Raw genomic sequence first — 142,766 nt, forward strand, 5'->3', positions numbered from 1 at the left:
CATTTCTGTTGGATCATGTTAATGTATCAAACTATGACACACTAAATTTTCAAAACTTTGTTCGATCATCTCCCAGGTGCACTTAAACACTACAAACAGTTAAACATCCTGAGCCAACAGCCAAGGTAACTATGGCCGAGAAAAGGGCATGGCATAGTAACTAGAAGACCTGTTGCCAACTTAGATGCTATAGTCAGGAGTGTGTGAGAGAGTGGGTGCGAGTGTAGGGAAGGAATACTTTAGAAAAACTTTTAGTAATGAACTGTTCAAGAAGCGTGTGTGGGTTCAAGATTCCAGGAAAATTTTAAAGAAGGTGTGTTTCCCTAGATTGAAGATTCCATCTAATTGGATAAACTAATTCAAGCACATAGAACCAAGAGGCATCCTTCCATAAATAGGCTCTTCCAACCATATACCTTACTCATGGGACTCAAGAAATTTTATCATGTCAAAGGTGATAGAACCTGTACCTATAGGTTCCTTTTTATCAGCTACAGACCCAATTGAAGGTGATTTTACGCAAAATCGTGTTCGAGGTGTTTTCTTTCAAAACATATCAGACAAGGTTCAGAACAAGTACACATCTAATATTAGTTTCCAATTTTATATACCCAAAACCAGAGCCTTTTTAACAAAACAGAGCATCATGTCAATATCAAGCTTGTTTTTCGATTAGGCTTCTATCTCTGGTGCAAGAATTAGTACTCTGAACTAGAGTCTCAGCTTAGGTCTAACAACAGAAGAACATAGTAATTGTTCGCGGAAAGAAAAGATAAATTGGAAGAATATGGAAAAATTATCTTAAAACGAGAAAATAAAAAGAAAGAAAAGATACATCGAAAGAATGTAGAAAAATTGTCTTGAAATGAGAGACTAATTACAAAAAATCGATCGAAAACTACGTTAAAATCTAATCAAATCAAAACCTAAACCATTCACAGTCGTCCAAAAAGTTAACGGGAAAAAAGGGGAAAGGAATACGATAATGAATCTCACTGGATCGAAGAGGAATCCGAGTCTCGGGAAGGTCTGTCGACCTCGAGAAAGGTATAGGCGCCGCACTCAAAGCCGGCGAATCGATTCACGGGACGGCGCACCGTCCCGATGAAGCTGCACGAATTCCAGAGCAACCACCAGGGCCTCACGGTCGGAGGTGGGCGAAGCATCGACCGCCGGTAGGCGGGGCTCTCGCCAGCGCCGTCGTGGGAGAAGAAGCTCAGGGATTCGACGCCCGGCAGCGGAGGGGAAGCGGAGGAGAAGGGGCGAAGAGAACTCCGGAGCGAGGAGGAGACGGAGGAGAAGAGACGAGCAGACGATCCCATGGCGAATAGAAAACTAGGGTTTCGACCTCCTACCTTGCGATGCCCAATTGATTCGTACCTTGTAGCCCTCGGCGGCAATCGTCGCGCAGGAGTACCACAAGGGTCCCCTTTGCTATTGTTTATTATTGACAGTGATGGGCACGTGCATAGCACGTGCATACATACATTGATGGTTCGATCTCTATTTGATGAAGGTACATCCAATTTTTGCTAATCCATATACATACATACATGCATCTATGTATGTATGTTGTGTTTTCACTCTTGATCCTAAGCTAACTACTGAGGTGTATTTTTATTATAAAAAATTATGAAGCATCTTACTGGCCAAATAGCAATGTGTTAAAGTTCCATAAGCTTAGGTTCATGGAATGGATGATTTTTTTTTTTTTTTGGGTAAAACTAGAATGAAGGTTTTCGTAGTCTACGGTATAATAAGTAGAGCGTAGCATTTCATGGCCGTTTTCTATTTTCTAGGGGTGGGGTGTTGGAGAATGTCAGCCCCAAACTTTGAGCTTTAATCCCCATCTTAGATTTGCACTGGATTTTACAGTCTCTAGTATTCTCTCATGATATTAAAGCATGGTTTGAAGAAGTTTAAATTCTTTGCCATTCAAATGGATGCAATTTAGTATATTGCACAGCCACACATTAGGGCATCCAACTACTCTCATGAATTACATTATGTAAATGCGTTAGAAGAGTGAGGAATTTACATGACACCAGTAAATCTGATAAAAGAGTCCTTTTTGTGTGTGTGTGTGTGTGTGTGTGTGTGTGTGTTAGACAAAGCAGCTCCTTAATACAGCTATGGGATGCTTGAAAATATATTGGGATCTTTTCTTCAGGAAAGGAATTACAGGAATTTGTAGGAGGGTTGGCTTTTTACTGTGCTTGATTAAAGTGTTCAATTGGATTTGAAAACCACATATATGATTTCTTACCTGGGAAAAAAAATAAAAATTATAATTATGCTTAACTCATCTAGTCCATAAAACATCCTTCTTGCAATCTACATCCTCTAATTTAGGTACATATTAAAATATTGTGCATGTCATAAGTTAAGGCCTTGTTTAGTATGGTTGACGGGAACCCTTAGGATGTATCTTCATCTGAAAGTTATGTTGGAAATAAATTGTCTAGAAACTGCTATATCTTTATTTTATAGAAGTATCGTAAAGAAATAATTTATTAGAAACAGAAGATTGAAAAGAGTTTGCCTGAATCGAGGTGTGTAATATACACTGTCTTAAGAACATGATTCGCCCCCTACATGCGGGTTTGCAATGAACTTATCCTCAAGGTACAACAACCCAGCTCACTAACGAGCACGATCAGTAGGAAGACTTGATCCGATCGACTTCTTTAGATCCCCAGAAAAAAAGATAAAAGAAAGAAAAAATAGAAAGTAGAAAGTTGAAGAATGGAAAAACTCTGTCTGTGAAAGAAACTTTCGGAAGACAAAGTACCTGTAAGAAAGAGAGAGAGAATGGATTTAATTTGTATTAATCCCAAAGGAGTATATTTATAAACTCTATCTAAAGACCGAAGAGACGTGATGGTTTCGAAGATACATAATATTTCGAAAACACCGTATTTTTTCAGAAACCAATATTTTCTTGAATCACAATTCCTCTGAAAGAGGCATCTTACAAAAAAAAAAAAAAATTCAAGGCATTTAAATTAACTAAAATTAGGGAATATTTTTTTTTTTTGAATTAAAACTCTAACAAGTTCCACCCCATGTAATGTGTCTTCATCCAAATTAATGTTCGGCTCCAGCATGGGTATTTTGTTCTTCCACCCGCCCTCTGTATGAGGCAAAGGAATTTGCTATAGTAGTCTAGCTATTTCCTACGCTCTGTTTGCTCTGTTTGCTGCAATTTGGCTAGCATCCAATTCAAATTGAATGGAGGAATTTATCTACCAGCAATCGCTCGTAGATGCTTTAAACAAGTTAAATGCGTGGTTGGTGCGATAATATTGTTGAAGGCAAGGGGTGTTCCCAATGCCCCTTTGTCCCTCTCAAAGTATCAACCCGGATCTCTTCTACTCCCTCGATCCGTACCTATGAGGCTTGAATAACGTCAACAAGTGATCAAAGAAAACCTGCTTTGGTGACAGATGAAGGTAGGCCATTGACAAGCAGGCAAAGTGTTCGAAGTGGAAGTGTAGGTCCTAGAAATATTCAATATTGTACAAAAAATTATAATTTCAAATGTTGCGCATTTGGATCGAGGCATGTGAAAAGATTATCCTAAAAATGAAATTCATCCCCTTGTGTAGGTTTATAGCAAGATAATCCCTGAGGTATGACAAACCCAACTCAATTTGGTCATCCTATCATGAGTACGATCGCATTGGATGCTTGACTCAATCAACTCCTCCAGTTGCCCACAAAAATATTTGAAAAATATATTTTTTTTTGATACTAAGGGAGGCAAAAACCACCTAAGACTTTATTAAAAGAATTGGTAATTATAAAGCCTGTCAGATCAATAAAGCGAGAGTCTGCCGTCTAGTTTTTTATCTTCTGTATTTTCTTCGTCTAGCCAAGGTTTTTTCATTTGGTATTTTTCTCTTGCGTGTCCTTTTCCGCTTCTGTCCTTCTCTTCGTTTTCTCGTTGTTCTGTTTTCTGAGCTCGTTGCTGCCGTCTCTGTGGGCTCCATGCGAGGTGTAGTTCCTAATCGAGTCGCAGATTATTTCTTCTTCTGCTTTAGAAAAAGGGTTAGCCCGGGCTAAAGCTAAGCAGAATTGACTTCTCACTGAATGAAAGAAGAAGAAGAAGAAGAAGAAGAAGAAGAAGAGGAGGAAGATAATCATCAACTTCTAGGGACATTTGGATATTTTGAGAAATCGACCAGTGCGTCCTAGATGGGATGGAAGAGTCAGTGGATTGGCCCATGGACACACTTCCCATCGGTGAGGTCATCTGCTTTCCAATGACGTCTTCGAGCATGAGTTACATACTCCACGCTTTCTTGGTGGCAGGAAATAAATCCTACAGACGGGAAGGTCAGACCGCTGATGGGTGGGGTAAAGGGCTTTTTTCAAGATTAACGTTCCTGCAGAGTAGAATGAAAGATTTTCCACTTTTGAGAGAGAGAGAAGGTTTCCCCAACATGGCTCATTTCTCACCAAACCAACCATTGCAATTCCAATCTCGATCAGTTCATGACATAAATCCAGCTCGTTCTTCTTCGGGACCAAATTGAAGTTTCGGAAGCAGGCAACTCAATAAGCGAATCTGTCTTGGATTCAATAAGTGTATTGCTTAATGAAAGTCAGATGAAACAAGTGAGTGAGGACTGAGGTCCCTAATGGAAATAAGCTAGAAGGTTGTATAAATGAATGAAAAAGTCCTCATAATTCCGACATGCGCGAGTATACAACGAAAACTTCCGAACACTCATGCCCCGATCGCGAGACTACTTGTTGAACGTCCGATGGCATGTTTCTCCGACCTGAGCTATACAACAACAAGATTTTCCTTGATCCTTGCCGGATGTGTTTGATGGTCCCATAATACACTAACTTGGGGACTTCTTACTCTAGTTGTTTCAAGAGTCTCCACTAGTTGAACCGCATCGGTCGGCTGTTTGATAGGGATACTATAACCTAGATCTCTCAACTTGGAATGGATGGAGGGAGCGTAGGCGGCAAGACGCGAGCAGTCAAGACGCTTGGCCGTAGCTGAGCTGTTGTATCGACGGAAAGAAGAGTGCCGTGGAACCTTTTTTTTTTTTCTCTAGTCAAAAAGGCTGACGGGGAATATTTGGAAAATATGAAAGTGGAAAAGTATGAAAATTGAGAGGAAAAAAAATGAAAGGGTAATAGCCTCTCTCGGACTCGAAGTACTAGCACAAGGTACGGTAGGTTTGATGTGTCGTACTCAAAACTCAGGATCTACAGTTTAAAATCTGATTTCAATTTTAAATTCAAATTGGAAAGAGCATGTGGCAAAACATGCCAGCCATGCACACACGTAGGCGTCGCATGGCCGAGCCGAGCCACGTACGCATGCATGCGTGTGATCTCCAGTCAGCGATAAAGGCTCTGGAGGAGAAACTAGCAGTTGGTGGCGTCATTACAAGTAAAGAGTGGAGGAGTTATAAGGTTGCAAGACGGCTTGATGCAAATCTTAAGCTTCGCATACCTCCACATATATACCCACTGTAAAGTAATTAAAGCTATCAAGAGTCCATTAGAGAGAGAGAGAGAGAGAGAGAGAGAGTTGCTATGAAGAAGCACTGTCTCACCGTCGACAGCCTTACCTGTGTTGGCTCCTCCTACACCGGCGGTGGGGCGGCCCTTGTCGCCACCATTATTGTCAAGTATCCAACAGTTTCAACTTGGCTTGGATTAGATATGATCCTGTCCTGGCTCTCCAACACACCGGCTCCCTCCCCACAAGAATCTCAACTCCATCGTAACAATCACCAATGTCACCGGCCATGGTGTCATCATTGGCGATGCTAAAACTCATAGCTATGACTACATGGAGATGAAAGAAGATGGCGAGGTTCGAGATGGCCAATCTGAGTGCTCGACGGGGAGGTGCATCGACCGAAAGGAAAGAAGAGAGATGAAACAACCTTCTCAAATGAGGGCAATTAGATTTGAAGGTAAAAGGAAGCAGCCTAACTAGCTAGTTTCCTTTTTCCCAGTAATGAAAAGTGGTAGCTGCAATATGGTGGTTGCAATGGTGGTTGGACCGGAATGCACGATTATTTGAGGGCAGGAGGCTCTCGGCGAGGGTGGTGGTAGAGAGAGTTGTGCTTCAGGCCGAGAAGGTCTTTTCTTGTGCTGCCTTGTCTTCACTTGGGATGACTAGGGATATCTGAGGGCACCTGTAGTGCTGTTTCAGCACCCAGTTTGCCATTGTTTCTTGGATGCCCCCACCTCTTGGTCATCTCAAAGTGAATTTTGATGGCAGTGTGGCGATGGATGGGAGGTCAGGAGGAGTTGGATTTGTTATCAGAGACCATCTTGGGAGTTTGGTTGCATCGGGTGGCCGGTGCACGCCAGGACTCACTGTTGCTGGGGCAGAGTTGTGGGCAGCCTGGGCGGGCATATCCTATGCGAGGCGGGTGCTCGGGGCCGGGCGGGTGCACTTTGAGGGGGATTCCTCTATAGTTATAGATTGGATTCGGGGTGCGGACAGATATGGAGATGGTCGCCCACTTATTTGTGAGACTCGCAGGTTGGCTATGGAAATGGATGAGTTTCAGACGGTATACATTTTTCGGGAGGCGGACAGGGCAGCAGACTGGGTCGCCTCCTATGTTGCACGGCATTCCGGGGAGTTCCGCTGGACATCCACAGTAGAGATTCTGCTCCATTTGTATTTTTTACTTTCTTCTGATTTGGCGGATGAAATGACATTAGAGCTATATGAATTGCTATTTTCACTAAAGAAAAAAAAAAGGATCAATTTCACTAATATTTGATAGTTTATCATTTGTACGAATATTGCTTGGTATAATCCATATATTATCTTCTTGCAAATGTAATTAAAAGGTCATACTAACTCCAGGATTATATTTTAAGATAGACAATAAATTAGATGATATATTAATATTGGTGACTAGACAATTTCCCTCCATGTAATCATGTACATGTCTAGATATTCCCCTTTCCCCAAACATTGTTGTGTTACACGACATAGGTTGATTGAGTGATTCTATTGTGTTCCTAATGGTACTCATTCTCTTTGCTGCCTTGTATCTTAAGGAAAATTGGCTAGAAGATGCCATACTTTGCAAGGAAATTGCTTTTCATCACACACCTGATGATGCAAAGAATTATTGAATATTGAATATTTTTGAGATAAGTTCAAATGTTAACATTTTATTTCATAAGTAAGCTAGTTTTTCCCATTTGCTATAAATCTTGAATTGAATGCAAATGGTGGTAAAAGCCAGGAGAATATTGGCAATTCCCCAAACCCATTTACAATATTTTTCCATAGGCCACTCTTATTTTTTTTTTTTTTAAAAAAGATCTGACCTACGGGCGAACTTATCAATTTAGACCATCAAGTCCTCTAAAGAGGCTTTATGTTGCATCAGTATGTAACAGATGTTCTTGCTTGTATCTTCATGTTAGATATCTTGTTTAAAGATAGTGGGCTAGGACATTTTAACCTAAGTATAATATAGAAAAGAATAAAATTATGCATAGCACCAGGATAAGATGTCAAATTAATAGAATCAAAATTGGGAATGCAGATAACAAATAATAGAATAGTGCTTAGATGTGACAGTGTTGAAAGATACTTTCTTATAGTTTTATAGATGAGTATATTAGGTATAACTATGCTTGCTTGATAAATTATAAATCACCAAGGAAGTCTTTGGTTCATAATTAAGTCTCAACTAAAATAACATATAAAGAACTGGGTGGGTAATCACACAGCTTAAATGACAATGAAGTAGCCCAACAAACTAATTGAGGCAGCTGACAACAAGAATATGGCATGTCAGATAGCATCATAATGAACTGTGATATGATCTATTGCACGAAGTAGAGAGGGATGCAGGGCAATAATTCTGTAGACGAAGACAAAAAAAAAAGCACTGGAAATAACAATGAAGTGTGCATACCTAAATTTTCCATGAAACAATGCAACCCACATATTCCTCCTTGAAAAGTCAAAATCTGACGTGAGTAGTGACTTGAAAAAATCCAGAGTTATTGTCTTTTGCACCATTAGCTTGCTTAAGGAAATTTATAAAATCAGTTCTTCTAAAATCCACTCCAAGGATAAAAGAAGTAGATAGGGGTTAACAAAACTAGTGCTCTTTGAGTTCAACAGAAGGCCTAGGCCTGCATTGGAAATTTATAAAATCAGTTCTTCGCCTATGTGGAGTTTATGCCGTTATAAGGATTTGCCCCTTCTTTGGGGCAACATTTTTTTTTTTTTTTTGCAGTATGAACAAATGGTTAAATTAATTCTTCTCAAAAAAACAAATGGCTTAATTAATGTATCAGTGACTTGGCACTGTTAACCATCATTGTTTTATAAGAAGCTAAATCTGTTAACCAAAGGATATTTGCCTTTAAGGTACAAATTGTTTGAGATAACTAGTATATACAGATGCTAGTAACAAATGTATTGTCTCATTGACTGGAGGTTTTATCAATAGATGTAAATTCTGCTTTACTGAACTCAGGCATTAGGTTAAGAGAAAACCTTTTTTCTAATGAATCATTTATCAAACTTATGCTTTGATTGCCCATAATCACACATAAATTCGATAAATGATTAAAAAAAAAAGAGAAGTGATTTATTTGATGATACTTAAATCAAATCAACCATTCAAGTATGTCTATGTGTAGAGTGAAAAATAATGGAGGGCAATAACATGCCTTTATATAAATCATATATTAACATTGGTAGCAAAACTAGAAATAACTCACAAGCACCTTTAATGCATTATTTTTGGCATGATGAAAAATCAACATTTTGTGGTATACCATTTTCCCATTTTATAAAAATTGATACTCTTGAAATAACTCTTCTTTGATTGACACTTGCCTACATTTAACAATGAAAGAAATGCAATGCACTACCTACATGAAAGATCAAACTATGGAAATTGTTTCAATCACATCTTCAAAAAAAAATGCTATTTTCACTAAACACCCAATCCACTTCCTGAATTATTATTCTATAAGATATATATATATATATATATATATATATATATATTAAACAACAAATAAGTAAGAGACACTAGACTAGTATTATTTCAATTATTAAACCCACAACAACTTTTCGATAATTTAACAAATCAACCAACTAAACTCGTGATGAGACTTCACAATTAAAAATAAACTTCTCTAGTCTCTATCCTTCTTTCTTGGCTTCAAAGCACCAATTCATGCCCCAGACGAAACAAATATAAATAGAACCCAAGCTGGCATTCCTTCTTTTTGGCATGTTATATTACCGTTTGGTCAGTATCCGTCAAGCTTACTAATAATAAAAAAAAAACCCCATCAGCTAAAGCCTCCAAAGCCTTGGAATTAGTGTGATCCAAGTCATCCACCAACCCCTCCAAGTCGGGAGATGCCCCTCAGTTCTTGTTCCCTACTGACCTTTCCTTCCAAATTTTCCGTCAGGGTGACCATTGCTCCTGGTGCGAAACCTCGGTTTCCCTTCCAAGGATTAAAAAGCAATGCCACCCACGAGCTGAAAGCCTCTCCTCACCCTAAATTAATGCTTCACGGCTCCAGATGCACCCAATCCAAGCAAATGAGAATTATAGGCTTATATTTTGTACATGCATCCGAGTCCGTCCTACTTAGCATAGATTTCCATAACCGATCGGTATTAGGAATCTCCTAAACTCTCATAAGAGTAGTAAAGAACTCATTCTCGTTGTTAGCACAGCATAGATTTCCACAATCCAAGTAGTAAAACTTATATTAAGAACCTTCTAAGCTGTCAGAGAGAGAAAGAGGGAGGGGGAAGGGGGGATGACACAGAGAGAGAGACCCTCTGCTCACTGATACCTGACACGGTTTGGAAGCATATATATACTTCTGGTCCCGAGCTCATCTCTGTTTAAAGGGAGACGACAGTGGCAGCAGTGAGTGTTGACTTTGTTGCACTCTTAGGTGGGGGAGACCATGTGAAGGGAAGAGAAGAAGCAAATTGCACGCATCAAAAAGCCCCTTATAAGTTTCAATAACCTCTAATCAAATCTAAGTACTAATCAGTTGCAAACTCCAAAGCCATGATTTCTATCTAATATAAAAGTTCGTACACTTTCTTTGTGGGAATCTCAACTCTCTTTACTTACTGAAACGAAATAATGAACTATGCATTAACTACTAATTAAAATGAAGCTGCATTAAAAAAAGGTATTCAAACTCAAAGGAAAGAAAAAAGATGATGGAAGTTTCGCTTTGAAGACCCAAAAAGAGAGAGACAGAAAAGGCAATTTGTTACACCTAAGTTTTACAGACTAATCCCTCCGCAGGTCAGGCAGACCAGCCACAACACGGAATTAAAACAAAAAAAAAACAGCATAAAACAAATACAAAAGGGTAAACCGAAAAAAAAGGAAAATAATAGGTGAATCACCAAGGACGCAGTTACACCATGATATCCTTAAAACGAGTTAATGCACCAGATAAGGAAAAAGACTTGAAGAATAACAAAAATATAAGCCTAAAGGATGTAAAAAGGAAGGAAAAATATTATTTAAAAAGTAATAAGAGTGATAAATTTTTTTTCCTAATGAGCATAAGAACCAAGGAGTACTAATTATTTCTTTCTGTTGTGGCTGCCACAGGTGACTGCTGATGCTGCACTATTCCTTCTCTCTTTTTTTTCCCCCTTTTAAGCAATGCTGTACCACTCTTTACCATTTGCTGCTGCTGTTTTGCTGCCCCTTCTCTTTTCTCCACCTCTCTGTTTATCTCTATCAACTTTGCCTTCCAAGTGTATCTGAAACGCCCTGCGACCAGATTCACCAGTATAAAAATTTCCACCGTCAGCTTATGAACTCAACAGTGTTACACCTAATAAGGCCAAGACTCAGTACTGAAGGGTTTATGAGAAAGAGAGTGAGGGAATGATGGCCTTTCCGTCCTATTGCAGTCTTTGAATCCATAGATAGAACGCATACATCTACATTTCCTACTTCAACACAACACTCGACTGCATCAAATATCGCCACTCATGCTTTGCCTAAATAGAATTGAGAACTTATTTTACTACTGAATTTTGTCCCTTTTTATAACTTGAAAAAAATAGTGCAATCAAGAAAAGAAAATAAAGGGATATTATAGAGAGTGCTGGAGAGTTTATACCTTTGAGGAATGAGAGTTATCGAGCATTTGCCAAGGGTGGAGGGAGAAGACGAGAAGAATGGCCTAAAAATTGATAACGTTCTTGCTAAACTAGCTGAGACTGGAACTCTTTCTTCAAGACGACGGGCCCATGCCGCTGCTCCCCTCATCACTCCCAGCTCTCTGGTGCTGCGGCCGCGCCTGCCGCTGCTGCTGCCGTGGCTGCTCGGGATACTGCTGCAGGTGCTGGACTAGAAATGGAGTCTCAATTGGCTGTGGCGAGACTAGCGCCAGCCCCGGTGGCGTCCCGGGAGCCACTGCTACTGTCGCACTAACGCCTATCTGATTAAAAGCTCGGCCGTCAGTGTACCCGGTGCCGAATCTCGCAAGCTCTTGCTGCTGCTCGTAGCTCCTCAGCATCTCTTGCTCTCGAACAGCAGCCACTGCTACGGCCAGCTGCTGCGCCTCCGCCATCTGCTGCTGCTGCTCGCGCATCAGGATCTGTGGATGGTGCGGAGATGCACCGGTCCCAGCCCCAGCTGCCAAAGCCAATCCCATCCCAATCCCCATTCCCGGCACTCCGAAGGGCGGCGCAGATGATGGGGAAGCTCCCTGGAGCTGATACGGGGGATAATGGTGGGGGGCGCCAACAAGAGCAGCATGGTGGTGGTGGTGGTGGTGGGGGCCAGGGTGGGGGAGGAATGGGCTGAGGGCGGCAGGGCCAATGTACGCCGAGAGCTCCTTTTTGGCATTGTAGAGGTCATGTTGTACCTGCTTCAGCTTGTGCTGGAGAAGGGAGATGTAGCCAACACAACCATAGACCGGGTCGCGCAGGCGCGCCTCGGCCTCATAAGCGAGCGAGTTGACGGCGTCTTCTCGCTGCGCCGGCGAGAGCTCGTTCAGGAGCTTGGCCACGTTGCTCGCACCAAATATCCGGTGCACATTGGCGAACTTCTGCGGCTGGTCCGGCGGGAAGTAAGGCGCAAACACGCATCCCTGCGTGCACTTGCGCCGCAGGAACTTGCACGCGGCGCACGGCGAGTTTGACGACGACATCGCCTACCCTCCCCTCCCACCAAATTAAAGTTTCCTAAACAAGGAAAAGGAAAGAGCCAAAACTCAATCAGAACATCATCCTTAAACCTCAGAAAAAGAATAAATAAAGAAGAATAGGTTACAAGGAGAGGGCATCTTGAGGCCGTTAAAAGAGAATAATTGCACAAAAAGCTATATGGAAGCCGGCGGGCTCGCTGGAGAGATGGATATCGCTAGGGTTAGGGTTAGGGTTTCCTTTCATCATGGCCAGCGCCGGCCTTTGCCAATCCGTTCCCGGCATCCATACCTACTTTGAGAAGGCCGGGGGATCCGATTACGTACCTGTAAAAAAAAGCGGGTCTTCACTTCAACTCTAAGAAACCACTCTCCCTTCTCCTCTTTGCCCTTCTCGTCTCCGACTGGAAGAGAAATGCGAACTTCGAATCTTAGATTAAAGACTAGAGGATCGGATATCCAGACTCTACAGCCTTTCCCTTCCTTCTACAAGTCTGAAAAAAAAAACACAAAATCAAAAGTCAAAGGGCGAGCGGAAATCGTTCTGAAGACCTCGCCGGAGGAGATCTCTCGAACGATTTCGCCCGGCTGCGTCTTCAGAGAAGACCGGCGACGATGAAAGAAAGAAAGAAAGACCGAGCGAGCTAGCGATCTGTTGATGGTTTTGACACACCGAGATTTTTCTAACAAAACAATTTACTTTTCGTTTCTCTTTATGGATTAGATTAGAAGCAGCACTGTTCAGAAACAAATTAATAAAGAAGAGAGACGAAAGAAAAGAAAAGAAAAGAAAAAGAGAGAGAGAAAGAGAAGAGATAATAAGCAAAATAAAGATGGTGGAGGAAGTAGTGATTAGACCTTTGCCGCTCTAAGATCGAGCCCGCTTTGACCGGATGGATTTCCGCCTCTTTGAGAGGAGACCGGGTGGTTTCAGATCCCGACGGGAGTGGATAGAAGAAGATGAGCAGCCAATAAAAGAAATTATAACCAAAATCTTTTGAAACCAAACCGAGGACGGGAGAAGAGAAGAATAAAGATATATGGAATGAGGAGAGAAGGGCGTGACGGGGGGTTTTATTTATTTGTTCTCTTCTCCATGGCGTCGACGTCGTCTTATTATATATGCTCGGTATTTGGTAACAAGTAATGAAGGAGATTATGTATAATAATGAATGATATTATAAATTACATGAGGAAAGGCAGGTGGGAGAAATGCGATTCGCGATCCGATGCGCCACCGGGGGGAGAGCCGTCCAGATGGGGCCTCGGGATGCTCGCCGTCCGATCGGGTGCGTCCCTTCGCTTACTCCGAGCTGCTGCATGCTGAGCTTGTGACCTGTGTGGCTCGTGCGAGCTCTCTCTGTCTCTCTGCCAGCTTCTGTCTCCTTCCTTGGGACCATCCAAGTTGAATGCCTGGGGATCCCAACGTTTGAAAGAAGGCGGCTCTCGTGGACTTGGTCAAGTTCTTGGTTTAATTTCCTATTGCCTGCCTGATTTTTTTTCTTCTTTTGCACTGGGGGAAGATAGTAATTTTCTGTATTTTCTAAGGTTAAGGAGAGTTCTACCAATTGGTCCTCTTTATGACAAGGACTCATTCTGCATGAAATCGACGCATGTAAATATCTATTGTCTGTACTATGAATTTGCATTACAAGAAAAAAAATAATTGATGCATGCATCTAAGTTTCAAGGAATCGTCCGTGATTCCTTATTCAAGTGAAGCTTAATGCTTAGAGATCACGGGGTTTACAAGAACCGGCTACAATGGAACTAGTTAAGTTTCTTGCTAATTTTTGTTCTAGCATATGTTTAATTGGTTAGGTTTTGGTTCGTGATTCCTTATTCAAGTGAAGCTTAATGCTTAGAGATCATGAGGTTTAAAAGAACCGGCTCCAATGGAACTAGTTAAGTTTCTTGGTATATTTTGTTGGATTTTTCTAAGGGTAGATGTTCTCTAATTGGTCCCTGTGCATCAACATGTCATCGTGCATGGAAAAGTAGAAGGCGCACATGCATGCATGTATTGGTTTTAGTCTATATGCTGTAATTTTGCGTAGAGTGGTCAGTCTAATATTGCTGCATGAAACTCTCTATCACCTACACGTACCCCACTGCCATTACTGCATGCTCCTTATGTTTTGTCCATGGCCTGCAACATGGATGGAGCTTGTAATTAATTCACGGCATATGTTGGTGATATGAAGATGCACATGAGAGAGAATGTTGATTGTGATATGAAGAGAGAATATTGATAGGGACCATTTATGGGATCTTGGTTCATCATAGTTCTGGATCATTTTGCGTCTTTGTTAATGTACTGTTTTACCAATTTATCTCCAAACATTGGCGTACTGTCTTGCATAAGAAGAGATCATTTTGAAAACTTGACATGAAGACTCACGAAAATATCGCTGCTCGATCTGCTCTCTTCTTGAAACACTATAATTAAAGCTCGTCACATTGGTTAGGACCTTTTGGCCTTGTCACTTTCGGAAATTTGTTCAAACTCATACTATAATGGCCTCTAGCTAGCAGCCGATGATCAAGTGCATCAGAGTAAAAATATAATATCTTGGAGAACTATAATTATCTAGGTCAAGATTGAAGAGCGTATTTTAAGGGATGTGACAAGAGCACAATTCTGAGCATTGAGAAGATCTTCAACCTTCATTTATGACTCCTTACAAAAAAAAAGGATTAATTCATATATGACATGTTATGATTTAAGTTTGAAAACAAGTCCATGATTGCAACGAACATGTGGAAAAAAGACTCCGGGTGCATGTTTTATTTCATTTCCTTGAATTGTGTGTTAACTTTATGCAAATTTTAGGCAATCAAATTAGCAATTTATCTTAGGTTGTTTGGCATTACTCCAATATTTGAGGCTTTGAGGTTAGCCACCTTTTCTTATAGCTCTTTATTTTTCATTAGGGGGATAAGAATTGGTAATTAGCACAAGGTCAATGTAGGCCAAGCTTCAAATATCTCCACCATTTTCAATGAAAAAGATGTCTCACTCATCTTATAGTCTTTAAGGAATGAGGGGAACAATATCAAAAAAAGGCTTGATTTTTTTTTCTAATTTCTTTAGGAGTATATTAGAGTTTGCATTGGTTTTTTGCCACCATTAATATTCAAAGCTCTCATTTTCATGGCTGCATAAAAGAGGAAAAAAGATCACCATAAAATAATTTTCAATCACATATATAGATGTAGTAGTCTTCAATCGTATATAAAATCCATGACCATGGAATATTTAATGATACATATAACTTCAACTAGGGGTGGCAGTGCTTAACTATCTAACATGTCTAACTTGATTCGACTCCTTGTAGATTCGATTAGGTTACCTATTTAAAAAAATTGTTAGGCTCGTATATAGATTTTTGACCTATTTAATAAATAGGTCATGGTCAGATTGACAAATTTTTGATCTATCCTATATCCGACACAATTTGTAAATGGTCCAACTTGATCCAATTATCACCCTAACTTTAACTTTTTTTTTTCGAGATTATGAGTGGTTAATGCTACCTTTTCTACCCTATACATGACCATGGAATACTTAACAATAAATTTCAGCTCCAACTTTTTTTTTTTTTTGAGATTAGAAGCACCTTTTCTATCCTATACCCACTCCGCCTTTAAGGGTCTGACTCCACTTTAGAATCAAACCCTTGCCCCTTTCTCAAGTAGCAAGGAGTGCTACCATCTAATTTGCGCTCAATGGTAACTTTAACTTATATGAATTAAAATATTATGATGACCCTATTTGACCAATATTCTTCTTCATATTTCCATCTTAACCTTAAAAAATTAGCTTGTCTTGCTGTTGGTCAATTGACAAACCCAAGATTAAAAAATATTTTCTTTGCATAGCAGTCTTTCTTGGTCTGCAAGAAACCTAATGATCTATGACATTTTTGGTCTAATTATGATAATGATTTATATATTTATTATAATAATAAAAAAGTGTGCCTCATGATGCATTGTTGATCTAAGAATGAGTTGAACTGTTGAATTCAATACATGAGGTCTATTAATCGAGATGGAAGGTAGGAGCTTGTAATGTTGAAAAGCTTTTGATTGTAACTCTTGTAAGCAATGCATAAATATAATTCCATGTAGGGGAGATTTAGCTTGTATGCTAAACAACTCTAATTACTTGTTTCCCTGCTGATAGAGAAACATGAACTTTTATTGTACAGTAATTACTTAAAAAGTAAAAGTAAAAAGAAATTCGAGAAGGTAAAAGAAGGTACATGATGTTTTTATATATCTTTATGGTACAAATTTGGTACATTTAGGATGCATCAAGCATATAATTATATACGGACAAATTGGAGTGGTGCTTAGCCATAAAAGAAAAGAAAATGCATTCATATTTTTTTAAAGAAGTATGATGTGTGAAATCCATTAAAAAAATGTAAAGAAATATCCAGATTGTGCCCTAGAAACTTCATCACATGCTTGTCCAATAAATTGGGCTATAAAAGAACTTATATTGTCACTTGAAGTTAGAGTTTATCAAGTTTACCATAAAGTGATAAACTAAATTATAAAGGCTATGACTTTATTCATATAATTTTATGTTTTAGCCAATGTCATAGCAAGCTTTGGCTAAACATGCTAGCCATACTTAAAAATACTTCCAATATAGTTAGAATGAGAAAATACGTGGATTATGTTTACAACATTGTGTTTTTTTATTTTTTGGTAGAACAAATCCAATATTCTTTGGTTGGTTGATAAGACAAATATCTCCAATCTACTACAAGTTTAGTTGTTTAAGTCGGCCAAAATAATGATAGATTAATTTGATTATTGCAAGGCATTTTGTCACAAAATCATATAACTTTAGGGCTGAATTTTTTTCCTTAAATATTTTTTTATGAAACTCACAACAAAGTTGAAGGGTTTTTCTTTGCCACAGGTTAATGTGAGATGCACAATAAGGTAGATCACTTTTGGTAATATGCTACATATCTTCTGCTCCATTCATACAAAATTCTTTGTGAACTATTTTATGCCACATGCATCAAACAACATACTTGAATGCACCACCTCCTACTGATCAACAAGTCTTCAAACCATGTAGGATGTGCATTGATGCAGTAAATTCTATGTTAATGACAAAGAAACATCGTTGTACAGGTGCAAGTATATATATGATACGTTTGTACAAAAAAAACAAAAGAGTACATTATATAGGCCCATGTGTATTTGATGCTACCTTGCATCTAAATGTTTGGACATCTATCATTCTTTGCCTCAAAAAATTCTTATCATCAATTTAACTTGAATGACATGAATGATGTGAAATATGTCTATGTTAAATTTGAAGTCCATTTTTTTATCCCATTTTTCTTCTTTAGTCCAAAGTTGCATTGGGATGTTTCTCCTTTAATTATCCCTGCTATCAAATAATGTGAACCTGATTTCATGTAGCATCCATGTTGTCAAGGTTTTAATTTAATATTATCTCACCACTCTCCTCAATCCTCACCTTTATAGTAATTTCTATCATTGCTAAATAAACTTTATAGCTATTACTTGTAGGAAGAACAATAAGGAAAATGGACCACCCAAAAGTTAAAAAATATTATTGATTTACATGAAAACAAATAGAAAATAATTTCAAAGAGAGATAATTATCACAAATATACATACTTCTTTTCACATATATTTCATGTGTCTAATACGAGTTTTGGATGGTTATTAATCTCTTTTAAACTGCATAGACAACTTTTACTTAGAATAATTAATATCATCTTGCTATCTAGTATTCGATCATCCCCAAACACCGCAGTGATAGGAGCTTTGTGTATTAGGCTACCCCTTTTCTGAGGATACGTCTTGGTACAATGTTAAGGTTGCTCCATTAAAACTTGCATGCTATTGGTTTGAAACTTTGAAACGGTTTCTCCGTGCATGAAGCTAGATAAGGCTACAAACATTTGACCCTTCGCAGATCCTACAATGTTGAGAGCCTTATGCACTATGATGTATATGAGATAAAACTATACACATCTAACCCTTTTCAATTTTGCAATGGTTGAAGCTTCTTATACTGTGATGTCCCTTTTTTTAGAAAAATAAGCCATGACACAATGGTGAGATTACTTCGCTGTGATCTGGGCATAACATATTCGAAGCATAGAATAGCCTCTTTGCATATGGAAATAAAACTGCATACATTTAACTCTCACTAAACCCTCCAATTATAGGAGTCTTTTGCACTAGACCATTTTTTTTTTATATGTCAAATCCTCTTGGACCACATGTAACAAGTAGGAGTCTCTAGCAAATTCGTGAATCATCCTATGTTTATGTACATATAAAAATGTCACGAAAATAAAATAGATGATTACTCTATTTTATCATGGAATAATTATTTTTTTAAAAAAAACATAATCAAATAAAAATTTCTTAAGTTATCATTGCTCCAAGAAAGTGCATCAATCCTATCCATTATTTTTCTTTAGCAGGTAATTAATTAGTTCTTTAGAATTATATAGTACATGTAAAGTACGATCAAGTATGTGATAGAATCATTTGGATTCCTATCATTGCTCTTATGTTCTCCTCTTAAATGATGGAATAGAAACGGTACCAAAATGGGCAAAAATGGGGTGAAAAAATTAGGATGATTACAAGTATCAGAAAATGAGAATAATGTTAACATGATGGTTATTGGCCATCAGTTAAGATTCTTTCTTATAGTGATAGATTATATTACACAAGATGCTTAAAAGATAATGAGATTTTTGCATATATATCTTGCACATATAGGATATTTGCATATTTATTTCTGAAAATCACTTTCTGGATATATATAACCCTCAATTCATCCTATTTTTGTAATGATACCCATCTAGTTAGATTTTTGGCTAACGATATTAACATATATTAGTTTTTAAGTATAAAATAACTCTGTTTACCTTTGAAAATTTTAACATTGAAATTGTATTACAAAGAGTTATTTTTGCATAAATTTCTAGAAGGTACCGATGCAAAAGGATAATAGAGTCATTTTATATTTATAATAATAACTTAAAAACACTATCAGCCAAGAATCTAATGAAATGATAAAATTGAAAAAATAGGATGAATTGAGGGTAGATTTGCAAATTATCATTTTATAGGGATAAGTATACAATATCCTAAATTTTATAGGGGTATATATATAAAAATCTTAGACATAATTGCAAGGTGACAATCACATATGTGAGAAAAGTTGTAAGAGATAACAAATTGGGCTAAAGTGTGGACCATCCCCATTGATCTTATTTGTCGTTATATGAGCATAATATGTCATGATGTGGAAATTTTATAGAAGATTTTTAACCCAATAATAATAATTACAATTCATATTTTTTTTTTCTTTCTCTATCATCTGTTTGTGTGCCTGCGTGCATCCGTACCTAAGAAAAAGAAGAAGAAAAATATATCCAGAAAAATATTTATGCAAGCCCCACCTAAAGCAACACATGAGACCTTCATCTTGCATAAAAGGTGTTCATGATGTTAAAATTAATGATAGGCTATTCAAAAATTTAAGATACAAACTGTTGAACATGATCTATACTACAAAAAAAAGTCTAGAAATGAAAATTTATATAATTTGGTGGTATTTAACTGATATATTAAGTTAGTATCAAAACGAATGGTATCAATTTTAATGTGTAGTAAAATATATGGTAGGATACATAAATTAAAAATCTACTTTATGAATCCTGATACTATATCTTAAAATATGACCAGATTTAAATTTAATAGATTTTAATAATTAGATCATAATGCCGTCCATTTCAACATTACTTATTGATTAAATTATAGACCATCAAAATTATATGAATTTTAGTTTATAGATATTTTTTATGGTGTAAAACATGTTCAATACTTTGTATCTTGAATTTGCATAGTATATCATTGGTTTTAAATTATTAACTCCTTTTTCAAAGAGCTAGCATAAAATGCATAGTCCAACTCTTTGTATACATATGTATGCGTGTGCATGTATTTCTCTACAAGGTTGGACCCTTCCAATCTGCTCGGGCAACAGTGGCCCACACTTTTACGAGTCAGTGGCTTGGATTTTAGACTAAAGCCCTCTTGGTATAAGAATTGGACTAATGAGTTGATTAGCTAATCTTAAGTGGGCCTAAAACTAGTGTTCCATTAAGATTTTGGACTTTGAAGTCTTTGTGACTTCCGTTAATGGGTAAGAAAAGCAAATTATATGATATTATTCGGCCATTTTCAGGTCAATTTTCTTTCTTATTATGCCTGATCCAGCAAAAAGTCTAATATTTATCACATAATATGATATTAAAACTGCACCATGATTTTAAATATAGTGGCCTGGCCCCAAGGGAAGCCATTATGTTTATAAACTTATGATGGGTTAAAGGTTTGGTATAGCATATAATAATTAAGTTGGTTATTGCCGCTCGAACTCCTTGATCACTTGTTGATTATTGTTTATCTCAAAAAAAAACTTCTTGATTATTGTACATTGTATTAATAGCTTCATCATACAGATAGACATATCATAGTGTAGTGATATAGATTTACAAAAAAGGTTGCAATTGTATGCCAATATGTTTGCCAAATTAACTACTAAGGTTAGTAATTTGGATTTGGTTTGTGTGGCTTACAACATATAATATTAATTGTAAATATGTATCACATATGTAGCTTTTCTCTCCAATATTGTTTGTTTTACTGGATCACTTATCCCTATCTTTTTTCCTTTTTTTTTGCTACAACAGATGACTTATACACGTCTAGTATTAATACATCCAAAAAATGTAAAAAGTAACAAGTCTTGAAATGCTCTAGGCAGCTCCCTCTCACCAGTCCAGAAAACTCCCTAGAGTGATCAGTTGTCCCTATCTTCCTAAAAGGTCAAATTTCTTGGAGAAGATATAGAATTAGAGTTACTTCTACATTCTTAGACCTGGCACTTCATGAGGACAGGCCTCTTGTGCCCATGGATTCTAGTATGTCACATGAGAGAAATTAAGCTCTGTGAGAGGGCAGCGGTTCAACCTTTAAAGCCTTTTAGAGGCGTATCTCCAGAAATATTGGAGGCTCCATTCCTGCTGCACAAAAGGATTTTTAAATATATTTGAAGGGCAATTTGTTAGCTTTGACGAAGTATTGGCAAACACCTCAATCTCTAAACTCTCATCCCTGAGGTATGAATGGCTTTAGTGGTGCGAGCATAAATGGAGATGAGAAACATATCAATCCAATTAAAACCATCGGCAATTGGCATGTTTGAGTCGTTTCTTGTCCACTTCATGCTCATTTCTTGTCCACCTAACCTCTCATCGAGTGGGACATACAGATAGTAGCATCAAAGATCATAGAGGTCCTACTAAAAGGGACATGAAGCTGTGATCTAACTTGGCAGGTAAAAAGGACTTCAAGTGGCTCCATAAGAAGGGTACACTTAATCCCATGTGTACTTTGAATCATAAATGCGATATTGCGCATGATTAATTGAGTAATCTCAACATAAATTTATGGGCCATCTATTCTCTCAAATTTTGCCACCTTGTTTATTGGGAGGAAAAGAAACGACTAAAAATTCAGCAAAAAGTCACACTTATCAGTTTTGAAGTCAGAAAACCAACTAGATTCAATCATATTATATTAACTAAATTTCTCATAAACCATGTCAAGCCTCTGGTTTGAATTTAACTTGGAAGCAAACACATCCTAGCTAGAATGGTGTGACCACAAGGATAAATAAGCTGATGTTGCTCCTGCGTCTGGACCTGGCTCTCTTCAAGTCCTTCTCGGTACCACCTTCTTTGGAGGGACCACGAGGACCAATCCGTCCAGCCCCATGCACTCAGGGTGACGAACCGGATGTGGAGTGAAGCTGATGGGACGTCAACCGTACTCCATCGGGAGCAATAAAAGTTGGAAGGTTAGGTTCAATAATTCAGCATTGGTCCCGATTTTAATGATGGACGATGCGTACGGTTGTGATGCAATCTTCGCTGTCATTATGGACCTGTGCTGTTTCAATATACTTACACGAGATGAGTACTTCTATTAAGGTTTCGCTTCTGCAAGCTGCTAGCATAAATCCATGGGCCTCCTGTGGACCATCGAAATTTCCGGTTCAGGGTGTATACCATTGGATTGTACAGTAGTCACTTCGAGATTTGTGAAGATCCATGTAGAATGCGATCCAACGATTCACGTCGTTTTTCTGCGTGAAAGATATACTCGAAATTTTGTTATAAAAATTATTAGCTGCAATTCAGCGTAGCCTGATAATCCATGATGCTTCATTTCTTTATTTAGCTGCAGACCTCCTTGAGTGTAGCATCTCAAATTAGGATGATGCTCATAATTTTTTTTTTTTAATTTTTTCGGAATAAATGTTAGCAGTATCTGTTCGAAAATAAAATATATCTAATCATGAAATACTAATTAGGATTGATGCTAGTTTATTTATAAAGGTCTTTAGTATTTCCAAGTGATATTTCTTGGAGTTCCATGCAAGTATTCAATGGTTATTCTTTTAATTGGATTGTACTACTAAATTTATGCAAGGGTCATCAATGTATCCTTTTGTGTCCAGATGATGAGTCATGCTTCTTGTAAGTGAGCAACAAAAGTAGAGGAAATAGTGATAGAATAACAAAGATTAGTGTGTTGTTCCCCATCTATTCTCTCATGCATGCTCTCCACCACCATAGCTTCAGCATGCATATCAGACTTTGTGATGCCTAGCATATATTTATTCTTGGGTATCACAGGTATTGCAGCTCTAATGAAAAATAGAGTGAAAAAACTCTATGCTTCCACTCCCCCAGCACTGTCAACAATCATTTCATTAGAATGGTCAGAGAATTAACTATATACTTGAAAAAAAATCAGAAAAAAGAACCTCCTAATAGAAGCAAGGTGCAAACATTGAGCCATAGTTGTGTCGGTCACATACAATATCTTCATGGAGGTAAAGATTTTGCTATTGCAATAACCTTTGTTATGCCTCAATCTTCACTCTCATACACCATCATACATGAGAATAAGGTACTATTTTATATTTCTTGGATTAAACAAAAGAATTTGCAAATAAAAGTGTCTAACACCACGACCAATCTATAAATTGTTAAAGTTTCCATAAAAGCTAGAATAAGCAATAAAGTACCTCATATTTTAGAAAATAAAAATTCAGAAAAAGATTCATGAATTTGTAATAGATCCATAAGGTAGCTAATGAGAAAAGTTGGTGTTGAGAAATAGAAAATTTGAAAGGAATTATTCCTATGGAACCATTGATTGATATATCTATGGAAGCCAATATTCTCACATTTATTGTTAATGCACTATTCATTCTAGTTCCTACCCTTTTTTTTACTTATCATCTATGTAATAATAGTCCATCAAAATGTTTTAATTTAACTGAAACTTGGTTGTATTATTAGTTCTTATCAATGATTGAAGAAATAAAAGAAGGGGACGAAAACTTCCAGTTTTAGATGAAATGATTTGGCAAAGTATGTGGGGATGTGATGCTTCCAATTAAGTTTGACGGTTCCCTTTTTTTCCCATATAATAATAGCATTACTTATGAAGAATTCACCTTCTTTTGCACGAATCTATCATTGGATCACCTACCACATAGATCTCAAAGCGCTCCGAGCTCCATCACTCATATATCCACCTGCATAAATCTCAAAACGATCGGTGGATGATCCAATGGTGGATTCATGCAAAGGAAATTTATCCTTCTTTCGTGCAAAAGATACACCCTCAGGCATTACAACATCGGACTGGTTTACCAAGTCACAGTATCAAACTGTACCAACTATATTTCTCAAAAATAAAAGAAAGAACCATAATAACTACAGTTTCACCTCCCAGGTCATGCATGTTTGAGTTTATCACCACTTCAGCCAAACTAAATTATAAGCATCTAGACTCTTCAAATTTTCCTTCCATCCATTCACACATGAGGGATGAAACCTTCTTGGACCACACATCCAGGTGTCAGATGTGATATATGTTAACTATACTAGGGTCAATATGCCATTATTTCTGGATGTTATACCATACATGCATGCACCTGAGATCACCTGCCATGCGCCTTAAATTTACCAGGCCATGCTGTTTATCAAATAAACAATCTCATTTACATAGCACATATATAATATGGTGATCAATTTTCTCCAATCAGTTAGAGCTAGGTCTGTTGTATGAATTATAATTCACTGTTACTTGCTAAGTCTAAGTGCTTCAAAATTATTATAACCATGTCGTTATATTGCCGATTCTCAATTAATGATTTTTTCGCATGTTTCTTTTTTTTTTGTTGTTGAAATTCTTTTATTGTTAACATTTTGTTGCGCTTTCTAAGAACACAATTTCTAAAAATTGAGGACTGCAGGCATGCCAATTTGATCCGATCGATCAGTAGAATTTTGGATAATTAGGTTAACTAAGTTCATTGCTTAAATAGTAACAAAAATGAAATCGGATTTCGAAGTGAGGCGCGGCATAAATGTAAGATGAAAGATAAGATTTTCCCAAAGAAAAAACTTTAAAAAACAATGGTCCATGCATAATGAAATATGCTTGGTGTCGACAACATTGCAGAATGTTCCAACTGCTGTTCGCATGGCATCATTCGAGCTGCTTCATCATAATCTACATGGTATAAAATTAATTTTCAAGGATCGATAGACAATTCATCTAACCAAGACATACATTATTCCCTTTCTTTTAGATGGAGGTGGCTGAAGCTATGGTGCATCTTCTAACGAGACAACCCTAATTTTCAAAGAAAGGAGCAACACTGTTATGTTTGAACATCAGGTGGCTCAGCAAACATTGGACCTACGTACCTTGCTCCCTTTGCAATTCAATAAAAGGTGGTGGGTCTCACCAACAAACTATTTATTACGACATCAGGCAGTACATCAAAAAGAAGTTGCCAAAGCGGATCACATGAAATATCTTCAGGTGGTTGCCTTTTGGTTGCATAGAAATAAATGACGATGACGAATGGGACATGCTTTCTCTCTCTCTATTTATCTATCTATCTATCTAAAATTGCAGGGCTTTCAATAAATATAGGGCTGAGTCAAAGCTCGCAGGACGTTCTCCCCACGCTCGTAGGGACGCCTTGGCCCTACTGCCTTCACTGCCAGGTTATGGGGGCGTCCCAAAGCCACCATTAGAGCAGACACCTCACGTTTACTCTTGGCCACCCTTCTCTCTCTCTCTCTCTCTCTCTCTCTCTCTTGTCATGCTAGGGAGACAAGAATACGACGCACCTGCAAGATAATGCCAAGCAGCAGGTAGTGTAATAGGCCTGTTTACTATTTATTTCTTTTCTTTTAATTTTTATTTGGATTTCTTATATTTGGATGAAGATAGAAATAATTGAACTTGTATCTTTGTTTATGTGCCATGCACATTGCTGTGATGCTCGATAATAACTACCAGCCAAACAAAATGATATATATATAGTTGCATACGAGCAGCTAACAATTATATATCCATGCACCCACTTGTAACTTTTTAACGTAGCAAATGCATGAGATTTGTGGTAAATAGGATTTGATTCTATTTATTGGTATCTAGCTCTCTTCTGGACACATGTTGAAGACTGACTCTAGATTCATTATTGTAAAATACTTTACGTTTTTTTTTTTTTTTATTACAAGCAGAAACTCTAAGTTGTCTTTCCCCTCGTGCTATGGAGACAAAAATATGATCTGCCAACAAGAAAAAGCCAAAGCAGGTTATGTCATAGCGCGGGAAAACCCTCATGTCAAGGAAGTTAGGTGTAAGGGTTGGTTGTTTACTATTTATTTCTTTTCTTTTCTTTTTATTTTTCGGAGGATATATAGGAGCTAAAAATTCTTTTATTTACATGAAGACATAAATTGTACTTTGGCATCTCTGTTATGTGCCATGTAGAGCTGCTCGTAGGCCGGACTTAGGCGTAGAAAATATTAATATTATTGTGATGCTCAATGATGGTTGCTCATCAAGAAGAATTATAGTTGTATCTGAGCAGTAAACAATTATCCAAGCGTGCACTTGTTACATTTTATAATTTCATCATAGTGTAGTGAATGTATGAGATTTATGGAAAATAAGATTTGAATCCACTTACCCACACCTCTCTCCTAGGCATATGTTGATGAGTAACTATAGATTTTTTTATTAAAAATTACTTCAGGCTATTTTTTTTTTATTACAAGGAGATATATTATCGGTAATTTACTTTCCATGGGATTATGTGGTTGTTAGTAAATTAGGTTTTCAAAAATTTAAAATAAACAGTTTTATAAAAATAATTAATTGTCATTTATAAAAATTATGTTACTAAAATTGGCAAGTTGTAGAACTTGGAAAAAAATAAGCTTTATTGGAAAAATATTTTCTTTGATTTGTACAAAATCCATTTTAGAAAAAAAATCATGTTTTATAATTAGACCATCTTAGTCATTGGTTTGATGTGTTGTAAACATTCTAAATCCTTGCCTCTTAACCTTCTGGTCCTGCGATTAGTGAGTGCCATGCAAGCAATACTTGCACATCTAGTCAGTGTCATGTGCATCTGACGTGGCACAAGAAAATCTTGAGGAAGTTGAAGGCCTTCTCATTAGAAGTGGGTATTTTGGATTAGAATATATATCTAGCATACGGCTTGTAGGTTGGCGGATAAGCATAGCAGGAGAGATCAGTGTCATGCATAGCTCACTGCGATGCATCTTTCTTGCATCTCTACTTGTTACTATAACATGAAAACAAAGGACTGTGCAAATAGAGGAGGTTTCTTGGAAATTAAATTCATTATAGTTTCGAGTCAGTCTTCAGATTTCATCTGTAGTCAATAATGATCATCAACCAAGGCTTGTAATTTTATGGTTATTTATGATCATCATATCACTACTGTAAAATGGGAAAAGCCGACCCATTTTTGTCGACGTTAGTCGTGCGCGTTGGGAAAAAACAGCCCAGGCGCCATACTTTGTCATGCTTCAAAGAAGCGTTAGTGGCCTCCTCCCCAAATACGAACCACTCGAGATCGAGCCCTAGCATGGCCTCCTTTTTCGCCTCTCCGCCTCCCCGAATACCCACCCGATCGAGCCCTAGCCCTCCTTTCCGGCATGAGCTTTGCCTCTGCCCTCAAGCCTCCTCCTCTCCGGCGTCGACCGACCGGCTCTCAAGCCTCGAACGAGCTTCACCCTCCGCCCGTGGATCTTCCTGAGAATCTTCTCCTCGTCCCTCCTCTCAGGCACCGACTAATTAGCCCTCAAGCGTTGATTGAGCTTCGCCTCCGCCCGAGGATCTTCTCCTCCTCCCTTCTCTCCGGCGTCGACCGATCGTCCCCAAGCCCCGATCGATCGAGGTGATCCTAGTCCCTACCGTCTCTCTCGGGATCTCATGCTGCTTGAGTTCCTGGATTCCTTGTTTTTTGGAAGCACCGATTCGTGGTATGCCCCCTCCCTCTCTGTCTCTCTCACCCCGCCAGCACGATCTCTATGTACTTGTACTGGTTTCTGCTATTTTTTGATCTTTTCTGCTTGATTCCGCTTTATAGTCATCTTCCTAGCTTGTGTTCTGATGAAATAGCCATGGAGGATATTGATGGTGAAAGAGATGACAGTAAGGCAGCGAATAGAGTTGAAGGGTCAAAGAGGGTCGAGAGATTTTTTCGCCGATCTTTAATTAGATATATAGAAGGATAATATTAGATAATCTAACAGATTATAAGACGGTCTTTATTGAATCCAATTAAGAGAAAGGGATGACATGGTCAGATTCAGTTGATTTGCTAATTTAAAAAATTTGATTAAAATTTTTTAAACCTGGGATGGTTGGAGTGTAACTAAAATAAGGTAAAAAAAAGTGAAAGTTTGATATGTTGAAAAGTAATATCCAGCATAGTGTGATCTTAAAATCTATCATATAGGTCGGCTATAAGTGAAAACTCATCTTACTTTGCCACAAATCTAAAGGCTATCTCCTCTTAAATATTAATTAAAAAAATAGGACAAAAACTAGAATAGTGCCCCTACCAAGAATGGAAGCACAATTGGGAACATCCTTGACGTGCACAAAAAAAAAAAATGAACGCTTTGCTTTCATAAATATACATTATAATTATTATTTTCATTGAGAAATATAGATAGAAAGGATAAATTTGCATATATCAATTTTTTCGATTCAATGGTTGTGATGCAATGGGCTTGGCCGATAGTAAAAAAAAAAAAATTCCTACAAGGTCAAAGTAATTCAATATTAGAGTCTCCGAGAAAAAAAAGAAAGAGGGAAAGAGATAAACATCATAATAACTGATTGTAATATTCTTCCAATAGGAATTTATAATATATCATATCTACACATGTTATCTAATTATTAATTAATGCCATAGTAAAGGAGGGGGAAAAAGTCTGGCTAGAGTAATGTGGTCTATGAGACATCACAACATCAATGCGTATCCTAACACATGCATACGATGTACATAATATGTACATGGATTTCTACACCAGTTTGATTTGATTTGGCTCCTAGCAAACAATAAGCTTCCTGGTATTGAACACTTGCATCATCAACTTATGGTTCATTTAGAGAAAGTCAATTTAGAATGTTCCCTTTTTTTCAGTTTAATTTTCATGCAATCGACCAAGATAGTATTGAATCATTTATTTCTCTTGATATCTGTTTAATTCTTCTTTCTACACATATCTTTTCTTAGGAGGTCGTTACCCATTATGTGGCATAGGTGTTACATCACGTACTAAACTTAATAGTATACCACTTCTACGAATGGCTCGTAATGCTGTATCTCTTCCGAGACCAGAGCCTTTTATCATAACTTCTGCTTAGCATGCCTTTCTTGATCATTCTTTGACATCCACCACCCATCACCTAATTTCTCATTATTGCATGGTCTATACTCTATCCCTCCCTATCGTTACTATGCACAAAGATTTTCTCTACAATCTTACCTACCATCATAGAAATCCTCCTCACCCATCAACAAAGTTCCTCCACCCTAATCCTTTTATTGATTCCTGTCATACACTGTTTTTCTTGAGGATCATGAGATCCTCTCTCTCCCTCCCTCCCTTTCCCCACTTCTTATTTCTATTTGCTCCTCTCACCCACTCCACTATAATCATCCAAAATTATCAGCACTAGTTGCACAATTATGATCATGAAAAGCCTAATTAGCATATAATCATCTTTGCTTCTTTTTTTTTTACTGCATATAATCATCTTTTGTGCCAAAGATTGATTGATCTCCTTTCCTGAGATCGATCATTAAATCATGATCCTTACAGATCTCAAAGCACACTCAACTTTCTCAGCCATTGTACGATCCAAAGGTGGATTCACACAAAGGAAAGTGAATCCTTCTTTTGTGCCAAAGATACAACCCATATCCCTCTAGGCCTTTATTTACCAATAAAGCATATACATGACAACAATGTGAAGCAAAATATGAAACTGTTCATCATGTTTGTTTATCCTTGGCTCCTTGCAGTTTAATCATATCTGCGCTTAAATGGGCTAAATTGGGCCTGGTTCTGCCTCCTTATAAAAGCAGCCCATAAAGCAATTCCTCAACAAACCCTGCATCGGCTCGAACTGGAGCCCATAAGCTCCACGGGCACCCCCAAAAAGCGAGTGCAATGGCGAGGTTGTGGGGCGGCGGCGGCGGCGATCTCCTTCGGAGGGCGGCAGTGGAGACGCCGCCGTGGCGACTGACGCCCTCCGCCGCGTACCACCGCACTATCCAGGCGGTGCCGAGGGAACACACCGGGAGCCGGGTGGCGGCCAAGCTGCGGGCCGCCGGCTTTATCCCCTCGGTGGTGCTGATCCCCGGCGAGGGCGGCGGCCCCGCTACCCGGAAGCAGCTTCTATCTACCGAGGCGAAGCAGATCCGGGAGATCCTCAAGCAGTCTCCCTTCTTCTCCTCCACCCCCATCCACCTCCAGGTCCGCGCTGGCCCCCGTTCCGCCGTCGTCCTCGATTCGGGCACCGTCCTCCCCATCAAGGCAGGGGAAAAAACCTCCTTTTTTATTGGATTTCTTCTTGATATTTTCATTTGGTTCATATGGTAATCTGATAAGAGATTTGTGGGTTGGTATCAGGTTCACAGGAAGGAGGAGACGGGAGAGATTCTAAATTTGGTGATGGCGTGGGCGGAGAAGGGATTGGAGCTGAAGTTGGATGTGCCCGTGGTATACAAGGGAGAGGACGTCTGCCCCGGGCTTAAGAAAGGTTTCAGAACTCCTTCATACTTGCTGCCGTTATTCGTTCTCTTTTCACTCATCAACTTGTTGTCTTTTGATTGCTCTAGACAGTTGCATTGGGTTTTAGGTACTTGGTGTGGTATTGAAGTGACACCTGAAGGGGCTAGCAGCTGACTCTTTTAGGCATTTTGTTAAACTATATTAGTGCATTGACACATGCAGTCATGTTGTTTGCATTGGGTTCTTATGCTATCTACTTGGGTTAACATAATCAAACCTTCTTGACCCTTCGTTGTTGTCAAGGGATTTGGCTAAGGAAAGCCATTTCGAAGGCATTCATGGTACTTCCTTCCAATTCCTTCAGGGACATGCTTTCCACTTCTCTGACCTCTTAACCTCTCCTTAAGTCTTTGTTGCACATGACCATACCATCTCTGTTGGTGTCTGTTAACTAATTAGTCCTTGGTCAATAGAGATATGGGAGCTTTAATATTGAAATGCTAACTTTGGATTTAAGTGGAACATGAAAATGAGTTAGATGATTGCATTTGTCTTTTTATTGAGGCCCTGATACTTTATTACTAAGGATCGTAATCTGAACATATTTGAAGGTGGTTTCATGTATGGTGATGTAAAAATTGTTTGGCCGCCACAACTTTGTCATTGTTTTTAATGCCTTTTTGAATCCTCATATTTCTCATATCCTAGAATTTTTATGCTTCTAGTAATCTCATCATTCTGAGCCCTATCATCCTATCCAGGAAAATTTGATGCTTGAATTTGGTGAGATTAATTTATTATAGTTAATGATGGACAAATCAAGATGTTTAAAATCTAGTTTCTGAAGTTGTCTATTGTTCCCTTATTTCTCTGCATACCTTAATCCTATGTTGGTATTCTGTACATGCTAGGAATGTGATAATGTCTTCTACTAATGGCCAGAATTTTGATATACATTGTGCAATATATCAAAATGAATTTAAGTCGATGGCTAGAGGGTTGTAGGGTTAGCATTTGTTTATGCTATGGAATTTATCATGGGCTTAATTGAAACTTAGGTAGGTATAATTTGGTTAAAATATCCAAGGCTATGTATTTTGTATCAAGATGAAGGACAAAAATAGTGAACATATTAGACAAGTATATTTTTTTAGTAGCACGACTGTCTCTTTTTTTCTTTATGGAGAAACTATGTATCGGTACCTATTTTGTCATATGTAATTGGTTTAGCCTCTTGAGTCTTGATGCTTACTCCATCTACCATGGGTCATAATTTTGATATACCTCATGCAATATATCAAAATGAATTTAAGTTGATGGCTAAAGGGTCGTATGGTTAGCATTTGTTTATGTTATGGAATTTATAATGGGCCAGTTTAAACTTAGGTTGGTATATAGTTTGGTTAGAAGAGCCAATGCATGAGTATCTATATTTTTTTCACACAACTATGAAGAATAAAAATAGCAAACATATTAGAGAAGTATAATTTTTTGCCAGCAAAACTGTCTCTTCTTTTTCTTTATGGAGAAACTATATATGTATTTAGGTATGTAGGTATGTTTCTTTAGGTTATTAATCCATAAGAAATTCTTTGCAATTCTTTCAACCTATAGGACAAGCATATGACCTTGTTATGTGACTATTTGAGCAAGGTATTGCCCATCCAAAACATGGAAAGAATCCAAAGGCCTAGTTAATCCACTTGTCCAGAGCCTCAGATCTATCTCTAGCTTTATTCTTAGGTGCCCCAAGGGGGCACTTAAGTGTAAGGGTAATTTATCCTCAAATCTAGCTCTAGCTTTATCCTTAAGTGTCCTCCCTCCCCCGGGGCCGCGCACCCCTTCCTTGTTGGATTATAAGCTTGTGGATAAGGGTAATTTTGACTTGGAATGCTTTGGTGGGCTTTGAGGTTAAAAATGGGGTTAACCTAAGAATTGCTCTTATCCTTATCCATGTTTAATATGTAACATGTCAAGCACGTAGGCTTTCAGGTTAAGTTGTCTCAATGTGCTTCATGGGGAGCTATGTGAGAGAGAAATTGATAGCAATGACGATATGGGAAAATATTCTATATCTCGTCTAGTTAAGATGATCCGTATAAATCTTATTGATAGCTTTGGTTGTATTTCTTCTGTCTACAAGGTTCTTGGCTTAATTGTGCTTGTGCATGAATAATGCATATGCAAAGTGTTTTTATGTGTAGGGTGGGAGAAAGAAAGTATTTGATTTGCATGGGAAAAATGAAAGGGCACACGGAGTAAGAGATTTTAATAGCAAAATCAAGCCTTGTTGAATGGGTTTGGAGGTTAGGTTAGCGTTTTGGGATAACGAAATGTGGAAAGAGGTAATTAGAAGAACCAGTGTAAGGAGGGGTTGGACAATGAAAGCTTTATTTCTCATGTTGGTTCCACAGAAGTAGGATTAACTACATTATAGTGTCGAAGGTATAGCCAAAGCAATGCTTATGTGCACTCCAACTCTTATTCCTTATGCCATTGTAGACTGTGAATCACATGATTTACCTTTTCTTTCATAGCCCTCATTCCAACTCCCATGTTTGTTCTTCTTGTGAGCTACGAAGTTCAGGACCATAAGAGAATGGTCTTGGAGGTTTAGAGCACTGGCTTGACCTGTGGTGAGAGGATAATGTCCTAGCTTCAATTTTTTGCAACATAGGTAGAAGTATTTGTGATTTAGTGAGGACAGATAGGACTAAGGATGCAAAAGAAGGTGACTTTATCTCTGTATTAAGAACATGTCTTAGGGACAGAAATTGTTGAAGCTATCCACCTTTTGGCTTCACAACTCTGTGTAAATTGTCAAAATGGGGGGAGACTTGCAAATTCTTAAGCTTGGAGATGGGAGACAAACTCATCTTCATTGTTAGACTATTTTATGTGTGTCTTTTTAAGTTTTCTTCTTGTAATTGGGAGAAGCTGGTGAATTCTGTGCAAGATCCCAATATTTGTTTCAAGCAACCACTTTAGTGGAAATCATCATTTTAGAGATCATTGTTGGGAAGCAAATTATATTAACAAAAGTACCGCTTGATTTTGAAAGAATAGTGCAATATTTGGTCATCAAGTCCATAGCAACTTCACTTGGACGTTATGACAGTGGATCTATATCTTATATAACTGGTCAGCCTAAGTGAAGGTACAAAGTCTTGGTTGTTGGCTGGGAATCTGTGTAGGAGTGATGGAGGTCTTCAAATGAAATTTGACCATTAAATGTCTAAAAATACTGTAGTGCTATCAAAATCAGCACCTAAATCTTTGTTTGAAATGAAAGTTTATCAAAACCAGTAAATGCCAAATACTGTTGGCTGCCAGCTGGACCTTATAAATTTCAAACAGCTTGTTTATTAGGATGTGTAAAACAAAATCTGAGCTTAATACCCAGAAACTTCTACTTTAGGTGTTGCCTGTATGTTAGAAACTTATAATCATGCCCCTTCCTATGTGTTTCCTTGTTCTAATTTTTTTCGATGGATCCACTTCCTCATATTCTGCACCTAAATTCACTATCACATCTGCTCCTGCTATTAGTAACCAAGAGAGTAGGTGGTCAAGAAGAGAGGATGCGTCAGCCAGAGGAGGAGAGGAGGGACTGAGTTAGTGTTCCCACTTTACCAATTCTTGTCCACAGTCCACCATTAGATTCTATTTGAGATTTAACTGATATGTAATATAACAGTATAAGCTATAAGTATAATATTAAATACTCTATATCTTGTTTAAGTTGTTTAGTTGGGTAAAATTTGGCAAGCCCAAGCCCAGCTTGATTTTGAATTGGTTTTAAAACCTAGCTTAGTCTGGCCCATCAGCTTGAAAAACTTTACCCTGCCCACCCAAAACCAGGTCAATCAATTTTGCACAGGTATAATCATAAACTATATGATTTCATAATTACACAAATCAAGCTCAATTAGCCTACTGGGTTGCTACACTATTCTAACGGCCTAGGGATAGCTCTTAAGGGCTTGTTGCATCCATGGTGACCCATAGAGAAACCTAAATTTGACCCAATTGTAACAGAATTGGTCTGACAAATCCATAATTGGCCAGTCAATAAGAAAAATGTCACCTAAACCTGCTTGTTTTGGACAGCTTCAAGGAGGTTCATGGATATAGTTAAAATTTGCCACCCTTACCATGTTAATAAAAGTAAAAAAATTAATCTCTCTTTTCAACAAGAACTGCCATATTGTCTTTTAACACAAAAAAAAATGCTTATTGCACGTATGGATGAGAAATTTGTATAAAATGCTGAAACCATTCTTGAGAAGCCATGTTTGAAATTATGAGGCTTTGATGTTGAACTACAAGTTTAGGTGTTTGGTTGCTTTCAGTTAAGGCAAAGATTTTGGGCTTGCATTGTGATCCGTGGTAAGGTTGGAAGACGAAGTATGATAGAACTTGTTAGGTAATTGAATGGCTTTAGATTCTGGAGTTTTTCTCGGTGGCTCTGAAATATTTTCACAATTAATAGTTGATTGGTGGTGACACATAATATTACCAAGTAATTTTGGCTGGACCAGCATCATATATGGATATCATGGAGTCAAAAAATAATGCTTGCCCATTCACAAGTACTCTGTGTTTATACTAATAATAACCTAACACATTTTTTCGTTGTTTTGCTCATGAGATTAACACATGCCAATTGTAGATTAACACTGTACATGTGGTGGTAGGATTACCACAACTGGCCATTTTGTGAGACTGGCCCTCTAGTTCTATTATCGTTTATAGTACATGTATTGGTATCTGGTGATTGAATTATGTTCTATACAGACTGTTTTTACTTGAATGCCGGAAGAACAAAGTCATGACCACTTCTTTGTCTATCACGACTGTTGCATTGATCACGACCATAATTGTAGTTATTATATAGCACAAAACAGGTTGGGATACACTAAATGAGGAGAGAATATGGGTGATAATGATGATGTTCCTTTGCTTCGTGAGAAACGTGTCCTCATTCTATTTAAAGTGATGATTGAAACTCGTGAGTAGGTGAGCCTAATACTAGTTCATGTGTTCGGAATATGCAAGTCTCATTTCTAGAGACCAAAGTCCGTACATCGATAGTTGTTTGAACTTTCAGCTGGGTGGTTAATCAACAAGAACTGAACAAAGAAAAGTAGTGCATATCTGAGAGAAATAGTTGTGGATTTGCTACCCATTGTTGGTCAATTAATTTTTGATTTGGATATGGGAAACTATTGTTTCTTTGAGAGTAATGCCTTTGCATAGATTCTGAAGTACAATTTTGATGGTAGGGGAGAGAGGGGAGGGGAGGAGAGATGTATCATAATCTATAACATGACTTTGAGAGGAGTTCAGTGTCAACCAAACAGGAAACAGTTATCTTTGTCTAATGTGAAGTATGTAATTGGGCTTAATTTTATTTGTTTGTTATTCATTGGATCTGTCTTGGAGCTACACGTAGGCCTTTCGCCATTAGGAGGAAATTAAAATCCTCAACTCCATCCAACAAGAGCTTGCACTATAAGAAAATGCCTTTTTTCTTTCCCCTCCCCTTTCTTAAGGGAAAGAATTAAGCAAAGTCCAACCCACTACGAAAGGGGAAAAAATACAATTTAGAGCCTGTTTTGCTATTCCTATAGGATTTTTGCTGAAAATTCTATGGGATTCGTGGATTAGGTTGTCTATTTAAGTATGGCCATGTATCAACCAAACTCTACCCAGCCCAAATCCTATACAAAGAAAAAAAAAAGACATCTGTAGTTTTTTTGTTTTTTCTATAACCCAAAGGCTAAGATCTAGGCTGTGTTTGGACAAGTTCTTAGAAAATGAAATCTAGATGGACCAACAAACCCACTTCTTGCAGGATTTTCAGCCCAATCCTGTAGGAATATCCAAATAGGCCCTTTGCCGTTGGGGATATTTTTGTGTGGAGGTACAAGAGAATAAATCTGTTGTTAATGAATTTGAGAAGTATGTACTAACATTGTTAAATCTTGAGAAGAAATATATATAGTTATGGATGTTACAAGTAGGGTTGTGAATGGGTCAATTCTACCAATGACCCAACTCGATCCCAACATGATTATACTCAACTTAATCCCTTTTTAAGGATCCATGATTGGGTCAGGATCAAAAATTGGTCCTAATTTAAAAACTAAGTCAGGTTTGCATTTTATATTTTTCAACTGACTCAACCTGTATATTATCTATGTCTAATTTGGGTCAACAAAAAACAGGCCTGACACGGCCTAGACTTGATCTAGCCTAACCCAAAATCCCAAATCATATAAAACTTCTTTTCCTTCACCTTAAATATCTTCCCCAATTCATCAAATGAATTCTCATTTAAACTAATCTCTCTGTTAACTTTGATAACCCCATCTTCTCTCACCTTCTTTCACTTAAGTATATTTAGACATTCATTATTTGTTTTGATGGATTCTTATATATAATATTCTCACATATATAAATATTTATTTTTAAATTATAGTTTGTAAAGTATGCTTAAGAACAATCATTTTCTTGAACCAAATTAAAAAGTTTTTTGAATGCAAATCCATGTTAAGTGGGTTTTTAGATTTATTTAATAAGTTAATGATTTGATATTTGTAGCTATGAATGAATAGCTAATGCAGGCCTAACACAAACCCAAACAACATTTTGGGTTGGTTTTGGGTCATACTTGACCTTGATCCAAGCCGAATGACCTGCCCGGTCCAAACTCTTTTCCATAGACCTGACCTGGCCCATCCCAATCAGCCGACGGGTTGGTCTGGATCCAAAATCAAGACCCTAACATGTACTGGTTCAGGTTGGGCTCATGCATTTCATTGGTCCGACTCAACATATTTGCAGCCCTAGTTATAAATGAGATGGGGGAGAATAGTGTGTGTGCGTGCGTGAAAAGATCGCAAGGAGGTAGGAAGATGGTAAATAGGACTCTAGTATTAAACATGACCTTGAAAAAGCGATTTAAAAGATGGATATCTTAGGGATTTTGGACAGATGCCTTCATTTGATATTACTGCACAATGTTCAAAAGAAATGCTCTAAACTGCTCTGAAGCAAAATAACAATTTTGTTCTGTCTTCCAAAAGGAGAATAGGTCTTTAAAACAGTCAGAGATTTGAAGAAGAGCTCAGGATGAATGATGAAGCCATAAATGCTAGGAGGAAAACAAAGGGGCAAATAATACCTAACCTCAAAACAGTGGGGTATTAATATGAATGATAGAAGGGAAAAAAATTCTGGTTAGGAAAGTTAAACTAAAAAAGTACAAAACAAGCAATTTCCTGACATATACATGTGCAAGGACACAGACAGTAGTTGATAAGAGCGTCTATCAGTCAGTTATGCTTACCCTGCACTACATAGAAACATGCTCCTAAACGAACTTTGACAAAAGAGTAAAATGCAAGCAATACAATCTCTCTAATCTCTTTAACCTAGGTATTTGCTAAAACTGCCAAGAGACCTTACCAGTCTTAGCTGGCACTTTCAGTTTAACCATATCTGTCATTCAGTGCCAAGATTTGCGAAGACACAAGCTATAGAACAATTGGTGGCAGAATCCAATTTGTGCATGATTATTCTTATAATTTGTGGCCTCATGCTTATATTCCTATGATGGGTATTATACTCATGAGAATTGCTCTTCTTTCAAGCTTTATTTCACGTGCTCTCTGAAGCATCAAATGTTCTCTCTGAAGCATAGCTTGTTTCTATCATCATCGCATCATCAATTTGACCTGTATTTTGTAATTTACTTTGTACATACAGGGGGTTACCTGCACAAGATCAGGACCAGCCTCAAATACCTCTGCCCAACTGAACACATTCCTCCAAAAATTGAGGTGGACCTGACAAATCTAGATATTGGAGATAGAGTGTTGATGCATGATATCGAAGTCCACCCATCATTGAAGCTTTTGAGTAAAAATGACACCATGCCCATTTGTAAGATCTTGGCGACAAAGCCTGTTGAACCAGAACCCAAGCCAATATCAGAAGCCACAGAAACACAAGAGGCTGCAGGAGTCTAGTTTAAACATTGAGCGAGTTTTCAGATTGTAGCAGGAGCTATTTTAAAACACTTAAAGAGTTAGCACTATGAGAAGGCTTGCAGATGCACTGATCTATGTTAGTTTGGAACCATAATTCCAGCAAACACCGCGCAGAGGAGTCTTACCACATGGAATGGTTTTGGTTGGATGGAAGGGTAGTTCCATTCTATATGCTTGAAGAGCCTTTATGTCAGTGCTTTGATGGTTTTAACTGTAATAATATTATAGATAATAGATGAGGCCATTTATGTTTTTGCAGCATTAGTTATGCGATCTAATATGAATCTTTTGTGAATTGTTTTGAATGATTTATAACTTGCATCATCCCCCTGTTGCTGAACATTGGATCCGGAGGTGACCACGGATCGAGGAGGAGGAGCTCCGGCTGGTGGTGCGGTGGCGGACGGCTGTCTCCAGCGGACCTGCAAGAAGCCTGTAGCCGGAGGTTCCGGCGCAGGCCCTTCGATGCTTAAGTCAGAGAGGGATTTTGAATGGAGAGAAAAAATAGAGAGAAATGATCTAGGGAAGTCCTCTTTGGCCGGGGAGGAAAAAGAGCCCCCCCCCCCCCCCCCTTTTTAGAGGAAGGGATGTAGCGGTTACCTGTGACCGGGTGTAATTGTGCGAATCAATGAATTATCGTAAGTAGTCCGAGATTTCGGGCTAGTTGGCGATCCGTTGAGATCGTGTGAATTTAAATGTTGACAGTCGTTAAGGCAGAGATTGCGGGATTTGATCCCGGATATGGAGGACTTGATTTTCGGTGGAGTGGGGAGTCTGTTTCTCTCTTTGACTGGGTCTTTCTTAATCTTGAGGTCGATCAGGCTTAACTCAGACGAGACCATACCTGCCAAGGTCATACCGAGATCGAGGTCATGAACTCTGGGGTCGTTGGTACCGAGATCGGGCGCTCTGAGGTTGGGCGCTCTGAGGTCGGGCGCTCTGAGATTGTGACTACTGAGAGTATGCTTGTTGTCATCACGTTCGTCATCAAGTGTCAGCGATTTGACCATATGCTTTGAGTGATCCATTTTTTCCCAATACTACCCCTCGACTTCCGAGTTCGAGTTCGAGCGCTTTAGGGCATCTTCAATGAGAGCACGAGGCGACGGTTTTTTGCTTTTTGAGGCGATTTCAAGCTGTGGGTTCATGATGAGGTTCCAGTATTCGACGAGACGTCGATTTGATTCTGCTTTTAAAGCGACGATCCAAGTTAATACACTGGTTCGGTTTCTGAGGTCGGCACGTGGTGCGATCTACATGGGAGGCGCAACTTGCTCTTATCGATCTGAACCATTGGGAGGGTCTATATAAACCCTGGCGTGGCCCTAAAGGCCTTTATTTGGCCGCCGTAGTTCTTGTCTTCTTCCTCTTTCATTTTCTTTTTCTCCCGATCGTTATTCGGCCTTCCTGGAGGTGCTTCAAGGTGTTTTTGGCGATTCCTCTCGGTTCTTTGCTTTTGTCCATTAGCCTTTCCAGCGAGGACTATGGTAGGTTGTTCTTCTCACGTCCGCTCGGAGGACTGTCAGTCTTTCTTCTTTGTTGCTCTATTTTTCTTCCTCTTTTCTTCTTTTTAGTACTGTAAGTGAGACAATATCAGGCGGCACTTCTCCCTCTGCTGGGGCTTCCTCCTCTCGCGGGACGGAGCTCGGGCCAGAGGTGAGTCATGGTCCAGACAGGGTCGAGTCAACCCTGACCAGAGAAGAATTGGGCACGACCACGATTCGGACCCAGTTCTTCTCTTCATGCGAGTTTGAACTTGAGTTCGCGGGGCCGTAGGACCGAGTTACTAAGCCCTCTCCAGGTTGGATCGGAGTGTATGTGGAGACACTTCGGGCTAGCCTGAGATGCCCCCTGCATAGGTTCGTGACCGAGCTTTTGGAGAGGTATCGCCTCGTCCCAGCGCAGCTTGCTCCGAACTCGTGGAGAATAATCATTGGATTTCTGTCTCTTTGCCTCACTCACGGGATACCGACCTCGATAAACATCTTCCGCGGGTGTTATATGTTGAAGTCTAACTTCGAGGATGGAGGGTGGCTATACTTTGCCCTTCGGGGAGGTAGGCCACTATTCCGAGGTGCTCCTACCTCCATCCGTAGATGGAAGAAGAAATTCTTCTTTCTTTCCTCCGATGGTCCATGGGGGTTTAACCCGTCATGGGGCTAGCCAATAGTCAAGGCCAACAATAAGGTCTCCGAACTGACTGTGAGCGAGCAGAAGATTCTTGCAGCTCTTCGTGGTTTGAAGGAGGATATCCTTCTGAACGACCTCCTGAGCGAGGAGGCTTTGATAAACGTCGGCCTAAGCTCGATGCGCTTTGAGGGTAAGGACGGTTGTGCGTCATTTTTCTGTTTTGCTTCTTACTCTTCTTCTCTTTTTTCCTTTTTGAAGTTAATATGAGACTTGTGCTTTTCTTTTCCTTTTCAGAGACCGCAGGGATGATGTCGAGCAACGAAGCCCTGCTCGCCCAATACCAAAAAAGAACAGCCGAGGCCGGCGGAGCTCGTCCTATGCCGAAGCCGCCCCATATAGCTTTAATATGAATCTCCTCTCCTTGCATTAGTGATTGCCCTTTTAAAAATAAAAAATCAGAACCAATTTCTTCAATGCATGGAAGGAAGGACTCTTGGTTTGTTCAGAAAAGATCCATCGTTCGAAATGCTTACAAAGATATCGACAATTGTCTTCTGAACCCTCCATTATTTTGTAATTATTTTCCCACTTGAGGCATGCTGCATCCTTACCCAAAAAAGAGACATGTTGCACGCAAGCTTATCTAGTTCTTGCATGGTGCGTTCTTGTTAAGAAACAAAGTATCTCCTGCAGCTTAACAACTACGATGGTGAGATGGAACAAGATTATTGTATTTTTTTATACTGGAACTGTTGCGGGATTTTCACCCCGGCAACAGCCTTAGTCCCAACCGAGCCGAGCAGAAAGAGACTGCGTCCCCCACGAGGTATTGTCCGCTTTGGGCGCTCCGGTCCGCGCGTCCAGCGCTGACGGAGGGAGATGTTTCCGGCCCGCGCGTCCAGCGCTGACGGGGGGATTGCCCTCACGGTTTTGTCCCACAAAAGGGCCCTCGTGAGGAAAAGGCTTCGCCCTCCTCATTATAAGGCACGGAACCTTTCCGCTCTAGCCGATGTGGGACTAAATTCAAGGCCCCCTCCCCCCCCACAACATAGCCCCCCCAGCGGGAAGGTTCCGGCCAGGTTTTACCCCAACGGGCCCCCACAGTCCTGGAGGGTAGTCAATGGAGAGAGGAGGCTGCCCTTCCTCTAGCGCCATCTGTTGCGGGATTTTCACCCCGGCAACAGCCTTAGTCCCAACCGAGCCGAGCAGAAAGAGACCGCGTCCCCCACGAGGTATTGTCCGCTTTGGGCGCTCCGGTCCGCGCGTCCAGCGCTGACGGAGGGAGACGTTTCCGGCCCGCGCGTCTAGCGCTGACGGGGGGATTGCCCTCACGGTTTTGTCCCACAAAAGGGCCCTCGTGAGGAAAAGGCTTCGCCCTCCTCATTATAAGGCACGGAACCTTTCCGCTCTAGCCGATGTGGGACTAAATTCAAGGCCCCCTCCCCAATCTGTTGCGGGATTTTCACCCCGGCAACAGCCTTAGTCCCAACCGAGCCGAGCAGAAAGAGACCGCGTCCCCCACGAGGTATTGTCCGCTTTGGGCGCTCCGGTCCGCGCGTCCAGCGCTGACGGAGGGAGACGTTTCCGGCCCGCGCGTCCAGCGCTGACGGGGGGATTGCCCTCACGGTTTTGTCCCACAAAAGGGCCCTCGTGAGGAAAGGATTTCCACCCCCCATTTAAGGCACAGAACCTTTCCGCTACTAGCCGATGTGGGACTAAATTCGGGTGCACCCCCCCCACAACATAGCCCCCCTAGCGGGAAGGTTCCTGTGGCGCCTCCCAGTCCTAGGGGGTAGTCTGCGGCAAGGGGCGCGGCCCTCCTTCTAGCGCCAATCTGTTGCGGGATTTTCACCCCGGCAACAGCCTTAGTCCCAACCGAGCCGAGCAGAAAGAGACCGCGTCCCCCACGAGGTATTGTCCGCTTTGGGCGCTCTGGTCCGCGCGTCCAGCGCTGACGGAGGGAGACGTTTCCGGCCCGCGCGTCCAGCGCTGACGGGGGGATTGCCCTCACGGTTTTGTCCCACAAAAGGGCCCTCGTGAGGAAAGGATTTCCACCCCCCATTTAAGGCACAGAACCTTTCCGCTACTAGCCGATGTGGGACTAAATTCGGGTGCACCCCCCCCACAACATAGCCCCCCTAGCGGGAAGGTTCCTGTGGCGCCTCCCAGTCCTAGGGGGTAGTCTGCGGCAAGGGGCGCGGCCCTTCCTCTAGCGCCAATCTGTTGCGGGATTTTCACCCCGGCAACAGCCTTAGTCCCAACCGAGCCGAGCAGAAAGAGACCGCGTCCCCCACGAGGTATTGTCCGCTTTGGGCGCTCCGGTCCGCGCGTCCAGCGCTGACGGAGGGAGACGTTTCCGGCCCGCGCGTCCAGCGCTGACAGGGGGATTGCCCTCACGGTTTTGTCCCACAAAAGGGCCCTCGAGAGGAAAGGATTTCCACCCCCCATTTAAGGCACAGAACCTTTCCGCTACTAGCCGATGTGGGACTAAATACGGGATTATCTAGTTCTTGCATGGTGCGTTCTTGTTAAGAAACAAAGTATCTCCTGCAGCTTAACAACTACGATGGTGAGATGGAACAAGATTATTGTATTTTTTTATACTGGAACATTGTAGTTTGATTCAGTCAGATCTGCTTGCATATTTTTTTAGTATTGCACCTTTTCTCCTTACAGGTTGCCTGGATTGCTATTAGAAAACTTGGTCTGCTTCATTGACCTTCTTGGTACTCTGAAGCAGCACGAGTTCTATAAAATTAAATATCACCATAAAAACTTTTACAGACGCGCTTGTGACGTGATTTGCATGAACATCCAAGTTTTGGGGGTTACTTTTATATCACATTCTCAGTTTTTTTAGTCCCTGTATTTCTTTGAGGTAGTCTCCTTCGCATAGAAGGCTGCCTAACATTAAAATACATGAATTATTAACTGTAAAATATGAGAACATGTATTACATAATTCTTCATTCCTTCCACAGGCTTAATATATATATATCTTTTCGATTCACATCAGTTGGAATTTATCGGTGTCGAGAAATTGGGTTTTTTTTATAGAATTTCTATAAATTTTCTATTATTGTTTTGAATCATACCACTACTCAGGAATAAGTCAAAATCACTGTAAGTTTGCCACATTTATTATGAGGTTTGCTCATCTCGTGAAAGTGACGAGTATTTGTTTGTTCTTCTGGTTTTAATTTTTATGAGCTGCAAGATTAACCCCCTAGACCTCGTACAATCTTGACATCACAACCCAAGCAAATCAGTTTGGAAACCAGCTTGCACTGAGCTGCAGTATGAGTTCGCCACGGGTGGGTCGAGCCGAGTCCATGTCCAATTCAACTCGGATGCTACAGAATTGGCTTTAGGTCTTAGATGTAGACACCACCGACATATGACTCGATGGGTCTTAGATGTAGACGCAACCGACATATGACTCAATGGGTCTAGAACGGGTCGGATCTTCTCTTGCAGGTCTTGTTGGGGCAAAATTTTAGGGGAGACAACTTTTTACCCACTCTTGTCGGGTGAAATTGGATCTATGTGGGTCCGGTCGGCTAAATTTCGAGGGGACACGGACTTGTTGACCAACTCTTGATTGGTTGAATTGGGTCCGTGTGGGTCCAATGAGTGTTTTTGATGGAAAATGGAGGAAGTGAGGCACTTCTCCCGGGTTATAAGGAAACTATTTACAAGAAGTATTTACAACATGGGGATGCTACATTGGAAAGAACAAGCTAGGAATGGCTGTTTATGAAACGTCTTACCAACTCTTGTCGGGTTGATTTGGGTCCATGTTTGTCCAATCAAAACATGTTCAACACCATGAAATCCAACACAGACTTGTTTACCAACTCTTGTCTAGTTGAATTGGGTCCGTGTGGGTCCGATGAGATCGCAATCCGCACCTTTTTCTCTTTTTTTATTGAATTGAAAAATGGAGGAAGTGAGACCCTTCTCCTAGATTTATATAAAACAAACTATTTACAAGAAGTATTCACAACATGGGGATGCTACATCGGAAAAGAACAAGCGAGAAATGGTCATCTATCAAAGGTGATGGTGAGTTCGCAAGTTTGTCATGACTGGCCAAAGACTTCCCAAAACACCATGAAATCCATGCATCTTCCATTTGGAATTCGGAACTTCATGAGTCTTAACATTTGGGTCCGAATTAGGTCGGATACAAGTTGGTCGTGTACGCATCGGACCTAAGTTGGTCATGCACGCATCGGACCTAAGTTGGTCTCTCCAAGCCACATGCACACCTAGCATGGGTGCATATCCATCGTCAATACGTTCTTCCAAGTGGAAAAATTATTGTGACACCTCGTGCTAGGCTAAAACATTTGTTGGCAAGAAAACTTTTGAAGCCCTAGAATCCAGAACCTTTTATAGGACTTGTTCATCTTTCCAATATGCCAAAAAGCCAACGTGAGACCAGAACATGGACTCCTGTTCAAAAGAAAACAGTCCATGCAGCACCCTAGGGCTTGGAGGCTCGGACTTGAAATTCTTTTCTCTAGTCTTTGGCGTTTTCCTTTATGTAGCCATGGTCACTTAAACGTAGAAACCCTAGAAGGGCAACCAGCTCAACCTCAACCAAAAAAAAAAAAAGGTTTTTGACCCAGGCCAGGACCTAATAGTATGGTACTTGGTTATAACAATTGAAGCTTCTGACTGTGAGGCCCAATAGTTCCACATCGGAAAGATTTGTTCTAGAGCCTGTGCATATGAGGCGGGTGTCTCCTAATCCTGCAGACGCGTTTTAGGAGGAAAACAAAATCGGAAAGGGGTGAAGGACGCTTACGTGAAGCCCCGGAACCAGACAATATCTGGCAGGGGAGCCCCGCGGTCCCTCCTCATGTGGCCCCCAATGGGCACTAGGTGCCTCACGTGCTCCGCGCAGACGGGGGCGTGACATTGAGTGGTATCAAAGCCAAGGACGACTCTTGTCTGATGGTGGGAAGGATGTGAGGCCCAATAGTCCCACATTGGAAAGACTCATTGCAGAGCCTGAGCATATGAGGCGGATGTCTCCTAATCCTGCAGACGCGTTTTGGAAGGAAAACAAAATCGGGGAGGGGTGAAGGACGCTTGCATGAAGTCCCGGAACCGAACAATATCTGACAGGGAGCCCCGCGGTCCCTCCTCATGTGGCCCCCAATGGGCACTGAGTGCCTCACGTGCTCCGTGCAGGCGGAGGTGTGACATTTGGTACACATGTATCAGAGCTGGTTCTTACTATCACAGATAGAATAATGTTATGGCGTATAATAGTTTTGTATGTCTTTTGTGACCTAAGAAGCAAGAACATGACAATAGCATCTATAATGCTGCTGTCTAGGTTTAATATTCCCATGCCGATCTACTACATAGAAATTCTTGGGTTTTGGCCCTCAAGCAAGTTATATATTATCTTAGCATTTATAATGGGAGTGTCCGTTGAGCGATTTGCCTAAGCACCTAGGTTTTGGGTCGTCCCTATTTTCGTCCTTGATTTCTTATCCCCTTATTCTTTCTTTGATTAAAAGTATCTTTCCTTGAATGTCACATTGACTATTGAAATCATTGTAAACACCTCATGAATAATTTCACACTTGGGAATCATGGACTAGTTGCCAAGACGGATTATAAACACATCAACTTCCACATGAGCTCTTTTAGATAGGAAGGACATGGAAGACTAAATTAAACTTTAATTAATAGATAATAAAACATAGTTTTGAAATTACAGAGTGAGAAATTTCAATAAGGATGTTTTGCAAAAATGATCATTCCAATATCACTTTTTGCGGGAAAAATTGTTTTTTTGGTTTTGCAAGAAAAGCCATTCTAAACTTTTTTCTGACTGAAATACCCTTTGCTTCTACATCTCAAAAAATGAGCTTATGTGACATAAATATAGGAAAAAAATGATAGCTTAAAGAGGAGAGGTACACCAAAAAAGAACCCTTTATTGCTCACCATCACCACTACCATCCACCACTTGCCATTTTTGTTGTTCATTAATGTATCTTGTTGTTGGTTTCTATCATCACTAACCATCATTGATGATTTATGCAACATATTGATTATCTCCATCAATGATCTTCATCATCATTCACCATTACTAATTAGTAGTTATCTTTACTATCATTCATCGCCATCGCCAATAATCTCCATCATCACCTGATGGGGGGAAAAGTGGACTACCCAATACGTATGGTTAAAACATCCGAATCCGACAGCAAGCGTAATCTCGGTAAGCATGGTCTCGGCAGGCATGATCTCGGCGAGCATGATCTCGGTAGGCATGGTCTCGGCAGGCATGATCTCGACGAGCATGATCTCGGTAGGCATGATCTCGGCAGGCATGATCTCGGTAAGTGTGATCTCGATAAGCATGATCTCGACTGTGCAAAGCCCGATTGACCTCGAGGCCAAGGAAGCCTGGTCAGAAGCTGAGACCGATCCCGATTCCACCAACAATCAAGCCGGTCTCGAAATCGGAGCGTTTGCCTAAAGAAGGGGTCACCAAATCCTCCATATTCGCGATCAAATCCCGCAGTCTCCACCACAATAGCTGTCAGCATTTGAATTCTTGCAATCTCAATCGATTGCCAGCTAGCCTGAAATTCCATATCATCTAAGGTTTCTTGCAGGTCTGCTGGAGACAGTCGTCCACCACCATCTTGCAATAGAAGCTCCTCCTCCTGGTTCGCGATCACCTCCGGGTCTGATTTCTAACAATAACATCATCAACCATCGCCAATGATCTTTACAATCATCCACACTACCAACGATTTCTACCATCATCTGCCACCATCAATAATGCTCACTATTACCTATAAAAGTCTTTATAATGGTGGTAGGTGATGATGGAGATCGTAATTGTTAGTGGGTGATAGTAGGGATCACTAACAGATACGTGTTAATGGAGATTGGAGGTGATGGTTTGCAGTGGTGGAAGTTGTAGGTGTTGGTGAGGAAATTGTGGACGATGATGGATGTTAATAGCATAATCAATGGTGAGAGAGATAACCGAGGATTCTTTTTCTATGTTCCTTCCTTCTCCTTTAAGCTATTTTTATCTTTTTTCTATATTTTATTTTATAAAATCAAATATTTTTATCCCGTTCGTTCTCGGTATTTCAATCCACAAAATATGGTAACATTTTTCTCTGCAAAACAGAGGAAAGCCATCAGTTCTTGCCAAAACAAATAATTGAATAACCCTTTTTTTATAAAAATTCCCTTTCAACGATAAAGACTTCATCATATTTCAAACACGCCGAACCAAGTCTACCCAAAAAAAAAAAAAATCAGCTCCAAGAAATGCTCTGACCCAGCTCGACAGCATCAAAGGTACGACCTTTTCGACGTAATTATCAAAAAGTCCGCGTACGATCGCCAACTTGGTTGATGTCTCGCCACGCGAAGTAGATCTGCTGCAACCCTCTCAACATCCTTCACTATTCTAAGCCCATCCGTCGCCTGCCACGTGTAATTCTATTTGGGACTCCCACTATAAGATGTTGAACTTAGTCAGTACCAACCATGCTTAACTCATAGTTTATTAACAATATTTTTTTATGATAACTTGAATGGAGACTGATATATATTGATAAAAAAAGTTTTAAATACTACCCTCTGGCTATTATTATAATGTTTTGATATGGTACGTATAAATTTCTATCTTTAAAATATTTATTTCAAAAAAAATATTTTTAAGAGGCTAGGAGAAAGGAAGCGACTAACAATTTTGAAGAGTTACATAGATTCCACTTCTGTATTAAACTTCTATGAATTATGTAGGAATTAGAATTTAGGAAAAGGTTACTCTAACCTTTTTTTTCTTTTTTGTATATGATTATCACAAGATGCATATCTATACAGATATATAAATGTATATATACATGTATCGGTAATGATAAGAATGATGGTTGTCAATTAGCATTTTCACTGTTTGTCTATACAAAAAAACTATTTTGAAACTGAGATTTCAGCATCGAATAAGCTAATAATTTGCTTATTTTTCTCTTTTCTGGATGTTTTTTGGCAAACAACAGCCACTGCAATAATCAGTTGTTGTATTCATGTACAGTAACAAATGTCATTGATAAAAATTTCTATAAAAAACCTTTATAATAAGATTACTACGTTATTGAAAATTTTTCAATTAATTGGCGTTCCCTTGTGACCTCTTCAAAGGCATTAATATTTAATACTGCCTTATGGCTTCGAGATATTTGAAAAGAACCAAGGGTTTACCCAGTCGCTTGACCTTTAAGCAGGCCAAGTTTTACAGAGGTTTATAAGGAGTCATAGGTGGACCCAAAAGCGCACTCTTAGCCACCAAGATTATGGGACCTCAGCTATATAAGGCGCCACGTGGTCTGGTCTTACGGTGGGACCCAACGGCAGCTTTTTATCCAATCGGCCAGGGAAGAGATGCTTCGGACTTTGGACGCCTCAGTCACCCATCCTTTTGGTTTGATCCCAACCGTTCGTTTTGATGGAACCGGGTAATAGGCGGTCCAGATCATCACACTGAGGAATATTTAACTAATTGGAACTATATTTGGGGGTTCAGTTTCATTATATTGGATGGAATGGAGACCTTTGGGGAACCGAAAGATGGGTGTAAGATATAAATTTAATTTGGAGCTTTAGGGTGCTTCCATTTCTAACTGTAACAGCTTGATGCTGCCAATGCTAACAACTAGACTAACAAAAAGCTCCAAAGATCAAGGATAACACCCTAAAGCTAGCTTCTTTTGGCTTCGTTTCATCTCCGGTTACATTATGGGCTGTCATGCATAAGTTTAACGAGCGTATCTTCTGATTAAGTCCACTAATGGAGGTTCCTAAGTATGTTGAAGTTCTTAATGTATTTGGGATATGAATCCAGAGTTCATACTACTAGTGCTAGCTAAATCTAAGGTTGCATCCTGCGAATACCCTTCCTTCGATGCATTTGCATTTGGAAAGAGATTCCAACTATGCACTTCGTCAAGCAGTGTTTTAACTATGCGTAATATGGCTTCTTTCGAAGGCTTATCGAATTGTGCTATATTTATATCTTTCGTTGGACTGAACTTTTTCTTAATTAATTTGTAGCTATCATTATCAAGCTTTGCAAGATCCTAGGATGGTTTCATATGGGAAATATATATGCTCGAAACTAAAGAAACAACATAATGCGAGCCTCATATGATAGATTAGTCCGATTGTTCATATAAAATGGCTTATGTTTAGAAACAAAGAAATATGGCACTACTAGTTACATCTCATAAATCCATGTCTGCCTTGACGGTTGGCATTTCTTTCTTTTGGTTGGGATGCACTCCTTTTCAAGTCCACAAATGAAATCTTTCAGTAATTTTGTGCACCACCAACTCTTTATAACAAAAAGAGAATCAATTCTTTGATTTCTCTAATGAAATGTCCCAGCAAGATGTTCCTATCAAGTCCTTCCTTCCTCTTGCATAATATCTACAAGGTTGTTTTATTGCCATATTTAAGTGAAGACAGCCTTGCAGCTTAAATTTGAGAATTACTTTTAAGACTCCAAGAAAACAAAATAACCATGTACCAATTAAAACCATGGCATAGTAATTGTCCAATTAATAATAAATTTGAATTTAAAATCAAATTCTCAAAACATGGCTCCTATAAATACGTAGAATGATTTGATACATTATTTATACGTTTGCGGTGGTCTTTTATACGAATACCAAGAAATTTCACCGGCATGCTAAGCTGGCGCGGTCGGTCCTCAATGTGTTTCGTTGCAACAAAGTATGTCCATTGAACAGAGAACACATGAATGCATGGGTCGGTCCGACTCAGCAGACCGGCCCGACAACCGAATCCGATCTCTACGACGACGCGGTATGAAAGAAGCCAAGAAGCTGCTCCCATAATAGAATTTCTTATTCCTCGCTGTGGGCGGTCTAAAGTCGAAAGAGAGGAAACACACGCTCGAGATCGAGGGTGAGCGAGCCGGCTGTCGGTTGACCTGCGGTGCAGCGGACCCGCTCTCCCGTACGCCTCTATCCGCGTCGGCGAGAAAACGAGCGAGAGAGAGAGAGAGAGAGAGAGAGGAGAGAAGAGAGAGGGGTCGTCTCGCCCCCACCCACCTGATGCCCGATCCAGGGCTGTGTCTTCTTATTCTTCTTTTCTCCTCCCAAATCCTCAGCCCGTCCTCTTCTTAATCCCATGGGCCACATCTCCATTCCAAGACTCGGGATAGGGTTTCGGCCGCGGCTTCTCCTCCTTCCTATGCGTTAGCTGTCGCCCTACCATGGTCCTCCCCCTGCAGCGCCGCCGCGATGCCTTGGTGGAAGAGCAGCCCCAATCCTCCCTCATCCTCCTCCTCAACGTCCTCCCCTAGACGCTCCTCCTGCTCCTCCACCCCGGTCTCCCCCCACCGGAGCGCCCGCCGGGACTCGGCTTCTATTTTTAGCCGCCGGGACGCGAAAAATCACCAGCACCAGCAGCCCCGCCTCACCCGCCAGCGTAAGCTCCGCCACATCGACGGCAACGACGTCGACGCCCTCGCCGTCGACGGCGGCCCGGCCGTCTCCTCCCGCTCCGCTAACTCGACCCCGGTCTCCCGCTCGCCGAGCAACACAGATGGCGGGCTTCCCTCGCGGTCGTCCTCGTCGCCCCTCCTGCTGCCCCAGCCGCTCCCCCTGCCCGAATCAGGGAAGCTGGTGTTTGAATTTTCGTCCCCGGGCGGTCGCCCCTTGCCCTCGCCGAAAGGGGCTTCGAGCAGGGCCAACGCTGAGGAAGCGAATGGCGCTGCTGCGGATTCTTCGCCCCCTAGGGAGCTGATGGGCGAGAGGATTTCTTCGGTATCTGCAGTTGGGAGGTAATTGACGATATGACCTATGTTTCCTGCTTTTCCCTTTTCACCACCAAGTGCAAAATTTAGGAAGGCCTACTGTTTATCTTGTGTTCTATTCGAATAATTCTCTTTCCCTGATAATCCAGGATGAAAAATCGAAATTTGTTTTTTGCTGAAACTTCGGTCAGAATATAGGATTAACGAAGAGATATATAAAACTGTACTTCATGTTACTCTAATTCATTGGTACTTCCACCCTGGGTGCAGGGCTATGTTTAGCTTACTTTACCCATTGAACAATAAGAAAATAACCGACTTCCCTTATTCCCTTAGGAGGGATTTCCTTGTAAGACTTTCCTTAGCAGGGATTTCCTTACTTGACTTCCCTTACCAGGGATTTCCTGGTTCTTACTTTGGTGCCCTCCCTCCCTTATTGTCGGTCGAGTGGTTACAGGTGTTAAAAGTCATTTTTGCTCTTTACATGACTACTGTAAAATGAGTTTTTGGATTATTTTTTGCTACATGTTTTTTGATTGTTTCATGCTTTTCCCCTTTCCCAAGAACTTGTGTTTTTTAACTTTATCAGCTTATATGTGTTGGACTTTATTTTGGTGTTTTCCTCCATTGGACCCATCTTCTGCTTCCTTTGATTTTTGTAGAGGCTTGCAGCTTAAACCTAACGGTATCTGCCTTAATTTTATCTTTCCCTTTTAATTTTAACTTAGTAATCCAATCTACCTGTCATTCTAGAGATCTATTGGACCTTATAAGAAAAACTATAATGTGACGTATATGAGCAGAGCTTAACAGGTTTTGTTTCAACGAAACAAAGAAAGGGGCAAGAAGGAAGAAACCAAAAGCTGTCAATAGGCCAACTTCTTCCCAATTAAAGCAGTTTAAGAAATATAAAGAGAACAAGGTCCACCAAGAAACCAGTAGATTCCAAAATTATCATGAATTTGTGAAATAATCTAAGAACTGCAAGAAAGCACAAGACTCTTCTTTGAATATTAATTCATTTGGGAATAAAAACTGACTGAGTGAAAGGAGATTATTTCCTTTATTTGTTTTAAAATGGTTTATTGGGACTATATGATCTCTTGGCGCCGAAGCCACACCTCAAACTGCTAGGAACCTAGGTAATTATGGAATTTTACATGTAACAGCTCCTTTGTGGATAACGTAGACTTTGATCGTGTCAAGGATTGTAGTACACATTCTCTCCCTATCTTGCTCGTATCTGCACAATCTTTTTTGTTTCATTTAGGCGATACTGATCAGATAGTGGTCTTATACCATTTTCTCATGCACCAGTTCTCATTTTTCTTACTGGTTTGAATTCGCCGATCAGAGTTTGTGAGCTTGACATTATGTGAACTTCCAAGTATTAGACAGTGGTGTAATAGATGGAACATGACATTACGTGAACTTCAAGTTGACTGGTCTTAAGTTGTTAACAATGTGGTAGAGATGGGAGTGTAATGCAACCTTGAAGATTAGTCGATAGGAGGGGACATTTTGTAGGATACTGGTTATATATATAAGTTTTCACAATTGAGCCACATACTTTAGGAAGTTGAATAAATCTCCTCTGCTGCTACAAAGGCTTTTTAAATAATCTACAAAGCTATCTGCATGAGCTTGAAGTGCATGCTCAGTTGATTCTTCATACTTCTTATGTAACTACCTGTACTATTTTGCTATCAAGGGTGTATGTGATCATACATTGAATTAAAAAAGTTAATCCTAGATTGTGTAACAGTCTAGCTAAATTTTGTCCTTTTAATATCAACCATCCATTGTGGAGAACTTCTGCAGCAAGTGTATTTTACCTATTATCCGAAAGAATGACGACATAGAAAAATCTATAAATGAATATTTAGAAATCCATCTCCAAAAACTTCAGTACATGTTTTTAGAAAATTTTGCTTGATGATATGAAGGTTGGGCATGATGAGCATAAATGGGTGGAAATATGAAGGATGTTTGGAGACACTATGGAGAGCTGTTATGAAATCAAGGTTTTGAGAATGTGATGTGAAAGGGATGCAATGCCTTTGTGGGTAAACTTGCCATGTAGTAGCCTTTTTCAGAATATTCTTGTTACTGATGTTACTGTGGTTTCACAATGAATGGGCTGCATTTTAGTTCCGTTGCATGATGTGATGGGAACTTTGATGCTGCAAGTGGAAAATTTTTGCCTATATACAGAAAACATTGCAAGGGAATGGTGCAATGCTTTTTGGCCCCAAATTATTCAATTGAGCTCAGTTGTTTTGATGTCCTAACTCGTGTTTTTTTTTGGTATTAGGTAACACATCAGCTGTTACTGTGTTTCTTAGTGTAGCGCTACTGTTATTTACATGTTTAAACTGTCTCTTTGATTTTCTTCTTTTTTTTTCTAAATGTTCCTTTATCTGTGTTTTTCATTTGGTGTTTCATGTTTGCACGCGGTTTATGCAATGTTGCAAGCAGTTCTCAGTGTTGAGTTAGTTTGGTTCTGGAAAATTCTTCTGCAATTATTCTTTCTTGCAGTGTCTGTTTATGTTGTTAATGGTACTTTTGCTATTCGATAATTAGTTTGTAATTTGAATTTAATAACTGTAGATATCTGGAGTGCATTTAGTAAAAATATGTGGTTGTCACAGGGTAGCCATATCTTCTTTAATGTTCTTTAGATAATCATTAAGATGAGCATTGTTGGTTAAGCTAAAGGTATGGTAAATTGGTAACTGAAAATTGTGTTGATGTATCCTTATTCATTGCAATAGGTTGGCCAACCATACCACTCGCAAAAGTCCGGAGCACAATGATGTACCATTAAATGTATATGCTCTTAGCCAGCATATGAAGGTGTTCCAGGGTCCAAATTCTTTTGACAATGTGAACTTCAGGTTAAACATACCTGCTAAAAGTGCTCCAACCAGCGGTTTTTCAAGTCCTGTACGCAGTCCTCGAAGATTGAGTCATGCGGACATTTCCACGTCTGGCATTGTTCCTCAGGGTTTTCAACATTGGTCATCCCCAGAGGTCCCTTCTAAAGATATGATGACAATTTTTTCACCCCAAGCTTCACCTGAGAAAATTATCAGCAGCCCTGAACGCTCGCCGCTTTATAGCCCAGCAAGAAAAAGTCCTGTTTTAAGATCAAGAAATCCTAGTGCACCTCCATCACCGCTGCATTCAAAGAAGTTCCCTGAAAATCCTGTCACATGGCATGAAAACAATAGTAATATTAGTGTCCACCCACTGCCTCTCCCTCCAGGAGCTCCAGCTCCTTCACAATCAAGTTTTGGTCATCAGACTGCTGCAAAAACTGAGGTATTACCAATGACAGGTCAATGGCAGAAAGGCAAACTTATCGGAAGTGGTACATTTGGGAATGTGTATGAAGCCACCAACAGGTATGTAATACAATGTTTGATGAGTTGTAGGCTCTCTTTTCTGCTATTTTTAACACAAACAATGTGGTCTTCTTGAACAGGCACACTGGAGCTTTATGTGCAATGAAGGAAGTCAATATAATTCCCGACGACTCCAAGTCTGCTGAATCTTTAAAACAGTTGGAGCAGGTTTGATCTTCATATCATCCTATTTATACTCTGAAAGGAAAATTTTTGTTTTCTCGTGTGGGGTAAAAAACATTCGCTTGTCAACTGAAGACATTGTCTGTTGTTCATTGTCTATAAGATCATAATCGTTCAGTATTTTTGAGTAGGATTAGCATGAAACTCTGAAGATAAAAGGTTAAAGGAAAAAAAAACAACAGATTGAAATTGTAACGCTTGTCTTTTTAGACTTTCCCTTTTTGCACTGGTTTGCATGAATTATGTTAGTTGAGTATCCATGCATACTTTCATGCATGTGATCAGTCTAGCACAAATTTATCAACTTATGCCATCTGAGTCATGTGCTTGATTGTTTTTGGATATGTTATTCTCTTCAACATGCTTATCTTGTAGCCATGTTGATTTTGTTTTAGGTTGTTATGTCACCCATGTGATTTCTTTATTAGCTCACTTTATATGAGTTGTCATCTCTCTTGCTTGTACTGTTTTTGTGTTTACGAGTTTATCAATCTTGTCCAGCATCTTTTTTAGTGATTTCACTAGTCTGGTGTTGGTTTACAAACCACTGATTGGTCTTAGTTCTCTGTTTTGCAGGAAATAAAATTTCTGAGTCAATTTAAGCACCCAAATATCGTGCAGTATTATGGGAGTGAAATTGTGAGGTTTTTTTAAAGAAAATTTCCCAGCTGTATGCAAAGCTCTGTTGATAAATATGAAATGAAGAATAATAGATGCACTTTTTATGTTTATGCAGATCGAGGATCGGTTTTACATATACTTAGAGTATGTTCATCCTGGTTCAATCAATAAGTATGTTCGTCAGCATTGTGGAGCTATGACAGAATCGGTGGTTCGCAATTTCACTCGTCATATTCTCAAGGGGCTGGCTTACTTGCATAGTAAAAAGATAATGCACAGGTTTTTATCTCCATTAGAAGTTCAATGCTTTTATCAGTTTGCATCATTAAATATATCCTCCTATTCACATTGGGCAACGTAAGCGACTAAACATAAGCGACTAAATGAGAATGTCTTGAATGTTTCGCAGCATATCTAAGTGGATCTCTTTCTCTATAGTGTGCTTTCCATTTTATGATTCTCTGCAGAACTTTATATTATTTGTTATAGGTGACTGCTAGATTTTCTAGAGCACTCTTTTATTGCTTGCTTTAATGAATCATTATACATGGAACACTAATAATTGTCTGTGCCCTTGGCATTTATCTACAGTGAAAGAGATTTTACATTTCATCTGTCGAACACACATTTAGGTTAGTTGTGTTGTATTATATTTTATCAACAGAACAAATCAGGAAGTATTGAGCTATTGGTATGACAATTTGAACTTGGAAAAGTTTAAAAGGAATCATGAGATATATTCCCTCTCATCTTGGTGACAGGTTTTGACAAAAAAACTAGCATGCAAATATTGACAAGAAAAACAGTGAATTTCATTCCACTGTCTTTTTGGGCATGGTATTAAGAGTTACATTGGCTGAGGTGTATGTAGATTGCCGATTGACCTTGTTTCTTGTCATTTAGGAACTAACTGCAGGTGGTATTCATATTTTCATTGTAATTCAAAAGTACATCGATGGGTTCATGTACTAGTCCTTTTCATTGCTTTCTTAGGGACCATTTGGACTTGAAGTTTTCTATTTGTCAACATATTAGATCTAACAAAAAAATATATGAAATCTCTTATTTTCCTCATTTTGGTGTTTCTTTTATTGATTTGGCCTTTAGATCATGGGTTAAAAGTTCCTTTTGAAACTTTAAAGCCAAAACATTTTGATTTCACCTAGAGCCAATTTAAAAGGGGTGGATTTTGAAGTTTTGGCTGAAACTAAGGCCCTATTTGGCATCACTTCTAGTTTGCAATTTTCAATTTTTTCCTCCAAAAACACAATCCAAGGCAGAAATGGTGTTTGGTACCCGGTTTCTGATGCAGTAGGAAAAAGGAAGAAGGGGCGATTTGATCGACGTGGTTATGCTTCAAAGATCAATATGCAAATAGAAGAAATTTAGATTGAAGAATTCTTCACTTTGTGAAAGAATTCTCTCGGAAAGAATTTAATTAATATCTCAAAGGTTGTCCTTTACAATGTATTACATGCATATTTACAAGACATGATACCCTAACCCTAATTTGGGCATTAAACTTGATATAGAATTATACTTGAAATAGAACTCGACAATAAGAAAATATACTAGAAATATTTTATTACAAACATGGAAACGCGACTAAAATTTAATACTGTCCTTAATTAAAAATTTATAAGAAAATCTGCCAAAAACCTCTAAATCCACAGTTTTCACCCGTGAATCCACTGATCTTTCAATGCTTGGCATGGTCTAGTTGGTCATAATTTCCTTGTGCTGCATTGGTTTCTTTTTTCATTTTTTGAAAACTTTATTAGTTTCTAGAAAAAAATTGTGGGCAATAAAAAAAAAATCTGATTTCCAAAGTTTTTGAAACCAAAACCATCTATGATCATCACCACTATCACCACCTTCGTTGCTATTGCCACCATGACCCCTTTTTTTGGCCGCTGCCCACTGCCACCAATTGTTGACCGCTGGTGACCATTGTTGCCAGCCATCAGCCACCATCAATCGCTGGCCATCATTGCCATTGGTTATTGGCTACCGCCACTGCTGCTGTCATTATCTCCACCACTTTTGTCTGCATCACCACTGTGAAGTACATACTAGCAAGTTTGGATTTTTGGTTTTGAGAAAAGAAATGGAAACATGTTTTAGTTTTTTAAGAAATTGAAAACTGAATGTGATACGAAACACTCCCTTACTTATTGGGCCAACTTCATTGTGATTGATTTTTGCCCTTTTTTCCATTTCTTCTTTTCTTTCTGTCATGAATACACTTTTCTTTACATTCCACTTAGATTTTGCCGGTATGAGAAGATTTAGAAGTGTTCCATCAGTATGTTCTGAAGGGATTTAGAGGAAACTAATGTTTTGACATAGTTGGCTACTTCTAGTTTTTTTTTTTTTTTCAGATGTTTTGTGACCATCTTAGTGTGAAATTCACCAAACAATATATCCATCAACTTGAAATAATGCATGTACTCTAAAATGATGTTTCATGTATTTACTCATCTTAATTTGTTTTCTTTGTTGTTTAATTTATTTCCTCATTCTAGTTGGCATTTTTTTTAAAATATATTTTCCATAAAATTGGAAAGCCACAGATTTTTCAACATTGCTGAAAGCCAAAATTAATATGGCTCTACAGAAGCCGAGTTTCGGAGTTTAAATGCATTTCAGAGTTTTGTTTTTTTCTGATAATGATTGCTTTGGAGTCTGATTTAAAAGGAAGTAGTGTTTAAATGTCCTAATTTAGGTATAAAATGCATTTATTTTTTTTGTCATTAGGGTGGTTTTCAAAGTTCATTGAGATGGTACGGGCATGTATAATGAAGATCTAAGATTCTAAGGGGGCTCCAATAAAGAGAGTTATTTTAATTTATGTTGAAAAATTCAAAGGAAGGAGGGGAAGACCTTAGGTAACATGGATGGATATTGTAACTTGTGAGAAAAGCTACAGAAAAACTTGAAATACATCAGAGATGGTCCTAAATAGGACTGCTTGACGAGTGAGGGTACAAAAAGCTAAACTTATAGTTAGGATTAGGTTGGATGGTTGTGGTAATGGTTATAGGACTTTGTTTCGAAGTAGTTTTGCATCATCTAAAACAAGGTTTGACAGGAATCATAGGTTTGTAATTTTGGGAATATCTTTGGTTCAAGAAGTTTTGAAATTGCATTATTTCGAAGTTAGATCAAGTCTAGTGACTAAGGTCAAATACTCTTGATTAGGATCTTATTTTCTTTCTAGTTTATCATATTACTGCTATATGTGTGCTGATGTAATTTCTGAGAGCAATTTCAAAACCTAAGAGAGGTGTAAGTTTTGTTTTTGTAATAACAGTAGTCATTGAAAGTGAGCATTTTCTTGAAATTACTATGGTGCATAGATTTGATATGTTATAAATGGTTTATGTCACTTGAATTATTGATCAGCATGCTAAAATCTTCAAGATAGAAGATCAAATGAAACTTCCAAATCTGATTTCATCTTCTGAATTTGAGAATCAAATTCAAGGTTGTTCTTAGGTTGTTGATCTTGCTTACCATTGTGACCTGCATCAAGGAATGGTAACAAACTAGGCTTGGACTGAATTATCCAAAGGTTGGTTTGTTACTCCTAGCTAGCCTGAGTTGCTTAAGTCTGACTTATACCCAACTTGACTTCAAATTCAATGTTTGATGATGCTCAGATGCGGCTTGAATATGTATTTCTAGGATTAGGCTTGATGTTGGAGCAAATCAGGCCGAAGCATATAATTTGATCCCCAGCTGATGCTGTAAAGAGAGGGAAATGATTGGTGAGAAAGGAGAGGCAAAATTTCATCCTACTGGCATTGATTGATCTCCAATGAAAAATAGGTCCAGACAATAAAGAAATTATCCAGAAAACAATTCCAGAAGAAACAATTGTTTGAATCTAGAAACTGTTTGGATCCAGTTATGTGAATTCAAATATTCGGGGTCTTCACTATAGGTCTCCAAAATCAGGTCAAAATCAGGCTGTTTCCAGATATGTATGATCAGAAAATTCTGATTCTTACTATAAAGCTGTAAAACTGGGTTAAAACCAGGTTTTGTGTGGTTCCATAAATTTGGACAAGTTCTTACTGTAGGGCTTTAGATTTGGGTCAAAACCTTTCAGTTCTGCGTTGACTAGTTGAAAGCATGCCATATTTATATCTTTTTAGTCCTTTCTTAACATCGTATGATGCTTAGGTTAAAATTCAATCAAATGGAGTCATGTCTGGACTGACCAAATTAAAAATCGCTTTGATTTCAACATATAATGTTTGTTTGAAATTGGGCCTTGATCGAGATCAGAGCTAGCAGAAAACTGTGATTACAAGCTCTTGTTTGACCTAAACCTGGATGTTTACCATCCCTACAGGAGTGAGCATCCGTGATGAGTAGTTATGGGTGGGTGGCTGGTCAAAGCTTGTTGTAGAGGGGGTTATGAGCTCAGCTTCCTTAAGATTTTACCATTAGGTTTAGGCAGTGGTGGCTTGAGGGATCATGTTATGTGCACTAGCAGGTCGGTGCATCCTGATAGTGGGTGGGCACATTCAGCTCCTTGACAAAATTGTGAATCTCTTGCAACTTCTGTAACCTTACATTGGACTTTAAGATCAAACAAGTCATCAAAAACTTCGGTTCTTAGTTCCATGCATTTTCATGCCAGTGGTTTGTGTGCTGGAATATGTTGGCTGTAATATGAAAAAATTGTGTATTGATAAGGGAAATATTGATAATCTATTCAATGCCTCTGCATCACTTTATTTCTGATAAGTTAATCTGTGATTCTGCACTTATTTGGAGGGTTTTGTGCTGAGTATGGCCTCCTTATGCATGTGCATGGTGATTTTTGTCCAGTGTGCAATATTGTTGGATTTGAGCATCTTACAATGCACATGTTTTTCCATGATTATCTTGTCATCATTGCCTGAGATCATGCAAATATTGCCCTGGTGAACATGGCTAATTATAATTGGTCTTGATTTCTTCCACATTGACCTGCAAAAAAAAAAAAATCTTAGCTATATTTGGTGCTTTGTTACTATTTGTTCTTTCATGAATTCATCTACATATTTTTGTCAATCCCCATTTTTTGCTTGTTTGATATGATACCGCTTATCCATTGAAATCATAAACTTTCTTTTCAACAATTATATTTGCATTGAAAAATTGGAGCTTTTATATTAATTTTTTAATTTAGAGGTGAATTTTGGCATCATAAATTATTGACTGACTATTGCAGGGATATCAAAGGTGCAAATTTGCTTGTAGATGCGAAAGGTGTTGTTAAGCTTGCTGATTTTGGGATGGCAAAACATGTGAGTGTGACTATTTGATTTTAAAAAGGCACAATTGCACTCGTACATCATGAACTCTCTCTCTCTCTCTATATCTATATATATATATATATCCTTTAGTTTGTTTCCTATTATAATGTATATTTCCTGGGCATACATTTTGTTCCATTACTCATTGAATTACCTTACAGTAAATAGTGTGTCGATCCCCATTCATAAATCATACTAGAAGGAAAACATGGTGGTAATTTGTGTTGTAATGCATATTTATGTATCATTTAATATATCTATCCATGGATAGGGGCATAGATATGGATGCTTTCTTTGAGACAGAGTTTGGTTCTCAAAACTAGTATCATGTAAATCTGATACTTAATTTTGATCTTTTTCCCTGCTACTTTTTTCTAGCACCTTAACCCCAAACAGTTATTGCAAAATTTGAAATGAACCGGGACTTGTCCCAATGATTGTACCTCTCTGCATCACAGTTGGGGGTTCTGGGTTCAAATCTTGGGTGGTGCATCCCAACTACCTGGATGTAGGTAATTATAGTATGTGTGGGGGAGCCTCCCTTTCTCTCAATATCAGCAGTAATGGTTTCGATACCCATACTCCTACCCAATTGGTGCAGTGTTCGTATGGTCCGATTTTTGATACTGTCACTCGGTATGGGAGGTGTCTGAGTATCAGTTTGGTGTTTGTATGAGTCGGCATACCCTGTATGGATTGGTGCAATCTGATACTGCAAACCATGTTCTCTCTCAAAAAAAAAAAATTTTTTTTTTACCATCATTTAAACATAAAAGGAAAGATTATGGTGATTGTATTATGTGCTTGTCTAATTGATTGACTTATGCATGCGTTTATGGATGCTTTTGTGGAGGACGCCAAATGTTTGGAGGGAATGTAGATGGGTTGCCAAGGGCTGCCCAATGCGTAGGTACTAGTTGGGGTCCTAGAGTTCAAGGCCCAGATAAGATATATGTAGTCCAGAACATAAGGCAAGTGGCTCGGCATCCTGACCTTTTAGTGGCTGCCTAGGTGGCCATGTGGGCTGGTTTTTAAGACTCTCCTGTAACTTCATTTTTATTGTCATTGATACGATGGTATTTAAAGGTTTTAAAATTTGTCAAATTTTTTATCGTGAAGACAAGTGAGATAAATTTGTTGCAAAATGAGAAAAATGTAAGCTAGTATTCATGTACATTTCCTTAGCCTGAACATTATTAGTTGCAAGAAAATGAATTTCTGTGTAGTTATCTATTTGTTTAAGCTTTTGATGGTTGGAGCATAATTAATTAACAGTGTTGGAATTTATGCATTTGGTTGCACTTCTTGATTACGTTTATAAAAATGTGAAGGTTTATTCACTGATTCAAAGATCCCTCAAGGGTTTTGTGAAAAATGCTTTCCTATTAAGCAGAATTTTTTAATTGGTAAGAAAACTATCCATCAGTCAAAATTCATGTGGGTGTTACCTTCTATTGGTCAAAAAACAAGGGACGATAATTTGAAGGACAATTCAAAGGGTATGTGCAATAGCCCACTTGTTCCATGGACAAAAGTTTGTTGGCAAGGATGTTGGCTTTATAGTTGTTTGCATGGCCTGTATTTAATTCTGAACTTCTACCAACGACCTTTTTTCTAGATAGCTTAACTTTAAACCTGAACATGAAAAGACTGATCTCACTCTATTTTGGATTTTTAACTTTCTAGATCAAAATATGGTCCATTTATGTTTTATGTTTGAGAACTTCTTAGACAGCTCTCTATCTGGGGCTGACCTTTGTGAGAAGGTGCCAAATTCTTAAGTAATGCTATTTTAGGCAAGAGAAGGGCTTGGAGTGAAACCTTGAAGATTGGTGGCAGAGACTAGAGAGGAAACATAAACTTTTTGGTTGCCCAATTTGAGCGAATTTAATCAATATTTTGAAACGCGATTCAAACGATGACCCCTTTCGGTGTTCGTTCATGGTTCAGCAGCTCAATAATGGGTCGAGCGTGGGTGGACTCGTTGATTAATGACATCATAAAGAAGTAAAATAAATAAATATTTAAAATAGTGTCAAATTTTAAAATTTTAAAAATGTGAGTAAACATGGATTAAAGTTATAACAATTGATTTATATAAAATGTAACTATTATACTACAAGAATAGTAAATCTTACATCTTATTTTTGCACAAAAAAAAAACAAAGAGGTGCATTTTATTTTTCTTACCTAATATATCTATAAGTAACTTGGGATGGCAAGGTGATGAAGAGGGTCGGGAACTTGAAATGGCAAATTTTTTACGAGATTTGGGACCAACCTCATCTTAAAGATTAAGTAGTAAAACAAATTTTCTTTTTTTTATATTTTTTCTCAACACCTTCAAAATAGTTGTTCTGGATAGCTTGAAACTGGGTCAACCTGTTTGTGTTGAGTGATTGGACTGCCTAGGTCAATGGGTTGCGCAGATTTTTGGGATTTCTAGTTTGGGATTGACGCAACGCTGTAGACTTCTGGATGATGGGCCAGGCAGGTTTACAATCACTTGCTCAAACCATTGAATGTAAGCTAAAAGGAACCCTCTATGGTGTTTCTAGACACGGAAAGAAAGTAGACTAAGAAGAAAATTTCTGTCATCAAAAAAATAATGTAAAAACATACCTAAACTACTAAAACTACCCTTAAAGGTACCGACCTTCTGTTCTATAAAGGTGATTGAAATGTATATGATGGCCAAACCAAAATGAGTACATTTCTTTTTCTATGGCAACTTTTAGAATGGAGAAAGGTGTCAGAAATGAAATATTTAATCTTTAAGTAGGGGACCGATGCTTTTCTCTTTTCATTATGAAATCTAAGTATTCCTCAATAAGAGTTAAACGTAAGTCTCTGGTAGGTAAATATATTCTCATGCATATTGCATTCTTCGTGACATCACACTTTCTATACCTGAATTTTACATGTCAAGTTTCCGTCATTATGTCGGACTTGTCTAGTAACTATGAAGTCCCTATTTTTTATTGCTATTAAGAGAAGTTTGTATACCTAAGTTGGAAGGATAAGAATGGCCTGGATCAGTTCATTGATGTGAAATTCAGTCTACACATCTATGAAGAAGTTTGCGTCACTGATTCAGTTTGGCTTGAGTTATATTTTATTGTATTGGTCCCAAATCCCCATAGGTGCCGACCTTCTTTAGTTAAACATGTCAACATCCCTGTGCAATCACTAGCTAGGTTGGCAAGATTTCAAATGCACATGGTTGTTCCTTCATTCCGTATGACAGGACATGACATTTTTGATGAGCTGACTTTATGGATTTGCAAGATTTGTGTTTGTTCGTGTCTAGTGTACATTATGGTTTGGAGTTCCTTTTGTTTGTTCTGTGCTATGTTATTGATACCATCTTAGTCCGTTAGCGTCCATTTGCTCCCTATATTCTTTATTTTAAATCTTTATACTTGTCCTTTAGAAGCATATGTTCCCACTTTGATCATGTATTTAATTTTCTGCATTTTTCACTAGCAGTTTTGTTTAAGTATGCTATTATGTCCAGCACTTTGTTGATTCACTTCTATTATTGATCAGTTGAGTGGAGCAACAGCAGTACTTTCACTTAAGGGAACACCGTATTGGATGGCTCCAGAGGTATTTCTCAATCATTCCTAGTATAATATCATCTTCTATTGGTAGTGATTACCTTGACAAGAAAAGCACCAGGTTTCTATTTTTGAAGATCCTCATGTGATTTGCTGTACTGCAATACATTGATTTACTTTATTGTAGTACAGTTCGCTGTTACTAATGCATATCTTCTTTATTATTTAACAAGCTATATGGCATGAATACTAGAACTTCATATTTCTATCGACTCATTAAGCTTCCTTATCATGTTAGGCATATTTTAAGCTAGAACTTATAACAAGAAAAATTATCTCAAAAGACCTTTTCATGGAAATGCCTTCTAGACCAATACCTAGTTTTGGAGTAATTTAGTAGTTCAGATCGACTCAAGACAAGGTGGTGAAAAAACTATATTGGTTATGGGCATGTGTAACTTAGAAGAGATGTTGAAATTTTTGCTTAATGATTAAGAAAGAGGAGGGAAAATCTTAATTACCATGGATGGAGGTTGTATTGAAGGTTTTTTTGGAGAAGCCAGCAGTGACATCCACTTAACCTCTTATAGAGTTTGGATTCTAAATTCAGTAAAATGAAGCCTAAAATAGTTTCTACAAAGTTATTTTGGTATTTTTTTATCACATTATCTTTGCTGTCTGCAAATTTTCTTTTCTTTTGTTCGCTTGTTCCTTTATTTATTTCTTTTGTCTCAATTAATGGGTTTATTGTAATTTTAAATTGTGGAGTTTTGTGGTTAAAACCTTGAACTCTTCTTTTATTCCTCTTAATATTTCAAGTTGAAGGTGCTGGCTCCTCCCTTTATATTAAAACATTGTCTCTATATCTCTAGAATAATCACTCAATCTTTCATCTATTGCAGGTGGTGCAGGCTACATTGAATAAAGATATTGGTTATGATCTTTCTGTTGACATATGGAGTTTGGGTTGTACAATTATTGAGATGTATACAGGGAAACATCCTTGGAGTGGTCTTGAAGGGGTAAGTCCTTTGATGGTGTTAGCTGCTAGTTATATGCAATGTATTTTGTCTGCTTTCAGTTGCAAATGTTATTCAGGTTATCCACTTAGATATGTGTGTATAACTGTACACCATACACTTCTATGTATATGTTAGTGGACACAAGTACGCACACAGAAAGGTACTTTAAGTTTCTATACTGCAGTGAATGCTCAGCATTGGATATGAGTCTCTTGTAATGTTATGGTGCAACAATTCTTTGTTGAACGAGATTGAATTCATGATCATCTCTTAATTAACTGAGTGTAAATGCATGATGAATTTTGTCTTCTTATTTAGCACAACTTTAGCATCTTTATCATCGAGCATCATGGAGTTGTTTTCACAAATGTTTTAAAACCTGGACCAGCGATTGAACCATGATTCAACTATGGGGTCAACCTGAAACAATTATGATGTCAGCATTACACAATAAATATATTGATTATTCTTACTTGTAAATAAAAATAAATTAAATTTGTAATTTTATAGAAATATCTAAAAATTTATGTTTTTAACACTTTCCCGAAATAGTTTTAGATGATTATAGGTATACACAGATAAAACATAAAAACATATGATCGCTATATTAATAAATAAAAATTTAAATATGTGTAAGAATGAAATAAAAAAATTAAATATAATTTTCTTACAAACCCAAAAGAGGCCAGTATACAAACCACAGAGTATAGAACATGATTCCTGAATAGGAAAATAAAAGGAATTAATTTAAGAACTCATGGTAAGTTGTTTCAAAAAAAATCTCATGATAAATTGATAAACCATTCTTTGTTCTGCAATCCTTTTTTTTCCAACTTTTTGCTAAATCATTGTTTTTTTTCCTAAATCTTTGTCAAATTAGAAACTATTCTGAATGTTGCTTTTATTAAAAAATCTGTACATTCTTACTATGATTATATGCAGTTCTTGTTGACAGGTTTTGTTGAGGGCTTTGTCTATGTACATGCAATTTCCTGCACTTAGTGACTTTATTGGATTAGATGCTTGAAGTCATGTTGATGAAGTGGTCGAAGCTTCATAAATTGACCAATTACATAGAGAATCGTGATATTCTAGTTTTTATATTCATTACTTTAAGCCTGACTTTCATCTGCAAAGTATCCTCTTCTGCACAAGCCAGCCTTATGGAATACTTTTCATATGTCTAATGTTAACCCAAACTAGATATACTTTTTGTTTTACAATTTTAATTACTCAAGTTCCCACCCACAGCAGGGCACTCAACAGGTTGAATGACATGTTCACAAATCTCAATTAGTCTAAGAAGATCTATGACTTGCCTTTTTCTTACTAGGCCTTTTTAGGTGGCTAGGACATAGCCAGCTGGCGAACACATGATATGTTCAAAATTGAAGATTGTGTTGATGGCAAAGTGGAGGTGATTTGGGAACAAGAAAGTCTAAAATTGAATCTTTTATTTTCTGATTTTTAGTAAGGATCTTTGTTTAAATCCCATAGGGGAAGGAATAATATATTCTGTCTGAGAATACCTAATTTTGGGGCCTATTCTGATATTCAGTTTTGAGTCCTATTTTTAATACGGATATAACTAATGTTCTACTTTGGGTCTAGGTTGGATTAGGAAAGTTTTAGACTTATTAGAATTGGCTCTCCTAGTGCTATGAATTTTACTATTTTAGGTAAGTTCTCTTGGCTCTTTTTCTTTTGCTACAAAGGTATAGTGAAGATCCCTTTCCTTCTAGGAGTTGTTTTGGGATGCAGTCCACAATTATAAAAGAGGGGAATTTGCTGTAATCAAGTTGTCTCTCTGAGGTTAATTAAAATTTTTTAGTTCTTCTTTCACATACTGCCTTCTTTTCCTGGTTGATTTTTGTCAACCCGGGCCTAATCTATAGCCTCTTGCAGCATGGTTGTGTTTAGAAAATCATCAAGAAATTCAGATGTGAACTTTTTTTTTAACATCCTGGCTTTCTGCAGGAGGTCCAATTTACGAGGATACCTCACAAACACTTAATTGCAGTTTAAAAAATTTATATAATACCCTTTGTGACAAATGGAATCTTCCACATGAGGTTCAAACCCCACTTCAAATCTTGCTCGTGCTAGCACTGGTTTGCTGGTGCCAGCAGTCTTTTATCAAGCTTTTCTCCTTGCATTGATATACAGTGGGAGAGCTTTTATTCTCACTGTATGCAGTTTTATGTGCCATGTTTCTTAAAGTTGGAGCCCTAAATAAATGAATACTAAGTATACCCATCCTTTTTATACAAAAGAATCCAAACTTCTCAAAATTTTGAGAGCTTTAATTACTGTCGCAGACACACCTACACCTGCTTCAAATTGCTGCTTTATGGCGGCTTACATTCTTGTCAGTATAACCCAAAACACGTCACACCTATTTGGACACTATCACCCTATCCATAAAGTATTTCTTGTGGAGGTGGTATTTGCAAGGTAGAGCCACCCCCTTCCCTCCCCTCAACCGCCCACCACCCAAAAAAAAAATAGTAATAATAAAAAAAGAGGTTCCATCTGGAAAGGTTTTTCCTTTTCTCCTGAAATTTTGGGTTGTAGAACCCGTAGATTTCCACTGCCCTTGCAATTTCATCCTCCAGCTTTGTGCCTTCAGATTTTCTGAGTTCCGAGAAAAAATTTGCTTGAATAAGCTGTTTGGCTGCCCAAACAGGCCCTTATAATACTTCTTAGATACTTGGAATATCTTGAGCAAACTCAACAACTTGTGAGCTTACCATATGCTTTCTTGATATTTTCTTAATTTAATGCCTTGGGGGAAAATACTGTATTGTGCCAATGCCTTCATAAATAATGCCCTGCTTTGTGCCATGTACGGTACTATGAGCTAATGATAGGCAACCCAAGACACCAAAACATTAAGATTATTACTCATCGTGCATGTCAAAATATTCATATCATATCGTGTATGCATGTATTATAAAGATATAATCAGCATCTTTGACATGGTACACCTTGCTGAAATACCGCCCTCCATCTTCGCCTCCAGCCATTGAATAATTAGGTTTTTTTTTTTTGATTCTAATATATTATTCAAAACTTCATACTTTTTATTCTCTCAATTTTGCTTTCCCAAAAATTAGGTCAAAATTTATCGACTGTTGAATATCTATGCTGTAAAACTAGGGGAATACTTATCAGTTATCCTCTACTTTTAATTTTTTAGATGCACTTCATTTTTCCTTATGCTATGAGTTCTTTATTCTACTTACAATGACCACAGGCTGCGGCTATGTTCAAGGTGTTGCATAGAGACCCACCTATTCCTGAAACATTGTCCTCTGAGGGCAAGGACTTTCTTCAGCTTTGCTTTCGTAGGAATCCAGCAGAAAGGCCCACTGCAAACAAGTTGCTTGAACATCCTTTTATCCGGAACTCCCACCATCACAATCTTCATGGTTCCATACAGGCGTTTGCAGGAATTAAATTGGTAGGTCCCAATTTTTACTCTTTAGTCGTACAAAATATTCAACCTTCTGAATATATTAAAATTTTTCTCGCCAACTTTGGCAGGATACCAGATACAATTCAAGAGACAGAACCACATCGAAAAGTGACTCATGCGTGAAGGGGAAGCAGTCATCTAATGGGTAAGCTAGTAGCAGTGATGTTACCATTGGGAGATATTGCGTCGGAACATCCGAATGCAGACTTATATATATATGGTTTTCTTGTAAACAGCGAGGGAAATTCTTATCCTGAAACTTCTGAATCGGCAGCATCCCGTCCCTCTCCTCATTCCAACCCTGAGATTGTGCCTGGTTTGTCCCCGAACTCAAATTATATGGGGTCAAGTCCGCCTGGCTCTACAACAAAGGTTTTGAATGGTAACTTTCACCTGTATGCATTACCCAAGCCTCATGGAAAGGAATTTTCGAATAGCTTCTGATTTTGGCTGGTTGTATTCCCGTGGGGATCAAATGAGTGATTTGAACAGTATCCAGATTCAGCAGGCTGGCAGACACGTGACACAGGCCATTCAGTTCTTTAGGAGCTGAGTTGTACAGTTTGAGTTGTATACCCGCACGCCCTCTGATTTTTCTTCCCTTTTCAGTGCTAGTTCATATAACTACAACGGTACAGGAGGTTGTGTATCCCCGGAACCGGCAGCGTTGCTCAATCTGGTGACTCTTTATATACTGGATGGGGTAAATAGGAAGCTGTATGTTGTACACTACTGTTGCATCGAAGAACCTCATCAGGGTTGAAGTTTGTATGTAGGGACTCATGGAAGACATTGATGTGCATGATGTAGTTTTCAGAAATGAAATTGAGTTGTAGATAATTTTAGCTCTCTGGCTGTATGTTCTTTGTGAACTATCATTTCACTAATTAATTCCAGGAAATTGAGGTGCTAGAGTCACCAATACAAGTTAAACAGATTTAATTGTAGGTTTACATGAAACTCTTATATTTTGCATTGCAAGGGAATATACTTTTAGTGCACCATAAATTGCTCTCTTTGAGGAAATTACAGAGGTGATTTCAAGACTGCATTGAACATAACATAAACAGAATTTCTGCAACATATAAGGAGGAAGGTTTTGCTGTTAGAATGAAACAGGTTGCTATGAGAGAATGATTCATACAAGACAGATCAGACGGCACGTATATTTTGAAGGCCTGGTGTGCCTTGCGTCAATTCTGCACCCCCAGCATCAGCAGGCAGGATATTTCTTAAGAGTGAACTGAGCATGAGACTTTCAGATATTTCTCCGTCATACAGATCACAGAGCCTCAAAACTGGTGTAGTTGGTCCGATAAATTACATCGGGTTGGTAGGACTACCGCCTTTAGTTTCCGCAACCGTTGGATGTGCTTATATTTTCATAAAAAATATTTGCTCCACAAGGATATGTGTCTACAAGATGGTCTTTATTATTAAATAAGGAGAAACCCTGTATATCGGATGCAAGCAATGGGAATCGTCTGCTGAAGCCCAGCCTTCGGGTAACAACGACGCATGCAAAAGAATAAGGAACTCCCTCCGCTGTCCTGAAATCTGAATCAATTCTTTGTAAATTATAATCAAAGAATCACAGCATGCTTACATGGACAGAAAAGTCATTTTCATTCAACTGGTGCAAGAAAAACAAGAAGTAGTTTGCAAAATTAATTTTTAATCCAACCCCATCAATAATGATAACAGAATCGGATGTCAACATATCAAGACTAGCATCTAGCTGATATAATACTGGAGATGCTTGGTATCACACAGGGAAGAAAAATTTTACTCAAATAACATCTTCGAGACATACACTAAAGCCCTTGACAAGTGCCCAAATGTATGCAACATGCATGTTGGAATCAGATAATTGGCATACATCATCAAACCAATCCATAAAGTGAGCATATCTGTCACATCTTCTATATTGACACCTATCTTGTTCCCTACACCTCTCTAGCAGCAAAGATAATCATGCATTACCCCAGAATTTGACAAAAATCAACATTTCCATGAGCAAAATTATGGATCTGGTCAACATCCCAAGCCCATTATAAGCTCATTCAACATGCAAGCAGCACTAGCAGACACGCTTGAACATTGCAAAGCACCACCTGTATCTCAGAGCTTAAAACAGCTGACAGAACACGTGCGCATGCAGAGCAAACAATATGCAGAATGCACGGGTCCATAATGCGACGAAACATGTATGAATTATCACATAAGCCAACGCAGGTAAATCAAAGAACGAATCAATAGATACAATAAAATGGGTCAGGAAGGAAACAACATTTCATTAGCTATAGGCTCCCACTTCAAGGGTACAACTCCTTAGTGACGTAATTAACTGAGTTCTCCACAAAAGAATTAAAAGACAACTACTAAATGGAACACGATCAGCTCATGAAAATCCATGGCACCACTCTTAGCACACAAAAACATCTGCAGCTGCACAGCATCAAATCATGGTATCACTGACGATCCAGAAAAATATCTGTAAATGGAACAACCAGTGAACACATATTATCAGAAAAAGAACTACTTGCACAGAGGCAAACCAAAACATAACAACATTATTGATATCAAAGAAATAGAAATGAAGCAACTTTGGGCAGCCTAATGTTACAAGTTAGCAGTAATAATATCATTTCACAAGAAAAATGTGGCACATCAACAAATCTTAAAAGAGTACAACCATTTCCAGTAGAAAAACATGGTGCATGCTACTAGTCCTCTAAAAGTCAGATGATTTTGGAACTTTCTGGGTCATACTGGATCGGACCAATAGAAATTTTAGAAGTAACCTTTTCACACAACCTTCTTAAAGCGATTCCAACTAGTTCAGGATAATAGCAAAAGTTTTATATCTGCCAATCACAGTAAAAGGGAAAAAACTAAGAGGCACCGATCACTTCACCACCTAACTCAATTAGGACATCAACCCATACAAAGAGATCTTACTAGTATGAAAATTTAAAACACGATCAATGCGTCTTTCATCTAGAAAAGTCCATTTGATTACAGGATATCATGCGCGGGATGCAATTCTATTCAGCTCCAATTAAAAATAGAAACCAACTAGAATAGACAAAGAAGGAAACTACACGGGAAACATGTTGCAGAAGAAGCAAACTACTGGTGCTAAATTTTTGACTGGATCCAGCAATTTCCTTTTGTTTCCACTTCTTCTCCGCATAGTTACCTGTTTCTCCCATTTGCAATGTATTTTTCCCTACATCCCACTGTCATTTTGCAAAAAAGAAAGGGTAATGACCTAATGGGCAGGGACAAACTAATCCAAACAAGAGCAGAAGTAGTACTTAAATGATTCTAGTTCAAAAAGGCTGGAAATATAGAATCTTTGAGAAATAATCAAGTAGAAATCAAACATCATAAAAAGTTACAAGTATACGATGCCAAGCTGGAAACTGGAAGTAGCGCAGAGTACTTATCAAAATGTCTTACTCCAGAAAGTAGGTGAAATTGCATCCCCCCCACCCCCACCCCCAATATAATTGAGAAATAAGTGAAATTACTCCCCTTCAATGATTAATTTCAACTTGCAGAAATTATTCAAACAACTTACATGAAGCAGAGTTCAAGTGATATCAATTCCTGAATATGATCATCAATCAACCAACACAATAGGTATGTTAACTTGGAATCGGTGGACCACGTTCATTGTTCAGATTCTGCACAAAGTTAAATCTAACAAAAATTACTTGCAGTCTCAGGCCCTGTCCACAACTAACAATGCCTCAAGCTCTTCCCTACGCCGTTCCAATTCCTGCATCAGCAGAACTTGAAGTTAAAAGTACAGAGAAATAGTTACAAGGAACAGGAAGTACTGCAATGACAAATCTACAAAACATTCTCGCATTGTGGTTGAGTTTACTTCTTAATTTCTTATGCAACTGTTTCGTTCAGTTTGCAGACAATGGAACAGAAGATGACAAAGTCAAGCAAGAACAGGCAACTGAAGTTAAAAACAGCAGTACTAGTACTAATACATACATGCATAAAATATATTCTAATATATAATGCTAACTATGCTGGTGAGCCTGTGTCTGAGGTGTATCATGATATCTGCATTTTGACTATTCACCTAAGGTCAAAGGTTCCAACCCTTCCACTCGCATTATTATTTTATTCTTTAAAAAGACGCGCCCACACTCTAGTGTCAAATAAATATAATCCCATGGCAAATATATATTAGCATTAACTCACACTTAAAAGCTAGGAAAGAAGATGAATTGATTGATGCAAAACACACTTATCATGATCATGACTTAAAGCAGTCAACCTATAGGAGCTGGAATAATATTGTAATAGCCAAACAACCAGAGGCATTAGAAGAAAACAAGGATTCCAAACATCTCAAAAGAATAAAGGATTTTGGCCAGGTACATGATACTTTGATAATTGCTACAATTTCAAGTTACATATTCGCAGCAATAAAGGTATCATGATTGTCATCACCAAAAAATAGCTTACTGTGGCATTCCATCTATCTGAAAATTTGGCATTGAAGGCATGCATTTGAATGCTTTTTCTCAGGTTGGTGATGGCTGGTTATGGCGTGTGCACCCCTGATAACTATATGGCGGAATAGGATGGTTGAATTCACAAGAAAAGAAAGATCACTCTGTTCTCCTAATAGTATAAAGTACATGAATTTGAATATATAGACTAGTATGGAGAAAGTATTCAAATTGACTACACAACTCGTGTTCATTGTGGCATGACTTGTATCTCATAAACAACTTCCATAGAATGATGCAGCAAAAAAATGCTGAAATCAAAACAGTAGCCATCATAACATTTAATGTCTTACAATACTGTCAAACTCTTTGTTGTGTTTTGTATGTACAATTTCTGAGGCTACCCATCCTCCAGTACTGCAGTGTTCCTCCAACCATCAGAAGTACGAGAGGATACAAGATCCAGAGATACAAAGAGGCTAACCGCAAGAAGGGGATCAAACAAATAACAACAGGCATGATAACAATGCCTTGACAATCCAAGGATCTAATGCAGATCATGGAGGTCATTTCGATCTAGGTCATATAATCTGGATTATGCATCGTAAGATTATGGTAACGACTTTTCTGGGAAGGAGAACATATGGATCATTCACTTCTTTTAAGGTGTACTTAGAACATAGAAGGTGGAGGCTGAACTGGTACTGGACTAAGCCATAGGGTATGAAGATTAGGAGTCATGTGGAAAGCCATGTATGGTGAATGTTCCACTTCTGTAATGTGGAGAATGAGAAAGAGAAGGTTGAAGAATGTGTTAAAGAGTTGAATTGTCTCATTTGTCACATTAGTACACTGCAAATCACTAATTATGAAATTTGATTGATTTGAGCCAATGTTCTTATATGTAGAATTCGAGCCTGAGAAAACCACAGAATCAAGATCACTGAATATTACAAACAAACTGAACTGAGCAGGAAACAAACTTATAGCTATTATTTAAAATTTAACATCCACTGCAGCCTTCACAGTTGAATGGCTTTTGAAGCCGATGAACTAATTGCTTACACCTTACCTCTAGATCTCTAACAGCTTGCTCTTGTGTTATTTCCTTCTTCTGGTGTGCACGCTTCAGGAAACCAATGCATAGTACACCCTGAATGATTGTGGCATTAATAAATATACAGAACATTAAAACATGATGTAGCTTTTTCCCCCTTTTTTATGCTTAGTAGTAGTTGTTTTGGGGGGTCTTCCAAATGGTGCAATATAATTAACAAGCATAAACATCTAACGCACCATGACATGATTGAAAGAGTAAAATTCAAATGCATCATCTCTCGTCTCAAGTTGCTAATTACCCAGTATATCACATAAAAGTTAGTCCATATATATTTAATTTTGACGATACTTTAAACCAAAGAACTAAAATTTACATGGCACTGCATTTTTAGATTCTGAAAACAAGTTAGACCATGCTAGACACCACTTGTCTAGGCGCAGCACGGGCCTCTGAGGCCTTCTCCTACGTAATTCTGTGCAAAAAATGAACAATCAAAGCATTTATTTGAAATAGTTACCGAGATCACGTATGTCAAACCACATGCCATAAGAAGGTAACTTGCAATCTCCTGAAGCAAAATCAGATCTTTCCGCCGCCCGCTGACATCTGGGAAAGCTCTCGTCATCACGGCAACACTGTAGTGCAAAAAAAATTAACATTTTACACTTCAGATAGCTCTCTCTCTCTCTTCCCTGATTCCTCATAAATTAGCCAAAAGAGCAAATTTTCTCCTAAAGGAAAGAAGGAAGACAAGCGAGAAATTTCAAGCATAGCGGACAAATACTTACAAGATCTGCAGCATACCCCTTCCAGCCCAGTACTCAAATATCTGCATTTATTAAGGAAAAATATTAATTAATTAATAGACCAAAAATTCATTAAAAATTGAAGTTATGTCGAATTTAAAATAGCTAAATAAAAAACGAGGATGAAAGATCGAAACTGACCCGCCAGAATTTCATTATAAAACTCCACTCGGTCTCGGCAACGGCTACAAAGAGGGCGATTAGGACCGCGTAGCAGCGGAATATCCCACCAAAAATCTTCCAATTTTTTTTCCCCAAAAACAAAAGAAACGACAGAAGTAGTGAGATTTGGAGAAGAAGAAGAAGAAGGAAGGAAGGAACGATGTAGGGTTTGTTAGGGTGGGCGGCGCTTACATCGGATCCGTTCTTGAACGACTGGACGGCGGAGAGGACGTTGACGACGACGCAGAGGACGGCGATGACGGCAGTGAGGAAGCTGAAGCACCGGCAGACGATCAGCAAGGGGTCCGGCCGCGACCGGATCCGGACGGAAGGGACGTCCGGCGGCTGTGCCGGCGCCCGCCGGGAGGCCTCGCCGGCCTCCACGTCTCTCGCCATCGGAGGGGGCTAGCTCGCTCTCCTTTAGGGTTTCAGCTCGGGGCTTCGAAGGCTAGAACCAGGACTCTCTTTTATCTTTCTTGGTTCCCCCCTCGAGTGTTCGTCTTGTGATGGGGAGTTGGGGAGGAGAAGCATATAACGGGCGGTTGCGCGAAATGGGATATACTTGGCCCGCCCCCGAAGCAACGCGTGAGATATTTGACTCTTTGCAGCGAAAAAGGGCAAAGCTGGAAACTCATATTTGCGGACAAAAGATTATGAAAGATTTATTATAACGCTAACAAACTCATTAGTAATATCCTCATGATTGGAGATCCAAATAAGACACCTGGTCCTGGTGGGTTTCATAGTGATTTCTATGAGTAATGTTAGAACTTTGCGGGAATGAGTATTCGAGAAGCTTTTGATATTGTTGCTTCTTTTTTTTTTTTTTTGATACATCGGCTGCTCACACTGATCTTACATTAGCACAGCCAGCTACATCACTAGCAAGAATGCTATACAAAGCAGAAGGAATAGAGACCTGCTTCATTATACTAAAATTTCTCTAGTTTGTCAAAATCGTGCTACGTTTTTCTATCATTATGATTATCTTACGAATTAGAAAATCGATACGCAAAAATCCCTTATTTATCTATCTTCCAAGGTGTATCATTGGCACCGAAGAATGGTGGAATAGCGTCGTCGACTGGGTTGTTTTCTATGCTGCACATCATTCAGAAGAGTTTTGCTGAGTATACTCACACTTGTTTAGTGTGAGTCACCGTTGTATTAAAAAAGAATTATGATTAGATTGCCTATATTTCTAGTAGATAATGAAGCTTCGAATAGAAACTTAATGACCGATCTTTTTGGATCTCAGTTTACTGAATATGTTCAAGCCATTCCTGTGTCTAGATATGGTGCTGCAGATAAATGGGTGTGGAAATGGGATACTTATGGTACAGATTCTGCTAAGTCTGTTCTTAGGACCTTTGAGAGGACCTGTAAATGCAGGGTATGATTCTTGCCAAGTTGTCTGGGAAATTCAGGTAGCACCTATAGTGACAACTTTCACATGGAGATTACCATGGGGTAGGCTTCTTACTAATATATATATATATATATATATATATATATATATAATGTTCTTTGCCCTGTATGTAAATTGGTTTCTGAGACTAATAACCACTTGTTTTTTGAGTGCTATCATGCTAAAAGATTTGCCAGGAGCCAAATGATAAAGTGGAGGCTTACTTCCCATTTCTAGAGGAATGGCTAAATGATGATTGGCTATTGGCAGATGTTATACTAACAGACCTGATTTTTTTTATCAGTTCTTTCCAATACACTGTGGCAAAGATGGAAACACAGGAACTCTTGCTTTTCACACGCAGGAAGGCTTCTCCTCATGCAGTTAGTTATTCAAAAAGTTACGGCTTTAGCTAGTGACTACATGAAGCAGGATGTCAGATCACCAACTGAAAGGCAGACAAAACCTCGGTGCATTGGTTTCCACCTCTAGTCGGTGAAGATTAACAGTAATGTGTCTTTTGACCCTCATTAATCCACTGCTGGAGCTAGTTTTGTGATCATGTCTGATGATTCTGCTGTTTTGCAAGGGCCCTCCTGGCAAAGAGCCCCTCCTTGCTGAGATATGGGCTGTCGGAGAGGCCTCACAGATCACAGATGGCTTTTACTTATAATATATAGAATGTTAACGTTGGAATGTGTTTACACTACATCTTTTCTCAAGATGATACGTAGAAGACAGGTGCTCATTCAGCCTCATGGTGGGATAAGAACACGATATGTATAATAGGGTTTCAGATGAATATTCCAAGTAAAGCTGAAGTAATAGAAAGCTGATCGAGTCAATTGAAAGGTATTAGGCCGAATAGATAGAAATGACTAGTAATATGAATTATTATGATACAGGTTAAGTATAGTAATTTGTGTGACCGGCCCCATTATGATAAACTTAAATGGTGGGGAATAATTGGCATATAAGTTACTAGAAGTGTCAAGAAAATGGAGGCTAGACATGGGCAGTCATGATTGAAGTGAGTAGTTACTTTTTGTTTAGTTTTTTAAATATAAATAAGTGAATTATAATTTCAGAAAAAATTAATTACTTTTACTTTATCGTTACTCTTTTTCGCCCGTTTTCTACCAGTGGAACTCTATCTCTTAGCTCTAACTACCTTCTATTCAGTTCTATTCATCTTCTTTCTGGTGATGCAATCAATCATAAATTTTTTTTACAAACAAGATATTTGGACCGATGCTATTCTTACCATTTTCTTCTTTGATCATCATTTTTCGGCTAATCCAATATCAACAGCACGTCCGGGCATCTACCATAGTCTTGCAGCAAGCCTGGGATCCCATCTTGGGAGCAAACAGAATATGTTTCCCGTAATCTCATTTCAATCATGAAGAAATTTGATTAAGTTCGAACAAGAAATCATGGGTATGATTAAAAGTCATTTGATTCTAAGGAGGATCTGGTAGGGTTTGTTTTAGTGAGTGAGTTGTATGCTACAAAAGCAACTTGAATTTCTCACTGGTCGGATCCACGGGATTGCTAAAACAACCATCCTCATTTAATACTAGATGCGTCAATATTTTTCCCAAGGCAAAACGTCCGAGTCACGAATCAGTCATCACCATATTTCCAAATATGAACAATAAAACAACCAAAAATAACTAAACGGTTACATTGACGGGTGAAAATATCACCATAACCTGAAGGAAAAAAAAAAAAAAACCCGACCAGAAAGTGACGGGAGAGGAAAGAGACGAGCCACCATCCTACCTCACTAGATTCCATGGCGATCGACGGCGGATCGGATTCCCTTCCCACTCCCAACCTGAAACACGCGATGGGCGGCGTGTCGGATTCCCTCCCCACTCCCAACCTGAAACAACGCGCTTGTCGAAATAAAACCACGCGCTTCTAGTCGCTATCTTGCTCCGCTCCTAACGTTGACTCCCTACTTCCTCCAAGATCTCAAACTTCTATTCCTGCTGCTATATTTACAGAGGCGCGGCGCCCAAAGACCTGGCGATATCGACTCCTCCTTATTAGGGGACTTTGTTTTGTGGGTGGTTGGGGGCGGGGGAAATGGAGAGCTATGTGAACGATAGGTTTGGCGGGGTGAAGCCGAAGAACTCGTCGGAGGAGGCGCTCCGGCGATGGCGGAAGCTGTGCTCCGTGGTCAAGAACCCCAAGCGCCGCTTCCGCTTCACCGCCAACCTCTCCAAGCGATCCGAGGCAGAGACCATGAAACGCACCAACCAGGTGCTCTTCTTTCTCCCGTCTTTCTTGCTCCGCTATCTGAATATTTTCCTGCCTCCCGTTCTGTTCGCCTGTTTAATCCTGTTGCTTGGATTTTGCTATTTGGAATCTTATTCAATGCTCTCTTTTTGAATTGGGAGTTTGGATCTGAAGTACGGTGGATCTAGCTGAAGATATGTGAAGGATCACTAAATAATCGAGTACGAGGAGAGTTTGGTAGATCTAACTAAAAGGAAGAGAGGTGAAAGTTTCATCAACTAATACAAGATCATTTGTGTATTGCTAATGACAGCAATAGTTCATCTCTGACAAGAATTGATGGAAATCGGTCCATTGTATCTAGAAAAAGTACTGGCCTGGCATCGGTTGTTACCTCGGAGTGACGCTCTAATGCATGCTCGCTGTTAATTTTCTAGATTGTGGTGGCGCATGCATTCCTCCTGATACAGATAACAAATCTGTGAACTCTTAATTACTTTTTATAATACTTGTAATGGTCTCCACAAGCAATTTTGGTGCTCCCCTTTCGTTAAAAGCACTAATCTAATCTCCCTTCTGATTCACTTGAGCGTCCTCCCTCACCCTCCAAGTTCATGCAGCCAAATTCACATGCCGCTTCTTCACTGGTTTGAGGAAATCTGTTTAGAAATCTTAGGTTTCTTTGTTTTATGATATTCCATGGAGGCACCAACAGCTTGTGCTGCATTTTACAGGAGAAGTTGCGCATTGCTGTTTTGGTTTCCAAAGCTGCACTTCAGTTCATGCATGGTAATCCTTCAATCTCCATCTGGTTCTAGTCTGCAACTTGTGAGATATAGTTGCTTTTCCTTTTACTATAATCTGCCAATTTTCACATCCCTGAAAGAATTTCAGGTGTCAAAGTATATAGCGAATACGTTGTACCTGATGAAGTTGAGGCGGCTGGGTTTCAGATTGGTGCTGATGAGTTGGGATCCATTGTCGAAGGCCATGATGTAAAGAAGTTGAAGATGCATGGCGGTGTGGAGGGCATTGCAGACAAGCTCTCCACATCGACAACTAATGGGCTTACTGCTACTGAGGATGCATTGAGGCGCAGACAGGAAGTTTATGGAGCAAATAGGTTTACTGCAAGCAAGGTTCAGAGTTTTTGGGTATTTGTATGGGAAGCACTTCAAGACACAACACTCGTCATTCTTGCTGTGTGCGCTGTTGTATCCCTGATTGTCGGCATTGCCATGGAAGGATGGCCGAAAGGTGCCCATGATGGCCTTGGAATTGTTGCAAGCATCCTTTTAGTTGTGTTTGTCACTGCAACAAGTGACTATCGGCAGTCATTACAGTTCAAGGATTTGGATAGGGAGAAAAAGAAAATTTCAATGCAAGTTACACGGAATGGGTTTAGACAGAAGATTTCTATTTATGATCTTCTTCCTGGTGATATCGCGCATCTATCAATTGGAGATCAAGTCCCTGCAGATGGGCTGTTTATAAGTGGATTTTCTTTATTGATCAATGAATCCAGTCTGACAGGGGAGAGTGAGCCTGTTTATGTGAATGCAGAGAATCCTTTTCTTCTATCTGGGACTAAGGTCCAAGATGGATCTTGCAAAATGCTGGTAACCACTGTTGGCATGAGAACTCAGTGGGGGAAGCTGATGGCTACGCTTAGTGAAGGAGGAGATGATGAAACTCCATTGCAGGTCAAACTTAATGGAGTTGCAACTGTCATTGGGAAAATTGGTCTGTTCTTTGCAGTCGTGACATTTGCAGTGCTAGCACAAGGTGTTATGAGCTGGAAGTATCATGAGGGTCTGCTTTTGAGTTGGTCAGGAGATGATGCATTGCAAATGTTGGAGTATTTTGCTATTGCAGTTACGATAGTTGTGGTTGCAGTTCCTGAAGGGCTGCCTTTAGCCGTGACCTTGAGTCTTGCTTTTGCCATGAAGAAGATGATGAATGATAAAGCACTGGTCCGCAACCTTGCTGCTTGCGAGACTATGGGTTCAGCTACGGCCATTTGCAGTGATAAGACAGGAACGCTGACGACCAATCATATGACTGTTGTGAAAGCTTGTATATGTGGAAATGTCAAGGATGTAAGTTCTTCTGAGGGGACTATTAGTTTGTGCTCCCAAATTCCTGATTTTGCACTTAAAACTCTTCTGCAGTCCATATTTAATAACACAGGTGGTGAAGTTGTGATCAACCAAGACGGCAAGCTTGAAATCTTAGGAACACCAACTGAGATTGCTTTATTGGAATTTGGCTTGTCACTAGGTGGAAATTTTCAGGCACAGCGTCAGGAAACCAAACTCATCAAAGTGGAACCCTTTAATTCTGCAAAAAAGAGAATGGTAGTAGTACTCCAACTCCCTGAAGGAGAATACCATGTGCACTGTAAAGGTGCCTCAGAACTCATTTTGGCTGCTTGTGACAAGTTTATAGATCCTTCAGGTAATGTTCTTCCGCTTGACAGAGCAGCAGTCAATCATTTCAAGGATATAATTGAAAGCTTTGCTAGTGAATCTCTTCGGACCCTATGCCTTGCTTATATAGAAATTGGAAATGCTTTCTTGGCAAAGGAGCAAATTCCAGTTGAGGGATACACATGTATTGGAATTGTAGGCATCAAGGATCCTGTCCGCCCAGGTGTGAAGGAGTCTGTTGCCGTTTGTAAGTCTGCTGGGATTACTGTTAGAATGGTCACTGGGGATAACATAAATACAGCAAAAGCAATTGCTCGAGAATGTGGTATACTTACTGATGAGGGTGTAGCTATTGAAGGCCCTGAGTTCAGAGAGAAGAGTCTTGAAGAATTACTTCAACTAATTCCAAAAATCCAGGTTGTATTTCTTGTACTTAAAATTATTTAAATTTCACAGTTAACCAATGATCGCCCCTTCACTAACTTGCTAATTTTCCATTTACAAGGTAATGGCTAGGTCTTCTCCATTAGATAAGCACAACCTAGTACAGCATCTGCGCACTAGGTTTAATGACGTCGTTGCTGTGACTGGTGATGGTACAAATGATGCTCCAGCACTTCATGAGGCAGATATTGGACTTGCAATGGGCATAGCAGGGACTGAGGTATTTGTTTTGATTGCCCTCCCCTCAGGAAACTGATCCAATTGCCTAAGCAAAAAAATAGACCACATGATTGACCCTCATGGAAGACATCCAAATTGGTTCCCTGAGATTGTTGTCAACCTTTCTTTTTAAGCCTTCATAGTTTGATCCTGTCATCCTCTCCCATAATTTCATTGTTACTCATAAATATTAATTATAATTTCTGCCTTTTTTTCTCTATTATCACATTTATTGTTATACATGGGCCCTAGCATAATCCAGTAATTTGGCATTTCCTTATTTTTAAGATAGCATTTATTGAGCTAGTTCAATAAACCAACCTAGTTTATGCCATGCTTTTCCATATCTGAAGTGGCATTTTACTTTTCACTAATGCTTTACTTTTTTCAAATCTGTTATGGACAATTTTACTTGAGACAGATGGTGTTGCAATGTCCTCCTTAGTTTGGTCAACTTAAATATGTTATTTTCATGGAGCTCTCTTTTGTAGGACGTCAATAGCATTATGATACATTATTTATTTCCCAAAATTTAGAAAGAAAGCACTTAACAAATGTTTGAAAGCATGCTTGGACCATCTCAGTTCTAAGGATTTATGATACATATAAAACACTAACCTAGGGAATCGGGATGATAACATGCCCAAGCTTATTCTCCACAAGTGCAGCCAGTTTTCAAACAGGCGCACATCTATGACTGAACATTGGTGTATCATTGCCCACAACTTTACAGGCGTGCTGTTTTGGCTTGGTTCATTGCCTTGATATTTGCATGCTTAAGGAGAATAAGAAATCAGGTTTCCTTCTGTTTTTTGGACATCAAACCATCATGCTCTACTTCCATCAAAACAAATTTTGCTGGAAGAACAAAAACCAATAAAAAATCATGATGCTTGTATTCTGGACATGAAAGATGAAAAGAGGCCTTTGATTAGCCTGGAAGCACACAGACAGTAAAAGATGATGCAGATTGTTTACTGAAAAAAAGATGATTCAGATTTGAATCATGGAATCAATGAAGCACCTTTTAGACTGTATAGCTGAAAACTATACATCGTTGGTGGCTGCGAAATCATTAAATAATAGAGCACTTAACAAAATTTTCTTTCTTACAGTAGTAGCAGGTCAAACTGGTGTAGTCTTAATCTATATGATTTAATGCATCTTTGAGGCAATTATCAGTTGGCTGGGCCATGAGTGATGATATTAGAGTGTTATTCATCCTGCTGCCATTCTTTTACATTACAAAATTAGCCACATCATTGCTATATTACTTCACCCTTATGCTATTAGTGCATGGTCTTATTCTCAGGCTTGCAGCAGTCACTACTGTTTAATTATTTACTTGCTTAGTAAAAACTCATTTATATTTCAAACTTATGTGTAATCATTGTTTAAAATTTTGGCTGGAAAAAATACATGAATCAAAAAATATTCAGATTGTTAATTAGTTGATTCATAATGGAGTGCTGCAATATATATATATATATATATATATATATATATATATATATATATATATATTTCAAAGGCATTACCAAGACTAATATTTAAAGGAATTTACCATCATTCACTTCAACAAACTGATGTAGCTACCTCAGTGATAAAGGCCAAAGGTTTTGGCTTGTTTAGGCCAAAGGTTTTGGCTTGTTTGTGCCAAAATGTTCCAGACCCTACACTAATTTGGAGTGAGCTTCTAAGACAAAATTTCGGACTTTTTTTATCATAATTAAGTGATTCAGAAAAGAATAATTAAGTTCAATTAGTAGATGCAGTTAAGGAGCCTCTGTCCTTACAGACCCTGGAGAGCATCTTAGTCAGTGAATATTGCTTTAGCAGTAGCAGGAATGGAAGAAAACTAGACGACGTGCACGGATACTGTCATGTTCAAATGGCTGAAGTATTGATGCACATGCAAAAGGCAAAGTGATTTGTCAGGGAAATGTGAATACTGAAATTTTAATACAAAGGGTTACATTATTAGTGATACAACTTATAGGATTGAATTATTTTGCAAGCTTCCAATAGCAGGACATCATTTGGTGGCAGTATAGGACCTTAGGTTGAAGATAACTTTAACAGAATTACAACTATAAATTAGACAGATCTCTTCTCTAAACATGTTGTACTGCTGATTTGCATGATCACGATAAACATATATTCATGTTGAATCAATCTTAGCTGTGTTTCCTTGATGACCACAGATCCCAGCTGCCTGCACCACAATCCTTTGCCTTCATCCTTAAATTGCAGGGTTTGATCATTTATATAAATATCATTATAATGCATCTTCAATTTCAAGAATCTTAGTATCAGGACATGCTTCCATGGACCAGCAGATATGCAGGATCTCAGTCTGAATTTTCTGTTGCATTGATCTTCTGCAGTTTGCTATAGCTTTGTCAGCCATACTAGTTTGAAATGGTGTGTTATGCTATTAATGTGTAGATAAAGAGGAATGAATACCAAGGATTGCTATGCCAGTATCGGAACTTGTACTGGTTTTTCGACAGCACGGTCCGGTACGCCCCTATGTCATTCCATGCTCGGCCTATACCGATATAGCAGAGAGGACAGGGGAGAGGGAGAACGGGAGAGAGGAAGAGAGAGAGGGGGAAGGTAGGGAGATGGAGAGAGAGAGAAGGCCGGTGGAGCACACCCCAACATGGCAGAAAGGGCGGGGGAGAGGGAGAATGGGAGAAAGGAAAAGAGAGCGAGAGAGAGGGGGTGGAAGGGAGAGGGAGAGGGAGGAAGGGAGGGAGAGAGTAGAGGGGGGCAGATGGCTGGTGGTGGTCGGCGGAGGCCGGTGGAGGGCTGGAGAGGGGCGCGGAGGGGATGAGGAGAGGCTCTACCCTCCGGTTCCCCAGTTTCGTTCGAAACAAGGGTTTCAGAGGGGGGGTTCTTTTTTTATTTCAAAAAAAAAAGTGAAGTCGGCAACCTTTTTTGCAGACTTCACTTAAATTTTTCGAAATTAAAAAGAGGCCCCTCTCTGGGACCTCTGTTTGGAACAAAACAAGAAAACTGGAAGGTGGAGCCCCTTCTCCGCCCACTGGTCGTCCACCACCAGCTGTCCAACATTCTCCCTCTCTCTTCTTCCCTCTTCCTCTCCCTCCCCCTCTCTCTTTTTCTCTCTTTCCTTCTCCCTCTCCCCTTCCTTCGTTGGTTTCTCAATTTGATTGTTGGAACCATCCTGGTCCACCCTCAGTACAGCTCGATACACTCTAAATCGGGCAGTTCAGGATGGTTCCGCCGATCTTGATGAGTACTATTATCTGTTTGGACTTTAAACACTTAAGTTTATGACAATACTATCATGAAATTATATATATTGATTTGTCTCTAGTTATAGCTGTCCTATGCTAAATTTTGGCATTCCTCCTATTGTTGTGGTGCGGTGCCATCAGAAAACTTGTGTTTTGACCTTATAGAAACCATGTTTACATGCATTGAGATTTAAAAGGTTTTAAAAATAAAATTGTTGCTGTCATATATATTCTGTCATCAATAACCCTGTGTTATTGCTTGGATGTATGTCCTTTTTTTTCCTCTTTGAGTTGAAGGGATTGCTAGGATGTATGTCATAGATTGTAATACCCTACCAAGAATTTTTTCAGATCATTGAATGGTTATGGCTAGAAAGAACTGTATATGTCTCGGCTAACCCGTTTGTAACTGGGAATTCTGGTGCTCTCAATCATATATTCGTAACGGAGTCTGTTCCAGGTTTCATTCTTTTATGGAAAATGATTTAGTCATATGCCTAACATATTCCTCAAGTATACCCTTTGCAGCAACATCACGCAGTTCAACATTCTTGATCTTCTTCTCTTCTCATATAAGTGTCATATTTCCGAAAAGATAACCAAACTATTTTTGTCAAACAAGTTATGGCAGCCCATTTTTGCTCTTGCTGCATGTATTACATTCTGCTCTATTCACAATTCCTTTACTATAGAGAGTTGCAGAGGCAGCATTTTTCTTTCTCAGTTTCATCACTTAGATGGTGGATATTCTGTATGTGATTTGCATAATGCTTGAATGATCACAATTTTAGTTGTGCAACAATTTCATTAATCATTATGATCGAGCACTTGGTAAGAGGAACCTAATAATTTGTTTCCACAAATTTGTTTTCAATTGTATTACTTGTTTCATGCAGGTGGCTAAGGAGAGTGCTGATGTCATAATTTTAGATGACAATTTTTCAACAATTGTTACTGTGGCAAAATGGGGACGTTCTGTATACGTAAACATTCAAAAGTTTGTACAGTTTCAGCTCACTGTTAACGTGGTTGCTCTCGTAGTTAATTTCTCCTCGGCATGCTTGACAGGTAAAAAATATTCATGGTTGTAATTAAATTCCATACTCTAACATTTTCTCACTTTATCACATTGTTATTTTCTCTAGGAACTGCTCCACTGACTGCCGTTCAGCTGCTTTGGGTCAATATGATCATGGATACTCTGGGGGCACTTGCATTAGCCACTGAACCTCCTCAGGATGACTTGATGGAAAGATCACCAGTTGGAAGGACAGGAAAATTCATTACCAACATGATGTGGAGAAATATCTTTGGGCAAGCATTTTATCAGTTTATCATAATGTGGTATCTCCAGACACAAGGAAAAGGACTATTTAAGCTTGAGGGCCCTGGTGCTGATCCTACACTGAATACAATTATGTTCAATTCGTTTGTCTTTTGTCAGGTAAGTTCTTGACATTTATACTTCTCTTAGGAATTCTTATATTTTTAGTTTCTTTTATTTTTCATTGGAGCGAAGAAGAATGTCTCTAATGATAGATAGTATATCCATATGCTTTATTGGTAAAACATCAGAATACGAAAAAAGGGACAAATCACCTGAACTTTTAGTATCAATATTCTTTCATAAAAATATATGTGTATGTATGTATGTGTGTGTGTGTGTAATGTATGCTTGCACACGCGCACATGTGTGCATGTGTGCATCTGCATGTTCGTGGTCGTTTTCGTATGTGGGCGCGTACATGCGTGCATGTGCACGCGCGCACGTATGTGCTTGTGCTCGTGCGTGCGTGTGCGTATACAGATGCAGTAGGGTGCGGGTGGGTGGGTGGGGGACACATGCGTATGCATGTGCATGCATGCGCCCGTGCCTTCGTGCGCATGAGGGCGTGGGCATCTGCATGTGTGTGTGCGTGTGTGCGTGTGTGTGTACATGTTGATTGTGTAAGTTCGTGGGTTCTGAACACTGGATAAAGAAAGGCAATTGCCAGAGCATTCACGTATATGAACTGTTGTCAATTACGGAATTACATTTGGTGTGGGGCAATGAAATACCAAGGTCCTTTTTAGAAATCATAAATCTTATGTTTTGAGATACCTGTACAACATTCTTTACATTAGACCCTTGGAACCAATGATGTTCTAGCGAGTATATTTTCAACAATGCATCGGTTTAAGCACTTTCATCCAACTCGAGTAGCAATTATGTTATCGACCATCAATATTGCCAAATGTGTGCTTCAGCCTATATATAATCTCAATGTTAACTTTGTTAGAGTTTTATTTTCAAAGTAACACCAGAGATTTATTTTTCAAAATAACAACTTTTCTTCTTATCTGTTGGAAACTGTTTAGTTCCTTAACCAAGAGATGCTTCGTTTTCTCTTCTTATCTGTGGGAAGTTTGAAACTTTGACAACCATACTTTTATAAGAGTCGCTTCTTTTCAATTCTATATATATGATGCACTCCGGCAAATTTGGTTCCTTCTCTTCATTGTTACAGCCATACTCTCTCTCCATTACAACTCTCTCTCTCTCTCTCTCTCTCTCTCTCGCTTACAAATTAACAAGTGCAAATATTGGTGTGCTATAATTTATGGTGCAGTCTAAAGTGTTGAAAAAGTATGGGCTTTGTATCCTGCCGACAATAATTTCTACAAATTCACCTGCATAGTGGGGAAATACATATCTTTAACAAAGTGCCTTAAGTGGTACGTCTAGCCCAGTTATTTATTTCTTCTTTTGCAGGTTTTCTTTGAATTTGGTACATGAAGTTCCCCAACAAACCTAACCAAAGAAATAATCTTTCAATAATCTGACTTTTTTAATATAAAAAAAATACATTTTATGCTTCCAAGTAAATAGAAGCAGGCGAGTGGCTACTAATGCCTGATGCACAAGCCAGATTTTGTGATATCTGCTGATTTCTTCAGTGTCCAATGCAGGTGTTCAATGAGATAAGTTCTAGAGAGATGGAGAAGATAGATGTGTTCAAGGGCATGCTGCAGAACTATGTCTTTGTGTGCGTTCTTACGAGCACCATCATCTTTCAAGTCATAATTGTTCAATTTCTTGGTGATTTTGCAAACACAACACCACTTACAGGATTGCAGTGGTTTTTAAGTGTGTTCATTGGTTTTGTGGGCATGCCAATAGCTGCAGTCATCAAGTTAGTCCCTGTGGGGAGCTAAGTGAAGATAAATGCAGCGCAGGACATGGGAACATAACTGGTATTTTTTCTTTATTTCCCAAGGCCATTACGATGACTAACTCCACATTGAAATTATGTAATGGAGGAAAAGACCTTGAAACCAACCATATAGAAGTGTGCCCAGAGGGCGAAAACAATTTTTCAGCGGATCAGCAATTCTCTCTTCTTGATGATCACAGAATATCTTCTTTGGTAAGAGATGGTGACAGAATGTTGCTTGAGCAATTTCGAAAGTTTTACTGAAAGATTGTCTTGGGTGCTGCAAGATGGTAAAAATTTTATCGAAAGCTGTCTTCAAGAAGTGCACCCCAAAATAAAATTGAAGGGAAAAACCAAGTTCATCCAAGGATTCTATTAGGATGGATGAGAGCTGTGCCATGTAAAATATCTTGTGATTCAAGCATGAATTGTAAGCAGCAGTTTGCTAAACTTTTGTTTTACTGAAAAACATCTTAGAATTTTAATTCTGATAACATGGCATGTAATGCTCCGGCAAGACTTATTGCCAAAACATCTTTCCACAGATGACCAACGCAGGCAGAGATTACTTAAAACATGCAAATTTGAATGTTAGTTTAGATTTCTACCAAAAAAATGTTGATTTAGATCAAAGCTGTAGTGCTGCATCATAGGCAAAAACCACAAGAAAATAACAATTAGTTCTCCATTTTAAGCATCCTCATGTGAAAACTGCATGCAGATAGCAAGGAATGGACCAACATAGTATTGGAATCAGAACCTGCTATTATTGATGCATGAAATGCAACACACTGCAGTCAATATCATTAAAGGATATATAGAACAGCTGTACAATTATTAGAGGGCTTCATTTCATTTACAAATGTTGCTAGTCTCACAAGACCTCACGTTTTTTGTTCTTTCTCTTGACATTTGATGCTTCTCTTCTAAAATCCTGTGACAGATTACTCTAGAGGTTCCATTTTGTCATCATGTTTGGCATGCAAGACCAAACCAATAAATCATTGCCCTGATTCAAAGAACCATGCAGCTTTATAGGCCAGCCAAAGGCCAACGGGCCCAAGAGTCAAGGAGGGACACCAACAAGCCACGCGAGCCAAACAGTTGGGAAACCGAATAGGTTGTGAGCCTAATAACAGGCCAAACTCAACCAAATAGCGTATCATTGTGCAAACTTTTTGTTGCCGTCTGGAACGGGCGCGACCAAAATGCCGAGCTGATGGAATTGCTAGAGATCTTGGCTCGTTCGCCGGATGGCAGTCGTTGCATGCTTCCGTGCGATGATGTGGTGGCTGTTGTGCTCGAACAGTGATGATCCCGACGTTGCGCGCCTTCGAGTTGGTGTTTGATGGTGGAGGTGCTATTATGACCGAACACTCCAAATAATAAAAGATAAGGAAGTCTATCCACCGAAGCATGTCCGGCAAGGATTCTCCAATGCCGTCAAATACAGCTCTCAAGAACAAAACGAGGCCTAGAAGAGGCAATGAAGCACCGCAAGAAAGTTGAAAGAGAACTTACCTAAATAGCCTCTGGAAATGTAATATATAGGTGAGGGCCAGAATTTGCTGCCGAGTAGTTTGGGGCTAAATGCTGGTTGATATGATAACAATCTGCATATCTTGCCTATAAATCATGCCTGCGCTTCTCGGTCACGAGGATTTTGTTAGAGTATTGCATTTGTTATAAAGCAACTAGCTATTATGGCCCAGTTGTTATTAACTGGGGAAAGGGTTTAACATGTAGAGGACTCTCCACTCACTTTTTGGGTTTGAGAATCTTTGGGCGATCAGCATATAGCTAGGCAACGAGCTTTTATTGGCCGATTTGTCTCATCAAGTGAGACTGACTCATTCACTTTTCAAACCAAACAACTGTTTTTTTTTTGAGGAAATTAGTAGTGCTTGGTGGGCGATTGGTGCCCAACATAAAAGTGAATAAATTAGGAGGATTGGAACTTTGGAAGCAGGTGACGACTCCATGAAAAAGAAGAGGTGGATAAGTGATACTTTAGATTAGAGATTGGATTAGTAGTCTCTCTCTAACAACTCTGCAATTATTTACTTTCAAATGTCACGAAAATAACAAGCATACAAACTTGGCAACCCTGATAACACCCATGAGGTGCAAGTGATATTGGAATTAGAACTTAGGTAACTTAGGAAACATTTAGGAGTCTTAAGTCTAAGAGAAGGAATGAACACATGCGAGTAGGGACATCATTGGAGGCTGATAACCTGCTTAGCTAATATGAAACAAACTCAAAATGGAGGATTTGGGTATAAAAACAAACTCATAAACTATTCCAAAATTAGACCTAAGATCTTATTGGGTTGGAATTGGATTCAGATAAATCCATGCTCAAAAATTGGAAGCCCGACCTGATTACACACATACTTATACATGAATATATGTATATATATGTATATCCATAGTTGCACATATAAATTCATACATACATGTAGATGTATGTATCAATCATCTTTGGATTTGAAAGCAAAAAGAAGTAAAACCGTAACCAATCTTGGTTCACCAAATTTTTATCTATATCATTTGTTAGCCTTTTTATGTAATATATTTGTTGTGATTTAAATTTATATGGAGCTTGTATATTGTAGGATGCCTTTTATTCTTCATGATTGCATAATTGCTTTAGATAATAAAAGAAATGCTTGAATAGATGCCCTCTTTTAGATTTTTTTTTCTTCATATTTTCATGTTTCGCAGTTGAGGCGATTGCATTTTGGATATATTAAGAAATTTTCAAATAAAAAAAATCCAAAAGAGCAGCAAAATAGTTTGTTAAATATCCAATTTCTGTGTCTGGAATCTCACCCGAAAGCCGACCTTTTCTGGATCTAATATTGAACATAATATAGAGTTTTAATTGACTTCGTGTTTGGATTCGGATCTAATAATTATGTTCTGAATTTGGATATGGATATGGTCAAACCGAACCTGATCTATATATAACTACAACATAATAAATAAGGTGTTAAAAAATATCTCCAAACATGGTAAAGTTCAGGCTGTTTGCCAAGCAATTGCATTTCCTGCTTCCAGTCAGAACCCAAAAACATTGTATTTACTAATATATCCTTCTCATAGAAGCAACCGAGGGACCACCATCCATTCAAACAGTGCTCCGCAGGTACAGAGTACCACAGCCCAGTGGTTAATTCATCTCTGCCTCAGGCATTCATGAGCTAGTAAGAGACAGACCATCATGCCCCAAAGTTTATATATATATATATATATATATATATATATGTATGTATGTATGTATATATATATATATATATATATATATATATATATATATATATATATATATATATATATATATATATATGTATGTATATATATATATATATGTATGTATATATATATATATGTATGTATATATATATATATATATATGTATGTATATATATATATATATATATATATATGTATGTATATATATATATATATATATATATATATATATGTATGTATATATATATATATATATATATATATGTATGTATATATATATATATATATATATATATATATATGTATGTATATATATATATATATGTATGTATATATATATATATATATATATATATATATATATATATATATATATATATATATATATATATATATATATATATATATATATATGTATGTATGTATGTATGTATGTATGTATGTATGTATGTATGTATGTATGTATGTATGTATGTATGTATATGTATATGTGTATGCATATATATATATATGTATACGTATATGTATATTTATATGTATGTATGTATGTATGTATGTATATATGTATATGTATATGTGTATGTATATATATGTGTATATATATGTGTGTGTATGTATATATGTATACGTATATGTATATTTATATGTATATGGATATATATATTTGTTGACCAGGTCATGCTGATCTCTTATCCTCTTTCTTTGGGCTTGATAGACCCAAAGTGTTTATTAATTACTGCTATATTGGATGGAGATCCTTAGAGCATGCAAAGGTGGGCAGGCCACCAATTGAAGTTTTTATTTACTGTCATATCCTCCTCCTTTGTGGCTCATTAAGTCACAAGCCACAACCATGTGATTAAGAGATGAAGGGGAGGTGGGAGGTCATAGGATTCCATTCCATCTTTTTTTGGGCACCTGAGGAGCTCAAACTGATCCTTCATGGAAGTCAGTAAATAAATGGCAGAGCCCACATGCTCCACAGGGCACTACTTCTCATAAGGAAAAGAGAGGTGCAGCAGAGAGGTGGAGGAGCTGTGAAAGTCCCTGGTCATTTCTTTGCCAGTGCCTGTAAAAAATTCTGTAACTTAAAAAGACCATCCATGATTAATAATCAAAAAAAAGCTAAGCAAGTTGGCCTTCAAAGAAAAAAAAAGAGTAGAAGAGCAAGTGGTTTTCCTGAAATGCCACCATCCTAGTAGATCTCTTGCCTAAGCAGACTAAACTTAACAATGATGAAACAAATCACTTTTATCCATCTTAGTAGCATTAGTAATATAATATTGCTCAAACAACACTGCTAATACAATATGGGTAACAAGTGAAATCTTAAAAGGAATGCACTTGACAACCATCATATTAGAACATTTGAACTATCTATAAATCTCAATAACATTAATGCAGGCAAAATGAAAATCCAGTTCTTTGGTGCAAACCCACATTAAATCGCATTAGCCCTGCACAGGGCCATTCACATTTTGCCGCATCATTATAAAGCCTTAATGCATTTGCATGGTTGTAGCATCTCGCAACATTATTTACGCAAATGTCATTGATGGCTACAAAAAATAACGAAGTTACATACCAACCTTGTATGTTGCCCAAGAACGTTTGCATCGCACTACTAGCATCGTTGATTTGGAAATTTATGTTCGACTAGTTCACTGATTTACCCAAAATTACTGACTCTTTAGGATTTATTGAGATGGAGCTCCACAAGTAATCACTTTTATCCTTAATATACAATTCAATCGATCAGTTTTAACGTATTTGATGCTTTAGTGCTAGTGGATTGTTGGTTTGTTTACAAAATAAGCTCTAAGTTCATTGCTTTTGCTAAGATAATCACCCACCCTCTGCTGGAGCTGAATTTTTTCTAATTTTCATAAATCATGAACCCTTGTAATTGTGAAAGAACAGTGCTCAGCCTATATGAACGGTTCATTTGATTAGAACAGCAATGCTTGGTTTTTATTTGATGACAAAAGATAGAGCATAGACGAATTCCATCGCATCTCATCCCCAGGAGTCAAACAATTCCAATAACATTCAATCACCTTTACACACTTTCAGCTTGGCAGCATTAGAATGACAAGTGTACTGTATTACAAAACCACTCTTATATCTTTACAATCCTTTCAAGGACTCAGAAAAGCACCTCTATCAGAAGGGAAAACCAAGCAAACTATAAATCCTACCTTAAGAATAATTTCGCTAGCTCAGATCATCAGCCTCCCAATATCATACCTTGGAGGTGGGAAAACTAATTCAGGAACAAATACAATGGAATGATATGGGGAAAGTAGTCATCAATGAACGATAAGGGTCATGTATGGAAAGTAGTCATGGATGAATGACAAGGGAACCAATTAAGCCAGCTATCAAACTATTCACAAACAGTGTTTAACTGCTTCACGGGCTCACCTCCCAGCTTTTCAGCTTTTTCACTCTGGGCTAAAGTTTTAACCTTCTTTCCTCATTCCCCCTTTTTTTTTTCTCACATTAAACACAAGAACCCAGTCTAAAAATTTCTCAAACCAACTCACCAATCAACTACAAAGCCCATCCGCTGGTCACACTAATAAATAATCGCCCAACCAACAACATCAGTCTTCTTTTTTTTTCCCTTGAATCAAGCCATGCCCAAGCAATAAAACAGTGTCAGAGTAATATCTACCGGATACTTGGCAATTGTAACCTTTTCCTTTTATTGCTTAAGCCAGTGAAAGAAGCACTATCAACAAGATCAACAGCATCATCAATGCTTGAATGATCTGCTGATAAATCTGAAGAAGCTCCTCTCTTTGTTGTGTTTGGCTTCCTGTGTGACTCCATTGTCATTGCACTATAGCAGGCATATACATGCTCCTGAAGTGAAGAGCATCAGTGCGAATATTTATTAAAACCCTCTATTCGATCTTTCCATGAGTCAAAATATCTAAAATAAATTTAAAAAATGTTTCAATATATTGGCTTACCTTTTCTAAGGAACCACAAAGGGGAAGATCACTCATCTTAGACTCCAGCAATTCTTTTGTAAATCTTTTGCTGGATGCAGCCAGTATGGCAGCTGCAGCTATAGCTGAGGGGCGATAATCAACTACAGTGAATGCTGCATCCACAAGAAAACAATAAAACAGAAGGGAAATTGTCAGTGAATAACTAGAACACTCAATATAACAAAGAATTATAGTAAACCATGGCATGCTAATAATAACCAACCTTCAGTGATCAAAAATATGAACCTGATGGCGTTATGTAATAAATCATTTGCTCCATACTCATATCGAAACTTGTATGTAAAATAACTTAGATAATCAAATGGAGTAACCGAACCCATACGCCATTCCAGAGTAGTCAAAACTAGGAGTTCCATCCTCTGGATTGCTTTGCTATCGAATTCGTACCCTTCTATTTGATACTCAGGCAATGCTGGCACCATGTATTCCTCCATCTTTGCTGCCAATGACAAACAAGCTACCGATAGCAATCTGATCGACCACAGCTTCCCCTTCTGTTCCATATGAAATAATGCATCAGCCGATCGAAAAGTTGATAATAGAAATGAAATCATAACTCAAAACAAGTTCGCTTCATTTACGTCGACGATTTGCCGCACCGTGGAGCGATCGAAGTAGGCCACTGCCAAGTATGCAGTTTTGGAGCTGAAGCCGAAGTAGTCCCTCATCTGACAAACCAGGAAAAGAACCGAGAAAAGCAATTTATTGCCGATATCTAATAAAATGGATCCGATAATAAGTTGAGGAGCTTACCTTGAGAATCCACTGGACCGAAGTTGAGCGGGCGCGCTTGAACCAATCTTCTGCTACCACAGAGGAATAGGTATCAGAACAGGATAAAAGGTCATGGCTTCGACTCTCAAAGCTGCTCTCTCTAAAGACCAACTTCTCCATATACTCTTCGGTTTCAGAAAGATCGATTTCTTTGAGTAGGATGATCGTTTGATGGTCTTCCTCTTTACCATCATCTGCATCGAAGTCAATTCCATCCTCCTGGCAGATGAGGTTGCAAGTGGAAACAGAACAATCTGAATCTTCCATCAACCTTTAATAACTGGGTTCCAATTGTCTGTTCTTCTTTTTCTTAGATATAAAGAACAAGGGAGTGCTCTGTTTATACTTTCTTTGGATCTAAGGAAAAAAACCCATATCCGGATCGAGGAGAAATCTAAGCCGAGATTGGAGGTTACAAGCGCGGCCCAGCTGCCGCCCCAGAGATGGCAGAGTAGGGTGGCGGAGTTGGCCTCAGTTGTTACCAAGAGACAAGGCAAGGACAAGACTTCTTCGCTCGAGCCTCTCTTCTGGCTGGGAAAAATAGTGGCAATTAATATTGTTCCTTCTGGAATACTTTGTTTGAAGGATTGGAAACCAGGTTCAAACCGGTGCTATTGATATGCAGATTTTTTTTTTTTTTGCGTACTGGATATCAGTATATCTTCAGTACCATATATTGGTTTTAAACCGGAACTACGAGGATAGGTGGTGTGAAGGATGTTTAGTTTTACATCGATTATTTGTTAAAATTTTTTTGGATATTTATATAGGATTAAGAAACTAAAAAATATATTCTGACTAGTTATTTTGGGTAAAATTCTATGTTATTATAGATAATATCAGAGCAAATTCGGCCCATAATTTATATGGACTAGAGGATATTACAGTATAGGTTCTGAAGGCTGACCACGAGCCAATTTAGATTTGAATGGATTTGAATACTTAGCCTGATGAGAATATCGACGTTTAAATGGGAAAATATGTAAGGATCAATATGAGCGTGTATTTTGAATATTTATGTAAGACTAAGAAACTCAAAAAATATTTTCGAATAGTATTTTGGATAAGGTGCTGTATTGTTACAAGTATACTATTTAACCACTCTAATTCCAGATCATGATTAGAAAACAACCGATGCATCATATTAAATGTTGGTTGGGGCGGAGAGATCCAGCCATGTCTTGGTTTTATGTTTTGGGCAACATGCCAACTAAACGTTGGACTGGTGATTGGGGATAAAAAGTTGTTATTACTGCATAAATAAAAGGTTATTTATTGTTATGTAATCAAGTGGATAGAAGTTTGCAGTAGGTCATGTTCTTAATCTTTTATGAACTAAAGATTAGCCCATCTGAAGACCTTGTATTAACCATCAAAACAATCATTAAGATTCAAATAATGACAATTGAGGTAGGACATCATCTTGAAACCAATGGTTAGTCTTGTCTCTAAAGTGTAACACATAAGAAGAAAAAAAATATTTGCGCCGATTGCTCCAATAACTTTCTTTCCAAAGACGAGGAGAAAAGAAGAAAAGAAAAAATTGAGGGAACGACTATATGCAATCTCAGTATAGATTGTACCAAATTACCAATCCTCTCTGGTTGCATGGCAAATGAATTGCTAATGTGCAAATAATCAAAGCTTCATGAAATTACATCGAGCATTTCTCTCGAAAAACTAATGAATAGAAAAAATAATAATGGTGAAAATCATTCTCTAGCATAAAACTGCGCTTAATTTCCAAATGCGGGAAAATTGAAAATCCAACAAAGAAGTGTATCTACAAGTGATTGTGGTCCGGAAAGTTGGACTATGAGCTCATATTTGCATAATTCAGGGAACATGTTCCTAATCCTTATCTACTTGACTCCAAAAGCCGCAAAATTCCTCAACCAAAAGCAATAAAAAAATATCACCCATTCTAGATGAATAGGTTTTCTGAAAGTGAAACTTAGCCCAAGCGTCACCTAACCGTTGAATGATGGGGATTGTCTTCGCATCTTGAGACGCAGCCACATGGTCTTATTTCCTCTGTTTTCCTTTCTTTTTTAATCTTGTATACATGAGAATTCATAGTTTCATACTAATTGTCTAAATTGTTAGTGGTCATTGAACTTCACTAATAATTGTTTGTTACCAGGTTAATATCTTTAACTAATATCAAGTTTTATCATGGGATTGCATGTAAAAAAGTTTGCTAAAATAAATGAGGAATTCTCATCTTATGCATTTTAATTGTTTATAAGTATATGGAACCAATGCTAATGTATTCAAATATTATAGTTAGATTGAAATACTTTGTTTGGCAACCAAAAATCTTACAGTGTTTGGTGAGTGTCCCTCGCTATCTCTCGCCAAAAGAACAACTAAATTAAAATTAACAATGATGAATTTTGTTCAAATTTTCATTGAGGAAAAATTCTGTAGATTTAAAATTGCTTTGTCGAGATAAACAATAACATACACATAATAATCATGATTTTTCTCATCATACAACATCCGTTATAAAGCTATACAGCATTATTAGGGCTGTGAAATTAAACTTTGGAATTGACTCCAAGTTAGTGACATGACAACGGCAGCTACGTTTTCATCAACTAGAGAACCATCAGCCACTCAAAAAGAGAAGGGGAAGCAGGGGAGAGGGAGGGACCCAAACGTGTACAAGTTTCCAACATTTCCTAACTCTGAGCTCAACAAGAGAGACTTGCCAAGAAAGAAAGGCGATGTCCCTCGCCAAACCCTGAGGAAAAATGTCAGGCCAGAGCCCACATTTCATTTTCTTTCTTCTTCTTCCCTTAAGACCCGTTCCTCTGGAATGCTGACAACAAAAAAGATGCGATTATTTTAACCTAACGGTCGAAGTATGGCCATGTCCATGGCCGTCCCCTGGTTCTCCTTGGAGAGGAGGGTGGACTTGTCAACTGAAGGCAAAAGCTAGAGCCCGCCACTTTCAAAGTTTAGCTTAAAAAAATTTGGAAAAATATAAACATGCTAGAAAAAGGTGTTATTTTAAACCCTCCAAGTCTAGTTTGTGGTACCACATGTACCATCGTTTCAATGCCATCGCTATCCAATTGCGATTGATTGCATAATTGATATTACTGGCTACTAAATCATCAATGATATTGCACGTTCCATAGAAATGTTCTGATCCAAAATTGATGATAGCATGGCCATCATATTTCTCATGTATGTTGTGTATGTTTTATGATTGGGTTTGTACCCATTACACCCAATACTTGCTTCTTTTTTTTTTTTTTTTTTGGGCAAAAGGAGGGGGGAGGGAAATTAACCCCACTCGTGTAGCAGCCCCTACTGGGGCTTCCTTCCACTAGAAAATGTTCGATGCAAATAGAAAGTTTCTTATACCCTCTCCACCAGCACGGGCGAGCCTGCATGTGAGTACGTCACCCAGCACCACCTCAGTATCAGAGGACCAGCTCCCAACGGGCAAACCAGACAGGGAGCATCGTCCCCACATTTAATCGACACCCGCGCATTTCGAACTTAAGTCACTCTGTTAAAAACAAAGCTCCGTTCCAACTGTGCGACCACCTCTACGGTAATACTTGCTTCTTTACCGTTGAAGTTTATGTTGTAACCTAGGTCTCCTTTTGTTCCATATTACCTTAGGTAGCTGTTATAGAAAGATAGTCTTTCAATCTATGAAGGATACACATGGTATCTTGGCCTTGTTGTTTATTTTTACTGCCAATGGAGGAGCTGTTATATCTTTGAATTGTAGCTTATCTCTTTAAGCTGCATATGGTTGTAGAATAAGGTAATGGAAAATAAATAAATTAGTTTACTCCTAATCCGCTTTATTTTGAGATTAACTACTTTTCCTTATAGGATGAAATAATTTACTCCAAATTATATATATATATATATATATATATATATATATTAAAAAAGTAGCTTTAGGAACTTTGGGAATATGCATTTTGCCTTTATAATAAATTGCTTTTTCTAATATCTGGTCGAGCAAAATAAATAGGTTAGAAGGATATTTATTCTATTTGATTTTCTTCTAATCCTGAACAAAAGAAATTGGAATTAAGTATCAAAATTTGCTCCAAAACAAATTTGTGCTTTTTACAAGGATAGCAACATATTACAATCTCGATCTTATAATAATTAGTTATGTACTGGATAGATCTTGTATGTTTATACAAGATTAAAGAATTTAAATAATACCTAATGGTTAGCCTTTTTAAGTGATGTCATGGGTCGCTAAAAATGATATCATCATATCACTGTCGATCCTTATCCTAGGATAATCCAATTCTTGATGATCTAAGATCATCGCATTTGGTATGCTATGTTCTAGTGATCTAAAATTTTCAGATACTCACAAGTAACATATTTGGCATTCCACAGGAATCCATAATCACGGGCCATATAATACCAAAACTATCCCTAATATATTCCACAAAAATCCATTCATTAATTCTATAAATTATTAATACTATAGAAATTTATTAATTGTTATTATAGAGTTAATATTTATATTTATATTTATAATATATTATTTTTAATATTCATATTTATTTTAATTAAAAAATTAAAAAATCGAAGTAATATATTAAATAATTTCATCATATAATATAAAGTACAATAATATATTTCTACTATAATTTAAAATTATTATTGAATAATAATATGATAATAATATATTTTATTAATATACTTATTTTTTTTTTTGCAGGATCGAGAAATATTTTTATTCTCAAATATCATTTCAAAATCACCATCCTAGAATGATGTTAAGTTAAAATTCCTGCAGGGAAATCTGATCATAAAATCACATCTCCCTCTTTTTGAGTTAAAAATTACAGGTCTCTTGAACGAACGACATGAGCATTTTTTTATCATCACATATCATCCTCGGATTCCTCTTCCTTTCATGAATAATCACGCGAAATGCGCATTCCAAGATCTACTCCACCGTATCGTATATTTATATTGCAAAGGAATATGAAAAGGCGATCCACAGGCACAGATCCGGACATTGGGGAAGCTTACATTGGCGTCCATTTTTTTGCAGGCAAAACCATGGAAGGCTTGGCCCGGTCCCTGAGGCGAACCCTGGAAACGAGTGGTCCTACGGACGGGTTCCCAAGGTTTGACGTACGCCATGTCGCTTCCCCTCCTTTGGGAAGCTGCCATTGCTCGGCTTGGTCTCCCGCCTTGCAAGGAAGCTTTTGTGCAGCTTCCAAGGCTAGCAAACGAATCCTGTGTACAACTGTAGGGCTTTCAACTTTGGTTCTCTCTTTTGCTGATGGCCCTTCTTGTGCTGCTCTAATGGTGATGATATTATTGCTATTGATACGTTTTCATTTGTTGTATATCCTTCTTTTTATTGTTACTTTGTATTTATATTTGGAAAATGTAACAACTACCGTTACTTTGTGTTTATATTTTGCTTCAACACGGTCGACATATTCGTACAGAGTCTTCAATAATCCTTATCGTCATATGCCAATAACTAAATCCGATGTCTAAATGCAATCAAATTGTTATGGATAACTATAAATTACCTGCCAATAATACAGTAGCAGTCTAACTGCACTATACTAGAGCAATTTGCATGTCTTGTGAGACTTCGCCACCTTTTGTTTTGGTCATTCCACCACCGCGTGCATTTGGCTCGCATCACCTTATAGCCGTTTTCTATATATCCTCTTTACTCTTGATATAAGCCACCAAGGGGCATAGTATCATACTTCAAAACTTATGCAACAAAATATTAGATTCTCATAGATCTCAAGTTTATGAAAAATAAAACTCATGCTAGAATGTTTTAAAACTAGGACATTCAATCGAGGCATGAAATTAAATGCAACCCACAGCATCACTGGGAAAGCAGCAATTACGTATTTATGTAGTCATAGCACCAGCACCCATGGGCACTATATATAGCTGAAGATTTGTCGATCGAACCAAAAATAAGAATGCAGCTTGCACCGAGCAGCTGAGTTTGCAACATGATTCAGAGATGGAGCAAACAACCACAATCTGATCGATTTCTTCCTGTTCAATCTGATTCAAAAGGAGAGAAATTAAGAGTATGTTTTTCAAACCCCATCCTCTTAATGCATAATATAGCCAGCTAATCAGGGACTAATTGCCATGATCCCACATAAGGTTCAAACATCTAATGAACAAATTATAGTTGATGAGAATGATAAAAAGGTAAATAAACTAAAAAAATTGGCTCACCAAGCAAATGAAGTTCAGGTTCCATCATCATCATCAGCAAGCAGGAAATCCTCTATTTGTTCCCTACAGAACAAAGGCATAAACAGCTCAAATAAATGAAGGACTCTTTCTCATGATCGCATTACAGAGATTTAGATGGATCGGCTACAAAAGGTGACTATAGAACAAACCAAACTTATTATTAAACAGTAATAATGAATCCCAAACAAATAAATGCTTTCCACTGCAATCCTACTGCCACTTATTGGTCATACGACCCAAACAATCTAAAAATCAAATGTTCCAGGTAACCACCTCATTAACCATTTTTTAGTGAACTAAACTAGCAAACATTTGATGAATCTCTGGTATGATTATCCAAGAAGACACAATAATTGATTGGGGAATCTAGAAACCTTTGTATTTGGGTGGATGTATGGTGTTGTTAGGAGTTTAAACTTAAAGGCCCACTGAGTTGATCTGACCGCATATGGTCCAAAATGACCGGAAAAAAGAAAAAAGTTCGCATGCACAAAGCATACTTATACATGTAAACAAGTAGCCCCCACCTTTGCTGGCTTCGGTCAAAACCCAAGCTATCCTTCATTCTCTGTGTCATCAACTGGGGTAGAACTGAATAGAAATGCTCAAGAGAGGCTGCTCCTTTTGGCAAGATCTGAAAATTACAGCTTTTGCAACACTGGGCAGCAAAAATTTCAACTTTTCTTCCAGCCTTGCTCTGAATGCTTTCCAAACATTGGATTTCTGATTCACTAAGTGGGCCTTCGCATATTGGACAAAGAACATCAGAGAGAGAAGATTCACCATTTTTGACATTCTGAAACTTGCAACGCAGTCGGGATGGCAGGAAATCATGATAACCATTTTCACTGAATTTATTAAAACCAAAGGGTCTAAGCTTTTCCACTGTTCTTACTATAGTGCGTTCTCGAGAAGGGTTTTCTTCCTGCAAAATTAACCTTCTTAAAATAAACATCAGACTACAATCCACAGTTAACTTTGTTAAAGAGCACCACCTAGGACTCACTATACAAGTTGAATCAAGCAGGCTAGGTATGAGACTTAAAATAAAGAACATGCTTATTTCACCTGTAAACGTGCAACAAATGATGAAACCAAACTGTTGATGCCAGTACAAGGCCTCTCAAGAAGCTGCTGTGTCTTGAAACTGTGTATATAGTTAAAATGAGCAGGCAGATAAACTTGTCTCGGAGAGGAAAAGAAAAACGAAAAAGAAAACTTGATTTACCCATCACATGATAAAGTTGTTTCAGATGAAAACTAAAACTCGACTTACCCATCAAGACGACAGAGCATGCTGAGCTCTTGTGCAAGACAATCACGAAGAGGAAGAACCACTGGGACTTCCCGCCTTGCTTCAACATACTGCACATCAGCAGGTAAAGAATAACCTTGACCCTGAAGACAAATATTAGCAAGAGTTTTATAAGCCTTATCTCATTTTTACATAAAATATCATGATAAGTAATTTAGCGAAGTTTATGTAATAGCTAGCATTCGAACTGGTGGGAATTTACAAACCTTCACTGTTGCGGATAATACATGGCGTGCTATTGTTGACGTGCACGATCCTAACAATATTTTGCTATACCCTTTATCGAAAGCAATCTGGAAGACATTTACATCAAAACAACATAAACACATTTTCAATGCATCGACCTAAGAGTGATAAAAGAAAAATAAATGATTGAAAACAGAACCTTTTGTAAGGAAAGCATTCGTAAAGAATGCAGAAAATCATCTTTTCCGGTGGCATCAGTGATCATTTCCAGTAATTCATTCAGTCTGCTCCTCCCATTCTCAGAACTCAGAGAACAGATGTTTTCAATAGGTATAATATGCAATTCTTTATGTGGAGGAGTTAAATTTGACACAACTGATCTAATCTCTTCAATTGCCTTTTCTGTCTCATCTGATGGGTTGTGAGAAAAAATGCTTTCATCGATAAAGGCAACCCCAACACCAAAAACTGGTAGAGCTTGAGATTTACTTGCATCCCAGTTCTTCAATGATTTGCCTTGCATCTCATGAACAAATTGCAGGGCTACTCTGACACAAATAAATTTTGTGGGGGGAAGAAATTATTTAACAACAATAAAGTCAGATGCTACATGCTGAATTAAAGCAATGCATGAATAAATGATTTCAACCCAAACATCACCAATTTACAGTTGACAAAATGCAACCTTGTCATAAGAAAATGAGCATATAACGGAACCAAGTGACCCCTTACAGCTAGCACTTGCAGTTGCATGTCATTTATGCATCTGTTACATTATTTTGTCTTCATCCTTTTCCGTTCACTGACCCTTAATTAAGAAGGAAAGTCAACAGAAAGAGTATCTAGTAATATAGGGCACATATTCCTCCAGATCAATAGTCCACAAAAAAGGAAAAGTGTGATGGAATTTCTATGAAAATCTAAGAGCTAACTCCCACCCACATATCCAACAGCATAAATCCAAAACAATAATAAAAAGAATAGCAATCCACATAATACACGGAATTTACATAGGCAATTTGCTTCTCTTAGTGGAAGAGTAAGAGAGAGGTTTCTGTTATATAAGAACAAAGTCCAAGAGCCTCACAAAGTACCTTCTCTGGATCCCAAGAACAAGAGTTACCTTATGGTGCTACCATGTTAGGGCAGAAAACAGATCGGACACAGATGGGATACCAGTGTATCATATCCATATCTGTTTTATGACAAACATGAATATGAATACAGATATTAACCAGATGTTAAAATTGGTACCTGTATTTATTTAAAACAGATTTGCATACGAATCAGATATTGACAAATACAAATATTGTTGGATTGTTAAATTTTTATGGATCAAAATATAGTTCCATCTTGTATTTTCTAACTCCTTCTGAGTATATAGCCTCCCAAGTTTCTTTTTATTGATATACTAAAATAAACAAATAATCGTATAAATAATAATACAGACATAACTGCATCCACTTAATCATCTGAATTGTTTACTGGATCATCATAATTTTGCTCAATCACATAATTTGGAATTAAAAACTAATTGCTAAAGATGCAATCCACAAAATCTAAGAGATCGCCGTGTCGAAAGAAGATTAAACTAAAGATATGCTGATGTTGTCACTTATTCTTCGAAGGTGTTTATTAGAACTATATGAAAGTAACTAGATTTGCAAAAATAGTTAGATTTTTCGATATGAACTGGATATTGATGTATGCGTATTTGTGTCCACTTTTCTTCGACAATATAGATACAAATACGGATATTAGTCGAATGCTATAATTATATCCATATATGGATAGATTTAGATATTGAAACAGAATCGAACGGACAATGACTAAACCATTTCACCCCTCTATGGTGTAAATACCAATACTTCTCTCCTTACCACAAAGGAAGAAAAGAAAGAAATAAAGGAAAGAAGAAAGAAAAAAGAAATCCTCTCACAAATTACCTTCTATTCATGAACCTTGAAAAAGTGTGTTTGATTTTATGTGTGCCAAGGTGTTGCAAACTTCAAAAAACAATATTGCGGCCCCAGCCCTATAGCTATAGTTGAAATCATGAATCTACACATGTAATGAGCGCTGCAGGAACCATATACATGCATGCCTTTCAGAGATTCTCTCCTTTTAGTTTGATCTTTGCTTTTGGAATCCAAAGCGAGTCTAGACCCCTTTTATTCTTTTAAAGCTATGCCCCGCTTCTTTGTAAGACATCTACAGAAGAATGCTTCTAACTCTCTCTTCTTAAATATCATTGGTGGTCCTCTTAGAGGTTGGATCAAAACTTAAATATTTTTCATAATTTCGTAATTTATCCTTTCTGTAAGAACCAACAAAATACTTCCTCAACATTCTCCAGCTTGACTTGTTTATCATCCCTTTTGATGTAACTCCCCCATTTAATCAATGTCAGATATGGGCTTACTTCCTACTACTAGTAGTAGACAAATCTTGAACAGAATCAGGTCATGAAATGATGAAGCATATAAACAACCAATATCACAATTTAAGGAAGTTACGTATGAGGACAAAAGTGAATTTTTTGAACAAGCGCACTCGACACAAAGACTAAGCCAGTGGTGGTAGACCAGTTCTGGCATCGCCCACAACTGTAAGTCTTAAAAAATATTAACATTCATGTAACATAGGTCATGTGCTTCTTATGGAGGTAAAGAAATGTCAAAAACCGCACTACTAAATCATAGTGCTTCCCTTTCTCATTTTTCTCTTGCATGAATGTTTGGGTGAAGGATAGCTAAGAGTATTCTAAGGATATGCATCATACATGCATTATAGTTCTTTTTTTCTTAGTTTTTTTTTCTATCTTATTAGTGATGGGAGTCAATAAAGTAAATGGTAAGTATGGGTGACAATCCATCGACTTGGATGAACCCATTTACTAAATGGATCAGGTTCATCTTTGAGTTCTAACCTATTCAACCTGCTGTTTCATAATTGGATTAAGTCAGGGTGACCCATTCACGACCCATTTACTTGTGTCAAATCAAGTTAACGGGCCCTTTAGACTTGACCTAACATGTTCTCTTAAAGTTGTTTAACCTGTTTAGTTCAAGCTGAAGTTTTGATTTTTGACTTGTTTAATACACAAGTTGGGTTTGGGTTGGCATTTTTTTTTTTTTTTTGCGTGTGTGTGTGTGTGTGTAAAACCTGCGTCTCGACCCAGCCTGACCCATTGCTACCTACAATTGTAAGTACTTTTCACTTTATTTTAGGAGTTCACAGTTGGTGTTCATAGAGCATAAGACTTCTAATCTTCTCCCTTTGGTAGACTTTCTTGTAAAAAGAATACAGTTGCATTTAAGCTCGTTTTTTCTTAAGGATTTGCTCAAGCAAAAGGTACTTGTTTGTTAGAAGTGTTCTTTTTTCCCCTCCACTCACATTTATCGATATGAAATTTCCCCCAAATACATCAGAAAATTTTCAGATATCCACATTCTCAAGTGGCCAGTAGGCTGTCAACCGTAATTGCGTTACTGTAGTCCTAAAAAAAAGAATAATTGCGTTACTATGTAAATTAAAAAATAAAACCCTCTTCCTCGTCTGAAGCAAAGCATTTAACGAGATATCAAGATAGACCCCAAAACCACCCGAACTAGAGATCCAAGACGGCGACAGCAAATGAGTTACAGCATTTCATCACCATAAAATTAAAGATTTTATCGATATTAACAGAAAAAGGAGGGGAGGGAGGGGGACCTGGAGGCGTGGCCGCCGGAGAAGGCGACGAGGATGTTATCGGTGGGGGAAATCATGGCGTTGGATGTGACAGCGAGCTTGAACTTGTTATAAACCGAGACCCGGAAGCAGGCCGCGCACAGGCTGTTGCAGTACCGGCCCTCCTCTCCGCACTTGGAGCACCGCGCCCGGTCCCCGGTTCCGGCGATGGAGGAGCGCTCGCCGGCGACGTGGAGACTGTCGAGCCTCTCTCGGGCCTCCTCCGCCGCGCCGTCGTCTTCTTCCGGCCTCCGGCAGGAGGACTGGCACCCGCCGCCGCCGCACAACGCCATCTACCCCCTCTTTCTTTTTGGTTCTTCCGGCCCTCGGCCCGCACCCCTGCACTCTTTAAGATTTTGAGGCGGCCGTGAACCAAAGTTTGGTGATTACTAATTTAGGGTTCGTGGCGAGTTGACCCGACCCGAACCAAACTAAACCACAATTCTCCATTGCTGGGTGCACAAGCTAGGCTCGATCACAGCTTACATGAAATAGGATCACTTGGCTCCAGCCCTAGTGTAACTTGGACCCAACGTAGATGTTCTATATAATTTTGATCAGAATCTCTCTCTGAGATATGACTACCGGATCCAACTAGACCTAACTTAATATGTTCGAATTTTTGAGACAATGCAAAGTTTAGGCTTAGTTTGCTAAGTTAATCATTGAAAGAAATCAAAAGAAGGCATGGTATTTTGTATTGTGCTTGGACTAGCTTATAACTTCACTCGATTTAGCCACATGAAACCCTCGATGGTTCGCTTATTACTAGCAAGGATGATACTCGATGTGTACGTTAGTGCTGGTATGATCGTACCCAAAGGATAGTCATAAAAATTCTTTGTGGATATCTTTATTTGCAATGCCTTTGAGAATATGCATGCATCATCTATGCAGCCAAATAGGAATATGTTTGGTTGTCAATCTGAGTCATGGCATTGCACAAGAACAAGAACAGATATAATGATTAGGTATGGAAAACATAGCTAGCAAACAGACTGACTCTTTTGCAAAAGTAGAACTTTCTACAGTATGTTATGTTGTCCATGTGTATCCATGTTCAAAATATGCATGATGTTTAAGCATCATTATTTCTAGAACTTGATGCTATATTGGAGATGAATTGGGTACTGGACAAGTCAAGCTTGATTCCTACAGAATTTGCAGCTTTATCGGAATGTCCAAACAAACCCTAAATAGATCAACATAACCTCCTATTTATAGGACCAATCAGAGGAAACTGAATCAACCCCATAATAAGCCAAACATAGAAGGGGATCACAGAGTTAAACAACCTATCAAGATAGGCTGTGTACATCTTTTTGTGTTTGGCTCAAGATAGGCTATGTACATCTTTCCTTGATATATCTCCATACTTCTTTTGTTATATCAGCAATTCCTTGTTTCCCCATTCTATCTCCTTTGTTCTATGTACTCATCAGTAAGTATTCTCTAAATCCATCTTAGCATTTTGAGCTTTCCATACATGGTCCCATAGTTATGATTTATGGTGTTCAATTGTTGCATCAATCTGAAATAGGCATCTCCTCTTCATCCACCCTCCTTTATGAGTGGTATGAGTTGGATCAGAAGTTGCACAAAATCTAAATGGCAGTGGATTGTGGACTTGGCATTTAACATGGAAATTAGAAAGGCATCTCAATATTTATAATCATGAAGGACATTGCAAAGGGGATATGCCACAATACATCATGTCAGTTCTCCAAAAGATGCATAGCTATTTGTGGTGCAGGATTGTGAAAATTAAAAATTAGAAAGATTTTTCTTACATAAATATTTGTGGCTCAAAATTAAAGGCCCTTAAATATTTGCAGCAATTATAGCATATAATGAAAAACTTCAGTGATAATGATTTCAACTAAAGCATGCAAGAAGGTGATATATAATGTATATCCTGCAGCGTTTTTTGCCAGTTCGATTCTTCTTGTTTCCTTGTAGGCTATCAGCAATCGCAGTTTGTGGTTATATGAGGCATGTGATACGAACCTTGATGCCGCCGGGGTGCTATTTTTTATATCTTTTTCTGATGAAATGAAGTAAGCAGTTTTCTTATGGATGGCGAATAATTTTTTGGTAAAGACTTTAAGATAGTATTTAAGTTGTTTAAGGGCTTGTTTTTAGTGTTTAGCTGGGAATCTTTACTTCACAAAAGGCATGCTTATTAAATCTAAATATGAGATGATCCAGTCTTATGTTAATTAGAGGTAGCTAGCTAGGTTTTGTTTCGGGACCTGTGGGTTATGGGCCAACCACGCTTCCACTGCGCCACTCTGATTGTTAGAAGATCTTCTTATGTGAAGCAACTCAACAATCGGACCAAGTGTATCTGTCAAGGCCAATCCTGAATTTAGGGTAAGAAAATGGAGATCAGGATGCCAAACGAACTAGGGGTTCATGATGATAATGGTTGACTGGTGGTTAACTTACTGGATGATAATGATATCTACAAGCGAACTAGTGGTTAACTTATCGATTTTGGATTAACCACGGTCGTGCTTCAGTCTATGACTAGCAAACTAAAGTACTATGTTTCTGCCCGTGATGATGCTATCGACAATGCCATATTTCTACTCATGGTAAGGCTATCCATAATTAATATAACCAATCTAAATATCTCTTTCTTAACCATCAAATTATTAATTATTATTTTTGCTAAGTAAATATAATAGCACAATTCTTCCGAAATTTTCAAGCAAGCATTATCATATTTCAAGCATCTTACAAAATCTATCAATATTTGATACATGTAAACCCTAAAGAATATATATATATATATATATATATATATATATATATATATATATATATATATATATATATATATATTCATACCGGCAATCACATGATAATGATAATCATTCATGCAAAACCAAAAAACTACCAACACATGATATGCAAATACATTAATAAATATATTTATATACAAATATAAATACATACGAGTCCTAACTACAATTATATTAATCAAGTGTTCCAATTGGTGAACTCGGTCACACCAAAACAACCAGTGAAAGATTTTTTTAAAAAAAAAAACTTAAGAGCCAAAGTCGGAGTCACTTCAGCTCTTTTCTCTTTTTTTAAAAAAAAAAAAAACTTTGAATTGATTTATTCTCTTTTGAGACCATCTATTGGGACACGGGAAGATAAAACAAGGTGGGGACGATATTATTCCGGGGTAGAGACATTGAATTAAATGAATACTATAGGTTAGCTTTGCAATCCGATTAAAGAGGTTATATATTAGCATAATTCGTGTCAATTGGATACAGTTTTAGCCCAATTTGACATGCTTCAAGTGAGGCAAGGTGTGACATGGTCCAGATACATGGCTCAGTATATATGTTGCCTGCATAGCTTTCAAACCTTCTTGTGGGCAGGTACACTGCACCCACTTTAGCGAGAGAAAAAGATTCAAGAGAATACTAATGCTAGAAACGAAATTGCCATCGTCAATCCTTGGTTATCACCCCAATGCCTATTTCACCAATGAGTCTGGTGACAAAAACGTTTTTTTTTAGAAAAAAAAGATTAATGTGTCTTTTTATCACCCCAATGCCTATTTCACCAATGAGTCTTGGTGACAAAAACGTTTTTCTTTTTTCAGAAAAAGGATTAATGTGTCTTTGTACAATAATATCTTTTTATTGTTTTCATGTTATAGATTTACTGCTTTCAAAAGAAAGTCAATATAAAAACAAAGGATGACAGAAATTTTGCATAAATCATATTTTCAACATCAATGGGAATCTGATATTTAACTAATTTATTGAAAATTTAAAATACAAAAACAACGATGATGAAAACTACTGATATTTCATCTTTGTGAGATCGTCAATTTTGTACCAAAGATATATTTCGAGTATACCGAATCAGTATAGCTATCCTTCCTGTCGCAATTAATGCAAAAATAGCTAATTGGAAAGTAATAGTCATGTTTGTAATCCTCCAAGCTACCAACAAATGAACTCTAAATTTCAGCCAACTCCATATATGTAATGTCGATGAATAGTGAGTCAATAATGGGATTTTTTCGATAAAATATTTGGATGATCTAAAGTCTGCCTTATAAGTATCATATAGTGGATTGTTAAAATCACCACTGAGGTAGGATTTATTTATATATTTTATATTTTATCATACTCTTCCTCACATGTGAGTCAGGCTTCCCCTTAATAGGTGAGCCCAACATGTGATTTTTTTTAATAATAAGATTAAAAAGTGCAAAGATAGGGTTCGAATTCAGAAGCTCTGATACCATATTAAGATTACCACTTATCCTAAAAACTTAAATTGATAGAATGAAGTAGATTTATTTATATATTTTATATTTTTTTATATGGATCGATAAATTGATCAATAAGAAGAAAGCTACACATCTATTTCATGAACAATCTAGCAATAAGTAATCTCCCACATGATGCCTCAGTAGGCTGGTGGTTAACCAACTACCCCAACCTAATCTATCTCATGAATAATGGTGGTTCACCCACAAACATTTAACCTGCCCGCGGACTCTACATCATTTGGGTGGTTTGGTTTCATAATTATGTCAAACGCCAGTCCCTTTACATACACGGTTGCTCGCTTGGACTCCTCGTGAATCACAACATTGAACGACCATCAATCCGAATGGATCCCACATATGGGCTACCATTCATGGCAACCAAAACATGTGTCCTAAACAATGGATACGTGGAGATGCAATTAAGATTGAACGCCATGTCACATCAATCGCAAAAGCGTTGGATTTTTTTTTTTAAAAATCAGAACTAAGATCACTGGTATCCAACATCCAATGACTTTAGTAACTAAACAAATCTTAATATCTGCTCAGTTGCCTAGTTATTCTAGCCATTGTGATCGCGACAAGTGGCAACTAAAACCCATTTCCGGCCATCAAATGGCAGTGGCACCTCGAGGAGCCGTTTGGTCTGAAAGGTTTACCAGCAGCATTGCTTTTTTTTCAGTACAACGGCTACTCATTTTTCTAATGTAGGTGTGGCCAGTAGAATCAAAAACTACAATCCAGCATAACTATGAAGGAGAAGGTCTCTTGTGTGTCCAAAAAATTTTCTTGAAGTGCTGCGCTGCATAGGAGGTGATACAGTCGGCGGTCCTAGTCATCTTTCGATGTATATGTACCGCCTGAAATGTACTACAATCTTGCGCCACCCGTCGAATGTCTTCGCTCCTCCTTTCATATCTAACCAATTATCGTGGCCGAATCTTTTTCGAGGATGATGAGCTCTCTGGCGGTATTTCTTTGGCGTGATTTGGAAGCATGGTGTAGGTGGCAACTGCCAAGCACCAGTCTAAAGTGAACCAATTCCGTTTGTCGAAATGAAATGAAGATGGGCTTTTTTTTTCTTCTTTAAGTTGGTGCTTTGCTCGAAGGAGATTCTTGTGCTTGAAGTTATCCAAGTTGTCGGTCGCGAGTGCATATGGACCGGCTAACAGCTCCAGTGCAGCATATGGTCCACACCTCGTGCACGAGCCCACGCCTCGCACGACTTCAACGTGGGCGGCTCACGCTTCTCGCCATGATTAATTATTACTTGGCTACCGTCTTAATTGTAAGCAAATAATTAGCTGCCTTTTACTATTAAAAGGCTGGAATCTGTCTTAATAAAATTGACTAAAAATTGGTCTTTAACAAAAAAAAAATATAAACAACTTTCTTTCACCATTCTGAAATTATGTCTAATTATTTACACATTTTTTTTAAAAAAAAAGATTTCCGAAATCTCCAACTCGGGTGGAGCCTGCAAATAAATTTTATTATAAATTTTGGTTTACAAGATAAATATATTTACTATTTTTCAAAAATAAAAAATCCAATTACAAGTGCATGGTGCGATGTCGGCAGCCATCCTTAAATCGCAGCCGTTGCGAGGATTATAGAGGGTGGGTGATCGAGAGACAAGCCTGCGAGACAGGGGATGATGCCGTATCGTTTGCGCAAGCGTGAGGATAATAGACACGTGGTCTTGAAGTCGTTAATCGCCCCACACGAGGATGCCAAAGCGCGAGGTGGCGTTCCTGGAAGTTTACCGGGGAGCCGTAACATTATCCCTTCGGAACTCCATCCCTTGTTCTCTACCTATCCATCCGACGTCATCTCTACGACCTTCAAATCCTGTCCTTATTGGACTGGCACAGGTTAAGAAACAACTCCATGGAGACCACTTTTTATGAGGTAGAGTCCTGCTTTGTATTGTTTTGACTTTTGACTAAAGAATTGGTCACCAGTCTTCTCCAACCCACTCATGGACACTCTCTCTCTCTCTCTTAACTCAAGTTAGCTACTTCCGGCTGGCTCTAGGGAACAAAGTCACCCCTTCCAACCACTCACTCAACGCTTACTCTTCTCCTCTCTCTCTCTCTCTCTCTCTCTCCCCCTTAGCGTGTCTTGAAACGCTTATCCTAGTCCGGTCTTACATTGAGCTACCAAACTCTGACGCAACTTCTCACCTCCCACTCCCCCACTACCTTCTATATATCAAATAGGCTTCCCCTTCTTTGGCCCCCCACTTCTCAGTCCCAGCTCTCCAACCCAAAAGACCCTGAAAAGCCTTCCTCTCTTCTCTCCTTGTATTCTCGAATTCCAGATCTCTCTTCTAGTTTATTTTGGATTTGCTCCGATGGCCGTGGATGCTGTCGAGACTGCAGCGGCGTCAGGACCTACTCCGGCCACGAGTGAGACGAGCTACGAGGAGTTTCCTCATGTGGAAGGATGGGCGAAAAGGAAGCGGTCCAAGCGCCACCACCGCTTCTTTGATCACCCGCCGACCGAGGAGGAATATCTGGCTCTTTGCCTTCTCATGCTCGCCCGTGGCGGATCCGGTCACCGCGTTCCGCCGCTGAATCCTGGCTCGGCGACTACTGCGACCGTGGCTGCTGCTCCGCCGATGGGGAAGCTTGCGTATAAATGTTCGGTCTGTGGCAAGGCGTTTGCTTCTTTCCAGGCGCTCGGCGGGCACAAGGCCAGCCACCGAAAGCTCTCCGGGGGGGAGGATTCAACCGCCTCGCCGGTGGTGTCGGCGTCTGGGTCGTCGACGGTGGCTGCCTCCGGCGGTGGGAGGGTCCACCAGTGCTCGGTGTGCCTGAAGACGTTCCCGTCCGGGCAGGCGCTCGGGGGACACAAGAGGTGCCACTATGACGGAAACCTCGGCGGCAAGGTCGCAGGGGTGGCGTCGATGTCGGAGGGGGCAGGGTCGAGCGACAAGGGGTTCGACCTGAACATGCCGGCGGTGCCGGAGTTTGCCTTCGATGCAGCAAGGCGGTGCGTGGCGGCCGAGGAGGAGGAGGTGCAGAGCCCTCTGGCCTTCAAGAAGCCTCGCCTCCTTATCCCGGCTTAGAAGCCATTACTTCCAGAATCTATTCATTACAATTATTTGTACGTGTATAGAGAATTATTCATTCTTTGTAACTGGCGAGCTCATTTTTTTTCATTGTCTTTTCATTGCTTGTTAGCTGGTTAAACATTAGAAATGGATTTGTTTGAAAATTCTTTGCTTATGAACACTGGTGAAGCATTGGATACTGAAATTCTTGGTTTGTTTCTTCAAAAAACAACAACAACAAAATTCTACGAGGAGTTAAAATTCTGGCAACTAAGGATTCTATAAATCTATGTGCCTGTTTTGTGTGAAAACCGAGTCAATCATGGCTTCCGTGCAAGAAGGTTACCACAAAAGACACGCTTTGCTTAACGCCTAAATAACTCGGTCTTCATGTTTTCCGTGTCAGACTTGGCTGGCATGACACATAAAGAATAAGTTAGTAAGAGTCAACGTACATGTTCTCAGTTGAGGCTGTGAAACCTAATCAATCCCCAGCAGCAGTTTTATAACAATAAGAAAGAAGATTTAAGAATATTTGTAGATGTTAAAGATGTTTAATTACCTTTCATGCAACTTGTATAGAACCAATTCCACTTGGTTATACTGTTGGGTCCCAAAATTGTGAAGCTTGCAGGGAAAACACTGACATTACTTTAATTGCACCCATGTGCTAGTTGGGTCTTCTTGATGAAAGTCTTTATCACAAAAATGGCAGGGCATCTCAGCTACTTTAGCTAATCAAGAATGTACTATGAGTTATATAAAATTAATGACCTAGAATTAATTAGATGCAATAATTGTAGGTTGCATATACTACATGCTAGGTGTGCATGCATCGATAATGACTTGATTTAGATCATATTGGTAAGACTTTTCAATAGATCATTAATTTGGATCACTGGTTCTTTGGATGAGATCCAAGTTGGAAAGTTAATGCTTTCCCTTGAGATTTAGTCAGAGCTATAAAGTGAATTGTTGATTCAATTTAGACAAGACTAAATACTCGCTTAATGAGTTTTTACATCCATGACTCATATATTTATGCTATGTAAAGTTTTCATTTGCGAACGGCCTAGCATTGAATGGGATGTAGGATTATGCTACTGAATTCAAGATTCATCGGCGCATATCGTTGCAATTAGTTTCTTTCCTGCAATTATTAGCCAACCAACTTCTATAGAATTGCATACCGTATATCACGGTCAATTCATAGTTATGTATCAAATCTTAATTTTAATTGACTCTAGACTTAATCCTCAAAAGAAATTGTCTTGAATTGTTTAAACGACGGATAATTAAAAAAGAAGAAAAAAGGTAAATGGATCCAACTTGAACTAGGCTAGAGATTAAATTTGACCCTGCCCAATTTGTATCCTAGATTATTCTAGTAGGTTAAAGAGTTCGAGCACTAAAGTCTGGACTTGCACAAGCAGAATCCAAAGGAGCTGATAGCAACCTTAACCAAATCCATTCAGGCTATGTATATATTTCTAATCATTTTGCACAATACCAATTGGCAAATGAACTAATAGCCAACCACATGGTCTAGGGACCACAAACTAGCCTGACTCCAGCTATCAGAGCTCCTTGGTTTGCTGACTTCATTCGTCTACTTCACCACCCTAGAGACAAGTGCATTGAAGTAGTCATCACTCACCACCTTAATCATCTTGAGCACCATGCCAAATCCGACACATCTCCCCTTGAACAAATCCAATTGTTAGAGGGATGTTATGCACCCAGTTCAGCTGATTGGTAGTGATAATTTTGTCAAGTTAATGCTTTGTAGTTATGCTGCTGCTCTTAGCGCCATCACAGCTGAATCACGACCGGGTCTGGCCTTAGCCTGCGTGGGTTGGACGTTGGAACAGTGCTCGTAGGAAAAGTCCAGGTCGATGAAGAAAAATTCTTGCCGGCTCCCACCTTCTCTCTTTTTTTTTTCCTTCCCCTTCTTTTGGCAAACTGGATTCCACCCTTCTACCGCCCCTCATCAGTGTTTCTCAGAAGCTTCTTGGATTTGGAGCCATATCTAGGATCCAAGTCAGAGTTGGCCAAGTAACCAAGGCATCTTCTTCTTTCTTTGTAAGAAAGTTATAGAGGACTCTGTCTTTCTTTTATTAAAAAGGTAGAAAAGCCATTGCCATTGAGGGTATAACTTCCAGAAGAATATAACATACTCCAAATTACAGTATCTTACAAAAAGAATAAATCCAAATTTTGAGTAAAAAAATTATGAGAAATGATATAAATTAGGAAGGTAGTTTATGATGCATATATTAAAATAAATTTAACGAGATATTAGCTTATTCAATATGCACACTCTTATTTTTGTCATCGCCAACCTTGAATGGAGTCTGATGAAATGTTCATGAAGTTTGACTGTGATATTTGGTCGTCACTCTGTTCCAAGTTCAGTTGGAAAAAAATCAAGTTGGTTAGGGGAGACCGCAACTCGACACACCGAGGAATGGGCTAATGAGTTATATCCGACCTAAGCCATTAGATAAAATCTGATACTTCTTGTGTTCTCCACTTTAGTTATTTCTTTGTTTTAACAAACGCAATCTATAAAAACTATTTGATGGGTTTTCTTTCTTTTTTGCTAAGCTCTTAGCTAAGCAAACGAGAGCTGAACATTTCACCTCTAACCTGGTTCTAGTACTAGATACTTTACAAATATATGATACTGCATGCTCATAATTAATGCAACCAAGTGTTTGGCTCATGACTCATGAGATGCCACGCTAGGAAATAAAGAGACGCCATCCGGTTAGAGAGTAGATATTCTGTGGTAATTCAGAATGGTAGTTTCTCCTCAAATTACTGTCCATCCAAAGTATCCATAGATCATTTAATTATGTTGGGAGAGAGTGTAAATTGACGAACTAAAGGAAGTTCATCCAAATATATTTAGCAAAGGCATAAGATAGAAACAGTTGATCAATATTTTCTTCTTGTTCACAAAGAGCACAAACCACTGAAGCATTCCAATGCCTCCTTTTTTTATTTATTTAACTTTTCTGCTGTAGAAATTTTGAGCTCGGAAACTAGGATATTGAAAAATTTGATCTTCATAAATTGGAATCTTTCAAATGTTCGCCTCAAAAATTTTGTCAATCTATACAAGATTTCAATTTCAATTTCTCACGGTAATTGGAGATCAAAAATTTCTGAACACGTTATTCTTTATTGGCATCATTTGAGGGAATTCATAACCAACTGGATTTAATAGATCTGCCACCAAATCTTTCTTCTTTGCTGGTAAGTCAACGAGAACTGGAAAGTAAAATGTCAAAAGATGAGGTAGAAGCCGATGGCTGTAAAATTGGTGATAAGAGGGGGACAGGTGGAAGGGGGATTTCGTCGAGCAGGCGGGAGGCTTGATGGCTGAGGCTGAGGTCGGCACCGGAGAGGAAGAGTCTAGCGGCGAGGGAGGGAGGACTTTAGGGCGAATTTAAAATCATTTAAAATCGAGCAAATAACATTCTTAAGTCATCCCATGGCTTCCGGAATTTGCGCCATTAACATTCATCGTCTTCTTCCTCCTTCAAGATGGTCGCCAACTAGTCTGATCTCTTCCTTTGCATCCATTGCCAGCTTCCATCTCTCACCATAGAGGTAGAGGGATTTGGGACGGATCTCATCGGAGAGAGGGGAGAGGAGGGAGGACAGCGTGCGCGAGACAGCAAGAGCATAACCCACCCGTTTCTTCCAACCATATGTGTATGTATAAATGTATGTGCGTCTCTCCCTCTATGTTTAACATTATACTAGCCCTCAACTTTCAGTCATTATATAAATAACTTTGTTTTCTTATAAAGTTCCAATCAGCTTCCATACAATAACCCATATATTTAGTTCCACATCAGCTATGCACTAAATAAATTTTGGCACTTATAATAACTTTAAAATAATTTTTTTGAATAAAATTCTAAATTATTACAAATAGTATCGAAGCGATCCCAACCCATAACCATATAGATTAAAAGGCATTACTGCATGAGCTCATTCGAGCAGACCATGATATGATTATAGTGTTTATGATTAGATTTATGGTACTTATAATTGAATTTAGATGCATTTGAACCTTTAACCTAGTAAAAATGATAAATCTTAAATGGAAAAAGAATGTAAAAACTTATGCAAATGTATGCTTAATCTCATATTGGCGGGCGATGCACTGAGCAGATATTTGATATTTATATAGGGCTAAAAAAATCCAAATAATAACTTTCAGCTAGCCTGAGATTCTAAATTATTACAAATAATATTAATTTGAGTAAATGTCACATTTATCCTTATCCCAAACTGTCTTCCGATTGTCTAAATTGTGATGCAAATTCCCAACCCCATTTATAGGTACCTCACTTTTAGCCCCTTATACGTTATCTAGGGACGTCATCAATGAAAAATCTCTACACCCAGAACTATGGCATCCCTGAAAGTCCTGATGGTTACCCAAAGCATGAACTTGTGAGGGATATTGTCTAATGAGATATCTCTAAACCCAGGTCTATGACATCCCTAAAGTCTTGATCATTACCCAAAGCATGAACTTATGAAGAGTTGATTTGATCAGGAGATGACATGATAATATGACAACTTAAACCAACAGTTGGAGAAAATGACAGCTCAAAATAACCAATGACCGATCAGTGAGGATGGACGTTCTAAAATTTTAAGATACAAATGCATGACTAACAAATATTGCAACACTAAGAACCTTGGATAATAGAGGGCTCACACAAATAACAAATAAGACAGATTGTAATTATAAGACAAAAACAAGCACAGAAGTTCATCAGTGGCACGTAAAATTCAAGCTATTAAGTACGAGTCCTGCTGCTCCCGGCACTCCTCACCGGATTGAAGTACGGATGAGCCTGGAGGACAACCAGCAATGAAATCAGAAATAACTCTCCTGAAAGAAATGAAGCTGCATGCTAATAATATAAAGTAATAGCTGCAATTACCATGGCTTCTTTTGCAGTTAGCCTCTCCTGCTGATCATACCGAAGCAGCTTGTCCACAAAGTCAACAGCCTAAAAAAAGGGAGAGGAAAAGAAAAAAAATCTTTCAGGATCAAGCTTAACAATGGCAGCGCTTCAGGAAATTTGCAAATAACATTTAGTTACCTCAGGAACTGCTAGATGCTGATTGTCAACATTAATGAACTTTGACCATGGTTTCCTGCTATGCCTGTGACAATCTTGACACCCTAAATTTTAGAGAGAACACTTCAAGAAAGATAACAAATCGAATTAACCGTAAGGAGCATTTCAGGACCTCCCAACAAGTGCCTCAAGGTGTGGGTCGAGCTCTAAACGATATTTGTTGAGATAAGCATTCAACTCATCTGTTCCAAGCACCTAGAGCAGATAGCAAGACCTCGATAAGCTTTGTATGAAAAAGAACGATGGCAGATACTGATTAACGAAATTTAATCATTGAAGAATTCATTAAATTCTAAAATATGGTCATAATAGGGAATTCAACGGAGGAATGTTTGACTGAGGAAGACCTAATTGCATTACTGACATAAAGGAACCTACTAAAAGTATTGGTCAGCACAGTTCCAGATTACAGAATAAAGACAAACCATATATTAACGTGTGGCTGTTGAACATCCCAACTCCTTTCTCATATGCTCTTCAAGGCAATAAATGACTAAATTCTCAGTGAAAGAAGAAGATAAAAAACCAAAATTAAATTAGACATTGTCCCAATACAGGTTTCTCGCTGTCGAGACCAGCGCTGATATAATAATTTTCTAAAAGATCACACTCAAGTTGCTTTACATCTCTATCTTTCAGGCAGACAAATGCAATTCGATTCTGATGTTTAACAGAATACCCAAGTTGAGCAGCAGACATGCCAGATACCATCTCAACTTCCAGGAAAAAAATACCAGTGGCAATTAAAGCAGTATCACCTAAGTTTAATATTAGGAAATAACATATTACAATTGAGTTTAGAAGAAGTTTTTAGATCACTTGTTTTTAATCATCATACATAAAATTTATGGTATAATGTCAGTTTCTAGTCCTACAATAACTTCGCATTAAAAAAATGCATGGAATGATAATATACCGTATTATACTTTAAAAAAAGAGAGATTTTTTTAATGTTAAGAACAGTACCAGAAAAGACAATTCATGCGTATTTCCATCAGAGTTTATACTTCAATACTGTTATAGCTCTGTCCTCTTTGCATGTGTAATTGAGATAACATCCACTAGAAAAAAAGAGGGGGAAAAGGGCAAAGTGTATGTACTTGATTTAGACCTTGAACGAAACGCTGTACCTTAGCTATTTTTACCAATTGATCATAATTGTCATGCCCGTAAAAGAATGGCTCCTTGCGAAATACCTGTTGAGCAGGAGATTAAGTTAATTCAGAAAATAGTAATATTTCTTAAGATTATGACCATCCAGATCACTTACCATCCCAGCAAACATACAACCAAGGCTCCACATATCCAAAGAATAATCATAATCTTGCAGATCAACTAGGAGCTCCGGACCCTTGAAGTATCTGGAAATGGAATTTCCAATAGCATTTAATGACAGCAGACAATAGAGAACAAAAATGCCTACAATTTCGGGCTTGAAGATATGGAAATGGTGATAGGTTAAATAAAAAGTCTAATACTCCATAGCATGTGCATTGATGGTCTACTCCAGCTAGTCTGCACACGCTAAATTTAATCAAAGATACCCATTAATGATTAATTTATTGAATATATACAAAAAAAGAGTTGACTCATCAATTGGCCATTGACAGGTGTTGGATATTCTTGCTGTATACTTGCTTGAATTTGTGGAAGCAGCTCAGGTTGGAATAATATTAAAATCAACTGCATATAAAAAAGCAAATGTAACCATCACCATAACCAGAACCAGAATCCTTAATATTTTTACCAAGCTTTTGTGGCCAGCTTTATGAACCCTCATTTGCCAAGACTCCTACTTAGGCTATCTTGATGTTACTTAGAAAACAAGGAATCTTCAAGCATCATGAATATTAACTTCGATTGCTTTTTGTAATTTGTTCTCTTAAAAACAAACCTCAACCTTTTTCATCAAGTCTTGGGACCAGGCCAGCAAATATAAAATCTTATGATCACTATAAAAAACCTTCAGCTCTCACTAACCATATTCTTTTATCGAGTTAATCTAGCCCCCCACCCAAATCTCTGACTAACGTACCAATAACTGTACTGCAACAGCAAAAGGAGATTGCCCTCTCTCCAAGGATAGATGGTGGAGAGGAATACAAAGCTATAATTGAAGCACAGGTGCATGCTCTTTTGTTGTTATATCTTTAAATCAAAGACAACCAAAGAAATTGAAATTACATGGATAACAGACCATCAGACACGAGGCCTCAGAAAATCATGACAAGAGGAGGCACACTGATGGTCAGTCACCATTAGAAAGCAATCACTCCAACAGTTGCATTGACATGGAAAAGCATTCCAGCTAAGTTAAAACGAATTCTAATCATATAAAAACAAGCACAACAAATGAAGGGAACAAAGCATTGGTAACCTATGTCGGAGTTTGAAGTCTTGGTAAAATCTATCAATGAGTCATTTCAGTGCATTAAAAACCTCCTGTAGCCTACTCCATTAAAACAAATTAAAGCAGACTTAGAGATCTCAAGTTCCATCCTTCAACTGTATGTTGCAAATGAGGGTGCCCACTATTTGAATTGGTAAAATCTTTTGTTTGGATATGAGAGACCTGAGTTCCATCCCCCCACCTCAATTTTTGGCCAGGCTTCCACTCATCCTAGTTCTCAAAAAAGAATTATATATTGCAAATAGATACAAAAATAGAAGCTTAAATTCTTCCTAGTCATACAAGAACTCCTAGAATTAAATATAAAGAAACTGTTATATGTGCATGGAATTAGAAGCGCTAGATAATAGGTTATCCAAGAAGTATGGTATTTAAAAGCTGTATCATCTATATACTTTCCAGATCTTGTGGTCCTCAATTTTGAGGAGAACAAATCCTCAACCACCGAGAATAGTATACCGATAACACGAGAAGGGAGTGATATTGATGTACCTTTTTGATGTAAATGATTTGTATGATTGGGCAAGAATATTGTTTAGTTTTAGAGACTATTTTGCAGAATAGACATCTTTCAATTCTGGGCCACTTTTGCAATGATTACCATGCTCCCAGAATATCATCATTTATTTAGCAACACAAATTGAGGTGAGCAGCAAATTCATTTGGGAAGAAAAGTGGCTCTGCGCATTTAATTAGCCCAACTACTTGCTTGACTGTTTTAACTAATTGATCCATTCCTCTCTGGTCCATCCTGCTTGACATTTATTAATTACTGCAAACTACAGACATTAGCAATAATCCAATACACTACTCACAGTGGTCTATTTCACCACACATGAACATTGTGTATAATCACCATATGATCAAGGTGCAGAAAGTGCATCCTTAAAATTGGGTTCAGCTGAGCAACTAAAGCTCAAGGGTTTTAAAGAATAAGATCTACAAAGTAGGGACTGCACAAAACCAATCATTTAAGTACCATAAGTTTTTGATCATATTAAAGGGAGCAAATAAGTCCATTAACTGAAAGCACTTGAAAGTTTTACTTTCAACCCTTTGCTACAAATATGCAAAGGACAATATATATGATAAGATCTATAACAAATAAGCTTTCCTCACAAACAAATAAGCCAGAATTCCCATTTTTTCCCATTTCAGCAACTTGAACTGAGTATGCATGTGATCAATCAACAATCAACAAACGGTTAGGCCTATGGCTGACACTTGTTTAGACTGTTGTTTTGGTCAGCCATACAGGGCCTGATCAACCATGTATGCTGATCTATATATCACCTTAGCCCAACTTTATCACAACCCAGAAAACAAAAATTTCCTTTTAATTCCTTTGTTCTGTACAATATAGGATCTTGAGATCAAAGACATACAAGGATCAAAATGTAGAATTGTCCGCTAAAGAATTATTTTGGCCTGCAACCCACCCAAGGAATGCTAACCAGAAGGACCAATTAGACCTGATTTTTCATGAAATGTTGATCCAATAGCCCTTTATTCATAACCAATAGATCATGTTTTTCTTGGCATTATGAAAATATAGTCTAGTAGAGTACAGGAAAACTATTCCAACTTCGACTTTACTTAATTATTACTGAATGTTCATTAATAAATGGCATACAACTAATGATACTTCTTTTTGTAAGAAAGGCTTATACAATAAGAAAGTTGATTATAAAAAACAGACCACATAATCAAATGGCTCTTTCTGAACACTTCAACTTTGATTATCCACAAATTAACAGCCCTCCAATAGGAGATGATCATTATACTTTAACAAAATCTGTACTATTGTCACAAAATGAGATTCGTCTGCTAAAATGAGAAGCATAGGTGGCTCAACTCACTAGGAAGCTAAATTCTTCTACATAGCATAAAGCAGTAACACTAGAATCCAATATATAAATAAAAGGTTTTTCCAACAAGAAGGAAAGAAGAAAGATATGCAGATTTAAATTGTAGAGCCAATCAAATTATTGAGAAGGAACAGACCTCGAAGCAACTCGGACATTGTACTCTTTCCTTGGATGATAGAACTCTGCAAGACCCCAGTCAATTAGACGAAGCTTGCGCTGCTCGTGATCAATCATAACATTGTGAGGCTTCACATCTCGATGCATGATGCCTTGTGAGTGACAGTAATCTAGTGCCTACACAAATACCTGGAACAACTTAAGAACAATCAAATATAATGAATCTAATTTTACCTTCAAACCAGTGACATGTTGCAAGAAATGCTCCAAATATATCAAAACTGGATGAATTAATAATCATCTAAATTAATATTTCCTGTAAAGGTTTAAGAATTGAAAAATTAAACAGAGCTTTATCATTTAAACTAACTAGGATATCCAATAGAGTGAAGCAGCTAGCCAAAGGAAACAGCTACAAAGAGCAATTGCTGTCTTACATGATTAGTTAGAAAGAGTGAGAGCCCAATAAAACTGATTAGAAAGATACATATTGGATAAAAGGGGGAAAATGAAGAGAAGGAAAAAAAAGAGTAAGCGAACGAAGAAAAGATACTGAAAGAGCAAGCAAAATAGAACACTAGAGTAATTTAGTCGATAGAAAAAGATTGCACCATCCTCTCCCACTAGAGCTGGTTCTGCCAATGTTTGAAAACTCATTTCTGGTTTCAGTTTAGGTTGGGATTGTACAGTTTAAGTTTTGGCTGATTCACTCCAAGTTTCTTGTGGTTGCAAAAAGCAAGAAAAAATAAAAAATAAAAGAAAAATATTCTTAAAAAAGCGAACAATGTTATTATGCAAAAGTTAGGGTATTCTATGGTATATAGATTTTCTAATTTTGTCGTTTCAATAGTTTTAGGATAATGCTAACATTGTATATAAGTAAAATCGATAAAGTATATTGGTATTCTATCATGAATATACATCAATATACACACATATTATTTGGAAAATCATTATATTTAGCAATTATGAAGGTTTTGAGTACCTAGTGCATTCAAATCTTCATTTTTTAAGTTCTTTCTCATAATTATGACATTCTAATCAGATGCATGGAGTTATTTGTGTTAGTTTTATGCAATAATATAGTAAGGTTCTCCCAGAGGCATTTGTCCATCAAGGTTTATATTTATTTTCTATCCTGTTTTTAACTCAAGGAAAAAGGAAAACAACCAAAAATTGATGTTATATGGCCTAGGTACTTAAAAAAATAAATAATTATAATATGATAGTTAACACCAAAATAAAGCATCAAAAATGCATTTATGACTAGTTTTGGTTAGTTTTGACCAAAACTAGACAAAAACATTGAAACTAGAATAGGAACCTGTCAGTTCTGGCCAAAACTGACATACATTATTGAAACTAATCGAAATGAAAGAATAGGGGTCAGTCTCAATTCAGTTTCGACCAGAACTTTTGGTTTCACTAATCTAACAATGAAAACTAGATATTTACAACCAGCAGAGCAAACAAAACTATTGTAGAGCACAACAGGATGCAGGAATTCCACTAGATCTTGGGAAGATGACAGGTCTTCATGCTTGACTACGTCACCGAATTCTCGTGCATATGCTCAAGCACAAGTTTACATAAGACACGGCAAGGAGGTTTCTTCTAAAGCATGGGAGCATTGAAATCAAAGAAGACATTGAGAGCCACTCGTATTGACTTAAGAAGCCCTACAATTTTGTAACCTTCATTTTTGAAGTTGTGGTATGATTCCAATATAAGATACTTTTGTGTATGCTGAGTATAACTGAGTGGTAAGTGTGGAATTTGTAGGAGTTTTAAATTTAAACTATTACTGAAGACTGCATATTTTCCACACATATTTAGAGAGAATCAGTTCAAAGTATGTTCAATGAACTTGTAAGAGGATGGGCATATTCAACTGTCTCTAGTGCTTTTGGGTGGAAATAAGCCCCAATATATAATGAAGAAATATAAAATGTCACTTAAATCCCATAATGAGTGCTAGTATGAAGGCCAAACTGAGTTAAATCACCGACATACTAGCCTTGCCACCAGCAGAATGCTACTCAATCCATAACCTCTACCCACAGCAATACCTACTACCCATGTGCCCCTCTCCTCTCAAGCAGCCAGCTTGAAGGGTCCCCATCCCAGCCTTAACCCTTACCTACCCTTTTCTCCTCACATGCACAATATTGTTGGGTTCCCTTTATCACATCTTGCAGTCGAGGTAAAACACATCCTCTCCATATCGGACAAGGAAATCATATCCAGCCAAACCAAATATGAAATTATGTTTATATCTAAAGGAAAATCCAATGCTCTAGCCAATGCTTAGTTCTTAAATAGAACATCCTCCTCCAACCTCCAAGCAGAACGTATTCCTCCAACCTCTGAAAGTCTTTGCATCAATTGTTGGGCCCTTGATCTGCTCCTATCCATTCTAATAATTCTATTTCAATGCATACCACTTATGGATTTTCATTTTGACTAGCACTTCACACAAGAACTTTGTATGATTTCAGATGCATGAATGAAGTATGAGTGCTCTAGAAATTTAGACTGGTCATCATCTACTAAATATTGAAATGAAAATTGCAGTATCTAACGCGATGAATATGGTGCTCTACACAAAGATAGACAAAATTCCAGATCCAAAAAGTCAAAGAATAATGCTCTCTAGCCTCTAAAACTCAAGCAATGATGATCAACCCATTTAAGTCAGTTGCACCTATCAAAGTGAGAATAATTATGTTCTTCCTCATATTCAAGACCAATCCAAACTCTACAACTTTCTGACAGGTAAGTCAAGTTCATTAGAACAACCACAGGCCAAACTTGTGGCATTGTCTGCGCACATCATGACTTCTAATAACCAAGGTTCTCCTAGACAATAAAGGACTCTCCAAGTGTTCCTAGTCAATCAAAAAGTTCTCATAGTACATTCATACATCTCTAGAAAATAGTGAAATTTCCCGAGCCAAAACATTGCAACCTTACCACTGCCAGATTCAAACACTTGTATCCGCTGCCGCTATATCTTACAGTTCTTATATTTTTCACAACTACCACAAGTTAGACATCCATGTCAACTTGCATCTGCCTCCCTCCCAAAAACCTATTGTTTGAATAAGTGTCAAACATTATCATCTACTTCAGTATCTTAATGCATTCCAAGAATTTCATAGTATTATGATAATATACTGGTTTCCAAATAGCATGCACGAATTGAAATCTCTGTCATCCATATGATCTAAATTTTATGGCCATTTTCCATTAACATATTGTTTTTAGTATAAAAAGAGATAATTTCTGTTGTACTTATATCCAAATGTAAAAGTCTAACAAAGTCACAGAGGTACAGGGTACATATAGATAAGGAAGATGAACTAAAAATTTACATCTTTGTATATGATACAAGCAAAATAATAGTTTATACAATCTGAATATTAACGAGTTCAGTTTATCTGAAAAAATTAAATGAGAAAACTAGGCAGTATGAAAGGTTTAATAGAAAAAATAACAATAAAATGTGATTTTCTGATATTTCTTCAATAGCAAAAATGTACTGTGCAAATGGAATGATAACTTTGGCTTTAATAGTTCATAAATGTAGTATCGGACATAATATGCTGGTAGTTCTTTGATACCAAAACTTACTATGCAAATGGAATGATAACCTTGCCTTTAATAGTTCATAAATGTAGTATCGGACATCATAATCTGTCAGAGTTGGATAGAGCACTTTGAAGTCTGTATTGTTGACATATTCAAAGATTAGACTGGGTGTCTTTGATTGCTGATCTCTGACAATATCAAGTAATTTTACAATGTTTGGCCCACCACATAGGTTCTGCAATATCTTTATTTCCCTCTTAATCTGCATTGCCATCACAATTGGAAAGAAAAAACAAGCAATTAAGCAAAGGATGATATAGTAAAAGGCAAAATTCTTACATATTGAACCTACAAGGGAACCCAGCACAAAAATTATGAACAATTAAAGACCAAACAAAAGCACCGGCTAAACTTCAAAGCATAAATGATGGCAAGTCATTGAGAAAATAAAGACCATACAACAGATATATAGTCTGCCCAGTTCGATATTGATTTCAATAATTTCACATAGATCTACCTACCAGAATTCATTGCTTCAGCAGATGCTAGGTGATCTTGAAGTTCCCGGAACCAAAATCCGCTTTAACAAGAAACTGATCACATCAACTTATTTGAAACAAAAACAATCCTCAACTCAATAATACTCAACAAAAAGACAAGTAGAAGTGAATTTTTCACATGATCTTTTGTTCTTCTGATAGATATGCATATAGATCGAAATGTTTATTGAAATCCATTCAAACTTCAAGAGTGAATTCAAATAAAAAATAATTGTCTTCTACTAACATATTTCAAAAACTTAAAATGCACAAAGATACCCTGACTTAAGCTCATCCAAATTGACTAAATTTATGTAGTCACTCAGTTATAAATGAAAGTAAGCCCATATAACAACACTATGATATATAGTGCATTATAGTATCTTAATGCATTACCATCATATGTGATGAAATAAGGATGGTTATGTTACATTGTCATGTGTTGATACAGGGATTTTGCATAGAAACAACAAGATGAATTTGCCTTTCCTTGAAGCTATATTCACTTGACCAGTAAACCAATGAATTTTGTTTCTTCTGCTTAACTGCATATGCATGTACTCTTCTTTATAAACAATGTGCTGTGACTGTGGCAAAGTACTATCCAATCAACATTGTCTCATGCTTTGAATCTTCTGAATGAGATCTAGAATTTATTGAGAACCATTTCACTTGAAAGCGGTCATTTGATGGCAATTTAAAAGACGATATTACAGAGTGATGGAGCTCATACAAGGTAGATAGTTAGGAGGCCAAGAAATCAAAAAATCTCAAGGAAAACCATAATCACTGACCATATTATTGAAATACAAGCATTTCCAAGTATTTAAATAAAATAAAACCAAAAAAATAATGCTCGAGTATACATAGGCATGGGAGTTTACTAGTGCAAAAAAATGATAAAACACAACTTAAAATATCAAGTATGTGATGAACATATCAAACATGTGATTAAAAATGATGTGTACTGATCCACCTCACCGATAATCATTCAAAAGTTAAAAACAGCTCCATCCAGTTCAACAAGTCCATTCAATAAGTGGAATAAATGTTGTTGCAAAACTTAACATGGTATTAAGGGATAGCCGTGACATTGATATATAAAAGAGAAGGATCCATGGTTGGAACATAATAGAAATTAATAAGCCCATCTAAAAAGATTCATGGCAACTTTATCTCCATCACAAATATGTGTTGTAGCAGTCCCAACTTATTTTACAAGCACAAGTAGCGGGAGACCACTAATTCTCTAAAATGTCCTTGATGTTGCAGAGCAAAAGTTTGCATCACTGATACTCAACTCAATTCAACTAAGCCCTAATCTCAAGTTACTTGGGGTCGGCTGCACGAATCCTTTTCCTTCATTCTGCTCAGTTTAAGGTCATACTTTCTGAAGGATGTAGAGATATTGCATCATTGATAATTAGTTTTATTTCCTTGAAATTTCGTTGCGAATAAATCTCATTTAAAGTGCTTTTTTTTTTCTTGATGCAGTTTTTATCACCACTTCTTGAACCTCTAACAAAAATTCAAGGCTCGCTTTTCTTTTTTGGACCTACGACATGTTATTAGAATCCTCTTCTTACTGTAGCTCAATTTTTACGTGCTTACCCTACTATCTCTATCCATTTTCCACCAAATATATTTTAAATTCAAGCAAGTTACATGATTTCTGTGAAAACTCATTTTAAAACCTTTTGTTCATGCTTATAATATAAATTGCTTAAAAGAAATCTATATATGTGGCACTCAACATATTCAAAACCTTCTTCAATCCCCAATATTTAAATACAAACAACATTATGATTGTTAAAATTTTAATATGCAATTCTCATTGGTTTCATGGGCATGTCACTAATCAAATAATACTCCAAAAGAAGCTTCAATGTTCCCCATTCATCAAATATTTCCTGAACTTTAGATGTCCGTTTGAGTTTTCTTATGTCAATAGATCTACCATGAGGAAAAACTGCAGCGATGTATCTTGCAGATACTTTTTACTATAGACTCATGGGTTTCCCTTCAACTATTTTGTACTCTTTATTCCAATTAGCCAATCGATTCTAGCTCATGTAATTCTTAACATCTTTTCTGAAGGATGGCTGTCTCGACCCAAACCGCACAAATTCAAAGCGTACCGATCCGTTCCAGGTGGAAATCGGGTTGAGACATAGGTTCAATATGGAATAAGTTTCGAATTGACCTGAATCGACCTGAACAAGCAAAATCAAATGCAGATTCTGTTTGTGACAGACTTCAATCCAACCTGAACCAACCCAAAGCTAGCAGAACCGCCTAGTTCTCTCGGTTCAAGGTGGTTCGCTGAAATTATAATGACCAAACCCAACCCTGAATCATCTTGCCTCCCGATCACTCTCTCCCTCCCTCTTGCATTTAGCTGGGGTTAGTTTTTCTCTCTCTCAAAAATGGCGACCATCTCAGCAACTTTGCCCCCTCTACCTCTCTTTCTCCTTTCTCTCTCCCAAAGACGATAACAATCCGGATAACTTCGTCCCCTCTCTCTCTTTCCTCCCTCTATCTCTTCCTCTCTCCTTTTCTCTCTCTCCCCCCTATTGGTTTTGGTACACCTCGAGCCTGTACATACATACCAATACCGTGCCAAACCAGTCTCAGTTGGTATGACCCCAGTACCGGTTTAGCAAATGTTGCCTTCTCATTCACAAATAGCATGCACTATGATGGCTTCCTTGCTGCCAACAGCAAGTCCATTAATAACAAGCATAAAGAGAGAAAAGTCTATGGGCAATCATCGTTACAACAACCTAAAACAGAATCTCACTTGCCTCACAACATTAGCTTGCTTCAAATGATCCCAAATATTCCCTCAGCACACTTCCATCCATTAAAGCTTATGAATTTGCCTCTTCCTATACTTTATCTTCTTTCATAAAGTTGCCTTGTCCTTCCAGATTTTCACCATACGTTAGTAAAGTTATATTTCGCTCTTTTGTAACTTCAGACCATGGATCAAAACTTCAATTTCAGATAAATGATTCAATTTCGTATATTCCTTTATTCCATATTCCATAAATTCTATATTTGTCTTTAGACCCCAGATAAGACTTTTCGCAGCCATGGAAAGCTAGAAGCCTTGTTATTCGAAAGGAAGAATCAGAAGCAACAAAGCAAAGACAACTAAGCGGTCGCAAGAGTTACCAGGCAGAAAGAGACAGGTTTTTTAATTTTTGGTGCAGAAAGAGTCAGGTATTATCAAAAAGCTAATACCCAGACAAAAGTGCAGAAAGACGGTTGCTTGATCGGAGAAAGCTCGCACCTTTTTCTTCTTCACCGGCTTTAGAATCTTAATAATGCATTTCTCATTGTTCGTGCAATGAACTCCCTCGAAGACCTCGCTGTACTTTCCCCTTCCGACCTTCCGAACTACCTCATAATCGTCCTGTTCCCTGCGAAGGGGACAAAAGAGAAACCTCTCTGAATCAGTAACAGGGAATAAAACGAAACTCTAAGGGGAGATCTGAGGAAGGGAGGAGCGACGATCTGGTACCCCCACTGGACGGTGAGGGACTCGTAGTCCCAGTACTCCTGGGGGCGGTGGACGTTGACGTCGGCATAGGCCCGGGCCTTGGAGGCAGCGCCGGGGAGGCGAATGGATTTCCCGATCTTGTGCGCCAGGGTTTCCGGTTGGGGGGCGATGGCGGGGTGGGCGCGGGTGGGGCTCTCGGCGCCGGCGAGCGGCGGGCCGCAGCTGATCCGCCGGAGAGCGACGCGTCGTAGAAAGGGAAAGGAGGAGGAGGAGAAAGAGGGAGACGAGGGGCGAGAGAGGAGGAGGAGTCGGTAGGGTATGGAGCGGAGAGGCCCCAAGGCCATGAAATAGAAAGAAAAGTCGAAGATATCACGAGCGCGGCGAGCCCATCAAAATTCTTCCCTTTCTCCCCCCACTCTCACCGACCGAAAGAAAAAGAAAGAAATTTTGATTATTCCTTCCTTCAATCATAAGTCGTTTTCTCATCTCACTATTATTTCCTTTATTTCGGGGACATAATTTTAAGGTTAGATCACGCTCCCAAGGTGGACCTCCCTTAATAGTTGGTGTGGGCAAGGATTTCTCCATTAAAAATTCATTTGGTTTGCACAAAGATTTATTTATTAGAAATTATATAGAAGGGGGGAGTTTTGGAGGCCCGATACATCATCTTGAAGTGGGACTCAGTGGAAATGGTTGAGTGGATTCTATAGGAAGGGTCGGAGGTCATCGACCATCTGATTTTAGAGGACGTCCGGCGCTTACCGCAGGAGTGCGACGTCTTACAGATTGTGCATGTGTTTCGGAAGACAAACAGAGCTGCTGACTGAGTCGCTTTCTTTGTTGCTCATCACTCTGAAAGTTTCTCTTGACCCCAGATGTACCTGTTCTTCCACCATTGTGGAGCATTTTGGCTTTTAATTCTATAGGCAATACTCATTCGGTATTAGTGTAAGCTGCCGGTGTACCCAAAAATATATATATTTGATTCGTTGAAAAAAAATAATCAAAATATTTTATTTAAAAATTGATTCTTCCAATGCATGTAAAAATAATTTTAATATATTTAGTTGACTAAAAAAAAATATTCTAGAATAAATTATATTTAGTTAAATATTTATTTTTCTCAAAAAATTATATAAAATATTTATTATATTTTAATAAAAAATTATTCATGAATTGTGATAGCTTAAAATAGTTTTGGAAAAAAATTGTCAAATTTCAACATTAGTTTTTCCGTATTTACCATAAAAAAAATTTTATAAGATATAAAAATTTCATTATTATAAAAAAATAAATTAAATAAAAAATATTTTTATTAACTTTTTTTTTTTTATCTTCTTTTTGCGCAAACCAAAACGAGTCGTAAACGGTCCCAAAGTGGATGAGGAGTCCTCGCGGTGCGCCTCCAGGCACCCTGCATCCCACATGGCGGTGCGCCTCCAAGAATTTGCCACGTAGACGGAATAGCCTTAGTGGATTTGGTTCCTTTCTTTAAACTGATTTATGTCATCTCACTGTGCTTGGTCAGGTTGATTCAGGATCAGGTACATCCAATAATTGATGTGGATAAACTTATAAATAATAAATTTACAAGGACAATGAAATACATGAAAAAACCCCTTTTTTATTATTCATCTCGCTCGCTTAAAAACTAGAGCTCCAGAGCTCGAAAAAGGCGATCATCCGCTAACCGGAGCTCCGACAAGCTAAATGAGCGTGGTGGTGGAGGAATCCACAGACCCGGCGGCCGTCGGCAGCCCGCGGGCTTCATCGCGGCCGAAGCTGACCGTCCTCTCGCTGATCGCCCTCATCTTCTTCGACGTCTCCGATGGCCCCTTCGGCGTCGAGGACTCCGTCGGCGCCGATGATGCCCCTTCCTCTCCCTCCTCGGCTTCCTCCTCTTACCCCTATTCTGGTCCCTTCCGGAGGCCCTCGTCACCCTCGAGCTCGCCGCCGGCTTCCCGGACAACAGCGGCTACATCCTCTGGAGCTTCCAGGACGGCCTCTGGAAGTGGGCTAAAGGCACCTTCTACAGTGCTCTCTACCATTTTCTCTCTAGATTTCGTCTATCATTTGTTATATAAAAGGACACCCCACTTCTCCATTTGTGTAGGTGTGAAATGATTTTGATCTCTTTTGTAAACCCATCATGATAAACATGCAGAAAAATTTCCTCCAGATCAAGTCGCACTCACATTTGTGGAATATTGCTTTTTAAAACTGATTTAAAGGAAATGATCTAATAAAATATGAAAAGATTTCTGCAAATGAAATTCTCTTTTTTTTTCAGAATTACTTTTAAAAGTATGATATTTTTATATAATTATTTGTTATTTTATGCATAATTATTTAAAATTTTATTTTATTTTTTCTCAAATCTATTTTATATAAGTCTGATTGTTGGTATTCATATAATATCATATAATAATTATACAATATTATCTACTTGTCAGGTTGATAAACGCAATATGGTGCCAATGACACCTGTTCTTGGCTACATAATGCCCGATCCAATTAGCGATGCTAGGTGCTAATGCATTGTCATAAATAATGAACAATTGGCTATTTTAAAGAATAGGCAATGATATTTTAATATACTTGCAATGGCGTCTGTTGCTACTAAATTCTGAGCCGAGGTCGAGATACTGCTCGACTTGATTTGAGGTCGGTAAAAGCTAAACTGAATGACATTGGATGAGATCGAGATGAGAAAAAACTAGCCGCCTTCAAGACTAACGTGCAAGAGTCCACTTATCGGAAAGTTTCCAATGGAGGACTCTTTGATGCTTAAGTCAGAATAGTAGAGAAATAATGTGGAAGGAAAAAAAATTATAGAGAGAAGTTTCCATATGAGCTTACATGAGGATCTTCAAGACACCCTTTTATATAAGGTAGAATACTGATCCGTTATCTGATTTGGCGCGATATACTTTAACTGTAATGTAATAGCCGGTTGCATGTTAACAGCATGTCAGTGTGGTAACCGTCTCACACAAGCAGCATGCAGTGGCAAGGGGGTGGCTGATTTGAGGCAGGCTCTTCTCAATCATGCCGAGCATTTAAATATCGATCTAACCATCCACATCAGATGAATGCCTCAATCTCACCCTTGAGTTGGATGCACTCCTCGGTATTATGTTCGTGGTCTCTGTGGAATCAATAATATTTCTTTTTATTCATCGGAGCCTTCATTCGAGGAGGAGGCTGCAAGTAGCCTCGGCTCTTAATCTCCATGAGGATATGAATCCTCAGTGCAATAAGAGGACTATACCTCTCAAATTTTCAAGGAGAACTCTTTGGCCGGTGTGAACTCTATTCTTCATGGGGTGAAGTGCTTATTGATACATCCTGCTCTTCATGTCTCCTTTTGCCTCCTCTGTTCGCCATGGCTCTTCTTATGTTTGTATACTTTTCAGCTCATGCCAACATCTCGGTGGAGTTTACAGAGAAGCGCTTCTCCAACAAAAAAGAAAAAATGGGACGGCCTTAAACTGCCCTTCATTGCTGACTCACCCACCGAGTGATGTAGGTCGTAGACTTGCAATGCCGCCACGTTGAAGCAGTTGATATAATTTCTGAGAAACTCTTCTTCTCTCTGCTTAACTTTGAGCAACACATCGGAACCATGGCAATATCTTCGGCTGGTGGCGAAGCGCACCATAAAGAGGCATCCGAACTGCTTGAAAAAATGAATCAATTCGAGTTGAAGCTCTGAGAACTAGAACCGAGCTGCCTTGTTAAGAGTAGCAAAAAAAGCTTTGCAAAGCACGATATCGATGGCTCCATGCAACATCATAAGAGCTTTGAAGCTTTTCAAATAATCCAAAGGAGTCATCGTATAGCTCCACTTGAGGCATTTTGAATCGAGGTGAGATCGGTTCCGTCACGATCTGCTGAAAAAAAAGGAGGTTTCATGAAGAAGTTGAAGTCATTGTTCGATCTTGAAGTTTGCCCCCTTAAGCGCCTAATTTGACAGCCCTTCTCCTCGATTTTTCTATTAAAGTTGGCTTCCCGCTGAGGTAGGGGATCCATATGATGAGGAGACGAGAGAATGGAGGCTTGGAGTACATTGCTTCCCATCCCGACCAGGACTCCTCCATCGGATATTCTGACTCTGGTGAGATCGCTTTGGACTTTGGTGTCAAGAATGGTGGCTGACTTTGCACGTATGGTGTGTTAGTTGTTACGAGTGACGACTAAGCTGAATAGTTTTGGTTGGATTGGTTCTGATCACATTGCTGTTTGCTATAAGCTTTGAACTTCTGCGGTCAAGACCTGCATCTGTTGTATGAGCAGATTAGACTGCACAGTGTTCACAGATGCAGAGGGTTGTATCGGCATGGCGTGTTCCATACTCTGCAGTGAACCTAGTGAGGTCGGAGCTCGACGTTGCGAGGCATGGGATACTCCACGACTCCTTCGTAACCTCAAAATGATGATTTCCTCTTCGTTTTGTATCGGTACTATAGTATCCTTCCTCTAGTGCTAATTTGTTGCTGCTAAATTTTGAACCGAGGCCAAGATGCTGCTCAGTTTGCTTTGAGGTTGGTAAAAGCTGAACTGAGTAACATCGGATGAGACCGAGGTGAGGAAGAACTGGTCGTCTTTGAGGCTAACCTACAAGAAGTCCACTTGTCGAAAAGTTGCCAGTGGGGACCCTCCGATGCTTAAGTTAAAATAGTAAAGTAAAAGTGTGGAAGAGAAAAAAATGTAGAAAGGAGTCTCCAAATGAGCTTATCTGAAGATCCCCGGGCTACCCCTTTATATAGAATAGAATACTGATTTGTTACCTGATTTGGCGCAACATGCCTTAATTATAGGTAATAGTTGCCTGCACGTTAACAATATAGTAACCATCCTACTTGAGCAGCTGCGACGACAATTACGCCGATCGTGCATTGACTGTAGCGTCACCATAACTGCTAATCTTTATTAACACAAACAGAGAGGTACCTCTGTTTTTATCGAAGTTCTTCACTTCGGTAATACCCAAGTCAAAGAGGCCGGTTCTAAATCGAGGTCAAAATATCCAATATTTTTTTCATCCGTGCAACTATCCCTTCCCCCAACCAACCGACAGAGAGAGTACTTTCTCAAAATAGAAGACCCGCTCCATAGCAGTCTGCGAGTGGAGCTCAACTCAAAGTCTCAAACGAGAGGATATCTTCTCAAAATTAGAAGACCCACTCGATGGCGAAGTGGGGGCCAAGTCTCCGAACACAAAACAAGCGTCGCCACTCCCCGACCATAAATCGCACGTGCCTTTGACCCAACATCGCAGTGAGAAGCTTCGAAGCCCGGCCCGAAGGCGGCCCCGTTCCTTTCCCCTCACCTTCCCACCTCTATATAAGATGCAGCCGCACGCCGCGAGCCCCAAAAAGGGCAAAATTAAATCCCTTTCGAACCCTCTTCGCAACCCCCGATTTCTCGAGTCCTTAATCCCAAAGCTCTTCGACGCCAAAGGTTGGTCCTTTTCTTTATTTCTTTCGCCATTTGCTTCTTTCCTTTCTTGATCACGTGCTCGATTTGTAGTTTTAATTGGTTTTGATCGCCGATTTCCGGTTAGGGTTTCTCTTTGAATCCGTTTTCCGGCAAAACAGTTTGTATGATTTGTTTATTTGTGGCAATCAATTACTAGCTGCATTATATCTGTAATTCCACCGCCCCGCCCCGACCCCGAGAATCTAATATCAGCTGCCTTCTTATTTTCTTTTGATCAATGAATGATTCTTCTTCGAAAACCTAGTTCTTTATCTGATTTTCTTGAATTTTTTTCTTTTTATCCAGCGATCTGATCTGATGTAGCTACCATCTGATCTGCAGCCCAGATTAGATTGAGTTTTGTGTTATTGGAGACAAAAAAGTAGTTTTGTTATTAGGGTTTCGTTTTCTGGGTTTTAGTGGTCAGTGAGAGTTAGATTAGTGAGCTGCATTTTGGTGATTTTATGAGAATTGGAGGTCAAGATGCCATCTTACAAGCAGTTTTCCCGAATTGATACCATGGAGCTTAAATCTCAGCTTTTCAAGAAGCTTGGGCGGCAAAAAGCCGAGAAGTATTTCTATAATCTGAAAAGATTACTCCACCTGAAACTTAGCAAGTTACAATTTGATAAGTTGTGCTATAGTACTATTGGGAAGGAAAATGTTGCTATTCACAATATGTTCATCCGTTCGATCCTTGGCAATGCATGTCTTGCCCTGGGCCCGCCTAGCAAAGAGACAGTCACAGGGAACTCTCGGACCAGCAAATTGTCGAGCTTTAGAGACACATTCCCAACATCCCCTCAAAGGGGAAGGTCTATAAGTACTAGGGATCACAGATTCAGTGACCGTCCAAAGCCCCTCGGGCCTTATGCAAAGATGCCTCCTAGACATGTGCAAGAAGTCACTAATTCTTGCGACTTGCAGAGGTCACATGAGCAGCAAAGCGCTCGAGAGTTGATATCCATTGGCAGCAAAGCTTTGTTAGAAGTTGCATCTGTGGAAGATGGAGAAGAGGTTGAACAAGCGAGAGCTAGTCCGAGTGTTCAAAGTAGAAGCCCTGTAAGGTCACCCCTGGGCATTCCAAAGACTGCCGGTGCTCTTCCCCGTAAAACATTTAGCAGTGGTTTTGCAGCAGGCTTTCATCTTTCTAATTCATATGTTCCTGAGTCTTGTCATAGTAGTTCTGAGCTGACTGATACAAGATCTTTAAGGAAGCAGTTGGAGCATAAGTTGAAGGTTGAAGGCTTTGGTTTATCAGTGGACTGTACTAATTTGTTGAATAATGGTTTGGATGCATTTTTAAAGAGGTTGATCAAACCCTGTATGGACTTAGCTAGAGCGAGGTGCAGCAATAGGAGGATAAGTCAAACAAATGGGAGGATTTTTCCTGGTATAAATGGTATGTGGCAAGAAGAACAGGTGCAAGGGTCAAATCAACGTTATTATGTCTCATTATTAGATTTTTGGGTGGCAATGGAATTGAATCCTCAGTTGCTTGGTGGCGATTGGCCTGTACAGCTTGAAAAGACATGCTCGCATCTGTTGGAAGAATGAACCATAGCTTGAAATACGATTTCAGTCTCGTTGATTGCCTCTGCAAGTAGTACTTAAAGGATCGACGGGCCTCATGAGCCTTTGATACTATTGAAGCAACACAGTATGTCATTAGGCACAAAGTACAGGAAAAAACATTAGTAAGAGACCACAGAGTTTACTCACAAGAAATTTCAAGTTGCAAACAATTCATTATGCCTTCCATGCAGAATAAATTCCATGTGCCTTCCTTAGGATTGAATTGAAGTGACATATAGGTGTCACTACTGAAGCCTCCATTTTCTCTTTACCATGCTTGTAAATAAAGTGTCGCTTCTTGATTTTTGTGCCTATTGATAGACCTATTTTTTTGGTTTAGATAAGCTGATTATAAATTCATTATTCTTGTCTGTTTTGTTGGAACTAATTTTACTACTGATATAAGCATACATGATTGCTTATCATTTCCTTGTTACATCTATCCAATTTTGATATTTTGGATCAGCTACAAGCATCTGCACAGAGTGCTGCACCAAGTTGTGCAGCCTAATGTTTAAATCAAAAATCATGACATTTTGGCATTTTTGAAATTTAGTCTAGTTAGGGACATTTACTTCTAAAATCTTGTTGAGTTGCACTGAATGGAGCAGCCTAATGTTTTCCTTCTCCATTCATGAGGTTTAGATATCATTGTTGAGTTGGGTACAAAAATTGGCTTGCTAATGGCAACATACTATAAACCAGGAAAACTTTAGTAATAAGCCAGGAAGTATCCGAAAATAAATGATTCGGAAGTTTAGCTGCTAGGAAATATTTTTAGGAGTTACTAGATTTTAAAGAAAAATCTTAGCATAATTCAGAATCACTAGAAACTTAATGTAAACTGTAAAGATTATCAAGTAATAAGAAGGTCTATTACTTCATATTTATTTATGACACACTCATAGAATTAAGTTAAATTGAGAAATAAATAAAATGTTTGGAGTTTTCATTTGCTAAAGAACAAGTCTTTATCATATAATACCGAGTACACTTTCAGTTTGACTGTTCTCATCTATAACACCCCTTGCTTTTTTTTTTGCTCGCATCAGTTGTAGAAGATAATTTGAATTTCATTTCTAGTCCACCTTTCTATGGAGTTGAATTCTATTTCCATATACTACTCATGCCTCTTCTGTGTCATCAATGTGGTGCAGGGTAATGTTAGGTTAAAGCTGAAACCATTAGTAGTTATTTTCTTTGGAATAAAGCTTGTGAAAGAAGCTTAGTTCTAACAAAATAGTTGTCTTACTGCGAAAAACATAGATGGGTAAATAATAACTTAATGGGTTACTTCACCACTTGTTCATTATTTTGGAGCTATACTTTGTGAAACCATCTCATTGCATTTGAAAGATATCATTTAATGTAGATGAAAATTTTGAGGATGTGCTTTTTATCAATATAAACATATTCCATTGATGCACTTTGTTAGTGGATATATTGTTTAATGGTAGTTGCACAGTGTAACTTCTCATTTTTAAGGGGCAAACCTGTATTGTTCAGACTTCATATCCAGAGCAGATCATGATATGCTGGTAAGTGCTTCATGATACAAAACGGCATTTTCTTGATACTGTTCGTGTATTAATATTAGAACAGTATGTGGCCAAGTCTACTGGATATATTCAATCTGAAATTGTATCTTTTTCAGGACAGTCAAAATCTATATGAAACAGTAGATATGACCCCATACTCATCCTAGGCAACATCAATACGTACTCTTTTGAACCTTAGGTCCTTTGATCCTACCACCAGTCTACATCTTCTAAGAGCTCGTCAAAGTTCTAGCCCTAGCCTACAGGCTTGTTGGTTTGTATGAAGAAGAAGGGCTTCATGCTGGGGGCTAATGGCTTGATTTGGGCCGTGCCCAAATAGGCTGTCCAATCCACAACTCCAACAGAAAATTCAGCCAAATTCTGTTGGATTATCCAAATAGACTCCAAATCAGAACTTCTGAAGAGGCAATATTATATATTAGTTACTCAAAATAGAACTCCTATGAAGTGAAACTTTTATTAAATACGAGTTTTTCCTTGTTAAATTTATATCATATTTTAGAGGATAGTTTATTAATCTATTTACCAAAAAATTAAATATGTCCTAAATTTAACTACAATATTTTTCATTTTTTTTGTTGAATTGTGTTTCAAACGTACCTGGTGTGTGAAAACATAAAAAAATACAATCAACAAATAAAGGTATGTGAAAAATTGGAGTATCATGTATTTTGACCAATAAATTGTGTTTTCAATTTTAATTTATGCTAATAAATGAGTTAATATACGAATGAGGAAGCTAAATGTCTTCCATGTAAGCACTCTAGATAACTAGTTGACGGTGCCCAAGGATCATATTCCAAAATTTATTATGGTTTGGTACTATTTACACCATATCCTAATTTGTAGGGGAAGTCTAAAGGTTGTTTGGATAATGGCCATATGACGGTGCTAGGAACAAAGTAATAATGAGAGACTGTAACCTTGGTAATGAAAAATTGGCCGAGTGTCCAGGCTTGATCTAACAAAATGAGCATGGAGGCTATCAAAGTGTTGATAGGACTGCTTACATTATGATTCCACTGAGGACATAAAGATCGGTTAAGATGAGGCTATGTGGTTAGTCTTGAAGAAGGTCAAATGGTAATTAAAAAATGCCAGTCAAGTTACCACATGGCACCACATAAGATAGGTTGAGCGATATTTAAGGGGAGTTGATCAAAATAGGCTGAGTGACTACTTGAGGTATAAGTGGAGTTCCAAAAGAGGCATGTATGTAGGCCAATAGTGAGCATAGCCTACTTGAAAGTTTAGATATTGATTTAAAAGGCTGATCAAGTTCTGTGCTAAGACGGCAGCTTAATTCAAGGGATGTTTGAGAGCAAGGCATGTGGAGACAGTTGCTGAAAGGTTAAGATGTGGAAAGTGAAGAAATAGTTAGATATATAGATACTAAGTTATAATTATGAGAGACCATGAATTAAATGATCATTTCTTTTTACCTTTCAATGATCTTTCTTTGCTTTTCTTGATCTTTTAGTTCATAGTTCGTAGTTCTTAGGGTAGTCCCGTAGCTACGGCTTTCTTCTTCGAAAAGGTAGCACGCAAGTAGCGAAATTTCTTGAAGATCAAGACGGTGGAATTGACTACCATCTGTCCTTTCCGATTCAGATAACGATGGCATGCCTTTGTATTGATGTAGTCCGGTTAAAGATTTGTTCTTCTTGCCATCCCATAATGAGAGGGAAAAAGAGGAGCAATAGGTACTTTGAGAGATTTAAGCTCTTGATGGTTCCAAGCAAGGTGCTTCTGTATTATGCCATGTTAATGATATCAATGACTCGTCATACACTGGAACAGCTATTCGTGAGAAAAATGTGTGTCAAAGGAAAGAAGGGGGAAACAAAACGAATTAGAAAGTGAGAAAGGAGAACACTAATGTGAGACATGATATGTGAAAAATAAGGAGACTGAAATTTATGTTATTCGCATTGCTCTAGTTGTGAATTTTCTGTTTGAAGGCACATTCTATGGTCCAAGGGAGGTTGGATAGCTTACAGGGTTTCAGATGGTTGGCTGCTGCCACTGCTGAGTCGAACTCCTTAGATGATCCTCTGAAAATCTCATCACATAGCAGAGATAATCCAAATCTTATCAGTACATGGATTTAAAACCACTAGTGTCATTGTACCATAGTTACAGGAGAGGATGCTGAGTAGTTCCAATAGCTCTTTTGTATCATGCTTCATATTGGGAGGCATATGGCTTTAGACCTTCGGGGTGCCTTTGGTCTCAGAGGATCCATTCTTTTATTATCTTGTAGTTATACCTTTTGAGAGGATGCTGAATGATTCTTTTA

The 142,766-nt window shown here is 38.4% G+C and overlaps 11 protein-coding genes across 21 annotated transcripts in view; 5 read left to right on the forward strand and 6 right to left on the reverse strand.

Moving 5' to 3' along the window:
• LOC103709226 (protein OSB1, mitochondrial-like) overlaps window positions 1-1,418 on the reverse strand; it is a 5,177-nt gene extending 3,759 nt beyond the window's left edge. Inside the window, exon 1 of the mRNA XM_008794467.4 lies at window positions 997-1,418. Coding sequence (XP_008792689.1) covers window positions 997-1,322 — 326 coding nt within the window. The 5' untranslated portion in view covers window positions 1,323-1,418. The remainder of the gene's footprint in view (window positions 1-996) is intronic.
• An 8,792-nt stretch (window positions 1,419-10,210) lies between these two features.
• Window positions 10,211-13,244, reverse strand: LOC113462864 (LOB domain-containing protein 36-like). Of its 3 annotated transcripts, XM_039115745.1 has the most exons (4): window positions 13,036-13,244; window positions 12,505-12,671; window positions 11,149-12,217; window positions 10,211-10,793 (listed from the first exon to the last, which is right to left on the reverse strand). In XM_039115745.1, exon 3 carries the CDS (start codon window positions 12,181-12,183, stop codon window positions 11,263-11,265), a length of 921 nt encoding a protein of 306 aa, XP_038971673.1. In that variant the 5' UTR covers window positions 12,184-12,217; window positions 12,505-12,671; window positions 13,036-13,244; the 3' UTR covers window positions 10,211-10,793; window positions 11,149-11,262. The 3 variants fall into 3 exon arrangements, with proteins under 3 accessions (XP_038971673.1, XP_026661256.2, XP_038971674.1); XM_026805455.2 differs by lacking the exon at window positions 13,036-13,244 and having other exon boundaries at window positions 12,505-13,020; XM_039115746.1 differs by lacking the exons at window positions 10,211-10,793; window positions 13,036-13,244 and adding an exon at window positions 10,801-11,026 and having other exon boundaries at window positions 12,505-13,021.
• A 16,554-nt stretch (window positions 13,245-29,798) lies between these two features.
• On the forward strand, window positions 29,799-38,761 carry LOC103709224 (50S ribosomal protein L25). The gene is made up of 3 exons (XM_008794465.4): window positions 29,799-30,233; window positions 30,330-30,459; window positions 38,205-38,761. Exons 1-3 carry the CDS (start codon window positions 29,868-29,870, stop codon window positions 38,465-38,467), a joined length of 759 nt encoding a protein of 252 aa, XP_008792687.1. The 5' UTR covers window positions 29,799-29,867; the 3' UTR covers window positions 38,468-38,761.
• Window positions 38,762-50,574: 11,813 nt separating this feature from the next.
• LOC103709223 (mitogen-activated protein kinase kinase kinase 5) lies at window positions 50,575-69,969 on the forward strand. The gene is made up of 11 exons (XM_008794463.4): window positions 50,575-51,478; window positions 54,226-54,858; window positions 54,939-55,026; window positions 55,618-55,680; window positions 55,778-55,941; window positions 60,890-60,965; window positions 64,524-64,583; window positions 65,437-65,556; window positions 68,813-69,019; window positions 69,103-69,179; window positions 69,271-69,969. The coding sequence occupies exons 1-11, from the start codon at window positions 50,937-50,939 to the stop codon at window positions 69,476-69,478; spliced, it is 2,238 nt and encodes a 745-aa protein (XP_008792685.1). The 5' UTR covers window positions 50,575-50,936; the 3' UTR covers window positions 69,479-69,969.
• A 1,275-nt stretch (window positions 69,970-71,244) lies between these two features.
• Window positions 71,245-76,102, reverse strand: LOC103709222. 5 transcript variants are annotated; one of them, XM_026805466.2, is made up of 8 exons: window positions 75,736-76,101; window positions 75,523-75,618; window positions 75,364-75,404; window positions 75,093-75,210; window positions 74,588-74,668; window positions 72,621-72,821; window positions 72,141-72,276; window positions 71,245-71,528 (listed from the first exon to the last, which is right to left on the reverse strand). In XM_026805466.2, the coding sequence occupies exons 1-6, from the start codon at window positions 75,937-75,939 to the stop codon at window positions 72,765-72,767; spliced, it is 597 nt and encodes a 198-aa protein (XP_026661267.1). In that variant the 5' UTR covers window positions 75,940-76,101; the 3' UTR covers window positions 71,245-71,528; window positions 72,141-72,276; window positions 72,621-72,764. The 5 variants fall into 5 exon arrangements, with proteins under 5 accessions (XP_026661267.1, XP_008792683.1, XP_008792682.1 ...); XM_008794461.4 differs by having other exon boundaries at window positions 71,245-72,276; XM_008794460.4 differs by lacking the exon at window positions 72,141-72,276 and having other exon boundaries at window positions 71,247-71,482.
• A 2,686-nt stretch (window positions 76,103-78,788) lies between these two features.
• On the forward strand, window positions 78,789-89,279 carry LOC103709221 (calcium-transporting ATPase 10, plasma membrane-type-like). 2 transcript variants are annotated; one of them, XM_008794456.4, is made up of 8 exons: window positions 78,789-79,222; window positions 79,933-79,987; window positions 80,093-82,044; window positions 82,133-82,291; window positions 86,450-86,621; window positions 86,699-86,997; window positions 88,163-88,268; window positions 88,503-88,640. In XM_008794456.4, exons 1-7 carry the CDS (start codon window positions 79,046-79,048, stop codon window positions 88,229-88,231), a joined length of 2,883 nt encoding a protein of 960 aa, XP_008792678.1. In that variant the 5' UTR covers window positions 78,789-79,045; the 3' UTR covers window positions 88,232-88,268; window positions 88,503-88,640. The 2 variants fall into 2 exon arrangements, with proteins under 2 accessions (XP_008792678.1, XP_008792677.1); XM_008794455.4 differs by lacking the exon at window positions 88,163-88,268 and having other exon boundaries at window positions 78,806-79,222; window positions 88,503-89,279.
• Window positions 89,280-94,034: 4,755 nt separating this feature from the next.
• On the reverse strand, window positions 94,035-96,365 carry LOC103709276 (cyclin-D5-1-like). Its single transcript, XM_008794546.4, has 5 exons — window positions 95,779-96,365; window positions 95,607-95,693; window positions 95,228-95,519; window positions 94,984-95,117; window positions 94,035-94,873 (listed from the first exon to the last, which is right to left on the reverse strand). The coding sequence occupies exons 1-5, from the start codon at window positions 96,064-96,066 to the stop codon at window positions 94,679-94,681; spliced, it is 996 nt and encodes a 331-aa protein (XP_008792768.1). The 5' UTR covers window positions 96,067-96,365; the 3' UTR covers window positions 94,035-94,678.
• A 5,164-nt stretch (window positions 96,366-101,529) lies between these two features.
• Window positions 101,530-107,640, reverse strand: LOC103709219 (cytoplasmic tRNA 2-thiolation protein 2). 2 transcript variants are annotated; one of them, XR_604418.4, is made up of 8 exons: window positions 107,264-107,640; window positions 103,749-104,097; window positions 103,570-103,656; window positions 103,325-103,446; window positions 103,117-103,195; window positions 102,576-102,986; window positions 102,028-102,090; window positions 101,530-101,847 (listed from the first exon to the last, which is right to left on the reverse strand). XR_604418.4 is itself a non-coding variant. In XM_008794454.4 (8 exons), the coding sequence occupies exons 1-7, from the start codon at window positions 107,572-107,574 to the stop codon at window positions 102,042-102,044; spliced, it is 1,395 nt and encodes a 464-aa protein (XP_008792676.1). In that variant the 5' UTR covers window positions 107,575-107,637; the 3' UTR covers window positions 101,530-101,847; window positions 102,028-102,041. The 2 variants fall into 2 exon arrangements, 1 of the variants encoding a protein (XP_008792676.1); XM_008794454.4 differs by having other exon boundaries at window positions 102,576-102,973; window positions 107,264-107,637.
• A 6,041-nt stretch (window positions 107,641-113,681) lies between these two features.
• On the forward strand, window positions 113,682-114,824 carry LOC103709218 (zinc finger protein ZAT10). The gene has a single exon (XM_008794453.4). The coding sequence runs from the start codon at window positions 113,944-113,946 to the stop codon at window positions 114,658-114,660; it is 717 nt and encodes a 238-aa protein (XP_008792675.1). The 5' UTR covers window positions 113,682-113,943; the 3' UTR covers window positions 114,661-114,824.
• A 4,387-nt stretch (window positions 114,825-119,211) lies between these two features.
• LOC103709217 (casein kinase II subunit alpha-like) lies at window positions 119,212-132,318 on the reverse strand. 2 transcript variants are annotated; one of them, XM_008794451.4, is made up of 11 exons: window positions 131,871-132,318; window positions 131,640-131,769; window positions 128,031-128,067; window positions 127,873-127,940; window positions 124,234-124,391; window positions 121,090-121,180; window positions 120,950-121,015; window positions 119,932-120,014; window positions 119,781-119,844; window positions 119,619-119,687; window positions 119,212-119,528 (listed from the first exon to the last, which is right to left on the reverse strand). In XM_008794451.4, the coding sequence occupies exons 1-11, from the start codon at window positions 132,191-132,193 to the stop codon at window positions 119,472-119,474; spliced, it is 1,146 nt and encodes a 381-aa protein (XP_008792673.1). In that variant the 5' UTR covers window positions 132,194-132,318; the 3' UTR covers window positions 119,212-119,471. The 2 variants fall into 2 exon arrangements, with proteins under 2 accessions (XP_008792673.1, XP_008792671.1); XM_008794449.4 differs by having other exon boundaries at window positions 127,873-128,067.
• A 4,826-nt stretch (window positions 132,319-137,144) lies between these two features.
• On the forward strand, window positions 137,145-139,346 carry LOC103709216. Of its 2 annotated transcripts, none has more exons than XM_017843367.3 (2): window positions 137,145-137,315; window positions 137,676-139,346. In XM_017843367.3, the coding sequence occupies exon 2, from the start codon at window positions 137,817-137,819 to the stop codon at window positions 138,888-138,890; it is 1,074 nt and encodes a 357-aa protein (XP_017698856.1). In that variant the 5' UTR covers window positions 137,145-137,315; window positions 137,676-137,816; the 3' UTR covers window positions 138,891-139,346. The 2 variants fall into 2 exon arrangements, with proteins under 2 accessions (XP_017698856.1, XP_008792669.1); XM_008794447.4 differs by having other exon boundaries at window positions 137,147-137,315; window positions 137,640-139,346.
• Window positions 139,347-142,766: the final 3,420 nt, after the last annotated feature.

Source organism: Phoenix dactylifera, unplaced genomic scaffold, assembly GCF_009389715.1.
Source record: "Phoenix dactylifera cultivar Barhee BC4 unplaced genomic scaffold, palm_55x_up_171113_PBpolish2nd_filt_p 000007F, whole genome shotgun sequence".
NCBI classification, from domain to species: Eukaryota; Viridiplantae; Streptophyta; class Magnoliopsida; order Arecales; family Arecaceae; genus Phoenix; species Phoenix dactylifera.

Bases quoted from the DNA above. Each gene is read 5' to 3' on its own strand.
- LOC113462864 (XM_039115745.1), bottom strand. From the start codon at position 12,183: ATGTCGTCGTCAAACTCGCCGTGCGCCGCGTGCAAGTTCCTGCGGCGC.
- LOC103709224 (XM_008794465.4), top strand. From the start codon at position 29,868: ATGGCGAGGTTGTGGGGCGGCGGCGGCGGCGATCTCCTTCGGAGGGCG. The intron at 30,234-30,329 runs GCAGGGGAAAAA...GGTTGGTATCAG, and splicing joins GCACCGTCCTCCCCATCAAG to GTTCACAGGAAGGAGGAGAC. The intron at 30,460-38,204 runs GTTTCAGAACTC...TTGTACATACAG, and splicing joins CTGCCCCGGGCTTAAGAAAG to GGGGTTACCTGCACAAGATC.
- LOC103709223 (XM_008794463.4), top strand. From the start codon at position 50,937: ATGCCTTGGTGGAAGAGCAGCCCCAATCCTCCCTCATCCTCCTCCTCA. The intron at 55,027-55,617 runs GTTTGATCTTCA...TCTGTTTTGCAG, and splicing joins CTTTAAAACAGTTGGAGCAG to GAAATAAAATTTCTGAGTCA. The intron at 64,584-65,436 runs GTATTTCTCAAT...CATCTATTGCAG, and splicing joins CGTATTGGATGGCTCCAGAG to GTGGTGCAGGCTACATTGAA.
- LOC103709222 (XM_026805466.2), bottom strand. From the start codon at position 75,939: ATGGCGAGAGACGTGGAGGCCGGCGAGGCCTCCCGGCGGGCGCCGGCA. The intron at 75,619-75,735 runs GTAAGCGCCGCC...AAAAATTGGAAG, and splicing joins CGTTCAAGAACGGATCCGAT to ATTTTTGGTGGGATATTCCG. The intron at 74,669-75,092 runs GTAACTATTTCA...ACAATCATTCAG, and splicing joins GTTTGACATACGTGATCTCG to GGTGTACTATGCATTGGTTT.
- LOC103709221 (XM_008794455.4), top strand. From the start codon at position 79,046: ATGGAGAGCTATGTGAACGATAGGTTTGGCGGGGTGAAGCCGAAGAAC. The intron at 86,622-86,698 runs GTAAAAAATATT...TATTTTCTCTAG, and splicing joins CTCCTCGGCATGCTTGACAG to GAACTGCTCCACTGACTGCC. The intron at 86,998-88,502 runs GTAAGTTCTTGA...TGTCCAATGCAG, and splicing joins ATTCGTTTGTCTTTTGTCAG to GTGTTCAATGAGATAAGTTC.
- LOC103709276 (XM_008794546.4), bottom strand. From the start codon at position 96,066: ATGGAAGATTCAGATTGTTCTGTTTCCACTTGCAACCTCATCTGCCAG. The intron at 95,694-95,778 runs GTAAGCTCCTCA...CTGGTTTGTCAG, and splicing joins CGGTCCAGTGGATTCTCAAG to ATGAGGGACTACTTCGGCTT. The intron at 95,520-95,606 runs GTAAATGAAGCG...CATATGGAACAG, and splicing joins CGGTGCGGCAAATCGTCGAC to AAGGGGAAGCTGTGGTCGAT.
- LOC103709219 (XM_008794454.4), bottom strand. From the start codon at position 107,574: ATGGCGTTGTGCGGCGGCGGCGGGTGCCAGTCCTCCTGCCGGAGGCCG. The intron at 104,098-107,263 runs GTCCCCCTCCCT...TATTTGTGTCAG, and splicing joins TCCGGCGGCCACGCCTCCAG to AGTAGCCCTGCAATTTGTTC. The intron at 103,657-103,748 runs GTTCTGTTTTCA...AATGTCTTCCAG, and splicing joins GAATGCTTTCCTTACAAAAG to ATTGCTTTCGATAAAGGGTA.
- LOC103709218 (XM_008794453.4), top strand. From the start codon at position 113,944: ATGGCCGTGGATGCTGTCGAGACTGCAGCGGCGTCAGGACCTACTCCG.
- LOC103709217 (XM_008794449.4), bottom strand. From the start codon at position 132,193: ATGGCCTTGGGGCCTCTCCGCTCCATACCCTACCGACTCCTCCTCCTC. The intron at 131,770-131,870 runs GTACCAGATCGT...TCCCCTTCGCAG, and splicing joins TCCCTCACCGTCCAGTGGGG to GGAACAGGACGATTATGAGG. The intron at 119,845-119,931 runs GTCCTGAAATGC...AGATTGTCACAG, and splicing joins CTTGAGGCACTTGTTGGGAG to GCATAGCAGGAAACCATGGT.
- LOC103709216 (XM_017843367.3), top strand. From the start codon at position 137,817: ATGCCATCTTACAAGCAGTTTTCCCGAATTGATACCATGGAGCTTAAA.